The sequence below is a fragment of the Anguilla anguilla genome, chromosome 5 (genome assembly GCF_013347855.1).
Source record: "Anguilla anguilla isolate fAngAng1 chromosome 5, fAngAng1.pri, whole genome shotgun sequence".
NCBI classification, from domain to species: Eukaryota; Metazoa; Chordata; class Actinopteri; order Anguilliformes; family Anguillidae; genus Anguilla; species Anguilla anguilla.
This window is the reverse complement of record NC_049205.1, coordinates 20,544,265-20,688,443: the sequence shown is the minus strand read 5'-3', so window position 1 is coordinate 20,688,443 and position 144,179 is coordinate 20,544,265. Positions and strand designations below refer to the sequence as shown.

Sequence of the window (144,179 nt, the reverse complement as noted above, 5' to 3'; positions counted from 1 at the left end):
TCCCACACCGTAAGTCTGATCGACACAAAACTTCATCAACTGATGCATCTGAATGTGCTCTACAACTTTCCTATTGGGAGCACCTACGTCCGCCGTATGGTTTGCACACCATTTGGCCTTTTTCATTAGTGGGGTGCGGAAAAGCCGGAGCTCCAAATCTAAACGGTTACGACATCGAGTAAACTTCTTTACGGCAAGCGACAACCATGGCGACGCTAGTTTTTATCAGTGAAAGCACGGTCTGACAGTGCCACTAGCGTGCATGCTAGGATAGGCTACCCAAAGTTTTTCAGTAAAACCTTTCTGAGAGGAGGAATAATTACTTTTCTTTGCATGGATCCATTTGAAGACAGTATCTGGTGAGTTCGTTAAGTCTTTAAATCTGTCATTTTGGTGAGAAAAAGCTAAACCATTTTATTGGTAGTTTTAGAGTTTCTGTGCAAACGCGCGAAAACACGCTGGTATAATAAAACAATGACGGTAATACATACATAATCCGCTTCGTTCCGTTGCTACCATAACATAACAGACTATCTCGTGTCTACAGCTGCAGTTTCTCGCTGCAATTTCTAACATTGAATATTCACAAAAGACGCAATTTATACTGTACTCTGCCAATGTCTACATAAATAATACGCTACGGTAAAGCTTTGAGAGGATGAATCATTACTTTTCTTTGACATGGATCCATTTGAAGACAATAACAGGTGAGTTCGTTTACTCTTTAAATCCGTCATTATGCTGAGAAACAGCTAAACCATTTTATTTATGGGTTCTGAGTTTCTGTGCAAACGCGCGAAAACACGCTGGTATAATGAAATAATAACGGTAGCCTAATACATATATATAGTCCGCTTCGTTTCGTTGCTACCATAACATAACGACCTAGAGCTGCAGTTTCTCGCTGCAATTACTAATATTAAATATAAACAAAAGACGCAATTTATGCTGTAGTCTGCCAATGTCTAGATAAATAATACGGTCCGTTTGAAGACAATATTGGGTGAGTTCGTTAGTCTTTAAATCCGTCATTATGCTGAGAGAAATCGTATTCTCAATTTATTCTCTAAATTGACTGTAAGCTTAGGGTTGTAACTATGTAGTTGTTTCGTAGGTGACTTAACTCGTCTTAACTATTGCTTGTATTTGTGCATGGACTGCGTTGTTGCTGTTCTTGTCTGTGTTAGTGTTAATCAGTGTAACCTACAGGGTTTAAGTTGAACAATGCGATTGTTCCTGCACTTAGAACGGTAGGCTACTGCCTCTAGGGTTTTCGACACACTTGTTCCTGGTTATGGTTATACATTTTGTTGTACGTTGCTCTGGATAAGAGCGTCTGCCAAATGCCTGTAATGTAATGCACTATTCTGTAGCAACAAGATGAACCCGACATTAGCCCTAAAATATGCCAATACAGTAGTGACAACGCTGCTCACTGAATAACGAAATAAACGAGACAATTCTTTTTTTAATTATACCATGTCATTCTACAGTCAATATCTGGGACTAAACATTGAATAAATATACAATCTTACCATTGGTTTTAAGCGTAGAGATGTCCCTTTTGCGAATGAGTGGCCATATATTGTCTTGGATAATCCGTTTGTGAAATGTCGGATTTTTTCAAAAATAGCTGTGCGTAATACCACACCTGTTGCGTACGGCGTTGTCGCCCTTTTTAGTTAAATTTGGCTTCATTGACAATTCATTTATTCAGTAGGTGAGAGTATAAGCTTTCTAAGGATGTATAACATGTTTGCTTTTGGAATAGCGTTTTATAGGTCAGCGTAATCGGAATATTTCTTATTTGCCAATGTCTAAATAAATAAACCGGTAGGCTGCTCTGCGGTCAGCACGCGGGTCGCGAGTTGATATTACATAATTTTTTTCGATTTTTCTCAATGTCGTCTTTATTATTTGAAATGTGCATTTAGTGTCATTATTCTATATGTCTCTGTGGCGCTCTGAAATGTGCATTCTGGATGACGCACGAACAGCGTTTCATATCTGTCATCCTCAGTCAGACAGGAGAGCACAGTGGCCAGCATCACTACATTACATTAGATTCAGCTTTATTGTCATTGCAAAGAGTACAAGTTCTGGGAGAATGAAATGCAGTTAGCATGTCACCTGAAGTGCAAAAGAAGCAGCAAAGTCCAATGCAGCGTATGGACATATGTATTCTATATATAGCCTATATAGAAAATGAAAGGTATCAAAAGGAAAGGTCTATAAGGACGGAGTGTAGCACAGTGGGCAAGGAACTGGGCTTGTAATATATATATATATATATATAATATATATATATATATATATATATCATGTAATATATACAGTATGAAGAAAATTGAGAGGACGTACAGTATAAACAGAGTCAGTATAAGCGGTCTAACAGAATGACAGCCACTGGGTAAAGTGAAAGTAATAATTTAGAATGTGAAAGAATGGTCGCACAAATATGGAGCAAAAAGGACAAAGCCTTTTTCAAATCGCTCCGTAGGGGGCGCGATGCTGCCAATGCTTGGACCCCTTCCAACGCCGCTTGCGGCTTTAATTGCTATGTATAACCGCTACTGGATAACCAACCGCTGCGAAGTGTACACTGTTGTCATTACTGATACGCAAGCTTCGTCGTTGTACTTGCAACCAGCGCAGACAGAGGATTTCCGAACCCTTTGAACGGACTGTGTGTCCAGGTTTGAAGCTGGATCGCGTAACCGCCACTACTAACGCAAAATGGCCACATGGTCGGTTTAATCACCTTAGCCTGAGATGAGAGAGCATCCTTGGCAACCACGCACTGCTACTGGTGCCACCGCAGTGACCGCACCTGATGTTCGCTGCTCGATTGCAGTGAGCGTCTACTTCTTCCCACGTAGCCATAACGATCAGATACTGTGAAATATGACCGAACGTCTTTAAACAGGCTAAATCTATTTCGTGGAACCTTCAAATATTGTCTAAATGTGAGGCTTTACATCAGGTCACCACAATTAAATTGTTTATCCATAAATCAGCAATCCGATTATACTTTATAGCTGCCTCTTTTAACCAGAAAGAGGAGACGGATTTAAACTAATTGGAAATTATACAATCCATTCTACATCCGTGGCTCTATATACAAATTATTCTTGCATGCATTTATTTGAATTAAGTGTAAAATGAACTTTAAATTTCGTAGCAGTCGTAACCACCAACAGTGTCACGCGGGACCTCTAAGACTAAAACGGCTAACGTTACCGACTGAAGAATATTTGAATAAAATGTATGAACCCAAATTATAAATGTTCGCTAGTAGTATTCCACTGGGATGGGATGGTAATCTAGCCAACTACGAGTTTGGTAGTTCGTCTACTGTACCTACTGGTCTACGATATTGCCATTGTATGAGCCAAAGCGAATGGAAGTCAGTTGAATTTTCGTTTCCTAACGCCGTAACCTAATGCTTGCAAACATTTTTATTCGTTTTCAATCTGAGCATTGTCATAATTAAAAGCAGAATACGCGCTGTACGACTCGCTACATCGGTCTAAATGGCCACGACTTCGTGCAAGTATTAGCATCTGAACTAGTATATGGTAGGTGCCTGACAGGTAGCATTATCTGAAACAATAAATATGGAATATGTTCAATACGCTATATATTTTCATAATGATAACGAGATAACATTAGTGATTTAAGTAATTGAAGCTCTGAATAAACGTCGTTTAGTAACGTCCAACGTTAGCTAACAAAAACAGTTCTAGTCATGTGGCAAAAAATTACATTGGGCTTGCTGACTAACTAAGCATTTAGGTCATACCATTCTGATTCCTCTTATTTGAAAAGTTTAAAGTAGCTAGTCTGCACGCGCTCTAATCCCAACCATGATCATTTTATAGTTAGGTATGATACGATAAATAGCCCACAACACACAGTTTGCTAGGTGTCCGCAGGTACAAGTAGGCTACTGTAAATTAGCTTGTCGAAAACGTTATGGCGCGACTTTCTGATCTGAAACTTCTTATGGACAAGAAACACGTGTTTTAAGTATCCCTAAATCCACCACTTTATTTGAAATGCTAGCTAGTTGCTACACTGAGATAATGTTAAGTGTGCATAGCGCGCAAAAAGTTATCTAGCGGACTAGATGACGATAACATTAACAACCTAAGCATGTTCATCGCTACAGCTTGCCATGTTAGCATTTCATGAATAAAACAGGTAGCATCAGGCAACCATCCGCATATGCTTCATACATTTTCGCAAAACAAATAAAAATATAATTAAAATAAAATACAAGAAGGTTACTGTTAGAAGCTAAAAACGTGAGTCAAATGGGAAAAGTAGCCCAAACTGGATAACTAGCTCACTTACTTTCTCCATTAGTTGGTAGTAGGGATATCGTGTAGACAGACAGCAACAGACCCCAAAACAAGGTCAAATGATCCCTTTCTGTCCGAGACCTCATTCCTGTTAAATTAAGTACTTTCCCAAAAAATAGAAATAAATTACAGAAACCCGCAATTGTCCTTTCCCAAAATGAACAGTCACAAACTGAGATGACTTCTAATTTCCCAAAAAGTAAAATATCAATCCAAGTTCGCTAGCGAGCTACTCCTTCAATTGGCTAGCTAGCTAATCGAGACAAACTAGCCAAATCGTCGTTAAAATTATGCAGCTAGTTAATGTAGAATTGCACCGAGTCTACTAAATACCTCAAAATTAAGTTAATCTTTCCAAGAAAACAAAATAAAAACAAAGGCTTAAACTGTGTTATTCTTGCCAACGATACAATGATGTATGGGTGGCTAACAAAAAACACGAGTCACAGATTCCACTCGACTGATGGCAGTCCGCATCTTCAGCCTCCATTTCTTGAAAAACCAGGAGGAACGCACACTTAGCTTAGCGAGCTACTCAGCCAAAGGTACCCGCTAGATGCACAAAAATCCCCTAACAAGTATTCCAAATTTCATTAAATCAATTGCGAATCTCCTGGGCGTGGAAGACAATCAGAGGCAAGGTTCGGAGCTTTATGGACGTTGGTTTCCGTAAATGAATGAAGAAAATCCAACTCCTTCGTTCAATGAGACTCCAGCAGCGCCCTATCCAAAATATCCGCCAGGACAGAAATGGTCTCACGAACTGCACCCCCCTTTTCTCTCCCCCTCCCTCTCTCTCCAGTCTTCAAAAGCTCACACTGTTGGTCTGGTTTGCAGCTGAAAATCGTATCCCTTTTTGCTACACAGGGATGGAGATGTCGAGCTTGAAGGCTTCTTCTGAGATTTTTCTTATACTTAACACATTCGTTATTGCGAGTAAGGTGAATGTACATATATTTAATGTTTTCTCTTTCGGTTTCATCAGCGTAAACCAGCGGCCACGCTTACAACTAGCCTTCTCTCTCGCTCTCTGATCCGTGGAATCAACGCTGTAAACAACATTCGGCTTCTCTCACACAGACACAGAGCTAGTAGGCTACAGTACGCTACGCAAAGTCACCCGGAAAAAACGGAGCTGGATTACGGACATGGACATTAAAAGTAAATGTTAATTTTTTATTCTATAAACCTGTAATTGCGTCGCACCATGTTGGCCTACCACATAAAAATATTGCCGCACATATTTGATCATTTCAGGTTTGTCACAACGAAGACCTCGGTAAGGATACATATGCATAGGCTACATCCAATTATCTCGTAAAGTGAAAACAATGCAACAGCTCAGAGCCACGCTGATTATTTGATTCAGCTTGTGGTATTATGAGAATGGCAACCCCTTTGCCGCTGTTGAACAGAAGCCCAGTTCCTTCTTGGACACCAAAATAACCAAGTTGTTTTACTATTAGTGTGGAACAGTTTGCACAGAATGTATTGGCTGACGTTTATTTCCATGTAACTTTCATCTTAAAAGGAGAGTTAAAGTCATTCAGATATTTTTGAGTTGTTTTTAACTAGTTGATTCCCCTCCTCTCACATGTAGTCACATTTGTATAAACAGAACAATACTTTATTTCCCCAAACCTGGTATTTACATATATTTCCAAATGTGCAAAGGAAAGAAATATCTCTGAATTTAAAATACACATTTTGCTATTGCATTTTAAGCTAATTGTGATGCACGTCCCACTGAAACGTTTATGTGTTTTTAGGGGATACAGCTGTGGTAAATGTTGTTTTTGTTTATAATTAACAAATAAATGAAATAACATTGTAGACATCCAGTTTTAAATAAATAACATAATTATTAACATTGTGTTTAATTATATAAAAAACTGTCTAGATTTTTGTTTTGTATTTGAAGTGTTTGATGAGTACAGGAGATAATTAATTTCTTATTTTGGACCCTGGGTCAAATGTTTTGAGAATAATTTTACTGTGGATTATGTTTGGAATGTGTGTGCTCAATAACAATAATAACAACAACAACAACAAGATGTGGAAGAAGAAACAGAAGTTTCACAAACACAGGACTGTTTGTTTGTACACAACATGCTTCTATTTACCAACATAAGGTGAGTTACCCTGGCTATATATTTATTATTTATAATAGAGACAAGCATTGTTCCACATAGTTTCATAAAAAAATAAATCAATACCACAGTGAGAGACAGAGTTGTAATTCTTGAAAAGGATTCAGATGTATGTCACATCCCATTATAAACTTAATAAGACACAAGAATCAAATTTAAGTAGTGAAAATTTCACATCACTGCAATTAATTATGTCTTGTAAATTAACATAAAATACCTATCGGTCTGGAAAATAAAATTTATGAAGTTGAAATATGTCACATACAGTTCTTAAAATGTTACTCAGTCGATCAAACTGTGATGCCTCTCAAAATTCTACTTCTTCGGCCTGTTAAACAATGATGTCTCTTGAAATGTAACCCATTTGTTGTGCTTATTATTGTCTATTTATCAATACATATTTATTAATATTTTGTAATATGACCTATGTTGACTTGAAAATATATGTAAATAATCTGAGGGTTGGTACTATTTTTAATACAAAGAAACAAACGAATAAAATTGCAGTACTTTGTACCTTCAACCAAATTACATTTAACAAACGTGACCTTTTTGCTTTGAACAAAATTCCCAACCACATACCGGGTTTGTTTTCATCCCTTTGGAACCCGACGGTTAAAGTCACTCACCTAACATTCGCAAGATTTTTACCTGACACGGGGCTAGTAGAGGGCGAAGGTGCATTATTTAGAACTTTGATTGAGCGACTTTCCTGCGAGAGAGAGGGAGAGAGAGATGGGGGGGATGTTTCGGTTGTCCTTCCCGTAATTTCAGTCTGTTCCACAGTTCCACATTTTGCATGTGCACATACTTTGCCCATGACACATGCTCAACCGGCAGTAAAAGATAAAACCCGCTCCAGAGTTTCATTCATATACGCGGATCTGACTGTTACCTATTCATTGCACACAGGGCGTGCGACTGACTGTCTGGTGTTGTTGACAAGCACCAGATTATACGATAGGCTGAGTTTATGAACGTACACACTTTTCAACACGTTGAAAAACTAGCTAATAATTTATCGTGGGAACGTTTCTAAATCTGTTTATGGTGTAACATCCAGTCCAGTTCTGGAGCAGAAAATGAAAGGTAAACTTTCTTAGATAAAAGATTAAATCTTTTTTATCAAGAGCTTATTTCATCAGTCATTCATTGATTTGTGTTTGCATGTTAAAAAAATCAAAACACTTCGGTCTTAAATGTAGATACAATCCAAACTTAAAACATTAAATCAAAACATTTTATATTCTTTTTCAAAACCCTTTATGATATAGAAAGTATTATACAATAGCACCTTGAAACTTTTTGCTTGTTTCTATAATAATAATAATAGTAATAATAATAATAATAATAATACTAATAATATTATTATTAGCTAAAGTCTAAAAACCTACACAGATACATTAACTTTCACCTCCACAACCTCCTTGGCTAAGAGCAATTTCATTAATGAAACAAGTTCAAAGGACAATAAGTCAGGCTTAACTTTTTTATCTGGACAATGAGTCCTACTAAAGTTTGGTTCAAGGCTGGGTTAAAGTTTCTGTGACCGCCACATTTACAGTACTGTATGACTGATGACAAAGAGTACGATTGCAATGTCAAACTGCTTTTGCCCATTGGACTGAGAGAATTGTTTCTACCTATCAACACAATGAAGGATTCAAACAAGTGTCCAATGTGTATGTCAGATACAGTGCAGTTTTAGGTGCTGAAATAAACTTTTTACCCGAAGGTTTTCTATTCCTTTTTATGAAGTATATCTTACCACCAAAACCGATCTTAATTTGTGAAAGTTTTACATCCTTTATCTTGGTTGTGGACAGGAGATCCGATACATAGCAAAAGAATGCAAGGAATTTCCAAGACTAGACATAGTATCTTCTCACAAAGAATTCTTGTGTTAAATGTGCAGCTGTTAAAGGCCTGTATTGACTTCACATTCTTCTTCCATAAGATAGCTTATATTATTTATTTTTTAAATTACCTTGGAAGAAAAGCAAACGATCTGTGCACAACACAATGAAATTAAATAACTTCACAATTCTGACCTGGTTGAAAGACACCATGTTGTCTGAAAAATTACAATTCAACTGTAAGGTCTACAACAATGTAAAATTAATTGCAAGGTATCACACCATTAAATGCATAAATGCTGAGGTATTTTCAACAGTGCTTGAAAAAATGTACACAAAGGAAAATCATGAATTCACTCATATTAAATATAATATAAAATGGGTTTTAGAGATTGTGTGATATTTGTATTATAGCCAAAGGAAAATGTCCATATACATACTTTGGGATTAATTACATCTTTACATAAATACAAACAGTTCAATAAATTTTATTTTAAGCAAGCGCAAAACCAATGCAGCAGACAAAATTACATTTTTCTTCAGTGAAAAAACCCCACAAACATAGATTGCTGTGAATTTATAACACAGGTCAAATGTTAATTACAGATTAAGCTTCATTGCTTCTTTTCTGAAAATAAAGCATATGCTGTTACTTAGACCTCACTCCATACCATCCGTTTCCTGTATAAAATACATTGGTTGTCAATCACGTGCTTTTCTTCTACTATTTCAGGCTTTTCAACTTTTTTTGTCAGGAGATAATGTGATATCCCTATTAAAACAGCATCTTAATATTTAAAAAACGAATCGTATTATATCCTCATTACTATAATTTTTGTTATTAAAATTCCTTTCAGATCATGAGATACACAAGACAGAATCATCCATACACTGTGGTTCAGCTGCCAGAAAAGAAGAAGAACTACAAGGCTAACAGTGCTATTATTATTATTATTATTATTATTATTATTATTATTATTATTATTATTACCAGGGCAGTTACAGCTTACTCCAGCATTTCAGTTTGCACAACTGCAAGGGTACAACAGCAGTGCCGGTTATGACTTCCCAAATGCTGACACACTGTACAACAATTAGATATGAAGAATCCATGCTTTAGTCTAGTTTCCGCTCTCATTTCACTGTGTTATCAAACTCTTTGGGAAGGAAACAACCTGCGATGATAAAAGGACACAGAAACAGCCACTTCTCCCAGTAAAAGATTAACCTTGCACCTCTGCTCTGAGTGGCTGCCATTTTCGTATGTCCATAATATGTAACCACGGGAATAGATAATGATTAAATACTTTAACTGAAAATCTTTAAATTGATTACTTGTATCTGGGAACGCCATAAAAAAAACACACATTAAACAGTGCTGTCATTCTGAGTAGAGTATTTTAACAGAAAATCAAATATTTATAAAATGCAAGTGATCACAGCATAGAAAATATATTATCTGAAATGAGTACATTGTTATTCTCCTGCTTGCTTAATCTGTAATTCCAATTAGGGAAGCATGCCAGTACTACTTTCCCTGAAGTGCTTTTTTCATTGAGCACTGTTTTTGTCGCCATCTAGAGTTGCAAACAGGATGGTGTCACCACACACTACTGCATCTCTGAAGCAAACAATTGAATAATATAACTACTACTATGACTACTATTACTTCTACTACTACTACTAATAAGAATCATAATCTGAGATTATGCACCCCCAGTGAGATCCATAAAGGTTAAAATGCATTGAACAGGAAAAATGCATTGTACACATAATAATGTCATCACCACCACAATCAACAAAAGCAACAAAAATAACAAATAATAGTTCTTCTTCTTATTATTATTCTTATTATTATTATTATCATTATTCGCATTAGCATCAGTAGTGCAGTAGATTTACAGAAGAACCCACCTGACTAAAGTTTCCCGAAGAGCTTTTTATTATTATTATTATTATTATTATTAATAATAATAATAATAATAACAATAGTTTTAACATTATTATTATTATTATTAATAATAATAATAATAATAATAATAATAATAATAACAATAGTTTTAACATTATTAATAATAATAATAATAATAATAATAATAATAATAATAATAATAATAATTATTATTATTTTTTTTTAAATTTATTTATTTATTTTTTAATTTTTTTTTTTTGGGGGTGGGGGGGGGGGGGTGGGGAACCTGCTCCGTCTGATGCTACACAGACTTTGTGTTGACCTTGGATATAAAGGTTTGCTCAGTGGTTAGCATTTTGACCACATTAATGGTGACTTCAACATTCTGGAATTTCTTGTGAATAAGAAAGACCTTGACAATGAAGTCCTTCCTGGTACCCTTTGCTTATGTTCCATAGCACCTGTCAATGAATGTGTTGTGTCTTTGAAGTCCTTAAATGCCTCACTGGAACACCTTAACACCACACAGAACTTTATCAGTTTATATAATGAAATCTGCTCACCTTTCTTATCTTATATCAAGCAGGACAACTGGTGCCCAAGCAACTGATAAGCAAACTTTCAGAATCTCATTACCACCAAACTTTCATTGAATGCTCTACAACTCTTTGTGGCTGCACCTGTTCATATCTTCCATACAACCCTCATCACATTTCCTCATTTTCTACAACAGTGGTTCACAAACTTGGTCTTCTGAACTTCTGCAACTTCTGAAATGTAACAAGCTGGTCATTTTTCTTAGGGAGACACTTTTAGCCCCTTGAAGAGTAGTTTTTTAAAAGGTTTGTTTGTTTTAAATTTTTATTTTATTTTTCTAAGACAGTGATTGCTTTCAGATACCAACAGTGATTGTTACATCAGCATTAAAATGTTCAGTTAAAAACATTGAACATAAGAAATAACTATGCACACTAAGCAGAATAAATTCCTTAAGAAAAAAGATTTGATTTTTATTAGATTTTTTTGTCTGTATTTTGCTTTAACCACCCCCTGAACAATGATAAACCATTATAAAATTATGTAACAATACTATCTGACTGACGCCTCTTCTCATATTGTCACCTATATGTTTTTGTTCTATTTGAATTATATCTCTCCCCTATGAATCAATGTTAGCCATATCGCATTGTATACATGTGTCAGTCCTATTTCAACATTTGTCCTGGTCAACAATAAGAAACTTGTGTGTCCTTGTCCATGTCTACATATTTTGTTTAAAAAAGTTGGAAAGGAGCAAATGGACACCTGATTTTTAGGGAAATTAATACTGAAGAGTTAAATTGGTGAAATAAATGATGAATCATACTTATTTACTCCCTAAAAGTACTGTATGAACCAAAGACAAGAGGTCATTGATTGCAATGTGTGCACAGGTATCGCTGGAAATGAAAAATACCTTTGGATTTGTCTGCAGTAAAGAAGAACAGGAAACAGATGCAATAACAGTAGACAAAACATCTCTGGAATCTGCCGGAAAAGCAAACGGTCATATCTGTCCATCCCCTCAGGTAGAAGGTGAGCGGTGGTGAAACAGCAAAGAAACAATGTTCTAGGATTCAATAAAGCGGATCAAATAAAAGAGACCACAGTCACCCAGCTGTCCCTCAGCACGCAAGCCAGAATTTAGAAACCTGTGCGTCAACAGCAAGGAATACACGGATGGGTTTTGGCCGTTAGCAAATGCCCAATGGCACCAGAACGGATCAGCGGCAATTAGGCCGAGGGCATGCCCGCTCTCATGATCCAGATGAACCACAAAGGACTTTATTGGAGTGAATCATTAGCCAGCGATGTTAAAGGAGGAAAGATCAGGCACAGGGGGCCCCTGTTCGGTAATCAATGGAAATGAGTGACTCGGAGGCGGGGAAAAACAATGACTCTCCCAGAGCGAAACGTTCAGACGGCGCTTGAAAAGGAAAAAGTGGATGTTGGTGGTCCGCCGCTGTTATAAAGGGAAATAAAAGAACAGGGGGAAAAGAGTAAAAACAAAGAGAGGCCCAATGAGAACTCACTGTTCGTGAATAATCCCTGACACTTTTGATTATCCCTCTAATTATGGGCCTACAGTATTCAATTCATCAGCCACGAAGAGGAGAATGAGGCCAGCACAAAGGAATTATTAAAAACGGCACCGATTACCTCAGCTCTGGCAAACGGAGTGAAGCATCCGGAAAATTCTTGTGATAACAAAATGAAAAGAAAGACAAAAGATGAATGAAATATAAAAAAACACCAAACCAAATTTATAAATGAGCCGTCAATGACCACCCAAGGTTACTGATGCAATGACTCAGCACCCCCCCCCCATCCCCCCACCAGTACACACTGTATCAGGGTGACCCCCGGTTGGTGAATGGCATGCCTGTACCCCATAAACATGTTTTCCTATAAAAGGAGGTTGGTGGGCCCACCTACATTGAGTGCCTCTCGCTGGGGTCATTCTCTCCCTGCTCTCATGGGGAAATAAAGTGTTTGCTATTAGAGGATTGCACATGCTAATGATGGACTGTTTGTTTTCTGGCACCTTCTAAAGCAGGAGAGAATTAGGAATTTAGGAGGGAAAAAAGGGTGTGTGTGTGTGGGGAGGGGGGGGGGGGGGTGGCAGGAAGCCAAAGATAATGTGCGGAAACGATTAACTAACTTGACAATGGGTGCCAGTATACCTTCACTCAAGACACAATGTCACTGTGGATAAAGGTTACTATGGAAATGACCCCCACCTGATTTGCTGATCGTTGAAGACCCCAGGCCTGCTACCTGTGCTAAACAGAGTAGTGTGGTCTCAGGGCCCTGCCTATAACAGCTTCTTCCTTTTCTCTAGGTGGCCAGCATCTCATCCCACTGATTCCTTATTATTACCTTTTAAAAAGAAACTTTTTAAATCTCAGTTATTCTCTGTCATAATTGCAGGCCCTCTCCATCGCCTCGACATCTTCTGTCAGTTTGGGAGGGTGAGCGATAACACAGGCGTCCTCCAAAACAGGCTTGGGGAGCCAAACCTCCTTTTAAGTCAGCCTTCAGCAAGCTGGGTCCAATTGACCAGGAGGTGTCAGCGTTGCACACGGCCTTATGGTACTCTCAACCACAGCTGAATTTACATGGTCAGTGCCAAACCAGTGCTTTAGGACCTTGGTTTTCAACAAGGGGTCTGCGGACCCTTGGAGGTACTGAATCGTGTCCCTGGCCAAACTTGATATGCAATGACTATGTTTCATGAATATATATTTCAAAATACAAAGCCCATTTTTAAATGTAACCCTTTTCACTTATGATGGGGGACCACAGGATGCCTTTGAGCCTCTGCGGGGGTCCCTGGATCACAAAAGGTTGAAAACCCTTGCTTTAGGAGGACGTCACCTGACAGTACAGCAGACTTCCTTCAGCAAGGAAAGGTTAGCTATATTAAATCACCTGGGACATTTAATGAATCAAATCAAGTGTCCCACTGCTAAAGCACTTGTTCTCAGCGTAGTGACATGCCTCACGGTCTGGAATGGCATCCTATCTGTGCCAAATGCCAGCTGTGGCTGGCAGCCAGTGCACGGAGGCTACATGTGATTGACTGGTGCGTTGCCCGGGGAGACAGGGTTTCAGTTGGCAGGGTTCTACCCCACAATAGGCACTCCCCCTGGTTCACCTGCTTTGACTGTGCCCTGGTGCACATGGCATGTGCCCCGGCGGCGTGACTCCACAAGATGGAAACTGAGCAGCAGCATGCGTGCCGCGGGTTAGCGACCTGCTAATCCACGCTATCTTGCATCCACGAGCGGACGCTGAAACTATGGGCCGGGCCTACAAAACACAACGGGGTGTTTCAAGAAGCGGATAAAAACATGTTAAAAAAGGGTCTCAAAACGAGTCGCCCCCAAATGTAAACGGAGCTCTGTCTGGAATCAGCTGCAGCTGCCTCCACATGTCAATCATTCAGTACAAACAGCATGGTTGAGTCCTGAGGGCAGAGTGGCAGCTGTAGTAAGTGCACTGAATGCAAGCAGAATTCAAATACAACGCAACCACGATGCAACCGCAACACAGCTGCAACACAACCACAGCGCAACTGCAATGCAATCATAAGGCAAGCAAAAAGCAACCCAGCTACAGCAAAGCCAGAATGCAACTGCAACACAACAACAAAGCAATTGCCAAGCAAACACAATGCAACTGCAGTGCAGCCTCAACACAACCGGAAAGCAACAGAACACATTACAGCAACACTACCATGACGCAGCTACAGTGCAACTGCGAAACAACGGCAAAGAAATCGCAATACAACCACAATGCCCAGTTCAATGCCTTGAGTTTGGCCAGAGCTTCTGCCGTAGCACCATTCAACGTGATAGATTCTCTGGCTGACGCTACAGTTGGATTTCTGCGTTCTCAAAAGTTTACAGGGAGTTACTCTGAGGGCATGCCTGTCTCAGAGATTACCAGCTGTGGCCCTGCTCACTCTATGAGCTGGAGAGGAACTGGGGAGAGGCTGAAGCCATTTGAGCTTAAATACAGAAGCTTAAAGTCAGCAGAGCTTATTCCCCCATCATAGGGAGAGAGGCTGGCCTCAATATTGTTGACAAATGCAAGTATCATAGTCTATAAATAAGAGTGAAGTCACAAATGTGTTTTACTATCTACCAACAAACATCTCTCAACCTGTGTCTTGTATATTGTCATTTTAAATAAATGTGCTCTTATGTGCACAAAGGCATACATATTTATGAATACATACTGTATTTTCCCTTTTGCAGAAATACCTCAGACTTATATAAAAAGCAAAACTATGCACTTTTTGCAAAAAAAGACATTCTCAAATGTCAAATTGGCTTGTGAGGTGTCGAGTCTGCATTTGCGGATCAAGAGACTCATGAGTAATCAGTGACAGTAAGTTTGTGAGTTTCCTTTTTTTATTTTGAGATTTTCCTCTTGCTATTCCTGCCCCGTGATCAACACACAAATAGCTACCAATTGACACGCAAATAGTTGGCTTCTTCTGTAGTTGTTGTTTGAAGAGAGTAAAACACACTCGTGACTCTTATTTATGGATCATGACACACACATTTGTCAATAATATTCAACAGTAGGGAAATAGTATAGAGGAAGTATCTATCGGGTCCACAGAACAGTTCTGTGAGTGCATATGTACAATCTGTGGGGGTGACACACTGCCCTTCATGATGAAACAACACAATGGCTGAAAATAAGAATGTTGGGAGTGTACCAGCATATCCAGTGTTCAAAGCCATGGTGCTGATATCTGTGACATCATTCATCAGGCGTAGCACTGTTTCTGGTAGGAAATACAGGTGCCAGACATTGTACCAAGCTCTTCCTGCTTAACCTCCTCTCATTGCATCAGCACAGATGGTAAACACCTTAAATGGCCAAACAGCTGACTGACAGCAGATCCATCATGGCAACAAACCCACAGCAACCTAAAACAACAGATCTGCAGCTGAAACTATAGGCTTGTTCCATCTGCCAGGAATTCCAGAAATTCCTGTTATTTCACAGTGGGGGAGTTTGTGGTTTACTTTGAAATGAAACAGAAAAGTTCAAGTGGTCAGAAACAGAAGTAATTTGAGCATGACCAGGCATGCTTCAAACTTTATTAAATGTGTCAGGTTGTTTCTGGGCAAAAGTTCACACATGAACACCAAAACACGAAGAGATGTTACAGGTACTATGAATTATTATGAAGAATGACACTGTAAACAGTAACAAAATGAAGCAACTGTTTCATCCACTTCCACTAACAGACAGTATAAGAAAAGCGCATAGGCAGCGCAAAAATAGCCACTCTAAATGTGAGTGTCTGCTGTTTCAGCATGCATATGTGTTTTCATATATATGCTGAGTGCCTGGTGGGACAAACAAACTCCTTGTCTTTTTTGGCTTTTTCACATAGTGCTCACCTACCGCTAGCAAATGGCGATAATAAAAAGGTGGCTGAGCATGCACAATAAAATGTCCAGTGTTAATTCCATGTTTAACAGATTATATATGAGTCCAATAGAGACCATATGTACTCTGTGAGAATTGACTTAACACGGAACATTTTGATGTGTGGAAGGCAGAAAGGGTCTAAACACCGGGAGTGACGTGTATTATCACCAGGAAGTACGTGTCTGATGCATTATGCTGCTCGGTGATATCTACTGGCCAATAGGGAAAGGTAGACATAAGAAAGGTGTGTACATTGGCATATTACTAAAGTCATATGACTCTGATAATCCATATGACATCCATACGTCGCCCTCACATAATCCAGATGTAGTCAATAAACTGTCAATGCTTGGTTCAAATTAGGTCCTAACTTTGGGACACCAGCTAAAAAAATATTGCCCTATTTTATCAATTCTGCAGAATAAGCAGGATCGCATTATCATAACTAACATTGTTCTGACTGCAAGAGGGAGGGCAGGAAGAAGGTTCATTGAAGTAATGTTGACCTGATGGTTCATTTTTCTGTCATCACCGATCTCCAGTTTAGAGATCAAGTTCAATGCATATGGCACTGTGTTGTAACTCCTAGTCTATCCACAAGATGGAGCTCCCTACTTGAGAGAGTTGTTTTGTCAGCACTAGCTTTTCATTGATGTCATTTATCTTTTGTACAATATTATAAACATTCTCTAATAGGTCACGGGTATAAGTTCTCAACCTTTCATTGGGTGTCGGGTTCACAATTTTCTGTGCTACCAAGGAATATGGCAGCTTAATTGTTTAAACAAAGTCTGAATGATTTTTCTTAGTTGTAATTTAACTTATGTCCTTGTCAGTGAAAGAGGACCAAGCAACTTAAACTGGAATAAGAATAGACCATAACAGCTGACAAACTAATTTTTCATTAAAATGATGCCTACATATTTAGATATTAAGACTTTTCAGCTGCACACATCATTCCAGGAGTTTTGACCCTTCTAGCCTTCCATAGTTGATTCTTCTGTCAATGGAAGAATTTCTGAACCATGCTTATGAGCACCGCTTAAACATCATTAAAATATGTGGTTATCCTGTGACTTAGCCTACAATTTATTTCAAGGCCATCGGAAAGTAATTATCAAACAATGTCTCATCTCATATCAAATGTGAAAAAGGTCACGACCAAACCTTGCTTGCTAATGACCTCAGGTCATGTATCAATACAGCCTTTGACTGGTGTTTAGACAAACATGCTGATAAAATCTGTTTGTAAATAAAACCCCAAAGCTACAACCTTTGCATTATGACAGTGTTATTAAAACATGTATTGTACAGAACTTCAATAAGTGACTTAAATGATAATTTCCTTAAAAGGATAACTAATTAAAAAGACACAGTAGGCCTCTCATGATGCCCATAAGAGCTCAGCGTATCACCATTATTTTATTATCATGAAGCAACACCGAACCTGTTATATCTATCTCCACTGGGCCTAATTTAAATAATGGGAGGAAAATTTGATCAGTGAATAAAGACCCAATTCTCAAAAGCACATCTAGTAATACCCAGAATTTTCCTTTTTGGTTTCAACTGGGACTGTGCCAGTGCCAACTGTGCCAATTGTGTCACCCGAATAGTGGTGGGTTCAGTCAGTGAGGGGCCCATGTTTCATTGCTTTCTGGTCACCCCTGCAGATCTATCGGGGTACCTGTAGACTGCATACCAAATCCACATATGAAAGGTCTTCCTCTGACTCCATTTTATGTGAGCTTGGCTGTGGGCTGCAGTGTGAAAAGAAGCAGCCTGGTGACACCATGTGTTTCAGAAAAGAATCGCAAAGGTTTATGTGGTGGGTGTTGCTTGGCTAGTTGGCTAGTAAGCACAGTGAGGTGCAGTAAAGTGAAGGTCTTGTAGCACGTTGCCAGGACAATACTCTGGTGATGCACATTAGCCTCACCAACGTTTAGCTGACTGGTAACACATTCAGCTGAGTGAGAGGTACAGGTTCAAATGTCACCTCGGGCTCGAGGGTTCTCACATCGACATTCTTGGCAAATCAGCAGTGGGGTTCCCGCGTGAACACTGCTGCAGCCACAAACAGTCGGACATTCAAAATGAAGGCATGTTTAGCCCAGCATTGGGCAATAGTGGTTCGATGCAGACCTGGAACTGCAATGAGAGATCCGTAGGACCCTTGTTCTTCCTCAATGAGACACTAGGTGGCGGAGTAATATGAGCTGAAAGGGCACTTTGGAAGGGTCGGCATGGTTACGGTGCCGGCTGCTGGCAGAGAGAAGGGGGAAGTGGTTTAACCGGCCTGCAGCCAACAGCTGTTTGCAATTAGATAATTAGCGTTGAGTGTGTGCTGCGAGATCAGCGACTCGACAGGGAGACGCACACAAGAGCTGGCCCGAGAAAGCAACAGCAACAGCAGTCGTTTTATTCAGTTAAATACAACTTGTGTGCGTCAAAGCTTCTGGAGTCTGTGTATGCACATTCATTTACTTGTTACTGACACAAATGTTTTTTTTTTTTTAAATGCAGGCCTTACTTTGAAAAAAAAGAAAAAAAAAGAGCCAGCACCACAACATAGGAAAAGAAAATAAGTACCAACATCAAGATGTCTGCCTGAAGAACTTTAAAATAAAGGGAGAGAAGAGGTGGTGTTTTCAGACTATATTTAAGATTGTTATGCCTTGGTTCAACATTGTGACAGTTAAGTCATCAGTATGCACACAAAATGGCAATTTCCATATCCAAAAAACAATTGTTTTCACGCTTATTACTTGGTCACACAGTACAAAATGTTTAATCTTATCCATCATTAAGTTAGCCATACCTATTACATCCGTGCAACCAAAATGCAGAGCAGCACCTCATTAACACTGTTTACTAACTACATTTAGCCTAATTTGAGCACATGGTAATATTTTTTTTGAATCATTATTGTTATAAAACATACATTATATGACCGAAAGTATCTGGACACCCCTTGGTCTGGGGCTGTTTTCATGCTTTGGGATAGGCCCATTAGTTCCAGTGAAGGCAAATCTTAATGCTACAGCATACAACCACATTCTAGACAATTCTGTGCTTCCCCTACAGTTTGGGGAAACTGTAGGGAAACTGTAGGTTTCAGCATGACAATGCCCTCGGGCACACAGCAAAGTCCATAAAGAAATGGTTTTGTCGAGAACAGCGTCAAAGAACTTGAGTGGCCTGCACAGAGCCCTGATCTCAACCCCATCCAACACCTGTGGGATCAACTGGAAAGCCAACTGTGAGCCAGGCCTGATCACCCAATCAGTGCCCAATCGCAATTCTTTTCTGGCTGAATGGAAACAATTTATGGCAACAATGCTCCAACATCTAGTATAAAGCCTTCCCAGAAAAGTGGAGGTTTTTACAGCAGAAAAAAAGTGAACCAACTCCATATTAATGCCCATAATTTTGGATGAGATATTGCATACCAGGTGCACACATACTTTTGGCTATGTAGTGTATTTTGCAATAAGTTGTTATAAATGTAAAGTATCAACATCTACATGGTGTTGTGGTATGATGGCCAGGAGTGTCGCTAAAATTCTGAAAACACTCCTTCTAGAATTCTGCGGAAATATTCCCATTGAGGGTGTGTGTGCCCTGTGATAAATTGGTGGCCTGTTTAGGGTGTATTCCTGCCTTGATAATGGATGGACGGATGAATGGATGTTCCCATTCTTTGTTAATTTTCAGGTAAAACAAAACAAAACTACAAACAAAACATTCATGATAAAACTGTGAAAGTCCTGCCCTCATTGGTTCCTTTGTTTAATGGTCAACCTCAAAGTGTACTGTTGCACCCAAGTTCAATTGATCATTTGATATCAATGCATTCACTGCCTTTTTTCTGAAAAGCATAGGATTTCCATTACATTCCATACCAGTGGAACTGACATCCCCAGTCAATCGATCTGATTGGTGCCGGTTTCCAAGGATAAATTGGTGCAATACAATCAGCAACCACAACCACAGGTGTACTGTGTGCAACATGAGAGAATTTGATGTGGCTTGATTTGATAAACCCACACCTATTTCTCTTTTAGGACAATATTTCTTCTATGGTTACTGAAAGGATCACTTCTATTTCCAAGGAAATCTGACATATTGAGTATGAAAATGTACAGCTCAATTTAGGACCTTGAAGTTTATGGGTATTTAATGAATATTTTTTTAATGTATTTTTTTCAGGAATGCAGTAAAGCCTATTATAAACATTAACCTCCTTATATTGAGACTAATTTCAGTGGACGTTTAATATAATTGAATATTAATACAGTATTTACAAATGTTAAATACTTTTTAAGACTTCCTTTTGTAGGAATTTTAAAGTGTGAAAGTAACAATGAAACACATCATATTTGATAAAAACTTTGATCATATGCATCAAAAAGGGAACAGGTATACAGTACTGTCATTCCAAAAATTCCTACCTTCCAGCTTATCCCATGATCACAAAAATAAAAAAGAGTCAATGTGGTATGTTAGTGTTGGCTGCACACAACATACAAATAATGTTGATAAACTTATAAAATATGAGCTTAGTGGAGCCAGGACAACATGTACACTAGCTACTCCTACACACAGCTGCTAACACTGAGCAGTAAGCATACAAAAAATGAAAAAGGAAAAGTTTATCCAGAAGTTTTATGAATCAGTCTTGCTTAGAATGAAACTAGGATTTAGTGTCAGACTTCGTTGTTTCCTTGCAAAATCTCCCCTTGAAACCACTGGAAAACAGTTTGCTTGTGTTTCTCCACCCACTGGATGTTAATCAGGCTCTTCTTTATGACGGTCTCAAAAATATTGTCACCAGAGTGGTAAAGGGACATTTCGTTGTAGATTTCTTCTAGCTTCCTTAACTGCATTGAGGCAAAGGAATCAAAATGGAATGTGGTTAAGGAATTAACTGTGACCTCACCATCTGAAAACTCATTCTCATTGTCACAGAGAACATGCTCCCTTCCAAAATAAGGTCAATAACAAACACAGAACTAAGTAAAGGTGGGGAAGAATGCAACAGAGAACTAGAGAATTTACAGACATCATAGAGCTGATGCATGTAATGAACTGGGTTATGTTACAATGAATTTTACCTTTTGTTCTTCGTATCTCGAAGGAACTCTCTGTGTTATTCCATGAATTAAGGGATAAAGTGAAAACTTGTTCCCAAACCTGAAAAAAGCCATCCCATTCATGTTAAACAGCATCTGGGTGTAAAAAGCAAGACCCATTTATAAAGGAATTCCAATTTTTTTTGAAATCCAAAAATATGCCACTCCTTGCCTATTTCATTTTAAATATATTTTAACAGATAAGGTCAGCTGAGAACAAATTCTCATTAACAATGATGACTGTGCTAAGAGTATAAAAACACACAATCAACAACATAATACCATAGCAAATACAGTATAATACAAAACAATACAAAACATACAGCACAGCCCAGCACAGACAGAACAGGAGGATTGGCTGGTTAACAGATGCACTGATCAGCTATGATCTTCAGTGTGGACCTCATAAGAAATGCTCTAGAACCGAAACCGAACCCCATAATGTGTGGACTCTGTAAGCCACTCCGTCTACAAAAACAGCAGAAGCTCACCTTTTGATGATGTTGGGCCACTGGGATACGACAAAGTCCCAAACAAGGGACTGCCCCACCACGTTGTTGGCGATAACGTCAACAGTGAAAATGAAGTCCTCTGGCTTGATTATATTTTGGTTCAGAGTATATTCCAGGTACCTGTCACAAAGAATGGGATATCAACGTTTTGGTTCTATTTTTACTTTCCTTCCCCAATGTTCATCATATTTATAGGCTGTACTACAGCTGTAATATCCTTTGTCGACTGTAGAGGATTCTCACAAGCGCAGGCTGCATTTTTGTCTCTGTGTTTCCCCAGCTTAGCTGCACAGTCACTGTACTAGGGCAGTGGTAACCAACCCTGTTCCTGGAGATCTACCTGTAGGTTTTCACTCCAACCCAAACAAAGCCAGACCACATTCAAGAGCTAGAGATCCCATTGAGCTGCTAATTAGCAGAATTGGGTGTGCCAAATTAGGGTTGAGATGAAAACCTACAGGATGGCAGATCTCCAGAAACAGGGTTGGTTACCACTAGAGGAAGGTGCAGCTGGTGTAGGCGGATTAAAGGCACTTGAGGAGCTGCTACTACTCCTGTGTTGAGGCAGGACCAGGCTTCCAACTGAAACCCACGCTCTATAGGCCCCAGAGCCAATCATGTGCCATCCCCGAGAACTGCCACCACAGCTAAAGTCAGGATTCAGTTCACAATTTGGGGTACACCACTGCACTCTATGAAAAAATTGTTTTTTGGTAAATCCCCATAGAGGAACCTTTTTATGGAACCCTCTATGGTTGGTCTAAAAAGAGTGAAACCATTTTGGTACCGACTGTTACGACCCCTGTCGTAAGTTGAGTTTACATTTGTCTCTGTTGCGTGTGTGTGTTTCTTCTCTTCAGTTCGTCATCTGATTGGCTATTTCCGTCTCTGGTTACTTGGCTCTGAAAAAGCCACCATTTGTCAGCTACCAGTGGAGACTCGCTCTTTGAACTTGTGCTTGGTGTGCAGTGGGTAATGATTGCTGATTGGATTTCGTGTTCGACCATTCGCTCGTTCTTGACCTCGACTCTCATTTTGCCCTATGCTCATCCTATAGTGCTCCGGTTAGTTAGTGTGTTCCCAGTTGGACTACAAATCCTTCCATCGGGACACAACTTTTCCTCTGTTATTTTTCCTTTATTATTTTTTTAAGGTACTCTGTGTGGAGTTGTCATACACCAAGTAAGTAATTGTCCAAAGCTCAGCGTTCAAAGCTGCCCCGTGCCCAGTGCCCTTTGAAGACTAGCCAGCTTTCAGTTAGATTTGGAAAGGCAGATTTCCCTTACCCATTCCCCACTCATTTCCCTTATCATTCATCCTGTTAAGGTCTGGCCCTACACCAGGTCATAACACCGCAAAGAACGACTGAACCAGATAGTGTTCCTCTGTGGAAATACAGAGGAACCTTTTGGATCCCCTTCTGAGAGTGTGTACCAAGGAATAGTGCTATAGCTAGATGTGCCACCCTGGACGGCCCATGTCTATAGCACTGTATATATTAATTTACAACAAAACAGCATTACCAAAGAGATTATGAAAGAGTCATGATGTAATTAAGTGTTTTGAGATGTCTCCATTCTGACCTGTTGAGGATCCAGACATGCTTGGTGCAAGCCAGGGCTTCCGCCAGCCTTTTTCTTTCTTGATCACTGGGGGAGGTTTTCATCATCTCCCAGGCAAAGTCCCACTCCAGTTCCCCCCCTGAAGCTATGGCACTGCAGTACACCATGAGCCTCAGGTTGGGGTGTATCCTGCAATATGCATCACATTCACTGACAAATACAACTTTAAAATGCTTCCACCTTTTAATGCTTTATCTGAGATCTTGATATTGATTATTGATACACTTTCTCTATGTGTCTATGCATGCGTTTTGTCACACATACTCTTCTTTCTCCATAGTTTATATGAAGAAAGATGTGGAAAATCAGCTGTTGGCTATGAACTCTTCATGCTACCCCTCTGATACTTGGTTTTAATATTGTAACATTACCAATAAATAGAATAAATCGAGTGATCAATAATCACAGACACACACACATGCACACACATGCACAGACACAGATACAGACACACACACAGGTAAGTAAACATATTGAGAACTTAGAGCAGGATCAGAACACTGGATATAGCTGTTCACTGCCAGCCAGCCTGAGTATTTAAAACATTTTCACCAACTGTCAAACAAAACAATTGTTTGCTCACAGATTTGTGGTTGGGTCCTTCCTCAACCGGTTGAATAGATCAGTTGCCATCTTTTTGCACTTAGGAAGTTCAATGGCACAAGCAAGTGTGACTGCATTAATCTGGTTAAGCCTGTGGATTCAGAAGAAAAACACACTGAATTGTGATAGGATTCTCTCATATAATTAGACCATACCATCTCACATAGTGTTTTAAGACTTGGACTTATTCAAGAAGTGAATAATGTCACATTTTCAAGGGATGATAACCACAGAAAAGTTGTTCATCTTCAATAGCAATATGAAACATTAGAAGACAGCAGCATTAACTTTTTAAAAATCTTACAAGAGACTGGGGATAATTTCTGATTATAATTTGCACCATAGACCTGTTTTACACAGCTGTGAATCACTGACCACTCTGATACTAAAATCTTCAATAACACACCCCCAACCACGAGTCTCCTCCCAATTCGGTGTATGTCGAGTCCCCTTAATTTACAAACAAGCTCCAGTGCGTCAGTGCGTCCGTGTGAGAAAAATGCCACTTCGCCAGTGCACAGGCACACCACATGCCATGCGCTAGCCAGAAAATACAGCCCCTACTTGTAACTTGTCAATTTGATTCTAAAAGCTATACGAGCCTAGTTCAAGGCCCAAAAACCAAACCACGTTAGCAATAATCCAGCTGTATAAATGCATGATACTGTTTCAGCAAATATTCAACTGTAACTTCTAAATGCTTTATCCTGCTTCAGTAAATATTTAACTGTAGGTCATAAATGTGTGATTTATAAAAAGTGAGCTCTCTAAGTCCCCCAAAATAAGTCATTTGCTATGTTAACCTTAATTTTTCAAAAAGATAAACATAACACTTACTGGGCAGTGTGACTGTCTGGGATGGATGCATTCATTGTGAAGTTTTCAAAATGGTCATAAAGTGGACCTACTAGCTTCCTTAAATATGCCTGGAAACACATTATCTGTATTTATTATGTTATACAGTAGTCACATGTATTTCATATTGAAGTGGTGTGATGGCGAGTTGATGCTTTAGTTGATTGACTGACCTTCATGGCACCACAGATCTCAGAACGGTCAAACATGAGGATTAAATGAAACAGGTTTTCTCTGGCAGATTCCCACGTCATAAACTCTGTGTCATTCAACAGATACTTGGTGGTGTTTAAAGCCAGGGTGATATTGACATATTCAAATCTTGATAAGAAAAGAGATAACAATAAATATGTTAAGGTTTACAATTAATATTTGCCATTCTTAGACCTCTGATTAATTTGGCTGTAAATCTTAAGAATGAATCTAACAATATTTGCATTTTTAAAGTTTCTTGAGAACATGTTAAATCACTACAAAATCACTATCAACTCATAATGTGAAGACACTATCCAGAGAAGAGAAGAGACCATTGAGCTGACCTTGCAAGATTAAATGCATCATCAATTAGCTGAGCTCTGCTGAGGGTGGGTATTTTCTGAAATATGAAACGCATAAAATGGTGAATGTGTGAAAAATGCAGGACCCTAAGCCTGTTCTTCATGTTTCCCTAATACGATCCATTGATAGAACAGGACATTTTACTAATGCAATTCAGTGTAAATACGCACCTTGCTACTTGAAGCTGTTGTTGTACATTACGTATCAACACCTGGGACTAGAAACTGCTATCTCTGAGTTGCAAACATAAGTCCTTAACCACTACAATGCACTGGTATCCTTAAACATCCATTTAAATTATACTTCAGCACTGGGGTTCAACCCCAATTCTGTCTGCACCTATTTCAGCAACACTGGATTTCATGTTTAATCTTATTATGTTTAATCTTATTATTCTTAGTTGCACCAATGATCACTGATGTAAGGTAGTCCATATTAGAAGCTGCTCTTAGGTCAGGTCTGCTGTATTTATCGCTGTCTAATCATATCCAAATAACAGTTTAAGATACCTAATTTTATGTTGATTGCTACATTATTTACAAAAAAATATGAAAATGATTTTTGCAATGACTGTGGTACCTAACATTCTAAGTAATTATACCCATATTATTGTGTTGTAAGTTCACATTTTTTAAAAAGACTAGACAAACTCAGGTTTATGTGATATAAATTATGCTTTACCTTAATTGTGTTACAGGGGGGAGGGGGGGGGGGGCGTCTTTCTTATCATCAGAAAAAGTGACAACAACCAGTCTTATTACAACACGGCTATGTTGCTTTCGCTGTGATTATGTGAGAAACGTCTTAACTTATGTATGTAAATACAGCTTTTCAAAAACGATCCTGTAGTGGAATATTTATTGTTGCTACCTGAAAGCCTCGAAGCAAATTGAAATCAAGATGAATGTGTGCAGGATTTACCCGGTGATCTGTTTCCAGCTGTTGAAGAAGTTTTTCCCAGTTCTCAGGGTCGTAGTTAACTCTGTAATATCCAGTGCAGTTAACATTGGCAATAATCCACTCATTTTCCTCACACTGATACACTGGCTTCGACACTAGTGAGCAAAAAGGGCACCTGTCAGATAAATTCAGCCTTCTCTAGGTCTGACATGTTCCAAGTAATAGAGCTTTCCCATGTAGTCATTCACCCCACAGATACATCCCCTTTAACATCACTACAATTTCATTACAAGGCTTATCAACATTATTTATTAATTTCACATTTGATATCATATTTCTGCAGGCATCATGACTGGCATTCAAACATCCTTGTATTATCAATTTCAAACATAAATTCAGTTACAGGCAGAAAACTGAATGGAAGGTGGGTATGGAGGTTTTTAATGCATATAACAAAGCCCTTGTCAAACAGCATTAGATTTGTTTTAAACAATAAAATATTTCACTAAAACATGTATTGTCCCACATGCTCATTCATGTGTACTCACGTGTAACATTAATGAAGCACTCCAATTCAGAAAAATCACCACCATTTGTTGTTCCAGTGTTCCTGAATGAGATCGGTTCTTACCTGGTCCATCCACAGTCAGCAAATGAGATTCAATCTCTCCTGAGCCTGATTTCATCACTTTTATTGGTATCTGCCAAATCTGCCTATAGAGAACAAACAGACATAGACATAAGAAATGAGAGAGTACACAGCAAAATTTTCAGCGTTAAATCAACTCTTATAGAGTACACTGTAAGCGTGGAATTTGTCTTTAATTAAACAATTAAATTTTTTTTATTTAACCTTTATTTACCCAGGGTAGGTTTGCTGAGCACGGGCGCTCTTTTGCAGCAACGCCCTGCTTCACACTCATACACATTCACACCTGGGAGCTGCCCAGTACAACCACAATCCTCTATTGTTGGCCACTGAGCAGCTCCACTGGAGGGGAGAACATTTTTTTTTCGGCCAATTAAATCAGGGGATGATTAGGTGGCAAGTTTTAGTGAGAGCCAGATCTGGGATTTCAGCCAGGACACCGGGGAACCCCCTACTCTTTACGAATACTGTCATGGGATCTTTAATGACCACAGTGAATCAGGACCTCAGTTTAACGTCTCATCCGAAAGATGGCATCTCCTACAGCACAGTGTCCCCGTCACTGCACTGGGGCATTGGGTAATAATGGTAATTAAGTAGCCATTACTTATTCTTTTCTGTTTTAGAGGAACTCATTCCCATTACTAAACCAAATTAAGTGTTTTGCAATATTCAGGTGAAATATTCAGTATAATAATCATGTTAGGCAGAGATTACTTGATATAATAAGTTTCTGCAGGGCTAGAAACCTAAAAATTTTTACACTGGGAAACTGTGCTCTCAAGAAGGTAGCTAACGTTAGACTGGTGTAACCAGGTGCAACCATGTCCTGTTAAGAATTTGTTTTCATAGCAACATTACTGTATAATAAGCAATACACTGCTGTTGGTGCTGTATACAGCACATTGCCATAGATTTTGTGTTAATGTTTTTGTATGACTGATGAAATATTACAGCAATCATCTTTAACTGTAATCCAAAATATACCGATGTTCCTTTAGTGCAAAAAAGGACCAATCAGCTTGTTACCTGATTTATTTATTTATTTGTTTTTTTGCTGACCACAGCCAGTTGAAGGTGAAATTAATCAACAATTTTTGTAGGAGTTTTCATTTTTGAAAAGAATATTGTAGCATTTTGGTCCACCTGACTGGAAGCCTAAATGCTCTGCTGAATTTGTATTTAGCGCAGTGGTTAGTGCAGCTGCCTCTCCCTTCGGAGACCCAGGTTTGAGCCTCACCAGATCCCTGCCGTGACACTGGTGTCAGAAGTGGATGAGGGGCCCAGATGGACAGGGGGGGGTGGCAGCCAGTGAGTGGGATGTGAGCATGAGGGCAGACTCTGTGGAAGGCGGGGAGCAGTGTAGTGATATGTTCCTGAGGCTGCCTGATAGCTGCCAGCAAGTTGTTCTAATTTTAACAGTGTGTAGGAAATTATGAATGTGAACTTAACGATTTTTGAGTAGTGTTTACTAATGTTTCGCGTATTGAATTTGCATGTTCAGTGTATTGAACTTAAATGTTTAGGGTATTGATCTGTCCCCTCTATTCAATTCAGACTCATAGTGCATACTACTTAACCAGTTATGTTTCACCATAAAAGCTCAAATGGTTTTAGGCAACGGGTTCCCATGCAATTTTCTAGTAAAGTGAGCGTATCTGGGATTACAGTGACCATATCGTCCCAAATGGACTCATACGGTGAGCTCCATAATGTTTGGGACAAAGACATTTTTGTGTATTTGCCAACCTTCTGGCATGTACACTTAAACAAATATTGAGAATCTGCACTTTAACTGCATGTGAATTGTTTGATTACAAATCTTAAATTGTGGAGTACCGAGCCAAATCAGGAAGAAATATGTCTTCGTCCCAAACATTATGGAGCTCACTCTGTCAAGTTGAACTAACACTAGACAAAAATCCACGTCATTCTCATCCAATGGCAGATGCCAAAACTAGGGGAACAGCCAGGATTGGAACTTTCACCAGGAGATAAAAAAAGACATGGACAGTCTCACACAGTAAAAATGTTCAATGTTAAATGAATTCTTACAGAGGACATGGTCCTAAATGGATCGTATGTACTCTGTCAGAGTTGAATTAACACAGGACATTTTACTGTGTTTGGACAACACTTTTCTTCTCTTTTCAAGCCCCTGTCCTCTTAGTTTAATCTATCCTAGTGTGATGTTAAAAATGGTCTCTTGGTCAAGACTGACTGTCCTCTATCCATGTTGAAATGTTCCTGTGACACTTCTCCAGATTCGGTGTTGATGGTTATCAGAGGGTAGCCTGATTGCTCTGTCCAGGTGTCCATGACTTCTGCAACAGGTATGTCAAGACTGTTCTTGTCCACTACCTTGAAATAAAACAGGAATTAATTTTTTCTTAAATTTTTCTGCATGTGTGTTTGGCTAAACATGTAGATGTTGCAATATTGCGTTTTGAACTTACCCTCTGTAAGTGACTCCAAAGGTCTTGTGTTTCAGCGCTATTGTACTGATAAGCCTTTAGAAATGACTGGGGAGATAGATTTTATATTCCATGAATGCAAACTCAATGGACCCGACTGGTTGAATATCACAAACTAGTTAAACATGGGTGAAAAGCTGACTTTCTGATTGTATTGGTTAATCAGTCAGTGGTGAGAGTAAACTGTTGTCACAGGACTTCGGATTGTAAATATAAAATTATACATTACTTTTAAATACGGCAGTTTACATGTAGCCTTGTAAGGCTACAAGATTATGATGCCATTTTTGTTGCCCTTGATAAGACTACAGAAATGAATAACATTGCAATTAATTTCATGTAATAGCACAAGGCTCCCATGGAAGCAGGGATACTCAGATCTGGCTCTCAGGGCCCGCAGTACTGCTGGTTTTCATTCCTCCCCTCTAATCAGGGACAGGTTTAAGCCTGCCACATCAGGTCAGTATTATCTCTGGCCAATGAACGACTTTACTATGGACTATCAGGCAGAAGAGAAAAATAGAAGTACTACTGACCTTGAGTGCCCCTGCTTTAGAGTGCCTAAATGTTTTGTTGACAGATGTTGCAGCCATCCTGAAGAACTTTATGTCCATTTTCAATGAATTATAACCTTAAAAGCTGATCCTGGATCAGAATCCTCATTCTACTCAAGAAGGTTTCGTATGGGATCATGGTTAAAAAGAGCTCTTCTAGAGGCAAGACTAATTTAGTTCCATTAATGCTGGCAGTTTTTGTGAATTTGGAAGAATGGGACCTTGAAAGTATTTTAGATGTCATTGAAATTGTGGTATAGGTAAGCGTGGGAACCCTGATAGCTGTGGCTATAGAAAATAAACAGATATGTACAGGTCTTCAACTCTTTGGGCCATGTTTATGGGGCTCAATGGAAAAGGAAAATCAATTCTGCTCACCTGGACACCCTCTTTAAAGACACTCTCTGTCAAAGTATTGGCCAGCATTCTCAATACTGCTGCCCCCTAGAGATAGACACAACACTGGATTTATTGTTTTGACATACAGTATGACAAAAGTCTGGACTTATAGACTAATTTTGTCTCAATTCAAAGCTTAAATCCTGTTTTGTTGGACAAATATAAACGTCAAATATTTGTCTAAGATTTTGCTGAATCAAGCTCTCTGTCATTAACTGTCTCCACCCAAATTCAGACCAGTAAGACCCTGAACGTTGTCTTGGCGGTAGGATGAAAGAAATCAATTAGCTTTCTGCCCTTTGGTAAATTGTAAGGTCTAAGCTAGCTAACTATCATCTAGCTTAAGGACTGATGCTAGTTGGGTTGCTTCTTACTTACTAGGCTTGCAAAAGGTTATTTTGTCAGCACTTGCCATTTCATGCAATAGTGCATTAATAATACACTTCGGCATTTAGCAGATGTGCCTATCCTTTTTCACACACTCTATTTAAACAGAAGGATATTTGAATGAAGTAATGCAGGTTAACCACCTTGCTGAAGGGAACAACAACTGTGTCCCAGCTGGGAATAAGCTAACTATTACCTTACACTGCCACCCCTGACATTTTCTTGATTTGAATTTTACACTACACGTCCAGTGTGTTATCTCTTAGAGTCAACACTGTCAGTATTGAATTAACTCTGAACATACTAAGTAACCTGCTAGCTGAATTTATCAGTGTTTCATTGAGAAAGGGGAGAAATAGGGAAGTCTTGTCATGTTCTGCCAAGTCCTAAATGTCAGCAAAGGCAAAGTAAAACATTGACACAGACAGACAGCTACCCTAGAGTGAGGATATACAATGAGACGACATCAGAAAGCCATACTGTCAGGCAGTAATTAAAAGGCATTACCACAAACCTATTAGTGCTGATCCCTCTCACATATATGTATACATGTCAACATAAAAGCAATGAAAGGATATGGAGTCAGAAATGCCTGGTCAGCTCTTTCAGACAAACAATACAATTCTTATGGGTAATGTTAAAAAGCAGTAGGATTGGAAAAGAAAGGGGAAAATAATGTAGCAGTTTGAAATTAATTGAAAACTGGACCTTGCTGTAGGTGATAATGTCATACAGACTCAGGATGTCATCAGGAGTTTGTAGATCATTGTCACTGAGGAAATGATAGAAGTCCTCTGAATCTATAGACATCGCCTTCTGGATTTCCCGAGCGATAATAAGATCTTTCTGGAAGGAACAGATGTAAAAAAACTTTTCAGAAAGGACTGCTTATAACCAGCAAGCTCCATCTTGGTCCTGGAGAACTGATAGGTCTGCTTGTCTTTTCAACCACAAAATGAACAGCCAGTTTAAACACAATAGTGGCAATACTGGTACAACGCACTAGTTATGCAAGTAATTAGCTTATCCATAAAATCAGTAATCAATAATTAACTGTGCAATCTGCTGCTGCAATGGATAGATTAAGCTTAATTGAAGAGAAACATCTAAAATCAGTAGACACTAACGGCCACATTTACTAAAGAACTGTGACTGCTTTTCGAATGCAAAAGCAGTCTCTACAAGGTCACACTTTTTTCTTTATATAAAATATAAAATGCATCAGTTAATATGAAAATTATTTGTTTTATTTAAATGATGCATGACTTCCATTGGCCAATTTGTCATCAGCAAGCAGTATGAAAACGCCATTGTGAATTCAAATAGTTGTCTTCTTGTGTGTGTGTGTTCAGTAGAGTATACAATGAAATAAAAATGCTTGGCACCTTGTAATCTGGACATGTATGCATGCCATGAATGTTCTAAGTCGTTGATTGCATAGTGAGAACCAGTATTGGTGAACTGATTTTGTGTTGCTATGTGCGCCCGCAATAGAGCTGCATTAGCGCAAAGGTTTTTCCTTGATTAATTTTGGCCTGAGTCTCCACGGTTGGCCACCCCCGACCTATGAGAAACAACGTGCAGAATAAAGAGTTGGGAAATACTTGCTTTGCAATACATTACTTATGGACACGAAAGAGAATGAAACACACAATATTCCAAGTGGGCTCCACTTTGTCCACAGCAAGGTATGACATGTATGTTGCAAACCCCTCCTTCAACCACAGGTCACTCCACCATCTCATTGTAACCAGGTTTCCAAACCACTGTATTTAGGGAAAGAGAAAAAGGAAGACCAGCTTAGTTAGATACATTTGATGAGGCATGGGGTATTTGATGTGTTTTGAGCTGTATGACTGTATTGTCTGTGTGTCATGCTACATGTGTTACAATAGGGTGTTGATTTTAATATTTGTGCAGTAGGCATGGTGGGTGTGACTGAGGAAACAGCCACCACATTAATCACAGGCACTAGTCAGCCAGTCTAAATATGAAAGCAATGCAGTCACATTGACTGTATGTAAGAAGTCAAGAGGATAGAATGATATTGCTGAACTTAATAGTATCTGACACCAAGCCAGTGAGTTAAGAGTTAACAGCATGTGAAAACACGATTTCTTTTAACGATCTGGCCAATTTTGGCTCTTTGACCAAGGTCAGTTGACATTGTTACAGCTGTCAGTGTAATAAATTCCTGTTAATACTTGTACATTATATTTGACCTCTTTCCATAACCTGACTTTCTAGGACAAGAACATTTCAAGGCTTTTGAAGCACAGTGGGAACTCTGCTTTGGCTTGACTAATTTCACAGCAGTGACTCTAAAATGACTTCCTGTCTTCTCAAAACAAAGCAGTTTACTCTTTTGATCTTGAAAGTGATTCCACATTTCAGTTTGTGCTTGCAAGCCAGCAAGCTAAATAACCTCTTTGGTATAACACAAAATGGAGCATGAAAAACTAAAAATCAGTTCATATAATAATAACTGATAGGAACAGTGCCTCCAGGTTAAATACATGTCATACAATAGCGCCAATAATAAATTAAATTCATGAAGATGTACCATCAATGTATATATATATATATATATAAGAATCCATGCATGATTTTACTTGACACGATTCGATAATGAAATTATAGTCGAGTTGTTTTATGTATGTCAACACTAGGATCTGGCTGGTCAACTTAAGACTCAACTGGTGACTCTGATTATTACTATTGATAAATAGTCTACAAGGAGCATGGCTGTAAAGTACATAAATTGTATATGGTCACTGAACTGTGCATGGATTACAGAGCAGTCGTTCACTTAACAATTCCCCTGACAGGGGAATTCCTGATATAAACCCTCTGGAATGGGACGACAAATACAGGAAAATTACTGATGTTTTGTTAATTTGCTTAAGTAATCAGTTAGTTCATTATAATGTGTTAAGTGTTATATATTCAATTTGTTTGAAAAAAAAAAAAGATCTAGTTGTGAACCAATAATATCAGATACAAATAGCTAGCAAGCTAGCTGCTATGACATTATGCTGTCAATTGTAATTTTGCTTACTAGTTTGCCACTATTTGACCTAGCTAGCTCAAACCACAGGGATTCATGCATTGCTGCAAACAATAGCTAATTGCTGACAGCGGTCAAAGCTCGACAATTTTTTCGAAAAAGTTATTTTTAATTTTGAAGGTAAGTAGGCCGATGAAAGGCTAGCATGTGTAGCCTAACTAGCTAACCTGGTATGTGGCTAACGAGACAATAATTTCACAGTGCTTCTATTCCCAATCCAGGGTTCCAATGTGTTGAGATACAGGGAGTCCCCAGCACCGGAAGACAGTTAAACCTATTTCCGGTCTAGGTCTCCATCTTGTGAAACAGACCCATTATCATGTCTACAAACTTATATACTATGGTCATGCTTCTAATACGTACATTTTTCCAAGACCGATTATTTTCCCTGTTTGAAGGAATTGTTGTAGTTTTTTATGGTGTCCTCGTGTTTATGATTTCTGTAATGGTACATGAGGCTTATAAAACATTCACTAAGAGGGCATGATCACAGGAAATACCTGATGGGCCAGTTCATGAGCTATAATAATGGCAGTCATCTCTTTATCTGGTGTGGCGGAGTGGCCTGCGTCATACAGGAAAGTGTTCTCGGCGTAGATGATCAGACCCCAGTTCTCCATGCCCATAATGTCACCAGATACTTCAGGCACGGCTAACTGATCTATGATGGATGCAAAAAAGAAATTAAAATTCTGTTGTACATTGGGATTGATAGTATACAAAATGCTCTAATAATGCATCATAAATCATTCATTATGCCATGAGATAAAGATTTATAGTTACTTTATCAAATTCATGAACAGGAACGTAATTATATTTCCTTTCGGTGTAAAGTATGCCATTTTTAAACGAATGATGGTGGTCTGAAATAACTCTCTCTTCTATATAAATGTTCACTTCATGTTCACTTCTGATTTGCAGGATGCACTAGTAATTGGTTAGAATGTGAAATGGATTTTTGTTATTCAATGAACATCTTATCCAGAATTTAACTACCTTTAACCACAGGATATATCACCCAGCAGCCCAATGCATCATTTTTAAAAGCAACAGTTATGATTTCTTGTGCACCAGTGAACTACCTGCAACAGAGGTGCACAACTCCTGGAGGGCCGATATAATGTGATGTAAGAATTACAGGGTTCTAAGTTGAAAACAAATTATACAGTATATTAATTCTGTAATAATCATGATTTACATGTGTGCTGTCAATAAATGTAAAAAGTAAAACATCTGGCTGCTATTCCGCTTTTCAGGAAGTTTTCAGTTATAAAACCAATGAGCTGACACGAAGATCGCACTATCTCAGAACTGTAGAAATGGCAATTAGGGCCCTGTAATTTGCAGGTGTCTGTATGCTGGTTTCTGGTGTGTTTCAGTGCTTAAGTGTTTAATTTAGGTCACTGATTGGCTAAAGGTTGCACATGCCTAGTTTCCAAAGTCTGGCTAACGGGAAACCACAAAAACCTGCAGAAACTATTGCTGTCCCAGACTACACCCCTTATCTTAAAGGTAGTTGTACACCCCTTGTCTTAAAGGTAGCAACAACAAAAAGGCATCTGTACAAACAAAGGAGAGAAATTTGCACAGGAATCAATATTCATTTAATGGGGAATTCCATTGTAATACAAACTAGAAGAGTAGTTGCCCTCCTGATTAAAATGCACTCTCAGCCAGCTCTCTATCTGCAGCGAGTTCAGAGATCTAGCTAAAAACTCCTGCGCATTTTCAGGTACTTGCTTTACTAAAGACTACAACAGGCAAGTACTTACAGTCCATGGGCAGGTGTTAGACAATGCCAGTCACAGGTTGCCACTTCTACTGAATACAAACGGAGGGGCTGGGCGTTACTACTTGGCTGGAGAGAGGATAACGTTACTTGCTAGCAAGCTAGCCACTAAAGAAAGAAAATATAGGTTTATGTGTTCAGTTCAGTTTATTAGTGCGGTAGTGTCAGTTTTCCATCCATCCATTCATTATCAATACCCGCTTATCCTGGGCAGAGGGTTCTGGAGCCTATCCCAATGTGCATTGGGTGAGAGGCAGTAATACATCCTGGACAGGCCACCAATCTATCACAGGGCAAACAAACCATTCACTCACACACTCATATCTATGGGCAATTTGGAGTCTCCAATGAGCCTATGTATATGTCCTTGGACTGTGGGAGGAAACGGCAGTGCCCAGAGGAAACCCACGCAAACACGGGGAGAACATGCAAACTCCACACAGAAAGGCCCAGGTTGGATTTAAACCCAGGACATTCTTGCTGTGAGGCAACAGTGCTACCCATTGCACCTGTGCCATTCCAACACTTTCATTTATTTGTCATTCACTGTAAAGGAAAAATGGCTGAATCCATGCCTATGTGTTTCTTTCAGCTAGAATGTGTGTTTGCATGCATTTATATTTATGCATGTCCCTCTCATAGCCTACATTTATATGCATTACTATCATAACTTGCTCATAACAAGCACAATACAAGAAGAAATTATATTTGTAGAATAACATGCTTTCATCTCACAAAAATGCCAACTTACTCACACATACAGGGCACCTGGCTATAAGTCATTAATTCAAACTTGCACAATCTAGGACATATCAAAATTAGGCCAAGTTACAATAAACAATATTGGCTATCTTAGCCCACACAAATTAAATAAGCTGCATTCTAAAGCAGTGCTTCCCAATGTTTTCTGAATTATTTCAAGTAACCTGGCCCTGTGTTTTTTCATTTTGCCATCTGAAGAGAAAGTGGTCTTAGCCAATATTGTTTATAGTAACTTGGCCTAATTTTGATTTCAGTATTTTTAATTGCAAGCCTAGGTTTCAATTAATGACTTATAGACAGTGAGTCTTGGCATTTGTGTAAATTGAAAAACATGTTTTTCTTCATATTAACAATAGTAGGCCAATACATGTTTGTTTAGCGTCAATGTGTTTAGTATTAGGTTTGGCATTGTTTTGGTGATCAGTGATTTCACCATGGTCTCTGTCCTGCTAATGTTCTCCTGTATCTGTACTATGGATACCCCACCTCATCCAAGGACATCCTCATCAAAAACGGGCCATGGAGAGCACAGAAGATCAAGTAATAAGTCCACTATGCTAGCTACCTTGCAAGTTAATACTGTTTACAGTTGGAACAGCAGTGAGTACAATCTGACGTCACTTCAGTGAACATCCCCTTCGCCTAGAGAGAATGAATCAGTTATGCCTTGATCTGTTAAATGAGCTATATGTTGTTTTGGGGGGAATCCCCCTTCAGATATGCGCCATACATTTTTTTACGATTTTATTTTAGCTAGTACTCTGCAAGAAACCTTTGCTTTTTGCATCATACAATTTCAAAATCAACATATATACACAAGTTCAGTCATTACGATACAATGAAAAATCTTTGGCTTACCAAGTTTTCTCAAAGGATATTCTATGCCACTATACTCTTCAAGAAAGTCCAGAATGTTTCTGGTGATACTGTGAGCATAATCCACATGCCCAGCAGCTATGGCTTCAGGCCTTGCCCATGTCTACAGTAAAGAAACACAGTAAAATCATTTATGACTGAAAGGTGATGCTCTTTGCATGTGTGTGTGTGTGTGTATGCACATATATATATATATAAGTTGTATGTTGCTGCTATAGTACATGCAAGCTGTTTGTGTCATGTTAGCTGTTGTAAGTTATGTAATTACATTCCATATACAGACACAAGAACCTTCTTCAGTTGTGATCTGTGAACCTGTCAAGATATTTCAATAAATGGTCAGATCATGCAAAATGGTGGGCTAATGAAGAGGAGAAGTTGGCCTGAATCCATGGATCCATGGATTTTTGTGGAATGGATCCACAGAAATTTAGCTATCTTAGAGTTGAGAGATGGCTCAACGGACTGAGCAGAGATTCCAGATAACCAGCTCTCTATTCTTACTGAATGTGCCAGCTCCCATGTCTTGCAGTCAGAACATTACAATTATATAAATAATCTGAAAATGTATTATTGGGCATGGCCAAATAAAACCTTTTGGATGTGCTTTGCTATAATGTAGCACGGAAATTTCCTGTTGTTAAGAAGAAAGGACTGAAGGAAGGAATTAAGAGAGTATCTGACCAGTCTAAAGCAAGGGCGTCCAATCTTATCTGAAATTATTGGATTATTTAGACCAGGTACGTACAATCTTATCCAAAAAAGACTGATGTGGGTACTGGTTTTTATTTGCGCCCAGCACTAAGACATTTGATTCTACTTATCAAGGTCTTCAACCACAATTTGTTAATTAGTTGAGTCAGATGTTGTGGTGCTGGCAATCTGATGTGAAAGCAGTCCTTGAGGTCAGAATGAAGATAGATGAACATACCCTTAGCATGGTCCTCTCATTTTTGGTCTCTTTGGATTTCATGCAGGACACTGTGAAGGCTAGGAGGTAAGTTGACATCTTCACAGTAGGAACAAACTCGGAGACTAACCATTGTTCTCCATCAATTTCCATTTCAACTTGGTCTAAAAGTATGAGAAAGTTGGGGCATATGAGGACAAGTTAGTGTCATATATTTCATGTTAAATCAGTGGTTTCAATTCAGGACCTGGAGAGAAAGATGGCATGCAGGTTTTCCTTATTATTCAGGACCGGAATGATCAATGAATGCAGCTGAGTATACAATTAACTCACTTGGACAAATAAAAAACATACAAAATGTTATTAGTCTATCAAAAAGGGAACCTGCGTACTGTACACTGCAATTATGGCCCTGAAACCCAAGATTCAGTACTTACTGTACCTGCAATGGTGTCCAGTGGCGGTTGTAGCAGTAAAGATTAGCAAGAGACAGAATTTCAGTTCACCCAGGTTTATTTACAAAAGAAGTGCAGACAATCCCCAGAAAACCAGTGAAGAACATATACAACATAAATTCAGACTACACTACACACTCATCTGCAATGCAAAAAACAAAAACAATAAATAAGACACTGTATTGTACAATTAACTGGTGACAGACAGGTCCACACTAGTGATGTTACACTTGATACCAATGCTTCAGAGTATGCATAGAAATAGTGAAGTAGTTTAGTCCAAAGCACTGAGCTGTATGATAAGAAGCATGTGATCAATGATGTTCAAAGTTTCATTTCGTCACACAACCAACTCATTGGTTTGGTTTAAGAACTGGGTTTTTAAGTGGTGGGCTACCCTATAAATTGAACTGAAACCGATAGTGCTTCGACGGTTGTAGGTTGGAAAGCTGGAGAATCATGATTAAACTTGAGTTTAGTAGAGCATTTATTTGAGTACATTCTCTATACCTGCTTATCCTGAGCAGGGTCGCTGGGGGTGCTGGAGCCTATCCATGCATTGGGTGAGAGGCAGGAACACACCCTGTACAGGCCACCAATCTATCGCAGGGCATATTATATTTATATTTTTCACTAAAATGTTTTAGGTGCATTAAGTTCCTTCATAAATTGCCATTTTTATTTCTTAGGTCCAGTGCTTTCTGTGCCCTCAGTGGTTGGCGTTCAACAATAATATGTTGTCAGTGCTGAGGCAGTATTACGCAAAGCATGAGAATTCACTGCCAGTCAATAGGCCAGATACAAGACGTACAGATATTAGTGGTGGTTGCATCTGGATGTGGCAAAATAGAATGCCATTAAATCAATGACATGTTTCATTAAATTCACTCCAGTTGCAAATTAAGAGCCTGTGATCTCCTGGTACTGGTACTGATGTATCATTGAAGTTGCTCATTTATGGCTTGCAATCTTAGTCATCATTCATCAAATTATTGCAATCATGATGGGATATTATTAATTGCAGAGAAATCCATTTGTCCTTTATTTTAAGGGTGGTCATTCCCATACTGAAACAAACAAAGATGTAGAGTAATACATATTTATGATGTTTAAAAATAATTATTTAAAAAAATAATGAATACGTTTGTTTCTTTTGTAGTAGAATCAAAGAAACAATAGCTGGATGAGGCACTGGTCACCATGATCGTGAAAGGCGCACAACCTTTCAGTGAATTAGACGTAGGATTTAAGGGATTTGTAGAGAAACTGGATCCTACACATGTTCTGCCAACACACCAGGCTTTGAAGAACATGGTTGAACACAAGTACCAAGAGAGCGAGGAGAAGGCCAAGGCTGAATTACGGGTTGAGTTACAGAAGGTGACTGCAGTATCTCTAACATCAGACATGTGGGCACCCATTCATATAGAGGCCTATCTGGCAGTCACCTGCCATCACATCAATGAGAAAGACCAACTTTCTATCATTCTTTTGGGAGTGGGAACATTGGCAAATGTTCCCACTCAAATGGGAGAAAACATAGCTGAGGTCAGCTGAGGTGTTACCCCCCTCTGATGGTGTCACCCAGTGCGGTCCGCACCCCCCGCACCCCCCTAGTGACGCCCGTGCAAGATGCAAACCACTTGTTGACAAAAACAATATAGCCTGGTTAAAGTTGACTAAGAACTGCCAAAAAGAGCCTGCGGAGTTCTGAAAAACATCTTGTGGACAGATGAGACCAAGATTCACTTGCATCTGAGTGATGGCAAGAGCAAAGTGTGGAAGCTAAAAGGAACTGCCCAAGATCCATGAAGCATGGTTTGGGCATGTATGTCTGCCACAGGTACTGGCTCAGTAGTCTTCACTGATGATGTTACTGCTAATAGCAGCAGCAGAATGAATTCTGAAGTGTACAGAAGCATCTTATCTGCTGGCGCTTCATCCTACAGCAAGACAATGATTCCAAACATATACTGCTAAAGCAAAAAAACTGGATAAATTTTGACTGGCCATGTCATTCACCTGATCTGAATCCAATTGTACATGCCTGGAAACAAGCAGGAGCTGAAGATGCCTGCAGTACATGCCTGGCAGAGCATCACCAGAGAAGATACTCAATACCTGGTGATGTCTATGGGGCACAGACTTCAAGCAGTTTATAATGCATTAAAATGACATGCAAGAAAGTACTAAACATGACTTTCATTTATATGACATTAATATGTCCCAAACATTATGGTGCCTTGAAATAGGAGAGCTAAAGTAAGTATAAAAAGTGGCAATGTGTATAAAAAATACCCATAAATAAAGGCAGAGAATGTGCATTTTAACCACCTGTTTGATTACAAATCTGAAATTATGAAGTACAGAGCCAAATCAAGAAAACATATGTCCTTGTCACAAACATTATGGGGCTCACAACATACACTCACCGGCCACTTCATTAGGTCCACCTGTTCAACTGCAAACTGCACCCATTAACGCAAATATCTAATCAGCCAATCACGTGTCAGCAACTAAATGCATTTAGGCATGTAGACATGGTCAAGACGATCTGCTGAAGTTCAAACCAAGCATCAGAATGGGGAAGAAAGGTGATTTAAGTGACTTTGAATGTGGCATGGTTGTTGGTGCCAGGCCGGCTGGTTTGAGTATTTCAGAAACTGCTGATCTACTGGGATTCTCACGCACAACCATTTCTAGGGTTTACAGAGAATGGTCCGAGAAAGAGAAAATATCCAGTGAGCGGCAGTTCTCTGGGAGAAAATGCCTTGTTGATGGCAGAGGTCAGAGGAGAATGGCCAGACTGGTTCGAGCTGATAGAAAGGCAACAGTAACTCAAATAACCACTTGTTACAACTGAGGTATGCAGAAGAGCATCTCTGAACGCACACCACGTCAAACCTAGAAGCAGATGGGCTACAGCAGCAGAAGACCACACCGGGTGCCACTCCTGTCATCTAATGAAGTAGTCGATGAGTGTGTATATATATATATATATATATATATATATATACACACACAAGTATCAAAAGCAGAAAAGTGAGAGACAGAGATGTAGCAACAGCTGACACTGGATGTTTTGTATTATTTGTAACACTGAAAAAATATTATGTTCATAGGCAACAAGAAAGTATGATACATGATTAGATTCTTACCTTTCTGTGGCATGTTGCTTAAAGCTACAGAACCTTTCCTGTGGATTATAGTGATGTTAAACACAGCTTTCATGGCTGGCTCATCAAAACAGGGAAACACTCTTCTTGCGTCCATGGGCTCCATTTTACTAGCTGCAATGAATGCTATTGTAAAACTAGATATGAAAAAGAAATTAAGGAATTGCAAAAAAATACATGCATGTGTGGTACATATACACATAAACGCCCTTCCTAACGAAGCTGAAAAGTGTATACCGTCAATTTTTTATTCTGTCTTGAGAATTTTATAAAGAACAAAACCACAGGAAGCAAATCAACAATTTGACAAAACACACAAAAAATAACTGGAGATTTTTCCCCAATGTTTTCTATCCATTCTTGACAGTGAGTGTTATGATTTACAAATTCTCTGTAGATCATGCCCTTAATGTTCTATCACACGGTATGGGGCTGATTTTTGTTTTTACAAGAACATCCCTCAATGTCCCGCATGATAATCATTATAACCCCAGGATAAGACAAATGCTTTTATGGAGGTTGCCCTGCCACCTACCATTAATGTACTGAAATGTTCAAGAGCCTGAAGATCTATGCTAGTCATAATAGATATTAGGGGAACATGGTAATAACTGTACTTTCAGGTGAAGTCCTCATAAATTGTTTTCACTGTCATTTCCTTAAACTCAGTTACACCTCAACAAAAAACTCATACATTTGATAAGGAAGGAACAGTGCACATTCTTCAACAAAAATGTAATCTTACCTTTCATTATTTCCCTTTTCCTTGTAATGATTGAGGAAAATTCCTTTAGATCCTTTACACTCTCCCATGAATTCAGTGATGAGGTAGTAAATTCTGCCAACTTTTAAAGTGTCAGCAAGCTCTATTTCAGCAAATTCCCTGTTGTCTTCCAACAGGCGGACCTGGTTAACTGGCATGTTTTTCCTATTTTCCTCAATCACACCTAAAACGACTAGATTTAGATCTTTGCTGTGAATGTAGATGGTATTGGTAGCAGTCACACACTTGAACTTCACTGTAGAGTTTCCTGAAAAGTTGTAGTTCTGCTCGTTGAGGTTGTCCAACGTGGTGTACAGGTGCGTCCGCAGATAAATCTCATAGCTCTCTGGAATCAGGTTTCCCGGCAGCCTCATATCAGGTGCTTGTCCATTTGGGGCCAAAGTGGTGGTCAGAACTGTTGGCAACAATAGATGAGAGCATTCTTGGCTTCGGATGAGATGGAAAATGACCAATCCAATGACTGTGACAAGAGCCAAAGCTGCCACTGTCACAGTGGCCACAGCTGCAGCCTTAGAGACATACACACTCTTGGACATGTCCGATCAAGGTAAAGCGTTCTTAGAAAAAAAAGTGCTCTGCTGGCTTTTAACTGCCACTGAATCCTTTTTATAGCTCCCAGGAACAATGAGTCAGGTTCTGTTTGACCACACACCCTCTCTAACAACCTGATACCAGCAGTTAACAAAGTCGAGTATGAACAATATGTTTGGGGAGTAAAACAAAGAAGCACACATTTACTACAACACCAGAGGCTAACTGTATTCCCACATCTGGAAACTTCTGGAAAAGTAGTAATCTCTTCTGGGAAGAGTAATCCCACTTATTTTAATATCCAAATGCAAAGGACTCAGATCCAGAGGGCTCAAAACAATGCTTCCTCCATAAACCACAGGGACGTATTTGCTTCTGTCCCTTAGGATCATGTATTCTTTTATACCTGATAATGATACATGCAGCTGTTTGCAGAGAGAATGCTGTCCTTGTTACACTGCCCACCCAAATATTTCCAAATCCCAGAATGCATTTGCAGGTCTGGGATCCGCACAGAGACTAGATTACAATGTGTTTTGGAAATCAGGAACATGTGTGTGCAGGGGGCTGGGCCCAGAGCTATTGGGGGATTGGAGGGTGGGATTTCATCTTTTGGATACTTCCCTTCCCATTCTTAAGTAACAGATTTCTGTAGAGTTGTGCTCTTAAATGCAAGTCAAAGTCTTTCTTTTAGAAAGGTTGATGTTTTTAGGTTTTTGGGGATCTTTCTTGAATATCAAAATAGTAAAAGGATAATGGCACAGAGGCATTAAATTTTAACTATTAACGCTCAGTGTGCTTTCCAACCTGGTTTCTGTTAGACCGACCACAGAACAGATATGTACACAATTAAATTTATCTTCTATTTGTTGGGCTGATGGTATGTTTCTGCTTTTTCACATTTCAGCTATATTTTTATTCATCATAACTTATTTGATTGTCTATTTTTCTTTGCCTGTCTGTTTGCCCCCCCCCCCCCCCTTTCATTTCTATATTGAAAAATCAGTATAAAGTGGGAGAAATAAATAATTATATATTACATATTACATAACACTTACAGAAGAACACATGATGTCATTATTTGGTCACACTAGACACCCAACCAAAGGAACAGAAAACGATCAATGAAAATGAAAGAGCATGAAGAAAAACATGCAGATAAATTTAAACATGTAGTGGATACAGACACATTTAGACACATATTGACGAGGCAGACAAGGGGAGAACTCTTAAGCTAAGAGAAAGGGCAGGGTTGACCCTGTTGCAATGGATGACATCATCCTTACTGTGCCCACAGATGTTGGCTGATAGGGGATGGGTCTTTGTTTCCAAATTCATAACAGCAATACTGTGGGCGGTACAAATCATGTAGCCATATTCAAATAAAGATTTTAAATAATAATGTAGGCAAAGTGTTACTGATTTAACATGAAACCAAAAATAATATACTGACTAGTAAAGTATATATTTGGCTAATTGTTAGCCTCTTATGCTGTATGTATTGTGGCTTGTAAAATGCATTTAAACAGAGTCAGTTATTATGCTAGAATAACCATGTCTGACAGCTAGAAGTGTGACACTACATTGTACTGCAAATGAAAACGAAAACCAAACTGGATGCAAAACAGCTTTCACTTCTTTAGCGCTGTTACAGTCATGATTTGTTCTTAGTGACTTAGGCCTCCTCTTAGTGTTTCACAGATTTAGGAGCTGGTTTTAGCATTAAAATTTGTTGTAAATGACTCCTAGACCAAAAACTTAGGAGGCACTATTTTTTAAAAGTTCTCCAAAAGAGCCTTATGATGCTTTGTGAACACGGCCCCAGGTAATGATGAGAATGGTCTGTGGTTGAGTCATACCTCACATTGTAAGTCATACCTCATGGTTGACAAAGTGGAGCCCATCTGGAATATGGTATGTTACATTAAATTAATGTTTATGTATTAGTACTTGCTTATGGTTGACCTTTTTTTAAAAACAGTCCTTCAAGAACAATTTCTCTTCTGTTGCTTTCAGAAAGATCTGATCTATGTGGAAGATTAGGAGAGTGCTTTAAGTGGATTTTCAATCTTCACCTAAGAAAACAAGATGTACTTACCCCAGGGGACATCGAAAATGAGTATCGACTGATAATCTACAAGAAGATTTTTTGTTTAAAAACATATGCACCAACTGACTAGCCATTGATTTGCATCAGCACATTCGAAGAAATGGCAACTTTTCAGGCCTTTCAAGGACAATTATAACCAGACTCGTCTACACCTCTTCCAAAAAAGAGTCAGCCAGTGCAGCCAGTAATCCTATACTGTAGAACACAAGTAAGTCTTCAACAAGAGCCAACTAAGAACTAAATTAATTTAGGAACATTGGAAAGTGGTGGTGGCTCATTTGCATAGAGTGCAATATTCTTACATTTGGAATTACGCACCATTGAGAAGGTCGGTGAATTCCAAAAACAAAAATCTCAATTTTAGTTAAAAGTTTATTTGTTGTTTAAATTAGTTTTGATGAAGGCTGCAACAGATGAATAAACAAAACTTCAGTGTCCATTTTCGTCTTCGCTTTATATCTGAAACTGACATACTGCGAGGAAATGAATGCATGCTAGTGTCAATGTCACAGAATTATGAAACAATGGTTAGGATTCAGTACAGATTTGTGCTTTGATTCAAAATTAAATGCAACTGTGTGGCTCTTTCCTTACAAGCACAGCTTGGGGAGATTAGCTAGCTCAAAAATGAACTCTTTATGGTTTAAGCTGTGAGAAAGATTTTACACTGGCATATATCTGTTGAAAATTAAGGACAAATGCTGAATGAACCTAGGACCATGTTAATAGTCAACATAACAAATGTGGACAGAAAATCATGAAATTAAATTCTCGAAGGAAACGTGAGTGACTACTTTGAAGACTAAAATTAGCATTAAAATGAAGCATGATTATAAGGATTGTTGGGTTACTCATCCTGCTATTAGTGCTGTGTCTGTATGGGTGAGAACAGTAGAAGGGAACTTGCCCTTATATGTGCTTTCCCAAATGGACAGGAGAGGTTTCAGGAATAGTATGGGTTAACAAACAGGTTTAAACAAGACCAGGTTAAAACCTAGTATATGGCTGGACCTAACACACGTGATCAATGGTGTAACTTCATAACTCGGCCAACCAATGGTGTAACTTCATCACTCAGTCACTCAGTCACAGACATTTGCGTTTGTAGGGCTGGCCCCGCTGTTGGTTCTCCAGCCAAAAAAAGTCTCTGGTGTGTTGCATGAAGACAATAGCATATTTTGCTAGCAAGTGATGTTTTCTATTAATAGTGTCAAAAACAGTGTATCGGTCCAATAAAAATGAATGGATTCTTGTCAATGTTAACTACACTGGATGTTTCAGAGTTAACTACAACCCTGAGAACAAGGACAAACTCTGTCAACAACTGGAAACTGATCACTGGGTAAATCCTGTTCGCATTAATCTTGGTTTCAATTTGCTGTGGGTCTGTCTGGCTGCAGTAAGAGAGAATCCACCTGTGGCTAATTATTGAATAGTTGTGTCCATATTCCTTTTTTACAATATGTTTCTCATGTAATCACAGTGAAACACTTATACTTTTATTTGAAAAAAAAAATTATTACTTACATGACAAGAACCATACATGACCACCATAATATGCATTGTATCTTTTTCAGAGGATCCCACCTTAGCAGAACCAAGTTATCTGATGATGCTATGGTAATTTTTACTTTAAGATGAGCTCAATGGTCTCTTCATTTCTCTGGAAAGCGGCTTCATCCGCACTACATGCTATAGTAATTCTGCTCTTTCATATTTGTGCGCTTATATTATTCAGTGCTTTGCTACAGACATAGATGGCAGAGATCTTAGTTTTAGTGGATGATTACCTCATCTGTTTTTCATCATATTGCACAACTGATTTCCTCACAATGAAAGGTCATCACGACTTTACAGTAAAATGTTTTCTGAGAAATGCATTTTCACAGTGCTTGTTAACTTTGGAGTTTTTGGAGTTGAATGTCTTCTGATTGCCGCTGGAGAGACTCAGATTTTGAGTCCAGAGTAAGAAAAGAAGGATCCACTCAACTAACTTTTTGTCATGAAAACAGCTATTTAATTTGTCAGCAGTCATTTTGGTGTGGGCAGTGTTGTCTTCACTCAGAATAATTATAATATTTTAAATGAAATCTTGCCTCACCTGCTGCCACAGTGTCAGTGATATTTTTTTACCAGCTGTGGGTTTACTGAGCAGTCAGAGGTGCTATCTGTTCCTCGCTTGATAAAATGGATAATTTTTGTGGCTAATTTGTTGTATGGAATTGGTGGAGGAATGATTCAGTATTAAAAAATTATTTCTTAAATCTAGAATATTTTTAACAGCGTAGGAGAAAGTGTATCTCTGAAACTCACCTCTCATTATGATGAAATAGTGTTTCATTTTCTAGCCATTTTCAGTGCCAAGACTATTGGTTGCTCTTTTTCATTCCAGTGGTTACTATTTTTTAAACTGCAAAACTACTGAAGGGAATAATATTTTTGAGGAAGCATAATAGAGGTAATCCTGATAATTAACAACATTCAGATTAATAAATAAAACATTTTCCCAAGCTTTGTACCTATGCATATATTAATCTATAGTGTTTTAAGCATATGAATACATTGCCTTGTAAATATGAACATAGCTGATGCATATTTTTTTTTTAAACTAAAAAACAATTTTTATTCTAAAGTAATAGGTACCTGAAGCTGGTTATTTAAAGGCAAGATGAATTCTAACAGGAACTCAAACAGGCTTCGTGTGGATTGTAATGGTTCTGAGGATGTAATCCATCTCTAGGTGTCAGCATCAATGGGGTCCCACCTTCAGTATTTATCCTTTTATTGAACATTAAAAATATTGAGCACAGGAGTATGCCTATGAGCTGGGACAAACAGTTTTGGCTACATGTTCCATTTTGAGACAAATCTATGTTTCTTATCAAAACTCACTTTCACAAGGGTACAAAAGTTTACAAATCATACAAAAACCTACACACCTGAACACTTCAGGAAATAGGAGAGACAATAGTATGACTGATTTTATAGACCCACCTGATGCTACAGATGCTATAGACTGGTGTTTTTTCCCCATCCAAGCCTAACCGTAAGAGTTTGATCACTTTTTAAAATGCTGAGCTTGAATATTCAGAAGCTGAATCGTGAAACGCTTCCAATAGATGGAAACCTGCTTTCATTAATCTGAATAATTAATCCAAATACATAGTTGTAGGGATGGATGGAGCAATACGCAGCAGTGTTGAGGAAACTGCTCAGAAAGCGTAGTTGTACAATTACTACCAATTACTACACTGAAAGTAGATGAACTACAGCTTGAGGCTTGGAAAAATAAAAATATTTTAGGGCCAAAAGTAGGTGGATGTTCCTATAGCAAACTACACATTTAACAAAAAGTAATTAACTACTGAAACACTGCACAAATTCAAATTTACAGTACTGTGCAAAAGTCTTAGGCACCCTAGATTTTTAAATATAATATATAGTATATATTTGGTCTTAGATGTTTATTTTTTATTTTCTGCATGAGTGTGTCAGTAGAAAAGAACGAATTTGAGATTACCAAACATGAATTTTCCAAAAAATGAAATTTTACAGATATATTTTTGTATTTTGTTAAATAAAGTAATATTTCAAGTAATAGACTAAAAACTTGATCAGATAACAACTTGATCAAGGGTCTCTGGGATTACCTGGAGAACCAGAAGAAAGCAAAACAGCTTTCTGCAGAAGAACTGTGGCAAGTTCTCCAAAATGCTTGGAACAACCTACCAGCCGATTTTCTTATAAAACTGCCAGACAGTGTACCTAAGATGTAGTTTTAAAGGCAAAGGGTGGTCACACCAAACATTGATTTTATTTAGTTTTTAACTATTTACTGCTCTTTATATATTTTTTTTTTCAATATGTATAACCTTTCATTTCATTATTTTTGAAAGCATCTTAGCTGAACAGCATTTTTTTACAGGTGCCTAAGACTTTTGCATAGTACTGTAGCTGAACTACGAGAAAGCTGCTGAAAAATGTAATTAAACTGCTAGTTTAACTGCATGTAGTTAAAGTACTCTCCAACACTGAAAACCAGGACCATCTCTGGAAAACCAGGACCAGAACCTGGCTTGCCTAACCCTGCTTTTATCTGAACAGATACCATATTCTGCAGACCACGAATACTCAAATCAAAGTGGTACTGCTGGGTTTCATTCTTCTGTAATCAGGACTGATTTAAAGCTGGGGCACCAGATGAGTTAAATCTGTAGCCATCAGTAGCATTAATCAATGTGTTAACTATCAGGCAGAACAGGAAACCCGCAGGACTATTAGCCTCGTGGGCCAGATTTGAATGTCCCTGTTGTAGATACAACAGATATCAGAGATTCCAAGGAACTACCACAGAGCTATCCAAAGTTATGTGAAAAGGGCCAATGTGGGAACAGGTTTTTGTTTCAACTAATCATGGTCTTCAATTAAGACCTTAATAAGTACAATCAGGTGTATTAGTGCTGGGCTAAAACAACAAACCTGTACCCACACCAGTCCTTTCCAGCTAAGAGTGGAGACTCCTGAGATACCAGATATTAATCTCTGCACTATACAATAACTTGACGCATTCTTTGCAAGACTGACCGAACCATAACCTTTTCTGTAGGGCTTGTTTCGTATGTTTCCTGCTCAGTATTAGCAGCTGTGTGTAGGAGTAGTACAGATTATCCCAGGAGGAGAGTTCATCTAGCTCCCATAGGGTCATATCATCACCGATTGATTAACTGGTGTCCAAGGACACATTTGTATGTTGTGAGTTGCATACCACAAATGCACACACTTTTGGGACACTGGGAGGATCTGAAAGAAATGTTTCTCCAAACATCTTTGCATGGTTGTTTCCTTCCTGATATATGGATTAAAGACCAAGTGAAATCATTTTTTACCTTTATTTATTTATTTATTTATTTATTTATTTATTTATATATTTGCAACCCAACCTGGAGCTGGGGCCTGTGCAGGTGCTGACTGTGGCCGGCAGACAGCACTGCCTGCAGGGGCAGCATACATGATGGCTTTGCTTCATACCAGGATAGCAGTGTTTATTGGTCGAGTGAGAGCACCTGTGGCTTGCTCATATTATGTGTATGACTGGGTCTCCTCCAGCCCCGCTCTGCATATGCATGGCTTGTGGTTGCAGTGTGAAAATAAGCAGCTGGCTTGCTTTGGTGTGTTTTGGAGGGGAACCGTCGATTGTCTTTACTCTTCTGAGCCAGCAGCAGGGGGCGGATATGAGCACATAGTTTGGAAATTGGACATTACAAATTCAAGTGGGACTGGAGCTGCCAAATTAAAAAAAAAAAAAAAACATTTAAGATGTGGATATGAATATGTGACAATATTCAAATGAAACTGATAACTGGAAAATGAAAATTCTATAATGCATGTGCCATTTCATATTTAAGTTTAAATCAGGCTTCACTTCTGTGGTTTTATTGTGATATATGGACACCATGCTACTTTCCTGTCCTGAAAAATGATATACAGAAGTTTGGTTGCTTTCTGTCTTCATGTGCCTGCCACCTTGCCCTCGAATCCACCAACAGTGAATGACTGACAGGTAGTGCTTGGTGAAAGCAGAAAAAAGCATTACAGCATAGCTTTTTCATTTTAATTTTGGTAGGGGTAAGATATGAATTAGAAAATACAAAAGTACTGACATTATATTATCCAATTAACATTCACTTTAGAATTTGGCAGGCTGGCCCCATGTACTTAGTGGATATCGAAAACTCATTTCACATTGAGATTTGATTTTAGATTTGTCACAAGAAATGTGATCAAAATAAGGAACTGAAATCGCAGAAGTACATGTTATTCTTTTTCTCAATTTTGATTTCAATTTCAATATCGCAGGGTTATATCTGGCAAGACATATTAAAGGACAAGGAAATGACCATCATTTGTAATTTTGTAGTTCAATTTTCGATTATAGGTTTTCACTTTTAGACTTCCATAATGAGATTTATGTTTCCAAACCTTACATTTAAAAATGTAAAATTTGTATTAAACAATTTTTATTTATTTTTTTGCAAATAAGATTTAGGGATTCAAAATCAACTTGTCAAATTCAATGCCAAAACAGAACATGGATTTGCTTTTGTTCAGGAGAGAGTTGCCTCTCAAACTCACTTGCCAAACTATTCTGTCACCAATGTGTGCTCCTCTACCCAAATCAGAGGTCAGACACAGAAGTAAAGATTAAAATGTTTAATTGGGCCTTCATTTCTCTTTGCATTTTACTTGAAAAACTTAAAATAAGGATGAAACAAAATACACAACAATCCAAATACATTGTGTACACAAGGAAGATATGTAAATGACTGAATGTATGTTACAGAAGTCATTACTGTGTATCATATGAGCAAACATAAGTGATACTATACAGCTGGAAATGACCTGGTATGGCACAAGAGCTATGAATAGCTTAATATTATCTGTCAAACTGTAACAAATGTTTATTAGCTGTTAAACTGTTACAAACATTCATCCTTATCAAAAACATATGAAATATGAGACACTTAAATCCTCGCTTGCATACTTCATCTGCCATTATGGCAAAGATTAATGTTCAAACAGAACAATGGCTCAAAACACATCACAAAAACTACGAAGGAATGGCTGGTATGACCTGAAAATTGCTTCCCAATTACTAGCACATTTACATCAAAACTTGGAGTGGACAAAACTTCCTAATTCTAAATATGCAAATATCACACAGACATACCAGATAAAAGCTGTAATTACTACCAATCACCTGAAAACATGTTGAATTTATTTTTCATCAAAATGTGTTGAATTTATTGGTGTTGGTGAAGGGGGAGATATATAAATGCATTAAAATATTGGAGGTATAACTGGAAATAAGTGTGAAAAAAGGAGGGGGGGGGGGTTACATGAATACTTTCTGAAGGTACTGTTGAAAGCATGCAACTTACAAGAAACTCCAAGAAAGAAAAAGATCTGGAAGAGAAGAATGCTGCTTTCTGATCCTCATGGAGAAATATACTCATTTCCTGGTTGAACTCTAACCTCCCCACATGTTTTCTATTATCCAGTGAAAAAAATAATAGAAAATACCAAACTGAAAATGTTGTTCTTCTCTCATAAGTCTGCACAATGGGTGCTGTGACACAAACTGTGACTACATTCCCAAAACTGACATTTTTTTGTAAATTGGACAGAAGTTTGATTGGATTCATTCCAGGCCTATGTATTCACTTCAGAGAACAGAGGGAGACATTGTGCAAGCTGAAGGCATAATCAGCTTCAGACACCATGGTGTTTACAACCACTTTCCATATAAACACAATACAAGAATGAAATGGGTCTTTGGACTTCACCTGACTGTTTTAAGCAGAATTAATTAGGTTTCATAAAGAACACAGATTTTTTTTTTCATTAGCACGATCAGGTACATAATGTCATAATTAAATCACCTTCTGACACGGAGTCCCCCGAAAGAAAAAAGACCCTTCTGGATTAAACAAGTCGCTATTGCTTGTCTGAGAGCCACAGAACTAAAAAAAGGTCATTACAGGTTTCTCCCTTTGGAATTCATTCCATGTGGTGACAGATGCACAAACAGATACATGAACACATCTGGCATTATCATTTGTCCACAGATTAAGGGCTTAATTAAAAAAAAAATTTTCTTAAAGTTTTGCTAGTTGTTCACCAGGTGTCAGTGTTGCCAAAAGATAGATTTACTAATACCAGTTGCAGTCTCACTGCAAAAGTATGAATGGAAAGTAGGGTTTTCCCAAACAGGCTCAATTTGGTCTTTTTTTTCAATTTTTGATTATATCTTATTTTAATTGTTAAGTAGGATTAATTGTTTGTAAATGGTGTTATATAGAGTTTCACAGAAATAACGACAGATTTACTGACTGTCTCTGCTGATTGTTCTTACATGAAATGTTCTCTCATATTCCTCATAGAAAGGACATAAGGCCTTAACTAACAGCCTTCCCTGATTAACAGGAGTATAGCTACCATCATAAGTAAATGCCAATCTCCCCAAAAACAATACCAATGTTATCCCTTGTTTAATCTAAGCCATCTGTTGCCAAATCTGTCCTAAAACCAGTTCTCAGGATCTCCATTTTTATCAGTATCAGCATCACCCCCACAAGGAGGGACACTCCCCTTGCTGGGAAAATCTAATCCATTCTCTTTGTCATGCTCTTATGTTCCCCAGTTTGTATCTTCAGCTCCCAATCTTTTTGGCTTTGTCCATTTGCCCATCGATCAGACTGTAATGTAAAGTGACAAATGTAATGTCATCTCCTTTCTTCAGAGAGCAGCCCTTGTTTTCCTTGTTTTCCCTATAGCATGGTGGTTGTGTTTCATAATTGTGAATAATTGGATGTGAAATAATCGACTGAAGCTCAACTGAAGTCCTCCCCTCTGCTGGTCTGATCATTTACCCTAGATGGCACCACACTGTCAGCCTCTTCATCTGCCAGGAATCCTGGAGTGGTACTTGACGACAAACTCTGCCTCTCTGAGAACTTCATAACAGCCATGTCACTCGCCTTCTTATCTCCTTAATCTGGCTACCTATATCGCCACAAATCTAATTAAAAACCGTGGTGCTAGCCTAGTGGCAGCTAAAGGGACAGTTCCATTATATCTTTGAACGATCATCAGACCCTACTCACCTACCAGTCCCCTCCATTCCCGGCATCTGATTTCTCCCCCCTTTTATACCTGCATGTCCAGGTCATGTCTCCTCTCTATTCAGGGCTCCCAGTGGTGGAATGGCTTTCCAAGTGCAGCCAGAACAGCAGAAACCCTGCACATGTTCCCCCTCACTACCCATCTTCCACCGGGGCCTGAAGACTCATCTCTTCAGACTATACCTAGACTAACCACCACCACGCTGTATATTTCACTCTAAATCTCTTCCCCCCCCCCCCCCCCCCCCCGCCCTTTTTATGACACTTGTTACATGTTGCCCCATCCCAGCACTTTTTGGTAATTTGTATTTGTCCTAATACTGTAGCGTATTCTTCTGCCTAGTTGGCTTTGCAGAGGTTAGGTCTGAATAGTGTTCACTGTGTGAACTAAACTGCGTTCTTGGCTAGAAATAACTGTACAAAATAAGTATTGTACCTTACTGAACCTGTGTTTAGCAGTTGTCTATGACCATGAAATGCACTTTTTGTACGTCGCTTTTGATAAAAGCGTCTGCCAAATAAATGTAATGTAACATGTTCTGATGCAGGCTGAACACCCACCTCTTCAGATTGCACCATGGCTCCCCTGACCCCTCTAGATTAGTGGTTCTGAAACTCAGTCCTTGGGTCCCCTGTATATGCTGGTTTTAGTCCCAACCACAATTTCAATACCAGAGTGTTTACAAGCTGCTAATTTTTCTTAATTAGATTATTTTCATGTTTAGAGGAATTACTTACACTCTTAAGCCACATTATGTTATAAATATAGTAGCCATACATACTTTAACCCCTTCGTGCAATGCCACTAGTGGTCGGTACACCGGTGTGCCTAGATTGCTCAATTCAGACATTCTGTGCTCCTGCAACCAAATTATGAACTGAAAACAGAAACTCTGTATTCTAGGTTTATTAGTAGACGATTCAGGACAACTATGCCGAAGACGGCATTTCTAAGCGCCACCATTGTCAGCTTTTTTTTTCAAATTTGCTATAATTTCCAAAAACCTGTTTTCACTTGGTCATTATGGGGTATTGTGTGTAGATTGATGAGAATAAAAATGAATTTAATCAATTTTAGAATAAGGCTGTAACACAGTAAAATGTAGAAAAAGTGAAGGGGTCTGAATACTTTCCGAAGGCACTGTATCCACCCTTAGATTTAATGAACTTGTGGTCAAGGAGTTTTTGATCCAGGACACGTAGTATAGTTTAACCTGTTGTATATATGGGATCTCTCAGTATTTCATTGCAAACTAAAAAAGAGCAAATTCATTTTTGTTTTATGCCTAGACAATTGCCTTTATGGCACTCCATTTCTTCCTAAATGATGAATATAAACTAATCATAACTAATCTGCTCACACCTGGAGTTAAAAAGCTTTAAATAGGCTACCCCCCAGACAGGAAAGGATTGGCCAGATTTGGCATGTGCACAAAGGGGTTAAAGAATAAAAACACCCTGTTTACCTATTGGCTGAAGAATTGAGCTAATTAGCAAATCCAAGTGATGGGAACATAATACTGAAAAGGACATTTACTTTCTGAACCAGATTTTCCACCTCTAAATGTAGTTTAAGATGGTAAATAATCTCTCTACACATGAAAAGAGTCATTAAGAAATATTAACAGCATGTAAAAACCCTGCGACTAAAACTGGTTGGAATAAAAACTAGCATACATGGGGTGGCAGGGCCGAGTTTTAGAACCACTGCTCTAGATAACCATTCGTTTTATATTTTTTTCTTTGAAAATTTTGAAATTTTTCTTTGATTTAATTTTGAAAAATGGAATAGCTATAACAGTGTAATGATAGGTTATCTGTCTAGAGGTACTTTCTGTAGTTAAAATGATACTTATTGATTATTGATTACTGATTTACCGTTGTGCTTTCTTGGTATTTCATTTTTGTATTATTGAGTTACACTGATTTTGTCCACTTCTGTACAACAAAAGGAAGGTGTGGTTTTATAGCTCTTTTCTTCCTCTTGAATGATAATGACTATCGTTTACAGGAGACAGATAACACAATATCAAATTTCAAACCGAAAAAGTCTTTTTGTCATTCTGAGAGCTGCACCACTTTTTAAAAATCTTTCTTTACTTTTATTGTATTGCCTATCGTAGAAAGCACTTTGAATGCCCGAATGAAAAGTTCCATGTAAATAACGTAAATTATTATGATTATTTAAAAAATGATTTATATACTTTTCACTTGCATCCGCTCCTCATTCTGGGGGTTGGAACGTGTCAGGCTCTTTCCTTGAGCAGTCTCCATTTGTAGCCAATGGAAAACAGTCTTCATGTTTTCTTTCACCCACTTGATGTTAGCTTGTATTTTCTCCAAAGCTTTCTCCAAAATCTGCGACTCATAATAGCGTTCACCTCCCAGCGCCTGGAACTCCTTTATCTGCATGAAGGTAAAGAAATCAAAATAGAATGCAATCATGGGTTACCCCTGATCCCTTCATCTACATCTTTGCACTTACCACCATTTCCCCTTCCCAAAAGTCAAGATGAACCCTATTGGTGTCTTCATATTATGCATGCAGCCCGTGTGCACAGGGTCAAACATGACCCACTCTTGACAAACCCCCTGTGATAAAGCCACTTCACCAGAATTTTAAACCCTAAATCAATATTTTTCATTTAGAAACAACCTGTCATTCATCAATGAATCAGTGAATAACTAGTTCACAGAGACTGTATTTCTTCCGTCATTTTAATGCAGTGATACTCAATCCTGATCCTGGAGAGCCACAGCGTTTGCTGGGTTTTTTCCCCTTAAGATCAGTGACTGGTTTAAACTCAAGAAACCAAGTGACCTGAATTAACTGTGCAATCTTTTCTCAGAATTTAAACTTCCATCCTAGTTCACCTTTTTTCCTGACTCTCTTCATATTAGATTGACTAGTTTTTGATTTTTATCTTTTATAAATGTCTCAGTTAGAACCTCAGTTGTATGATTAATCACTTCCCTGTACCATTGGAGTTTCAATGGGGACCCCTGGTGGATAACCACTGAAATACAAGTTTAAATCCCTGATGTTCACATGGTGGTGAGAAACTGGTGCCCCCACTCATAAGACAATTTGTGTAGCCTGAAGGCGTGCCACTTATAAATTAGAATATATAATAAAACTAATAAATATATAATAAAGATTTTTCCAATGGTAGGGTCACTCCAAGAAAAATCATGAAACATTTCATGATGAAAAAATTACATTTTGGTTGTTGTCACTGCTGTTAAACTCAGGATAGGGTCATTTTTGACCCTGAGGACAACAGGAGGATTAAATACAATTCCACCCAACTTCATAATGATGAGGGAGAAAGCATGCAAGCTAACCAGAGGTTTAGAGATATTAGAAAACCGATACATTTGATATACTGGCATGATATGGGTCTGTAGAATTTTACCTGCTGTAGCTCAAACTCAGTGGAGAATCTTTGTGACATTTCATCAATTACGTGATACCAAACTGTCTTCAATTCCCTAAAATAGGAAAGTTGTTAATTTACCAATTGATCTGGAATTCAAACATGCATTCCATATCACTGTTTGTGCAGAACACAGTTGTACCCTAAATTCAGTCCTGGAGACCCCTGTGTACTGGTTTTGTTCCAGCTGAAACAGCTGTTGTCTGCAATGAGAGTTATGATATGTACACCTGATTTTGAATAACTTATGAACTATCTTATGAGGAAAATCACATTTTATTGCTGAAAATGGGGTAATAAAGGAATTGCATATAGCAAATGCATTATGGAGCGACTGGAACAGACATCTGCACAGTGGCCTTCCAGGGGCCTAGTTTGGGAACCCCTAAATGTACCTGGAATTGGAAAACCATAAAATATACAATTTTACAATGTGATATGTATACAGTGTGCCATAATGCTTTGGACAAATACATTTTTAAAAATTGATTTGGCTCTGTACTTGGCCAGTGTAAAATAATAATCATTAGTATTAAATAAAGGTATTATTATCTGGATTATGTTCAGTCATCATGGAATGGTACAGTAGAAATAAACTGCCTTATGTGGGTCCCACGCTTTCATATTAAAAGCTCTCATTTGTATGACCAGATACTTTCAATTTCAGGTGTTGTTCCTGCCGAAAGATTGGAGGAAACTTACCTTTTGCTTGTGTCAGAGCTCTGGGATCTGACAAAGTCCCAAGCGAGGGAATGCCCTACCACATTCTTGGCAATGTTGCTGAGCACCAAAACCATGTCCAAGACTTCCATATGTTCTGGTTTCTGAGCGTACTGCAGGTATCTGTTTGAAATGGTGAGACACCAACAGTAATTTTACATTAATGTACATCATCATGTGGATTCAGGATTGGAATTTTGACTTTTCAAAATTCCTATCCAAACATGTACTCAAAAAGTGATGCTTATTGAGTGCTTCTAGCTACACTACAACTTCTAGCTTCTTGCCGGTTCAAACCCCGCCCTGTGCATGTCGAAGTGTCCTTGAGCAAGACACCTAACCCCTAAACCCCTAACTGCCCTGGCGAATGAGGCATCAATTGTAAAGCGCTATATAAATGCAGTCCATTTACCATTTACCATTTATGACCTTAGAAGGGGAGCGTCCGATTATTGGGTTGCTAAAAAAATGCACTTCAATTGTCAAAATGAAAAAAGATTTTAATAATCGGTGATGTAATTCAAGATCTGCCGATTTTACATTCTGACCTGTTGAGGATCCAGACATGCTTGGTGCAAGCCAGGGCTTTCCCCAGCCTTTTTCTTTCTTGATCACTGGGGGAGGTTTTCATCATCTCCCAGGCAAAGTCCCACTCCAGTTCCCCCCCTGAAGCTATGGCACTGCAGTACACCATGGGCCTCAGGTTGGGGTGTATCCTGCAATATGCATCACATTCACTGTGACAAATACAACTTTAAAATGCTTCCATCTTTTAATGATACATCTGAGATCTTGATATTCATTATTATACCATTTTCTCAGAATACTCTCAACGGTTGTAATATTTGGTATATTATGTCAATAAATGTTTGATAAAATGCAATGTGGCATGTTTGCGACAGTTCTCTAGTTTCCCTACAATCTAGTAGCAAAATTCCCTTCATATATCCCTTGGGTGATGCAAAGCCAATATTGCACCGCCCCTGCAGGGCAGTAGGCCACAGTCGCCCAAGTGAGCTACCCAGCTGGCCCAAATAAATATTATTTTTGTAAATATTTTCACTGCAACATCTTTTTGTCATTTAAGAAAGTTGTATTATGTCAAAAACATTCAAATAAAACATTTTTCTTCAGATCTCATGAGGATAAATAACAGATAAAATAATGAGTGTAATCGACTAATGTTAAGCAAGTAGCCTCTTTTCGTGTCAGTCCTTTCCCATGAGACTTTTCCAGAGCTTAGGGCAGGATCAGCATACTCGATGTAGCTGTTTGCTGCCAAACAAACAAATGTCTGCTCACGGATTTGTGGTTGGGGCTTTCCTCCACTGGTCAAAGAGATCACTTGCCATCTTTTGGCACTTTGGATGGTCAATGGCACAAGCAAGTTTGACTGCATTAATCTGGTTGCGTCTGTGGAGAAAAACATACTGAGGCAAAAAAGGTGAGCATCTGCCATTCAGTTTCCTGTCAGGTTTTAAACCGGGGCGCTAGCAGCTAGTTTCATGAACAGTGGTGGTGACACAACACTCGCCAAATTTAATTTAGATTGGCCTTTCCATGTTCTGACTCACTATCTGTACAAATGTTACTTACCGTGCAGTGTGGCTATGTGGGATGGATGAATTCTTGGTGAAGTTCTCAAAATGGTCATAAAATGGACCAACCAACTTCATTATGTATGCCTGAAGACAGAGCACACTTGTGTTTCAGAGACTGAGAGGGAGTTCAGAGATGTGAGTTAGCACTTTAATGTCTGCTACAGAATGAGACATCACCCCCTGAGAAGCAATTATAGTTCCCTGGATTGGGGAACCTTTCAAGTCTTTAAAGACCTTGGTCTTTAGCTCAATGTTCTAATTATATCTCTCATTTTTCAGAACAGCCAGCCAGGAACATGGTCTGAAATCTTCCGGTGACCTTATGCTGATTACTCTTAAACATTGAGCACTGGTCATTTAAATTTGGGCTAACATAATTCTACATTCATTATTCTTGATGTTGTGAGATGGTCAATAAATAGATGGTCAATTTCAGTAGAATAACTGACCTTGAGTGGGCCGTAGACTTCAGTGCGATCAAACAGGAGAATGATGCTTTCCAGGGGTTTCCTGGCAGTTTCCCATGGGATAAACTCTGTGTCTTTCAAGAGATACTTGGTGATCCTCAAAGCCAGTGTGACATTGACATAATTTGCTCTTGTTTTAAAAAAACAGAGAATGCAGAGAATGTTCTATGATTGCAAATAATATGCGGCATGATAGGGTCTTGAATGTTTTCAAGAATTCAAATTTGCTCATTTAAATGTCTTGCTTATTGACTGTATACTGTGAAACCGGGTGAAAGGAAAATGATACAATTGTCATTAAAAATATTCATGAATGCTGAATAAAGACAACAAAGTCCACACCAAAATGACTGCTGATAGATTAAATGACTGCTTATATAACAAGCAGGTGGTTCAAATGATCTCTGGACTGAAAGTTCACTTTCATAAAATTATTAAAAGCAAAAATTTGACTGAAAATTTACAACAGAGCAGGAGCACTACCGCATCACATGATATATCCAGACAAAGTTAAGCTCACCTTGACAGATAAAAGGCATCATCAATTAGCTGAGCCCTGCTAAGGGTAGGTACTTTCTGAAAGATGAAGTACATATCATGGTGAACACGTGTGAAAGGCAGGAGCTCAGCCTACTCTCCATGTTCTGGTTTTGTAATGATTATTTTTCCCAAATAAAAGTGTTTAAAGTGGCTTAAGTTATCAAAGTACTTTGAAGAGGGACTAAGAGCCATACTTAATATAAATATGGATGTGTTTCACTGTGATTACATGAGGAACAACTTTTTAATTAAGAATATTGACACAAATATTTGAAATTAGCTTCAAGTGGCTCTCTTTACCCACAGTAAATTTAAATCAAGATGAATGTGTGCAGGATTTACCCGGTAATCAGTTTCCAGCTGTTGAAGCAGTTTTTCCCAGTTCTCAGGGTTGTAGTTAACTCTGTAATATCCAGTGTAGTTAACATTGACCAGAATCCATTCATTTCCATTGGACTGATACATTGGTTTTGACACTATAAATAGAAAACACCACTTGTCAGTAAAATATGCTATTGTCTTTGTATGATCATTTACATTTTTTAAAAGCTATTTTTTTCAAATATCTCATAGTTATGAATCTATGGATCCCCCCAGTCAAATTTGTAAACTCATCCTATCACTGAAACTTGTTCATTTAGGAGAGCACAGGCAAGAACAAGTGGTCATCTCACCTAGACAGATACTGTGTTAATAGCAGGACAAGCACCCTGTGGCCCCTATGCAGACACTTCATAATCATAATCAAAACATTTCCCTTTTCAGTTGAGATTCATACACTACCAAAACAAGTGGACACCCCGTCTAATTAATGATTTCAGCTATTTCAGTCACACCCATTGCTAACAGGCTCATACAATCAAGCATACAGCCATGCAACCTCCATTGACAAACATTGGCAATAGAATCGCTTGTATTGAAGAGCTCAAACTTTCAACATGGCACTCTTCATAGGATGCTGCTTTTCCAACTGGTCAAATGTCTGCTCTGCTAGAGCTGCCCCAGTCAACTGTGAGTGCTGTTATTGTGAAGTGGAAACGTACAGGAGCAACAACAGCTCAGCCGCAAAGCGACAGTCCACACAAGCTCACAGAATGGGACCGCCAAGTGCTGAAGCATGTAGCACGTAAGAATCATCTGTCCTCAGTTGTAACCTTCACTACAACATCAGCACAAGAACTGTTCATGAAGAACTTCATGAAATGAGTTTCCATGGCTGAGCAGCCGTACACAAGCCGAAGACCACCAGGTACAATGCCAAGCATTGGCTGGCATTCCAATTGTGTCATTGCCATTGGACTCTGGAGCAGTGGAAATGCATCACTCTGGAGTGATAAATCATGCTTCACTATCTGGCAGTCTTATGGATGAATCTGGGTTTGCCGGAATGCATGGTGCCAACTGTGCTGGCCCAAATACTGCCAACCGTAAAGTTTGGTGTTGGGGGATTATAGGCTTATAATTAATGTGCAATCCAGCACACAAGAAAAGCACTCCAAATAAAAAGGAATCACCACCATTTGTTGTTCCAGTGTTCCTGAATGAGATCGGTTCTTACCTGGTCCACCCACAGTGAGCAAATCATATTCAATCTCTCCTGAGCCTGATTTCATCACTTTTATTGGAACCTGCCAGATAAGGCTGTAGGGTAGAAACAGACAGGGCTCAAAAGAAAGGAACGAGGACAGTTATTTAAAAAGCATGTTAACCATCAGACCATCCATATTCCATGCATTCACTGTAAAGCATTATTAGTGCTGTGGAATAGACTGTATTTGTACAGTCTCTTAACATACGAATTACCCTTCCCCGTTCAAGACTCCTTAAACTCTCCTAGTGCAATGTTAAATATGGCCCCTTGTTCAAGACTGACTTCTGTTTTTTCTCCGTGTTGAAACAGAACTGTTCCTGTGACACGTCTCCAGATGTGGTGTTGATGGTAATCAGAGGGTAGCCAGATTGCTGTGTCCAGGTGTCCATGACTTCTGCTATGGCTAGGTGAAGGCTAGCATTGTCTACTGCCTTAAAATGAAATAGGAATTCATTTCCTGTGTGACCCCAACAATGCAAGTATTTTTAATAAAGTTTTCTAAATATGCTGAAATTTCAATTACAATTCAAACAGATACGTATTACAGATTATAAAATATATCTGTACTGTATTTCTGGCTGCTAAATATGAGTAATTGTAATGCAAACACACCATCTGTAAGTGACTCCAAAGGTCTTGTGTTTCAGCGCTGTTGTACTGGAAAGCCTTTAGATATGACTGAGGAGATACATTACATATTCATTATGTACTATAGAAACGGTTGCATGAAATATATAGGTTTATGTATATGAATACCTAGCTGTTTGGGTCAGTAACATCAGTGAAAACATTTTGAAGAAAAACCGAACATACATGAAATGTACTTGTGTTGCCAGATCCACATTTTTCATGCAAACTTGTTTTTAAATGAAGTTGCTGCTTTGCACTATGTTTAAATATAGCTCATACTAATGAGACACCCCAATTTCTGAACTGGGGAACTTCCGAGCCTAAAATATAAAATCATATTTTACATTTATTTAAAAATATCTGTGCTCACCTGCACCCCCCTTTGAAAGACACCCTCTGGTAAGAATTCTGCGATCATTGTCAGCACTGCTGCTCCCTAGATGGAAAAGATGTATATATGCTGGATTGCGTAATATGGAAAACAAGTGTGAATCTGTTCAGCATCATTGCATATAATTGCACGTTTCTCTAATCTAATAAACATACAACATGATCTGTTGTCTTAGAATTTTATTTTATTTAACCTTTATTTACCCAGGGTAGGTTCGCTGATCACAGATGCTCTTTTCCAGCAATGCCCTGCTTCACGCTCCTATACATTCACACCTGGGAGCTGCCCAGTACAACCACAATCCTCTATTGTTGGCCACTGAGCAGCTCCACTGGAGGGGAGAACATTTTTTTTAGCCAATTAAACCAGGGGATGATTAGGTGGCAAGTTTTAATGAGAGCCAGATCTGGGATTTCAGCCAGGACACCGGGGAACCCCCTACTCTTTACGAATACTGTCATGGGATCTTTAATGACCACAGTGAATCAGGACCTCAGTTTAACGTCTCATCCGAAAGATGGCATCTCCTACAGCACAGTGTCCCCATCACTGCACTGGGGCATTGGGGCATTAGGGTTTATTTGACCAGAGGGAAGATTGCCTCCTGCTGGCCCACCAACACCACTTCCAGCAGTGACTCAGTATTCCCTGGTGGTCTCCCATCCAAGTACTAACTAAGCCCACACTTGCTTAGCTTCAACCAGTCGGCAGGAGCAGAGTGCGTGGCGGTATGGCTGCTGGCAAGGATATGTTAGGGTTAGGGTTAGTGTCGTAAAATCAAAGGATTACTGTATGTTGTAAATCAAAGATTGTTGGTCAGTATCAGAAACTAATTGCAGACGAACACCATATACCTTGCTGTAGATTATGAAGCTGTACAGACGTGTGATGTCAATCGGACTCTGTATGTTTTCTTCTTTAGTGGTGAGGTGCTGTCCTGGATGCCAAGCCTCCAAATCAAGCATACCCTGGATTTCCCTGATACTGATCAGATCTTTCTGGAAGCATTTGGGAATAAATTACAGCACTTAAAAAGGCTGTTCAAATTGGTGAACAAATAAACAATAAATAAAAAAATCATGTACTGTACATTATTCAATTGTATACTGCAGATGCTTACAAAGATACATTTAACATGATGAGCAAACACCACTTGAGCTAGAGATGCTCAATTTTCAATCAAATAACTGCTGTGGTACAGGTGGACCTGAAAATGAAGATGCTGTGGGTTAGACCATTTTCAAACAGACATGTTGTGGTGCAGGCTGAAGTGGAGGTTTTAAGCAGCCAGTGAATCTGTCTTCCTAACTGAATAGGGAAGGGTCATTCCACCATTGTTTGTAAGGAATGGCTGTTAGGTGCTCAAAGAGATGGAATAGCCACCTGGTGGGGGGAGGCTGAACTGAGAAGTCTGGTTGGAATGTATCGTGTAATCATGGTTTGAAGGAGTCGTACTGCTCACAGCTTGGCTTGCCAGTGCAAGTGCACTGAACAGAATGCATGTAGCCAGTGAATGGTGTTCAAAAGCTGTAGGGCTTGAGGAGTGAGGAGAGAGGAGAATGTGGAGAACAGTTTGCTTGGGTTAGTAGTAGACTGGCGTCGGTAGTGAGAGAAGGCAGACTCCGTAGTGGCAAGTGTAGATGGGAAGGAGACCAGGAGGGAGTGGAATATTGATAGATTGTCCAGGAATGTATTTTCCTCCATTTTGTTTCTGTCACTTGTAGGTCAGCTCTGTCCGTGCATATAAAGTCAGTTAGACAGGGACTGGGAGGGGACAGACAGACAAACTGCCTTGGAGGAGATAAGTCCATGTGAGTCAAAGGAAGAGGAGGAGAGAGGATAGGAGAGTGGAGGACTTCTCAACAGCCAGAAGGGATAATGATTCAGAAGGGGGAAGGGATAAGAGGCCAGCAGTGAACTGGTGAGTGGGAGAGAGGGCGTGGAGGTTGCGACAGGCAGAAAATAAAGAGGTGGATGTCAAGCGGACAGTGATAAGATAGAGGTGGAGAGCGAAGGACATAAAGTGGTGGTCAGAAATGTGAAGTGTTACAGAGGGGTTGGGTGCAGAGGAGCTCCTGGTGAAGACAAGATTCAGGGTGAAGCTGAAAGCCTGGAGGAGATGCACAAAGGGGCAGAATAGGGATGCTGTCATGAGCAGGGCATCCAACCCGTCATGGCTGGATCCTCTCTGAAGGATACCAATGAACCCAGTGAACAACATAGAACTACAATATGAGATCTGTGAAGAACAATGACAGCAACATTGAATTCATAAGGGGAGAGACCTCCAGCAAGCACAAGATTCAGAGCAGTGGTTGGCAGCTATGTAGGTAGTGTTGGAGAGTTTTCAACAAAAAGGTGGCACACCCCTCATTCTGCAAGTGAAGAGAAGGATAGGGATAGCCCTTGTGAGATGAGAGCATACAGTAAATGAAAACAAATGGAAGATAGGAGTAGAGTCACAGACATTAACAAAATAACAAGCTAATTAGCAATGACAAGTTAAAAAAGGAAAGAAATAGGTAAATAAACAATGTAGAAAAAATGGAATCAAATAAATAGGAAAACTGTTCATTTTGGCCTTCCATGGTGGACTCCCACAGGTAGACTCCTTTGTCTTTCTCCAACTGAGACTTGTTTCAAGGCTAGGAAGGAGAGGCCTCTAAAAGCTGGCGCTAAACTGCTGCTAGGTGCGTAGGAGAAATACTTTGCCTCTACTACCCATTGAATTAAAAAGCATGAAACTTCCCTCCTTCCTTCTGTTTAAATGTAGTGGTGAACATTCTTGAAGCTTCTACAATTAGGAGAGAACAATGATGTTACTTAAACTTAATTTACTCCATACTGCTTTTTCTCACTTGAAAATTTTTAATCTTTTATGTGTATTAAATCTTTTCTGTTTGTATATATGTTTTTTTTTTTAACATGGAACTTCTATGTATTGCATTTTGTTGCAGCTATCATTTCCAGAAGTTAAAAAAAAAAGTTTTTTAATTCAAGGGACTTCCTGATTAAGAGTTAAGAATCAACAATGCAACACCAACAATGTAAAAGAACCTAAATGCAGGGCAAAAGGTTATGCAAGCAAAATCCTATATTTTACACAAATTCAAAGGAAAACCAAACATACCACATTCCCGGCAGGCTCCACTCTATCCATGGCAAGGTAAGACATGTACGTGGAAAACCCCTCCTTCAGCCATAGGTCATTCCACCACCTCATTGTGACCAAGTTTCCAAACCACTGTATTTTTGCAAAGTGAGACAGTTTTTCCACATGGTGAATAACTCCTTTCTTGTTCAAATTGACCATATGTATCTAGTAATGTGTGACTGTCTGAGCAGAAACAAATCACAATTAGACCTAATATTACACTGTCAAAATCTACATAAATCAGAAAACATTGCTTGTGGAGAATCACTAAACGAACAGTGAAATCAATTATATTTTGACATGCTTGTTTGCATTTCATAGGATTCCTACTCTCACAAAATTGAAATGCACTTTAGATTTTGGCTTGTGCTTGAGTTGCCAATGGTATAGCAATCTGTAATGAAAGCTACAATCAGACCGTGATCAAGAGTAATACCTGATGTGCCAGTTCATGAGCCACTACTATGGCAGTCGTCTCTTTCTCTGCTGTGGTGTAGATACCTTCCTTATATGTGAGTATGCTCTCCGAGTACACGATTAATCCCCAGTTTTCCATACCTCTTGCCGGAAGTGTTTCGATACCAATCTGATCTGTGATAGAAATCACAAGAGAAACAGAAATTGTTACTGTACATTGGGAGATCTTCAACAAAATCAAATGCCGACGTCACATTACATTTCCATTACATTTAGCTGGCATCTTCATCCAAAGCGACTTTCACTGCAGCAATAAAGCTGGGCAAAACACAATAGTAATTATAGGCACAGTCATTACCATTTTTGTCTTATAGGCATTTAGGGGCACCACCAGAGATTTTTGGGTCCCATGGAAAGATCTCCCTATGTTCAAAATATCTTTTGCGGTCTCCTGTCAGTCAGGGCCCTTGGAATCATTCTAACTGTCCCCTATGTGGTACCCTTGCAGTCTTTTAGCAGACACTCGCATCCAGACAGTCTAACACAATGTTTTGCATTTTTAAATAGAACCCATTTATCCCACTGGATATATGTTGAAACAATTCAGGTTACGTACCACACTCAAGGGAACAACGGCAGTAGACCCCACCTGGGAATCAAATGTCCAACCATTAGGTTGCAAGCCAAGTTCTTTACCAATTATATTTATACTGCCACCCAGTCAGTTGATTTTGTTGTTTCCCGTTCTTCATATTTTCCTGCTTAAGAAAATGAAAGCCAGATGTTTTGTTTGGAAAGGCTTGGCACAGCTATATGCAATGCCTCACCACCCGAGAGCTCTGTCAGAGTGTGGGAACATCTTGTCCATAGTCTCTCCAATTTCACCTGTGTTCAGCATTGCAGCAATGTAATATAATTGATTTTTGTATAAAGATACAATGTCAAAGATTTGATTCCCAGGTGGGAATAATCTGAATTGCTTCAGTAAATATATATCTGCAAATATATACTGTATTATAAAAGCAAGCTGTTAAGCTCCATATTGTTAAGAGATTCTGGAAAGAAATGTATAGTATAGTCATGAGCATTTCTTTTTCTCTAGATAATTCTTGGTAGTAATTCCTGGTTGTAATTACAGATTGTAATTACTAATTAATGCGACAAAACTGTCTTATCAGATATGAGATTGTTTTGCCTGACTGCAAGCCCCACAGTTTTGTACATTCACAAGATTTTATCCAGACACTTTTCAAAGTTTCTGGCTTACCAAGTTTACCCAAAGGATATTTTATGCCACTATACTCTTCAAAAAAGTCCAGAATGTTCCCAGTGATACTGTGAGCATAGTCCACAAGCCCAGCAGCTATGACTTCAGGCCTTGCCCACGTCTACAGAAAAGAAACACAGCAAAATAAAAAATAAAGGAAAGAAGAGGCTCTTTGCACTGTGACATTTTATTCATTTCAATCCAGATCAGCTTTACTTGAAGAACTTGTAATGTTTTAAGTGGAAAAAGGTGCCTTCTCCACCAGATGTTGAGATGTTAGATCACAACATGGAGGGATTACTGTAAGTAAAAAAATGTAACAAGTTTACAGAATGATCCAGAGCACTTTACCCGTGTTCAGTTGTTATTGTATTGTTCTAATACCTAGCCAACAGAACACTGTACCCTTGTGGGAAAAAAAACATAGAGAAACTTGAGAACTCTGTTAATATCATTTTCCCTGCTGCTTATTTATTTACTTAGGCAAACACTCCTCCTTCATATTTGAACAAGTCATTTTCTACAGTACTGAGAAATGGCTAATGAAGGGCTTAGCACAGTTCTTTTGCAACAAATGTCATTTCTGCGGCAGTTTTGGTAACTCAGAACATTGGATGTCGGTGCAAACACTGAAATATTGAAATGGAGTCTACTCCCAACACTGATGGGCTATATTTTGGCTAAATACCCTTAATGAAGCATTAATAAAGGGATTGTAAATAATTATATGTAAGATAAATAGGCATTTAGCTTATACGTTATTATTTACAAATACCGTCAGCTAGCTCATTGTTATGAAACATACCTTTAATATATAACTCCCATAGTTTGTCTCTTTAGATTCAAAGTTAAACACTACAAAAGATAAGACATAAGTTGAAATTTTCTTTGTGGGATAAAACTCAGTGATTAGCCACTTGTCGCCATCAATATCCATTTCCACTTGTCCTGTAAGTGTAAAAAATACAGCCCATTAGCGCAGCAGGCCTTGTCTAGTAGGCAAGCCATGAACACCCTGGAAATAGCCTAGTCAGTTGTCAGCACAACACCATAATATATAAAAACATAAAACAATGTACAATCTGTTGCAGACATAGCAGCCAGATTATGGCGACCTCAGTAGTAGCCTGTGAGTATGTGAAGTGGCAGAAGTTTTTTTTTGACATTTTTAGCTTCATACAGATCATTGCTCTCTACGGATTTTAATTTATTGGGCTTGATTAACAAATGAGGAGAATAAAGAACGACTGGATTCTTACCTTTCTGTGGCATGTTGCTTAAAGCTACAGACCCTTTCCTGTGGATTATACTGATGTTAAACACAGCTCTCATAGCTGGTTCATCAAAACAGGGAAATACTTGTCTTGCATCTGTGGGCTCCATTTGGGTTGATGCAACATATCTGGACGTGTTTGTATGAAATGAACAAAACACAACAAAAACAAACATGAATTTATTATTCATTAAGAACAACTTTTTCCAAAACGTTGCTTGAAAATGGTAAATTTGAAATTTAAATTTGGCCATTAGCTGCTAAGAACCAAGGTGTCTGAGTTAGATTTTTTAAGCAGTGGCTTGAAATGGCAATCTTGAAGGCATTCAGGAAAAATGCCAAACTCTAAGGAGGAGTAAATAATGCACAGTGTGTTCAAAGACTGACTGTCAAATGTGTTTTTTATTTATTTAGAGAATAGGTCAAGGGAATTTGTGGATGGATTCATCTGCGTAACAATCTAATGAAGTGTATCCTCACTAATAAATGCAAATCTAACCATTTTAAATGTGGGCAGGGAAAATAGAGAATCCAATTATTACCATGTCATGTTGATGGCAACTCTAAATAGCATTTTTGCGGGGTGGAGGGAGTTAGTAGAAAAACTGTATAATAACCTGGGGCATTGCTCCTGTGGGTGTGACTCTGTTGCTTCATCTATCTATTCCAATCAGTGCATTAAGAGCCTGATTTACTAAGGCCCGTAGCATGTGCAACATATTACATCACATGCAAAACCAATAACTTGTCCAATGATTGGTCGTTGTATTTGGGTATTTGTTTTGGCTGTGTTATTAGTTAGAGCTAAAATATTTTGCATATGCTCAAGGTCCTAGTAAATCTGGCCATAAATGCAAAGTAGGCCATACTTTATTCTCTGAGCGCATTTTCTGAGCACAGTCATAAAAATTTTGTAGATGGAATGCTCCTCGTTTTTTATGTGGTCTGTCTATTGAAGAATGCTGATTTCTACATTGTGTATACAGTAAACTTTCAATTGCAGTATTTTCTAATCCAATAATTGTAATTTTATAATTACAACTTATTTCCTTCATCTAACTGCATAATAATCATTCTGTATTCTGATTTTAGAGCACACACACACTGTATAGCCCTTGCACTGTCGCATATCAGCACTAAGGTGAATTTTCACTAAATGCCAGGTTTTATGGCAGACATAAGAATGGCAACTTGGGCCACATAAACTTCATTTTCTCACCCCTTCATTGTGGTATTCTGACTCCCGCTTACTGAAAACATGGTCAGTCCTCAGACAACATTCATACTACCTTTATATAAAATAGAACAAAAGGGAAAAGAAAGCCAGTGTAAAATATTCAGTAGTCTTACCTTTCACTTTCTTCAGTTATGTAAGTGCTGACAGTGAGACCAGCACCAAAACATTCTCCTGTAAATTCAGTGCTTAAGTAGTACAGTCCATCGACCTTCAAGGAGTCAACAAGCTCTATTGTGAAAAAATCCCTCTCGTCTTCCATCATGAGAACCTGGTGAGTTGCCATTTCCTTCCCTTTTTCATCAACCACGCCTATCAAAGTCACATTGAGATCCCTGCTGTGGATGTAGATGGTATTGGTAGCGTTCACACACTTGAATTTCACAGTAGAATTCCCTGTAAAACATGAGTATCGATCAAGCATGTTAGAGTCCAGATGAGGCTGAAGGTAAATCTTGTAGCTCTCTGGCATAAGGTTTCCTGGTAGTCTCATATCAGGTGGTTGTCCATTTCTGGTAAATGTGGTGGTTGGCGGAACTGTTGATGATAATAGATGAAAGCATTCTTGGGTTCTGATATTGTGGAAAATGACCAATCCAATGACAGTCATAAGAGCCAAAGCTGCCACCGTCACAGTGGCCACAGCTGCAGCCTTAGAGACGTACACACTCTTGGACATGTCCGATCAAGGTGAAGTGTCCTTAGAAAAAAAAAGTGCTCTGCTGGCTTTTAACTGCCACTGGAACTCAGAATCCCTCTTTTTAGCTTCCAGGAACAGTCGGTCAGGTTCTGTGTGACCCACACACCCTCTTTGACCATCTGATACAGGCGTTTCAGTGCTGAGTATTGGACAGAATTTGAAAAAGTTACATAAATAGACATATGTTTGCTAAGATGGCAGCTGTCTACTTCTTTCCCACATCTGGAAACCTTTCCCGGAAAAAATCTCTCTCTCTCTCTCTCTCTCTCTCTCTCTCTCTCTCTCTCTCTCTCTCTCTCTCTCTCTCTCTCTCTCTCTCTCTCTCTCTCTCTCTCTCTCTCTCTCTCTCTCTCTCTCTCTCTCTCTCTCTCTTTCTCTCTCTCTCTCCACAAATCAGATTTTTTCTAACAAACTCGGATTACTCACAGAAACAACGGTTCCTCTATAAGCCAGTCGAACACATTACTTTCTTTCCCTCAGGATTCTGCATTGTTTTGGTTTGATGACACAATCAGCTGTTTTCCAAGAGTTGACACTGCTCTTATGGCACCACCCATCCAAATGTTTTCAAAACTCTTAATCAATCCCAGAAAGCATTTGCAGATCTTGCTCTTAGACAGGAGATGACAATGTGTGTGGGAAATCAAGAGCATGTGTGTGCATGAGACTTGTGCCAGCTATGCATTTCTCAAAAAAAGTATTAAAGGAAAGTTTTACTTTCACTGATTCAAAAAAAAGAAGGAATTCTGAGGTCTGTGAGAATCTTGGATGAGTTACAAATGAATGAAGCAGCACTGGCAGAGAGATATGTAAAATACCAGGAATTTCCTGATTCTTTTTTTTGGCAGCAGAGGCAAACATATGAAACATAAAAAGGAGCATCCCTCCTCTTCATGGGTCTGGACTAGCCTTTGGAAATGTAGTATACTAGTATATTTTGTATACAAATTTGAGAAAACTGAGAAAGCAGGTCCCACCTTTGCGTTTTGGAAATTTGCAGACGACACACATCACAATAAAACAGGCATGCTAGTTACGGTAAGACTCCAGAATATTAAAAAACAATAGTCATTTTTAGCCCCAAAATCATGCTAACTCAGAGAAACTTTGATAGAATGTCCATTGTTTATAAAGACATTCTCAGGAGGAATTATCATTGTTGTCCGTATTGCCATTGTATACATGCCGAAAATGTTGTGCACAAAAGAATGTTGTTGTCTCCATTTTGTATAGATTCTCTAGAACAAAACGAGCCAACCTATAAGCTTCTCTGACCAGTACTGACCAAGCAGTCACTCGATATAGCCAATGGGACCTGCAACGACTCAACATGGACAGTATAACTTACGCCCAGTACAGTGACATGCCATTATAGTGACAACTGAGAAACATTTTTGCCTATGAAATTACATTTATAACAGTTTATCGGTTGTTTGACTTGCATATAAGGACACACATTGTTTTTCCGGCATAAATAGACTATTTCTTTTTCAGTGCGCATGCTGAAAACATTTCACATGGGTCTCGATGTCCTTGAGACTTTATACAATCATTGTTTCGCAACAAAAATTTGTTTGGCAATGTCTGGTGAAGTCTTTGAAGAAATAACTTGTCTGAGTGAATATTTCTGAGGAGGACAGTCAAAATGGCTTTTACTGCTCAGCAAAGGGAATGCTCAATGAAGGACTTATTCCCATTTTATATCGATGAGCATCTAAATACATTCTCAAAATATGTATGTTTTATTATTCAGTGCTCTTATAAATAATGAGTAGGTATACTGAATAATTATACAAATATTTCTGAAATGTTGAGAACTGAGAATATTTTGATATGTTGATGGGGTGGGGTATTGGACATAAACTTCAATCAATGACTAGATAGCTAATGCATTTAATTTCTACAATCTTCCAGACCTGCTGCTGCCAGAGGTTGTAAGGCGATAGCATGGAGAGAGCATGGACTTGTATATTTAACTACACAGGCAGGCACGCCTTAAGCTAACTTAAGCTTGTGAAGTCCCAGAAGTAAGGCTGTACTGTACATGTTGGGGGCAAAACACTGGAGCTCCTATTAAAGTGAATTGGGAATATCAGACTTCTGAAGGCAAAATAAAATGTCCTTAATGGCCTTTTGAAACTGGATTGATGAACATTACATTTCATATGAAAAGCAGATTGAAAAATATGCATTATGTAATAAAATATGCACATTTTAATAAATATTTCCTCAAGACTTGTGGACCAAACCAACCATTGTTTCAGAAACAACTGCACATAATTAAATTTATGATCACAAAAAATGGACAGATTTTTCTTTGGTTGTTAAATCACCTTGGATTTCTGCATTGGATTCAATGGCCAGCAAATGCTTTTTCCCTCAAGCATATGCAGTAGAGGCTGTTTCCCTTTACTTCCTAGGCTTCACTGCCTGGCCCCTCCTATCCTCTCCAGTTCCCATGTATGCTCAATGAGAGCGAGGGCAGGATGGGGGAGGATGACAGGCAGGGGGATGAGCATATGGTATAAAGCATATGGAATTTTACACGTCTAATAAACCATTATATCATTTGGTTACCAAGTGTCTTTTTGGAGTCTCCAAATGGATTTTTTGAAAACCTGCCTAGACATAGCTCAGAAAAAACTATGCAATGCAGAATGGTCATTTTTGGTGGTATTGTCATCAAATGTGAACCAGGATTCGTCCAACATTGTGGCTGTGTCTGCATAAGCCCACTAGACTCTGCTTGAAACATTTGTATCCGCTTAATAAATAAATAAATAAATAAAAACTTCCACTTGCACTGTGTTTGAGCTTCTGTTACTTTGTTTCAGTTAGCCTACATGAAGAACAATTCTGATTCTTGGAAAACAAGCTCCCAACGGTTACCGTTCAGAAGAGATCAAGATTATGTCTGTATTCAAAAGGGTTCAAAAATAGTAACCATTTAATTTTAGGTATGCCGTTTTCAGGCTTGTGTTAAAAGGGGGGATGAGGGGGCTAGGCTGCTTCTTTTTATTACCATATTTTTCATATTAGTTAAGATAAAAAGTGCATGTATTATTTTTAATCAATCACCCTTTTCATTGGCGCATTGGAGAGCACTGGTTTGAAATATATGAAAACACAATGAAATACAGCAAATCCAGAAGTGAGATAGGACCTGCACTGCTACCTTCACACTCCTCATTAAGAGAATGTTATCCACCTACGAATGTAGAGCCTTTCGGCAATATTTTAAATGGAAAATATGAGTTTAAAAATCTATATGTGTGTAAACAGAATTGAGTCTATATTCATAGCAGTTGAATGGGTTCTATATCATGTGAACCCCCCAAAATAAAAATATCATTGGTTTCTAGTCGAACTTCATTTACTGAAGCACACGCGTCGTAACTATCCGGATGAAACGTCTTATATCTCTTACTAGCTAGCAAATTCTATCTTCGCAGCAAAATATTAAGTTTGCGATAGTAATATATTCTATTTAGCAAAAATGATCAAGGCAATTTTAATATTTAATAATCACGGAAAACCGCGCCTCATAAGATTTTATCAGTATTTCGTAAGTAAAATCAACATTTAGTTAGCTAGCCGACCAGCCAGCTAGAGCTACACATAACATTGGAAACAGTGAGCTAGCTAGCTAGTTATGCAAACGTTAACGTTAGCTAACACCTTTACTGCATAATAGTAATAGTAATAATAATAATAATAATAATAATAGTAATGTATCGCTGTATTTCGCAGTGCCAGTTGGCCATGAAGTTATGTTTCTGCCTATCTGTTAAATGTTTGCCTTGTTTGTTAAGTACAGTTAGACTATACTAACCTTACTTCATTCTTCTACCTAGCTATGATATCGTTAAAGTTTGGTTGTCACTGTCAGTTATGCGTTTTGGGCAGTTAACATTGTAACAATAGTAGGCAGGCTGTGTTGAAAAATGTCATATTTCACAGTACAGGTGATACCAATAAAATAATAGGTTTTCTAGGTGTTTTTGTTGTTGTCCCAGACCTACTATAACTTGATTTCCCTCCACCCTTCCAAAGGCTGAAGACATGCAACAACAGATAATCAGGGAAACGTTCCACCTTGTGTCGAAGAGGGATGACAATGTCTGTAATTTCTTGGAAGGAGGAAGGTAACGTTAACGTTATTAACGTAAACGTTGCTGGGATGTAGCTAAGTGAGCATCAGTGTATACACTCATCGTAGGCCTGCCATGGTGTGATGGGGGGAGCCTGTTTACTTGAATGTTGATTTAACAATGTTGCTGCAATGTAGTGGCATTATTATATCATTGGCAGAAGATTCCAGTCCACAATGTGAAGACATTTTATGTTAGCTGGGACACATTTAGATGAAACACTGTGCCTTGAATTAGCACAAAAGGGGTAATTAACAAACTTTGCATCTTAGCTCTATGATAATGCTCTAGAAAATTTTGTCAGAGGTGCGATCACTTTGCCGCAGGTGTATTTTGGATTGGCATATGTATACTAACAGTTCTCCACAGCAGGTGCAGTAGTTCAAATTATTTAAGTAAAAAGCATTTTCTCTATATTTCAGTGCGAACTTGCATCTAACAATTTGAACCAGATTATCAGTGTTAAAATATGAGAACCAGCTTTAAATTTGATTACAGGGATTGTAAAGTAACTCCTGTTTTTTCCCAATTTGTAGTTTGATTGGTGGATCCGACTACAAGCTGATCTACCGACACTATGCTACACTTTACTTTGTGTTCTGTGTGGATTCTTCAGAAAGTGAGCTTGGAATTCTGGACCTGATACAGGTACACATATTTAAAATGTTAAATTTTGACTGAACATGTATTGGAATGTAATAGAATATAATAGTTTGGGTCAATACTGTTGAATAAATCTGTTGTGTCCTCCCCCTAGTTTCCAGTATTATTTGATGCTGCTCTTTTATATGTATTTTTGTGGCAGGGGGTGAAGCAGCCTTATAATATGAATGGATCTCCCTTATTGGGGATGAAGGACAGTAATACATTTTTACCAACAGGGTTACAAGTAGTATTGCTGAATAGTGTGTTCAAGGTTAAGCAGTGTGGAGGAATCACGTGTCAACACATTAAAAGGGTTGTTGATTCCTTAGTAAGTATTGTTTTGTGCTTCTGATTGTCCTTCAGGCTGTTGAGCCATAATTAAAGTTGTAAAATTTGTTCAAGTGACTTTGTTCAAGCGACTATTACAACTTGAGCCAGTGGATAAGCGATTTGTAAAACGTGATGTCCAACCGTCATATGTTTTGGTTAAGTCTTTGTGGTAGGTTTCACGGTCTACTTCCTCAAAATTTCCAGGCAAAAAGTCCTCTGCAACTCATTGTTTGTTTTTGAATTACCCTTTAGTTTGATTACTGGTCATTATAGTTTATGTGGGTGATAGTGGAGTGTGCTGGAAGACAAAAGATACAAACCAGCAGGATAGTTTGGAAAACAAACGGTGGCATTTATGAGAAGCCAGAATTTTATCTCTGGTTTGTTTGAAGATCTTTATCGACTCTGATCTTGTTTGTTGCTTTAAAGGAAATATCTTCTCACAGTTTGTAGAACTCACTTGCAGTGGTAGTATTTTCTTCAATCTGTCCGTATATACGTCAGAACTACTCAAAGAGAACCGGAAGGGAAAAGAAATGGAATGCGTCTCAGCGGTTGTGATCTAAATGCAGATGTATCCTATATTATCAACCCTTTTGGGATTATGTTACTGTATCTATGGCAGTGGTCCCCAACCCTGGTCCTGGAGAGCTACATGGTCTGCTGGTTTTTGTTTTCACCTTAAAATCAGCACCCAATTGAAACCCAAGACACCAGGTGAGTTGAGTTAACTGTGTAATCAACTGCTCTAATTGATTCATGAAGTACAGAGTCACTATGAAAACCAGCAGACCCTATAGCTCTCCAGGACCAGGGTTGGAGACCACTGATCTATGGTATAGTGTTCTTGTTATGACTTATGAAAGCAATATGTTCTTCTCTCTTCAGATAAATATTTGCCATTTATTAATTGTTGTGAGTATGTTATCATACCATTGTATGGAGCTGCAGGTGCAGGTATGATCCAGTTAAACCTTAAATAGTGTTAGGAGTGCTGGTCCAGGTGAACTTTGTATTTGCTACGTAGTTGTCTCACTTCAGAGATTTGTTTCTTAGTTGCTGTTGTTGAATAAAACCTAAAATTCAGAACAAAAATGAGATATGGATTTTTTTTAATAAGTTGAATTCTCAAATAAGTATTCTGTGGTTATTTGTAGAGAGTACCATCGACAAATGTCTGTACTCACATGATATTGCACTTCTGTCTTCTTTCTGTATTTATACAGAGTACACATACCCCTATTGTAATATGTGTATTTCAAGGGTAATATCCCTGGATCGCTCCACTTTTTGATGTTTTTGGTAATTGTTTTTAAAATAACTAAAACCCTGAAGTATCATAGAGTACTCTTATGGGTTGCTTAAACCTGCTTCATGCTGTCTAATCACCCCAGAGAATCAATTTCTCTGCCTCTTTTTGAAAATTTCAGAAGCAAACTGCATTATTGGTCATACATATAACAACATTTTCACATTTGCATATACGTACAAACCTTGGGCACTGAGCTGAGGTGTAGACCATGTCTTTTGTCTGTGGAGTAAGATGTGCTTTAATCTGTGGGACTAAGTTTTTAATGATAATGAGTAATGACGCAATGATTGTGAACGGGTCACAACCAGCAGCCATAAGACAACAACATTGAATGGGTATGTCACATGTATGTCACAGTAAATCTGTAACAAATGTACTTGCCCATACAAAATTAATACCTGCCCAGATATGATAAAGTTTACCCTGTGACATTAAGTGCATAAAAACACAAAGCCTCTGTAATAGCATTTAGCTCACTAACAGCATTACTCTGCATTAATATCATTACTCATTATTTGGCATCATCGGATATTTAAAAAAATGCTAGTAATAGTTAAATGAACCAGTAGATTTTGGAATTGAATAATACAAACAATAATATTTACATAAATAGTAGTGACAGGTACAGCAACTAGCCATGGAAGTGTCAATGTTATCACTCCAAATGTCAGTATGGCTTGCTTAGTTATCACTACACTCACCAACAACTGTGAAAGTGTATTAATAAATTAATTTTGTCTGATAATGTTATTTATACAATTAAACAATATGCAATTTATTATTTAAGTAATTGTTTTTAAGTAATTTCCCTGGGCAGTTTAAAACAGAGAATACTAGCTAATGTGACCATTCCAGCTAATTTAAGTTAATCATTTTAAAGGAATGGGTGTCATGTGACTCCCACGGGAAACTCTCCTATTGATGTAAATGCGGCCACAGTCACCTGGGAGACTTTTTTTTAGCAGCTGCAGGACATGAAAAGATTTTTCTCATTCACCACTAGTTTTTTTCAAACTGGAGTTATGGCCTTGGAACTACCGAGCAGATAACACTATTGAACTCCTGAGAGCGTTGCCTAAGATGAGCAATAAGCCTTTATCTTGAAGTCTCTGCTGTATCTAATCTCTGCCGTGACACAGAAGTGCATTTTCAGATAGCTACTTTGGTTGCATCCTTTTAGTGACGAAAAATCTAATCTAGCTACACATGTAGGTAATCGCTGAGGTAATCAAATATGATGACTTCAGACTGATTCCAGATACCACCAGATAAGGTCTGTGGCCAAAGCGTAGGGTTGATACAATGGTGTCACGTGCAATTACGCAGCATGGCATGCATAGCAAAAATACATTGACATGTGTGAGGAAACAGGTTGGTGAAAGGTGCATTATCAGCTGATTTTTGTTTTGTTGTATGCTTGACCCAATTGTAGTTTGCGTACAATGTAAATGTTTTTGACAGTGTCAACGTTTTCAGTAATAATAGTAGTAAGAAACAGCAGGCTATCTCTTGATTGCTTTGTGATGTGAAGTTGTGTTACATATCCTGTGTTGGGGTCATTTCAATCGATGATATGAAGGATCGGGTGTTTGGCAAACATCATGATGACTCAGTGATCTCTAGTCTACTGGAGGGATGGAACACCATTCTTCCAAAAGATATTCCCTCATTTGTTGTTTTGATGATGGTAGTGGAGAGCGCTGTCTTAAATCTCCCATTGGTGTTCAATTGAGTTGAGATCTGGTGACTACGATGGCCATAGCATATGATTCACATCATTTTCTACTCGTCAAACTTATTCAATTTATTGACCCCTCGTGCCGTGTGGATGGGAGCATTGTCATCCTGGAAGAGGCCACTCCCTTCAGGATAGACATGTTTCATCATAGGATAAAGGTGATCACTCTGTATTGAAAATAACTTTGTACTGAGTGATAACACGGCATAACCGAGCCACCGGACCCCCTCACTGTAGGTGTCAAGCATTCAGGCGTGTACTGTTCTCTTGGTCTACACCACACTGCACTCGCCCACTTATTGAGAATATGGTGAAGGATGTCTCATTTGACCATATCACTTTTCTCATATCTCTGTACACCAGTGCCTATGGTTTTTTCAACACTGAACTCTCAAAAGTGCATTTGTCTTTGTAATGAGGGTTTTATGAACTGCAACCCTACTATAATATCCCTCTGTATGTAGTTGTTGAAGGACTGTTCTTGCTGACAGTCTTATCCCAACTTGCATTGACATTGCTGTTAAGTGTTGTTCAGGATCATGTTAAAATTAATTTTATTTTGGGGAATTTATGTTACCATGATGCTCTACTGTAAATTATGTTGTGGTGCAGCACTATGGCTGATTATTAGCAAAAACCCTGAAGCCTATATAATTATAACCTAATAATAGCATTCTATAAAAAGTAATAATTTGACCTGGGTAGTCAATCAATATTTTGACTAATCAAAACTGCAACCCACAAAACTGACCTATTCATCAGAAACCCAACGTCATGACAGTCAAGTTAAACACAAGTGTATTAAAAACTTGAATTGCATATTTGGACATGTGTCTGACTACATTTTAATGGGGCGGGGTTGTCAGCTCACATGGTACAGTGACTTAAATGTAAAAGTTACTAGAAAAACAAGATCTGTTTGCTTTAAACTCTCTGTAAATTTGGATCATTCTGCTTTCTTTGCCTAGGTCTTTGTGGAAACGCTCGATAAATGCTTTGAAAACGTCTGTGAATTGGACCTTATATTCCACATGGACAAGGTAAGTGTACTGTAAGGGCAGAGAAGGGCAGAGAAGAAAGAGCTCAGACAGATGGCTCCACCAAGCAGGTTGTTGGCCATCACTTGCTATTCAGCTGCTGAAATAGCCAGCATGCTTACCTCTTGTTTCTGGGTTGTGTTTTCCGGTTTCCATATGCCAGCATAAAACGATTTCCAGTCATCAGACAGTTTATACAGACTGAGTAGCATTTGTATAGGCACCTTGATATCTCTATAAAACTAGCACACCATTGTCATGTAAAATTATTTGGCTAGCTACCTAAAAAGTATGTTGATTATATAACTAACCTGCCATCAATATTCGGCTTTAACTCTGGTTAGAGAAGCTTTCTAAAGTAGGGATGGGACGATAAAACTATCTTGGTAAAAAGCATTAATGGTTATTTAAAGATGCTGTATGTTTGTTATTGGACACTTTTGTTCATATTTGATTAAAATTGCTCCACATCTAGACAGATATCAATAAATTAAAAGGTCTACGATTAAGATAAGGTCTCTGACTGGCCCAGGCACTGAAATCAGCCGCTCCAAATTTCACCACGCCTGAATCTTAACAACCAATCAGGACAGCTCTCTGTTCTGCCTGCCTGTCAATCATCTTGTTGCGCATTCACAGCGCTGCCACTGAGCAGACAGGGCGGGTTGGACTACACAGACAAGAGCAGGGCAGAGGTAGCTAACGTTACAGCAGAGATAGTGCTCAAACTAGCCCTCCTAACGGCACAAAATTCAGGTACTGACTGACATCTTCAATCTCATCTTAAAACTACATTTTCACTCTGAATTTGACATTAAGACATAGAGATAATGAAAACAAAGTCAAAGTCAAATCAAATGAAACTCAATACATATGAGAAGTAGATATGAAAGTATGTGATGTGACTGGTGACATCTGGCTGTGATGTTTTACTGGCTGTAAAAAAAAAGCTGTAAAAAATAAAAGAAAAAAGCAAGTATTCAAACAGATGCCTTTTTACCTTATTATAGTTTTTTTTTTTAATGGCTTTTCTTAGGAGCAGATGTTTCATTTCAAACTAACACGAGTTGCACTTTACGCAGTTATTAAATTTCTGTAACTTGTTTGCTAGCTCATTCAGATAATGTTTAGATATTGCAATAGACGTATCACCACCCTAACATTAGCTATGATAAGAAATAATGGATAGATGGCCAACTGTATACTTTAAATGAAGTTGGAAAGGTACTTAAACCAACTGTCAAAATAACAAAATCGGATCTTGGGTGGCTAGCTAGTTCAGGTGGCAAGCCAGTATAGTTGCTAATTCTAGCAAAGGTAGCTATTGTTAGTGCTATTGATCTTCTTAGTTAAAATAGACTTTCCAGAGAAAAACATGTAGCCTTTATCCAATTGTTAGTGCCTTATAAGGCACATTCCATGTAAATGTTGTGCTGAACTTTGGATGAGAGCCTGTGTTTGACTTATCGTTCATTTAAAAAAAAAAAAGATTTAGTATGAATATGTTAATCATTTGAACCTTGGAAACCGGCTTGTCCTGGCCCTCTAGTCAACATGAGCAGAATAATTGCATATAGTGTGTGAACATTATTTTTTGATGCTGTTGTAATAAAAAGTTAATAAACATTTGAATATATTCAAACAAATTTGATTTTTTCTGGAGTAAGTTTGAATTCCATTATTGGGTCAAGGTGACAGCCCTAGTCTGGGAATGGTCTTGTCAGTTTTCTAAACTTTAGGTAAGTGTTAAACAGCCAATTTTATGGGAGAATATATTAGTGGTTTCAATGAGAGGTAAATAAATAATAAGAGCATTACCAGTCTCGGTAGGCATTCAGCTACTCTGAAGTATAAATGGGTTTAGTTCTCTGGCTAGGCTAGCCCCTTGCTGCTCTGGTTGTAGAGCTGAGGTGGCATAAATGTTTCAGACAGCTTTATCGTCCCCACAGTTCCTTTTATTAGAGTTACGCATATCAGATTTTCTGGACTGGAAAGCACTCCAGCAGTCCTCTAAGAAATGAATATGGCGAGTCAGCTCAACGCAGCTTATTTGAATGTCCCCACACGGCGTGTGGTTTTGGCCCAGAGGAGGCCTGCGCTTACCGCATTCACGGTCTTTTCTGTGTTTTTGTGAGCAGTGGATTATGGGAAATTGGCTCTCTGTGCAGTGCGTGCCCAACATTTTACGATCACTAGGACATTGTGATCTCAAATACAAAAGTTATCACAAGGTCACTGTTTCTCTGTGAAGAAAGGCTCTCTAGATCTTGTTTGGCATTCTGGGTGTTGAGAATATGTACGTAAATGAATGACAGCATATGACATCACAACATATAAAAAAAAAGCTTGGGCTCATTTACTATTAAGCATGTGCATAATAATGTGGTTTTTCTGTGGTGTACACAATGGTATTGGGAAGGTGTAAATGTTGGTATTTGTATTATTATCTTTAGTGTAAGTTTGGTGGGAATATATATGATGCACTGTTGGTGTAAATGTGTGTAATAATTTGATCATCTTTAGTGTGGCTTGTTGGTCTCTTGCAGGTGCACTACATTCTTCAGGAGGTGGTGATGGGGGGAATGGTGTTGGAGACTAACATGAATGAGATTGTGGCTCAGGTGGAGCTACAGAACCGCATGGAGAAATCAGAGGTGAGCCCCCAAATTCATCTTTCCCTCCCATCCTGTAATGGTCATCATCACCTGTCTCCTGTCCTAATTTACCCATCTCTTCTTAATTTATCCACACTTTGTTCACTTGTCTTTTCTCTCAGTTTACCCATCTCTTCTCTTTGTTTACCTAGCTCTTCTTTTTACTCTTGTTTACTCATCTATTGTCTGAGTTCACATGTTTGTTCTTAGTTTAACTGGCTCTTTGTTTACCTGTCTCTTGTCTGAGTTTACCTGTTTCTTCTTAGTGTACCTGGCTCTTTTCTTAGTTCACCTCTTTTCTCAGTTTACTTGTCCCATTTCTTAATGCACCTGTTTAATTTACCTGTCTGTCTCATCTCTTCTCTTACGTGTAAATTATCTTAGATTGCTTGTTTCTTCTCTCAGTTATCTGCCACGTCTGTTTCGCTTTCTTAGTTTGAAGTGTGTCTCCGCTTAGTTAACCTGTCCCTCAATGTACATTACATTACAGGCATTTAGCAGACGCGCTTATCCAGAGTGACTTACATAACTTTTACATAGCATTTTTACATTGTTTCCATTTATACAGCTGGATATATACTGAAGCAATTCCGGTTAAGTACCTTGCTCAAGGGTACAACGGCAGTGTCCTTACCCGGGAATCGAACCTGTGACCTTTCGATTACAAGCCCAGTTCCTTGCAAGCTAAGGTCACATGCAGTGTCAGAGCCTGTGCTTGTTAGTCACTGCCTCAGAGTTGGGTGTGGTGGTGATTACGGACTGTGTGCGACAGAGTGGGGTTTGTAATGGGCAGTTCTGGGGCCTTTCTAACCCTGCATTAGGGGGCTACCTGCCGTTTTGCATGGTTTTATCATGTGACCACACTGCGCGCAGTTAACCAGTGACGTCAGTTAGTCTGCCTGTTGCGCGGGGTGGTTTTTCAAACTGCAGGCTGTGTAATAGTGTGCGGATTCCCTCCGGATTATGAGGTTGCGTGATGTCATGTCTGGCCTGCTTGCAGGGGGGCCTGTCCGCGGCTCCGGCCCGCGCCGTGTCAGCCGTCAAGAACATGAACCTTCCGGAAATCCCCCGGAACATCAACATCGGGGACATCAACATCAAGGTGCCCAACCTCTCCCCGTTCTGAGCCCGTCGCCGCGGCGACCGACGTCGAGGGGCGGCGAGGGCGGCGCGAGGAGTGAACCGATGCGATGCTCCCCTTTTCCTCCCTCAGCTTTTACTCCTCCCTTTTTCAGAAAAAGAAATATTTCCCTGTATAGTCATTCCCGTTAGGAAAACCTTTAGCCAAAAAAGAGGAGCGGAAATGTTTTTCGCCTCCAGGCTCTTCCCAGCAGCCGAATTTCATTTGGAACTCTGCAGACTGCAGCAGCCATGTCTGAGGATTTCTCCCCGTGTCTGACTACAGATCGCCAGCTCTGTAAGGGATAAGGTTCCTGAGCCAGGGCTCATGGGAAATGCAGGGTATCTGGAGGAATAAAAGAAAAACAGTCTGTACCTTCTGAAGCTCACTTTTAGGGAAATGTTTTTTTTTTTTGCGGGCTTGGTGAAATGCTACTGACCCTCTGTGCATTCTTTATCAATTGAAAACAAAGTAATTGCGTTCTCAGTATTTTTAATTTATGGATGTTCTTTTTTGTGCTGGCTGGCCCTGCATGGCGATTCAGGCTCTCTCTTTAAGGTCTGGGGCCAATGAGAAAGAAACCTGCAGTCGGCCGTTTGCTCCCGAGGAAGCATCGGTGGCCGCGGTTGGTTGAGAAACAGGATGTGGTTCACGGGCGAGGTATCTTTACTGCGCATCTGTCCCCCTCCCTGTCCCACCTGTCTGGCGAGCTCTGCGCAACCTGAGGATACGTTGCGTCTGAGAGAACAACGTACCCCTGCGCAAAAACAAAAGAAAATTGGCGGGTAAAATGGGGAGGGGGGAGAAGTTTCTCAGAATTTCAAACGAGAAAAAAAGACAGGCTTGGAACAGAGCGACTTGGTCCACTGTATCGGCTTCCTGCTGGAATGTAGAGTGACAGCGGGCCTGTTTGGAACTGCAAAACCAGTCCCAGAAAGCCGTTTAAATCTGAGTGAACTCAGCCGCACGGCAGGGGCTTCACCAAACGGCTTCCCTTGCTCTGGTGCCGTGACGTGAGGGAGAGGGAAAGGGAGGAAGTGAGAAAGGGGGAGAGGAATAAGAGAGAAACTGAGGGAAAGAGGAATTGCGCGTAGGGAGAGGGTAGGAGGGGAAGAGAAAGAGGGTGTTTTTGCGCGGGCCGCTCTGGTGGGTCGCTGCAGCGTTTCTCTCGTTAGCCTCCTGACCGAGGGCTGTTTCCTGTGGCTGCGCACTCAGCTCTGGGCAGGGGTATGAGGTATGCTATCTGCTGGTGCACGGGTTAAAAACCGCATTTCCCATTTCTGGTCTGATGTCTGTTCTGCTTGATTTCAGTACGGCAGTTGAGTCCTGGAGAAAATATGAAAACAACACTGGAAAAAAAAAAAAAGATTTTTTTTCTTCTTAAAATTCTACTCCTTGGTTGATTTGCATAACAGTTGTATATGATAGGAAACACCTGCTTAATTTGCACTGAAGCAAGCTCCTCAGCTTTTGCCCATATCTGTACTACTCTGATGTGTGACCTTGAGGACATTGGCTGTAAAATGGTGAAACCATTTGGTTAAATTATGCTGACATTTTTTTTTTGTTTGTTCCCCACATACATTCCCATAGATGTTGATGGTTTCATACGACAGAGAATTTCATTCCTTGAACTGTTTCCTTTTTTGTTAAAAAATGTAGTTTGTATATTTTTCACTATTGTACAGTACATCAGCTCTTTATTATAGACGTGCCATTCAGAAACATTTTTATTTTGTCAATATTTCATGTGGTTACTTGGGGAAGTGATTCCCCCGCATGAGCAACATTATCTAGAATTGTGCGCAGTGATGTTCCTTTGAATTGTGTACGAGTGGTGACTGATGCTCGGCCTAGTGTGTGACACACTGTACAGATCATTTCCTGACGCATTAATAAACAAGCAATAGAAAAAACTTTGAGAGGAGTGTTGAGTGTTTGAATTTTTTTTTTTTTTTTGGTTCCCATTTCTCTTGAAATACAAAAATGGCATCAGTATACCCCGACTTCCTTTGTTAATCATCATGTTGACCGGTGTCTACCACTGCAGCTGGTCTACCGTTCCCATCTCCCAAACTCATGAGAAGCACACTTCTGTCAAGCCGGCTGGGAGGGCTAGGAGAGGAACCAGTCATTTACTGCAGAAGGGAGGGGGTGAGGGAGGGGGTAAATGTGGTTGCTGAACACCGCACAATAACGGTTGTGCAGCCTCGACTGGGACATGATTTGGACTGTTCAGAGTCGGGGTGGGGGGGCAGGGGTGGGGGGGGGGGCAGATCCTTCTGACGTACGTCGAGCGAGCGGGAGTGTCCTGCAAGGTGTCTTCCATGCGGTCGCACAGTCGGAGCCTGCTTTGCGATTGGACAGCAGCCCTCCCCTCCGTAGCGCGCATTCTTTCCAACCCCCCTCCGCTCCTGCTCCCCGGTGCCGGGTAAGTTTGTGAGAATGGAGGGAGTGCCTCTGGTGAGTGTTCCGGTGTGTGCACACACGTGTGTGTGTGTGCGTGTGTGTGGTTTTCCAAAAAAAAAAGCAAAATGTGAAAAACATGCGCTGTGCCTGCCCTCACAGGCAGATGTGAGTGGAGGGAAGCGGCGTGTGTTTCGCATCAGCTCCCTCGTTTCGGCTGATCCCGTGCCAGTCTCAGGCGCGCGCTCCTAATGGAATCCGCTCCGTAATCACCTGGCGCGTCCCGCTCTTCCTGCCTGTCCCCCTCGCTTATCGTGATTGGAGGCCGCGCCGGTACGGATCGGTACGCCTTTGGCCGGAGTCGCTGCTCCTCTTCGGTGTGTTTCAGTGAAGTCGTGATTTGAGTCCGTTTCTTCATCATCATCCACCGAACGGATCCCACATCTGGCTCGAGTAGGAACGACCTCCGAGGTTTCCCTAGCCAAAGGACTCCGGTATGTCTTTTTAAAAGGAAACAGGAGCGAGTTCAGCTTGTATGTTCAGGGCGTTTCTGAATGATCTCGAGTTGTAAAATGTGGAAAATTGTTTAGACCCCACTGCTTCACATGGGGAGAGTGGAGTTGTTGGCTGTTTAAGAGATTCGCTGCTTAGTTTCCTGTGCGGGTCCTCAACTACCCTGGCTCTGATACTTAATAGCTAGTCATGAGTATTGTAGAGTGTTGTTTTAGAAGGAAACTGTTGAATATATTATTGTTAGAAAGTTACACATTTAAATACTAGTAGTGACAAAAAAACTGCTGAAGGGCATTCTGGGCACTGTCCTGTAATTCTAAACATGTGATTCGTGTGTGAGCAACTCCACAAAAATGAACAATTTGACTGGATAAAAAAAGAGCAGATCAATGCTTTCACTTCTAAGCTGCAACAGATTGTTTGAATGATGGATGTCAGCTGTTGTAATTATAGGCTGGCATGAAAGGTAAAAACTCAGCAGTCGTTCTCAAATGGACCACATAAATTATGTAAGGGTTGAATTCCGGGTTCCCGATGGGGAGGAGGCGGGGCAGTAAATAAATAAATAAATATGCACTCCATCCTCTGCTATGTCTTTCCTGGAAGTACCGGAAAACAAATCACAAACTTCTAAGCTGCTTTTCTGGGTTTTGTCAATTGCAAATCACTGCATAAGAGCTGTTTTTTTAATTACGATAAGTGTTTGCAACTACTAATGCTGTGCATTTTTCTTGTTTGCCTTTTCCTTTGTAAGTACTTTTCTTTAGGTAATTGAATGCTTGTATTTTAAATTGCCCCCCCCAAAGAATTCTGCAGTCATTCTCCACCTTTTCACAACACATGATTGAGCATTTATAGTATACCTTGGGGAAAAGTGTGCTCTTACTCCATGTCTGGTATGTGGTAAAAAAAAAAATAGAATTTAAGAATTGGATTTGGGGACATGAGTAGCTGTTTAATTCACTTTTTTCACTTCTGTAATGCTTCTTTTGCAATTAATCTCTTCATTTCATTTGAAAAATGAATTGCCAGTTTAAAAAAGATTATGATTTTGTTTGTAGTGTTTGTAGTGTTTTTTGCTGTCATGTAGCGTAGCTGAAGCATGTTTGACATGCTGAGAAGTATTCTTATATCTAATCTCTGCATGGTTGGGGCTGTCCATTTCTGTTTTAGCAATTATAATTTACAAAAATGATCATTTTTGTATGTAAAAAAATGTAGATGTAAAAACACATGCGTAAATCTTTTCAAAAGTTCCTATTTTGTCCATGAGGATAAGAGCAAAGTGAATTGTGTTCACCTAAAAATGGTCACTCTCAGAAGAAGTGTATTCCGCCAAGCACTAAAGGTGTGAGGCAACCTATTGCATTTCTTGATGTTATTTAGTTTTGATTTTTATTGTATTATGCTTGCATTTAATTTTGTAAGGAAAAGGCTATGGTATACTAAATTTGAAGGGCAGTGTGCTATGTTGAAAACATTCATAAATTCATGCAACTGAATAGTGATGTACTGCATGATCCTTATTGGAGCATACCTGCTACTTTATTACTTTTTCAGAACATAATATATAATATATAACAATATATAATTTATGGAAAGACTGAACCTCACCTGTCAAGTTGCAGTGCGTTATTACGCTTGTGCCACAGTTCCTGTTACACATCCACTGATTATAGGGTCTGTCTGAGTGGCCACATTCTGAGGAACCGAAGCACAGTCACGCTTTTCATTTAGAGATGCACCAAAACCATTTTGCCTTGGGCAAGTCAGGGCATCTCTGTAAAGGTGTCTATATATAAAGAAATAAAATAAGCCATATGCAATCCTTTGAATAAGACAAAAAAAGGGCAGCTTATGTTCATTATTTTCCACAGAATTAATAAAAGATCATGTTAGCCCGAGAAGGGTTCATTTGAATATGAGTGAAATGTAGCTATTGCTGTTCTGTCACACCAGCCTATTCCATTCATCCACTGTATTAGGAATTCACTTGTGGCAACTCTTTGTTGAGCCGTGTACGCATCATTGCGATCAGTAAATTACCTAAACAATTAAGGGCTGGATCAGCCTAAAACCACTGCCAACATGCATCATCAGTGCAACACTAGACCTACTTACAATATTTTTCATCCGAATCATGTAAACGCTGGTAATTTTGACCAGTGTACAAAAATTCTAACACCCTTCTAGAGTCAGTCAATGGGGTGTTGATGACTTGTGTGCCAATATAGCCTTTATGCACCATGGCATGGAGTCTACCGCCATCTGGGCTTCTGCAGGAGGAAGAGGGCACCATTGATGTGAGAAAATCTTTCAACTCCTGGTCTGTTGATGGAAGTGGGAAATGCTGTCTCAGGCATCATTGCAGAATATCCCATAAAAACATCCTGCCTTAGACACAGTTTCGTTTGGAACAATGAGAAGTTTATCTTGTCTTGGTCACTCCAGGCAAATGTCACTCCTTCTTCCATGGTCTCTGGGGTATTCTCTTACTGTCATGCCAGGCATAATCATATGTGGCCCGGCCAGAATTGTCCGAAGCAAGGATGTTATCTTTGGGTTTCCATTTTTGTAGAGAACCTATTTCCTTTTTTGTGAATAGCAAGCAATATCACAGTCAATGCATGACTGGAAAAAAAAAAAACACACTAGCCCACAAAATAATACATTTTTGAGTTAACAGTCATTGATGTTTATACATGGCACACAGTCATATCAACTGTTGCGTTTTGGCCCTCATTTTTTTCAATGTGATGCGACTATGAAAGAATAATCAATGAGCTTTCAAATGAGGAGTCGAACATTAGTCATGTTGGGGCAAAGTAAAGTTATTGTATGGAGGGTATTGGGTAGGACCCCTCCTACCTCCTTGCCTCCAGAATAGTCTGAATTCTTTGTGGCATGGATTAAACAAGGCACAAAAATATTTCTTAGGGATTTTGGTCCATGCTAACTCGATAGCATCACGCAGTTCCTGCAGATTTTTCATCCACACATTCATGCTGCGAACCTCCTGTTCCACCGCATCCCAAAAGTGCTCTATTGGATTGAGAGCGAGGGACTGTGGCCATTGGAGTGAACTGTCAATGTCATGTTTCTGAAGGCAGATTGAGGTGATGTGTGTTTAGTACCATGTTGCATTATCGTACAGGAAGTATCCTTTTGAAAGAGGGTGGACTGTGGCCATAAAGGGATGCACGTGGTCAACAACAATGCCTGGGTATGTTGTGGCATTCAAATGATGCTCAATTGATTTTAAGGGATCTAACGTATGCTCTCTCCCAAGACACTACAGAAGGCAACTACTTGCTATTAAAATGGCCAGGGGAGGAACCACAAAGTACTGATAACAGGGGTGTAGATATTTGTTTCTTGACTTGATTCTTTATTTTTCTGGAGAAAAAAAAATATAATTTGTAAACAATTCAACTGTGGTTTGTGACAATGCATTATTATCAAAGAATATAATTTTCGGAATTTTTCCAGAATAAAATATAGCCTACCTCAGTACTTGTACAGTATATTTTATAGTTTTATTTGTACATCAAGGGTGTGAAAAGGCATTTTATATGCACACACGCACACGCAAACTGTGAATGCATTAATTATGCACACAGTCTTGGAGGTCTTACTTTTCATTTGATGTTTCATATGTTTTCTGAAGTATTGAGTGCACATGCACATAAGCTGTATTCAGGTGTGCTGGCTAGGCTCCTGGGCTATGCTCACCTCAGACTGAAAGCCCACCTGCTTCAGAACAACACACTTTTTTTGTACCCTAGCGGCATTGCGATTTGTCCTCGTTTCCCTGAAACATCTGAACTGCAAACAGCTGGGGGCTGTAAAACTGCTACGAACGTGGAGAAATGAGACCCAAAGGTGCTTCGCAGATCCAGGTCAGAGGGTGGACTAGGCGTGAGCTCATCAGAACAAAATTCCTTCTTAAAGGAACCCCTCTGAGAATCTTAGCTCCTTCTATCATGTTTATTTATAGACAGCGACAGCCTTATTATAAGACGTTCATTTGGCGCACAGAAGCATTTGCCCTGCAAAGGTTTCTTGATTGTGATAAACCGTAGGAGAAGTTTTACAGCTTGGTTCTGCATTCCACTCAAGTTCACTCAAGTACTGGCAATTTTGTAATTATCTGGAACATGTTTTCCTCTGACGTTGCACATATGCTCTGGCTTTGCAGTTTAACCCATGCAAAATCAATTATGGCTGCATGCAGTTCACTTAGTTTTACAGAGATTAAATAAAATACAAAATAACTCTCCTTACACTTTACCAAAGGCTTAATGCCAAATAAAGTTCGTTATTTTTGCGGTGTGAAGGAGAAACATTGGGTTTAAGGGATTCAGTCTACTCATGCCAGTTATATTTTTCTGACAATTTTCATTTTGTTATGAACTGCTTTTATGTTCCATACCCTCATTCTGGACTAGTACCCACATGATATCCAGGCTTTGTTAAAGCAGCATTTTTACTAGTTAAAACACAATTCTTACTAGTGAACAGGACATATCAAATATCTGTAAATCTGTAAAAATGTTGTGTTGTGATACCATTCTTAATTGTGGAAATAAAATTTTTACTAGTTGAAACAACAAATAACTTATGGCACGATTTGGCAACTACATTCTCATTTTACCATAAATGCATTAATGTGAAATTACTTCATCTGTTGACCAATGCACACATTTTCAACTGTCCACACACTTCTGAATAGTTGCAATCCAAATATATATGTTCATTTCTGACTAGTGCAATTTCAATTAAAAGAGATCTACTATTAATTTCTTGCTAGTTGCTATTTCAACCAATGCTCAATTCAATTCTGACTAAGCACAATTTAACTTTAAAATTCAGGGTATATATATTTTTTTTAGAGATATACTGTAAAGATATACTGTATAAAATGAAACTGAAGTATCTAAAATACAAATACATAATTATTTTATTCATAAGATGCATAACTACATTTACTTACTGTAGAATGTAATTTTGATTTAGTCATAATGGGATTTTCACTTTGCAGCATTATGATGATGAAGAAGGTGCGTATCCTGTATGTGGAATAACATTCTGACCTGCGTGAATATGAGTCCAACTACTCATAGTTAATGTTGAGAAATCTAAAATTGATACAGTATTGTGAGTAGTAAGAATTGTCTAGAACGGAATTAAATCAAGTCAAAAAGATATTTAAAATTCAATGTATGACTATGTCTGTGCAACACTAGTTGCAGCTGGTTTCAGTGTGCCACTATTTGTTTGTCGTCATTATCCCTCCTGTTACATTCATGGATCAATTACAGTACATCAGTTATGTTGCACATCAGTTTTGACTCGGTATGGGTTAGTCACCTCCTAGTTGTCAGGATAGGTATTTATCCCTACCTACCAAGAACACAAGTCATCAACAACCATGCAATTTTTTTTGTACTTTATTGTAAATGGACTGCATTTATATAGCACTTTTATCCAAAGCGCTTTACAATTGATACCTCTCATTCACCCATTCACACACACACACACACACCAATGGTGAAAGGCTGCCATGCAAAATCCCAATCAGCAGTTAGGTGTCTTGCTCAGGGACACTTCTACACGCTCAGGGTGGGGGATGGAACCGGCAACCCTCCGACTGCCAGACAACTGCTCTTACCTCGTGAGCTATGTCGCCCCCATACAGACCTTTTTTATTGTATGATACACCACTAATTTTTATAACTAAACACATTTTGCAGCATATTATTGATTATATTTGCCATGTTAGATATAGAATGTAAATGTTTTGTTTGATTATCTCTTTTTAGATATCCGGAATCACTTCCCAGTTATTTCATTTGTCATGATATCTTGACAATGACCAAATTCACAACTTTAATGTTACCATGAAGATGAACAATTTTATCTACGCACACTGCAATTTATCACATTTGATTGCTTTTTATCATTGAACAGCACTACTGTATAGATGGATGAATGGATGAGTGGAGGGACTAATCAATTTCAGCAAGTTATCTATTGATACTGCTCATGAATTACAGTTCATGAATGTGACTGCAGATGCACTTTTTGCATTTGTACCAAGTTGTGCTATTTTCGCTGACTTTATGTAAAGGGTGCTGCCCTTTTATGTAGCTTCAGACTGGACTTTGGGTGGATTTGGACCAGATTTCGCCACTTGAATGGCCGTCACAATGAATACAGAAACGTGCTGTCTCCTCTCTATGTAGGGGGTTACAACAGCATTTCCCCACTGCTCAAAGGAATACCCCCCACCCCCTTGTGTATCTCCCCACTGTTCAATCCTGAGTGCAGATCACAAATGCACAGTATGCAGATATCAATGATATTGTAAAAGTGACCAAAGGCCAGCAGGCTGCCATCCTCTTACATCTGCGTGTTCCTGTAAGCTTATCAATATTCTTTGCTCCTCCCTTGTTGTTGTAATCAGGCATAACTGAATGTTGCGTCACATGCCATAGTCCTCGAGACAGACACGCCGATTGTCTTTGTTGCCAACGCATAGAACTGTTTCTGTTAGCCAGTGACTTCATTAATTATATGAGCGTAATAATGGTTGATTGTAATGTCCTGGTCCAACAGTGATACCAGTACCTAATAGCACGCAGGACAGTATTATATGGACTTGAGTTATAAACTTTGAGTTTGTTAGTGCTGATCTGGGGACATTGAGCTCCATAATGTTTGAGACTAAGACATTTTTTCTTAATTTGGCTGTGTACGCCACAATTTTATATTTGTAAGCAAACCATTTTCATGTGGTTAAATTGCAGATTCTCAGCTTTTAGTAAAATGCATTTTTATACATTTTGGTTTCACCCAGTAGAAATGACAGCCCTTTTTATACATAGTCCCCCCATTTCAGGGTGTGATAATATTTGGGACAAATGGCTTCACGGGTGTTTCTGATTAGTTTGGTGTGTTGTTCAATTGTTTCCTTAGTGCAGGTATATCCGTATCTAGCCTTGACTCTAGGCTTTTGATTGCCTTTGGTGTTTGCTCTTGGTGTTTGTCAACATAGCTGTGCCAATAAAAGTCAAGGAAGTCATTATGAGACTGAGAAATAATAAGAAAAAAAAACAAAAAAAAAAAAACAGTTAGAGATATAGGCCGAACCTAAGGCTTACCAAAATCAATTGTTTGGAGCATCACTAAGAAGAAAGAAAACTCTGGTGAGCTCAGTAATTGCAAAATGCCTGGAAGGCCAAGGAGGACCTTAATTAATGTCTGACCACCATTTTGAAGAAAAACCCCCAAACACCTGTTCAAAAGATCAGAAACATTCTTCAGGAGGCAGGTGTGGATGTGAGCACACTTCACAAACAGAACCACAGAGACTACACTGCCAGATGAAAACCACTAGTTAGCCACAAAAACAGGATGGTCAGGTAACCGATTGCTAAGAAGTACCTAAAATAGCATGCAGAGTTCTGGGGAAAAGGTCTTGTTGGCAGATGAGACTAAAACCGCGTTTCCACCGCAGGAACTTTCCCCAGGAACTATGAACCTTTTGAGGAACTCAGTGCGTTTCCACCGCAGGGACCAGGGTCTTTATTTTACCCCCAAAAAAAGTCCCTGCTCGGGGGGTAGTACTTTCCAAAAGTACCGGAACTCACAGCATTTTATTTCAACCGCCATTTTTTAAAAATCTGCAGCCGCAAACCGATTTATTATTTTCAAAATAATAACTTGAATTCAAACTTTTATGTTATGCGGCGCAGTAGCCTACTTTTGCCTGCCGACGTCTACAGATGAGAAATTAAGATTGAGGATTATAACGTGTGCTCTTCTGTTCTTTTTTTGTTTAGCATTAAGTCTGTTTTATAAAATATTAAGCATTTGTGCTGGGACAGCATATTACGTACCAAAACATTCAAACGATTTAATTCGGTTGCTGAATATTTTAATTCGGATTTTCTTTGTTAGCCAGTTATAATTGACTCAAAACGCTTGACACAGTTACGTGAGGTATGCGGTAGTTCTGCGTAATTTTACGTTGGGGATACAGTAAAAGCAAACTGGAAAAAATCACCTTCCGCACTTTTTGTAAAATAACAGGTTAATTCTAGTAGGCTAATTGTCCCTTTTGCTTTTTCAAACTGCCATAATTTTACTCTGCGATTCTTCAATTTCACAAAAAAGACCAGGAAGACTAGACATATGGACTCTAATTTATGGTGCATGGTTCGCATCTGGAGGGCACACTTCAAGTATTTAGCTCCTCCGCTAGCAGTAACTTTAAAAGGTGGCTGTACCACTGCAATATTAATTAAAATTTTCACGCACGTCTGAGTTTTCATTCTATTTATTCTTGTCATTTCGCGATTACATAGAAATGACAACGAGAGTCGAATTAATTAGTTCAACAGCAATTTGTTTACGACGTGTGCACGTTTTCTTCTATAAATGTTGTTACCAGTTATTTGTGGAATGTGAATGCATTCTGTCGCTTTGGATGTCAAGACATGAAACTGAATGTTTGCATAAAAACATAATGAATGTGTTTGAGAGGATATATAAAACAGTTACAATCTGTATATTGGTCTGTGATATCCTGTTTGTTGCATAACAACGGTCCCAGTCGAACTACCACCGAGAGTTTTGCTTGACAACGGTAAAATAATATGCCCAAACGGCTGCGGAAGAATATTTCAATTTCAGGTGATTAAGTCGATAAAAATCAATAAATACTAAAGTAACCATATATAGGCATTGTTGGTAACCCGTTGTATAAGTGGAATAAACCCCTCCGGGCTGTCCCGTTATTGGAAAATAATGTACTTCGGTGACAGTATGGAGTTACAGAAGAAATCATACGTCGACGGACCAACGACGATGTCGCTTTTTCATACGTCAGTGGGCTAATTTGCCTAATCTTCGCGGGACTTTAGACCGCGGTGGAAACGCAGACAACAATGGGCTGAAGGAACCTTTTAGTTCCTTGAAAAGTAATTCCTGGGACTAAAAGTTCTGGGTACTTTTGGTGGAAATGCAGCTTAAGATTCACTTGTATCAGAGTGATTACAAGAGCAAAGTGTGGAGGCCAAAACTTAGCACCTGGCTATGCAGTCTTCCATAATCAGCTGAACTTCACTGATTGTAGGAAAGACTATTTATCATTAATCAATGAGAAGGGTCATTCCCTCACCCAGTGACAAGACCCAATTCTTTCCTGTTTGGTCATGTGGACTGCGTGTGGAGAATACTCCCATGAACATGGTTTAAGAGATTCAGCTTCACTTATTGGGCAAACAAAATGCAATGCTGATGCCCTTAGCTTTTCCTCTAATAAAGACAGAAGGCATGACAATGTGATACATTATGCAGATTGTGTCAATTCAGCTGCTTCTTACAATCATCGGCAGAGTGATGACTGCTTTGTAGCTCTGTCCTCACAACCAATCAGACGATGTCCAGCTCAGCATGAAATATGCTCATAACTCACATGTGACTTCAGTCTTGCCTTCCCCAAATAGACAGACTTGTGGAACTTTGCACGATCTTTACTTTGAACAGTTCAAGTTCATGGCTAAATATATTCAACAGTTTGACCCTAAGAACACTGAATATAACATTCAGAGTTATTTGAGACGAATTGACTACTTTCTCTCAGATATGCCCAGGGCAACCTATCAAGAAAAGGTCAAACTTATTTGGAAAAGCTCTACCAGAGAGATCCATACATTCATGGAACGCTTGCGGTCGTTCCAGCTAACCCAAGCTCTGTGAAGCACTGTCAGCTGAATACTTGCCTCAGGTCACTCAGGTGAGAACTATGACCAAAGCTGTGGAGATCAAACATTGTCAAACAGAAAGACCCAGTGATTATTATCAACGTTTCAGGCATATGTCCTTCCAGGGCAGAACATACCAGGCTTAGATGAAAATCAAGCCTTCAAATCCCTTTTCGTGCACACCTTGCGACCCTGTGTCCAAACCCATGTTTCATTCCTTTCAATAGGCCAACATTCAGCTCCTGAATTATGAAATGAGGCCCAAATGGTCAGGGACACTTCAAGGTTTTTGCTCCAGAATGAGGGGTTAGAAACAACTAAGCAAAATGTTCCAAACAGACCCACTGGCACTTTTCATGCGTTCTCTTTTCTCTCTAAGCCTAAGAGCCTTAAAACAACAACCAATGAGAAAGTTCCCATTTAAGAGCCACTGTGGTCGTTTCTCACACTCTGATTCAAGCTGCAATCGGAGAAAAGACAGACCAGGTAAGCCTAAGCTTGAGTGTCACTACCATGACTCTCATCTGAAATTCAGTTTCTTCAGCTCTTCTGAGGACAACCGAAGTCCCTAACCTTGATTCAGTATTGTGCATACCATGAGTAACTTCACCAAAGGGCTAACTGATCTTGTTTAGTCTCCATCAGAAGATGTTGAGTACAACTAAGATTCATAGCTATGGTATCCTCACAGGCAGACTTCCATCAGAAGCTAGGACCTTTCTGTACACCTTTCCTATCATAATGCATAATCTACAGGTCTTTTACAGCACATGATTTGCATGTAGCAGCAGCAAACACAGATCATGAGCAGACACTGTAAAATGCACCCTCTACCTGCTTTAAAATCTATACTTTAATTGCTTCTTTCAACACCTGAATCATGGTTAAATTATTGCATGTAGGAACTACAGTGCAATCTTTGCAAATGTATTTACACACCCCAGTGCAAGTATGTCATATTACACCTCTTCCCTTGTGTAATTATAATACATAGAACTCAAGACTCAAGTACCTCTAATGTTGTACCATTGTCTCGTCTCTTCTCTCCTCCTTTTTGCTGTCTCCTTTCACTGACTTGACTTTAGTACTTTAGAACACAAGCGTGTTCTCCCAGAAGCTTATCAGTGACCACCAGGGACAGCAATGTGTGTGGAAAGATCTCAGTAAGACTGATTAAACACCCCAGATAGTAGCTACCGTTTAGTCTTGTCTTAATTGAGTTAAGGTACTTGTGTTAACGTACTTGTGTGTATCTATTGGTCTTTTTTTCTTCATCATGTTAATGAGTTCCGTAAGCTGTGTAATTGCATGAATCAGTTTGCAGTCTGTAGCTACATAGTGCAAACACACACGTGGTCTCTCGTTCCTTCCAGCTAACTCTCCAACTCAAACTCTAACTAACAATCTAACAACTTCAATATAGTTGGTAGCGATACTCACTTGTAGCCAAATTAGTTTATTCAGCCACACCGATGGGCCTACCACTGCACAAATATTTCCACCACGCTAAATACGTCTTTCCCCTTTGTTCAAAGGACACGTGCATATATGCACGTGTACATGTGCAATAAACTAGTTCAAGATTTGTCTGAGGTGGGATTGGAACCCAAACCTCTCACTTGTCCAAACATTCCCTAGGCAAACGCGTTACCAGTCAGCTATTACCGCCCCGATGCGCGCACACAGAGACGGCTGAATTCTAGCCAAAGGAAGCGAATCACAGGGAAATCACCGCTGCTGGAAACTGGTAAAGAAGCATCTGGTACAAAGGATGGAGTGAGAGAGGTGTTTGAAATGGCCACTAGGGTGGCGCTGCAGGCACGCAGAGGGAGAAAGAGCAACAAATGCCTCCTGCTATAAATTGTATAGAAGGGTGCACCCCCTACAGACATGCACATTATATGCACATTATACAAACGCAGTATGTGCATTGTGTTTTTAAATTATATAAACACAATGCACATAGACCCCAACAGACACACACTATACACACTGAGTGAACATACTCTCACACATGCCCTACAGTAACACACATTATACATACATACTGTACATCCCTACAGGTACACACATTTTATACACACAGCGGGCCTCATTTATCAAACGTCAAGTGAACAAATTTAATTTTTAATCATTTGGAAATGCATTTACGCAAACAGTGTGGGATTTATCAAAGTTTTTGTATGTCAGTTTGTTCATAGAATCTGAACAGATTTCACAAGCGCTCTAAACTGTTCGCATTGTGTGTGTAAATGAAAAAGCATGGTTGTAAAGCTTGCTTTGCATGTTTGTGCTTTTGTTTTTTCTTTTATCTTTTAGTTTAGTTAAAAAAGAGTATCTGAATTATTTGAATAAATTATAGTTTGACTGTATATAAAGGCAAAATCGCACCTAGCCAAGGGAAACGTTGTTATTTTTTAATCTGAAGGTTGTGTCGTCAGAGAGTGTTGTGACAATAACCTGCAACAAGATCTTCATTTTACCACACCAATACTGTGCTTCACTAGCGAAGTAGCTGAGCTACACCCGCTACACATACAAACTCTCCTACCTTCTCCTACTTAAAGGCATACTATGCAGACATACTATTACCTTTAAATATTATAAAATAACCATGCTGAGGCATATCTATGATGCACTGGCAACATGTTTCTATGCACTTTTGCCGAATTTGTGCATGTTTACCTGTATTTGTTCGTCTAAAATGTGTTTGGGGTGTTTCTGAGTGTGGCGCTGTTTTCTGCGCGGGGAGGGGTGGGTGTGGCTGCATATATTCCTTGGTGGCAGTAGCTGAAGTTAACCAAGGGGATTAAAAGCGTCACAGAGTTTGCTTGTTTTCTGTTTGACCTGTAAGTAGCTTTACTGTAAGTAGCGTTACATCAACTGATCAACAGAGACAGGAATCAGCAGAAAATAAATTATGGGCAGGGTTTTAGTCATTAAAAAAAAAACTTGTAATGGATTGTTATATCGTTCTCTCTCTCTCTTTCCACACAGGTGTTGATGAGTGTAAGGAACAGTTTTAAAAACCTCCCCCCCGTACAGGACTTTTCAGTGTTAATATATCAGCTGTTAACACAGGAGTGAGGAGGGTCAGCTGAAAGTGTGAATAAAGACAGCCAGTTGGACAGTCCTGCTGTGCGCTGTGTTGGCAGTCGTAGGATATGGGGAAAGGATTCTACATCAGCAGATCTGCAGGACGGGTGGCCTTCCTGCTTGTAGTGGCCGCTGCAGCGACAATTGTCGCCCTCTCCATCATCTACGCTCAAGAGAAGTCCAAAAACTTGGCGACCAATGGCGGTGGCGGAGTGGGTGCTACGACAGCTCCTGCCCCCACCCCAGCCCTAATGTCCTCGAATGACTCATGGGACCAGTACAGGCTCCCAGACACACTGAGGCCTGAATTCTACAACCTGACCATGTGGCCCAGGCTGCAGATGGACCAGAACGGCATGTACATCTTCACTGGGAGCTCCAGCGTGGTCTTCACCTGTATGAAGGAAACAGACTTGATCCTCATCCACTCCAACAAGCTGAATCTCACCACCTTTGATGGTCACCTCGCCAGGCTGACCACGGTGGGCTCTGCCACTGGACCTGCCATTGAGGCCACCTGGCTGCAGCTGGAGACGCAGTACCTGGTGGTCCAGCTCAGTGGCATGCTGACTGTGGGACAGTCCTACCAGCTGTACACCGAGTTTCAGGGGGAGCTGGCCGATGACCTTGGAGGCTTCTACAGGAGCGAATATGTTGAGGATGGAGTTAAGAAGTAAGTTAGGGAGACTGTGTGGTGAAATCTGTATAGTTGCTGATTCTCAACCAATACAGAACCCCACCGCCCCCGTGTGACCAGGGGATGATTCCCTGCCATGGCACCTTCTAAACTGCAATCCCATCTCTATTTGTAACTTTCTGATACTGGACTGTCTGCTTTCTTGACAGTAATGCCATTTTTAAGTATTTTGGTGCATCTTATTTGTTTTATTTTTTAAAAAGAGTCTTACTGCACAAGGAAGATAGAGCTCATGCAGAAATTTTGGTTGCTTAAGATGAACTCAAAATTCCTTTGTATGTATATCCAACTAGATTGAGTATTGATTCCTTAGACATACGACATTATGGATTCTTTTTTCAACACATAAAATATATAATTGAAAAAATGTACCTCCATTTTGCTGTAATTTTCATGTTTTTATGTATTTTGATTAATGCAACATGTTGTAACCTGCATGATTATTAGTCATTTAGATGTCAGTGTTTGTACAATCTATGGGGAGAACATGATTTACAATGGGGAGATTTACAGTGATTAATCTACTAGAAATAAGAAAACAGTTTTAACATAAAATAAATTAGTCACAACATGTCCAGTTATTGTTTTGATTCAAAACACTTGTTTGCTTCCTTTCTCATTCAACATTAAAAGAAAAAAACAAACCAAAGTGTTCCCAGAATTTCTGGACTTTGCATGTGTTCTGTGTTAATGTGTCATTTTTTAACATTTGCGTATTTAATGTTTTGCAGGGTGGTTGCCACCACTCAGATGCAGGCCACAGATGCCAGGAAGGCCTTCCCCTGCTTTGACGAGCCAGCGATGAAAGCCATCTTCCACATCACACTGATCCATGAGCCTGGGACTGTGGCCCTGTCTAACGGCATGGATAAGGGTTCGAGCACAGTGCCCCCTATATAATCCTTATACATAGAGATGGCCTGTCTAATAGCATGAAGGATAGCTTGAGCACAGCACTTACTGTCTTACTCTTACTTGCAGCTAATTAAAAGCAGGGGTAAGGGTTTGAGCACAATGGCCTTATTCAGTGATCCTAAGAAATATTCTGACCTTGTACCCAGCTCAGTACACCAGGCCCTTTAGGAAGCAGATGCTATTTCTTACACAGGCAGCACAGATTTCTCTACATACTTTTCCAACAAACAAAAGCAATCTGAAGGCCAAGCTTAGTGTATCGTAGTTTTTAGAACCAACTGTTTTGCCCAATTATTCTTTTGAACTTCCACTCTTTTGGAAGGACCAATCATATTCTGGGGCCTGTTCCATCTCTGCAATGTCCACCGTTAGTTTGAGACAGACAAGTGTGCCAGCTAGCGCTTCTTTTCACTCCTTCACTTCAGTACACATCATACAGGCAGACTGAACTAGGGGAGTGGCTTTGCGCACAATGAGAGGGAGGTCATATGGGGAATTATGTGACATCCTGTGTGGCTGACATCTACAGCCTGCGCTGACACAGCTGGGGTTGGATACCTGGCAGTTTAGCAGGACGAGCCAGCTGGCAGCTCAAACTGTTTTTCTTGTTTTGAGGGCATTGCCGCACTGCTTAAGACTATGAGCCGCAAGGTGAATTCAGGGACATGTCCCTGACTTAAACCTAAAACCCATATGCTTAATTTTTGTTAAAGCCAAGATACTGTCTCCATGAAAGTTTCACTTGGCTGTGGGCAAAAATTCAGCTCAACCATTATCCTTCTAACTTTAAACACACAAAATAATTACCCATTGTGGGACTGCTGCCAAAATAAATCTGTTTCAGTAATGTGACAAGAGTAAGAAACCTATGAAAGGAGGACAATTAGTGCTTGTATTTTTATAGCTTCAGTCTTACTATTTGTCATTAAAAATATTAAACTGCATTGCCTAACAGTCTGCCCTTTCCTCTATTTCAGAGACGGTTAACACCACTATTGAAGGCACCAAAGTCACCGTGACTAAGTTTGAGCCCACAAAGAGGATGTCAACCTACCTCCTGGCTTTTATCGTCTGTGATTTTGCCTATGTCTCTGCCCCAGAGGACAGCGATAATGTTTTGGTAATGTGCCTACTATCCAAAAGTATCTGTAGTTTCCTTTTGACCCTGTACACATGCAGCTTTTTCAAAACATTTTGGGAGCCTCATAGTTTTGACAATCATGGTTTTGACTAGGACCCAGGTCCGTACATTGATGTTTTGGAGGAGACTTTCTGTCAGCCGTGGGAGAAATCATCTTGTTATCAATGAGCACCGAAAACGTGTCAGGCTTCAAAGGCTGTTCTTAAAGTTAGTTAAAAATGGTTTCCTCGTCACTCCAACTAACATTACCATTACTGTCTTTCATGTTTAATAAATTTAACGTTAACGTTATGGTAGCTAGCTAACTTAGGTTTTGTCGGAGGCAGTTATGCTCCAAAACTACACAACACGCGTGCGTTCTAATCATGTAATAACAAACCGTTTTGCGTGGATACACGCAACTCGACATGCATTGTACACTACCTCCTGAATGTGTTTTTGCCACAACGATTCTGTTTTGAGGCGTACATACGCGTAATTAAATTCCGTTGTATCACTTACTGTTGTGGAGAATTCGTTGCACAACAGATTTGAAAGCTTTGTGTGTACAGGGTCTTTGTGATGGTTATTGTTCTTCCAGCAGCACATGATTGTCATATTCATTGTCATATTTGCTGCTACATGGTCATATGAGCACATCATGTTTCCAGTACTATTTTTAAAAGCTTGTGGTTATGACTTAAAATTTCTGAGTGGGGAGCAGAGAGACCAGGGGGTTTGTGTACAAAGCACAATTACTGAGTTAGCTGGATACCTGCACTATGTAAAACCCAGCTCTTTTTACTTCGGTCCATGTTCCAGAATTGGGACCATTCCAGGTTTTACTTGATGATGTATATATATATATATATATATATATATATACACTCACTTCATTAGGTACACCTGTTCAACTGCAAACTGCACCCGTTAACGCAAATATCTAATCAGCCAATCACGTGGCAGCAACTCAATGCATTTATGCATGTAGACATGGTCAAGACGATTTGCTGAAGTTCAAACCAAGCATCAGAATGGGGAAGAAAGGTGATTTAAGTGACTTTGAACGTGGCATGGTTGTTCGTGCCAGACGGGCTGGTTTGAGTATTTCAGAAACTGCTGATCTACTGGGATTTTCACACACAACCATCTCTAGGGGTTACAGAGAATGGTCCGAAAAAGAGAAAATATCCAGTTAGCGGCAGTTCTCTGGGCGAAAATGCCTTGTTGATGGCAGAGGTCAGAGGAGAATGGCCAGACTGGTTCGAGCAGATAGAAAGGCAACAGTAACTCAAATAACCACTCGTTACAACCGAGGTATGCAGAAGAGCATCTCTGAATGCACAACACGTCAAACCTTGAAGCAGAAGCGCTACAGCAGCAGAAGACCACACCGGGTGCCACTCCTGTCACCTAATGAAGTGGCTGGTGAGTGTATATATATAGTATATTAGTAATATACGTATTTTTTTGCAGATTCGAATCTGGGCTCGCAGAAAGGCCATTGAAAAAGGACAGGGAGAGTATGCACACAATGTGACAGGACGAATCCTCAAGTTTTATGAAAGCTACTTTAATGTCACCTACCCCCTGTCTAAGTCAGGTAAGACAGATGCACTGCAATGTGTACATGTTTTTTTGATTATGATCGTGCTTATTATTATTATTGTTGTTGTTGTTTGTTTAGGAGATATCCTTATTTACTGAAACATGTAAAGTAGCTCCAATAGTGCGACACCTGGAACTACCACTGAGAGTATCAATTGATGAATTGACACATATATTAAAACAAGACCAGGTTAAAACCTAGTATATGGCTGGACCTAACACACGTGATCTGGCGTGAATGGTGTAACTTCATCACTCAGTCAGTCAGTTAGTCAGTCAGTCACAGACATTTGCGCTTGTAGGGCTGGCCCCTCTGTTGCGGTCCAGCCAAAAAATCTTGGAAAATGCATTGTGTGAAATATGTGTGCATTTATAACACTCCATTTAGAAAATGTGATGATATGATTTCTTGTTATTGTTACTGGAAAAAATGTTTACAACAGCCAGCAACAATGAATAAGCATAAAACCATAAAAGTATACAAAATATCCTCATGTCTCACATCCGTTCTCTTCCCCTGTGCACATACACAGAAACCTACATTCACAGAGAGACACACACAAACCGATGCGCACACAGGTCATAACAAACATATGCACACACACTCACAAACAAACATACAAACAAACAAACAAACAAAAATAAGCAGTGGCAGAGTTATTATAAATGTTAACATAGCTTAAAGTCATAACATAAAGTCTTAGGCTGCGTCCGAATAGTCTTTTTTGCTTAGGCAGGTTCCTAACTGAGTGAAATGACCCGGCAGTATCTAAGTGGCAGCCATGATAAGAGCTGTTCGAATTCCCTAAATGCTAAGGAAAGGTGCTTCAATGCTTCCTATCTTATCTCCTTTAGCATAGGGCACACTGGACCGTCCTTTACGAAAGGAAAGGAGATAATGCCGTCCCACAATTCCTTACGGCAGTAAAATTTAAAGCGAAGCACCATTCGGCCATTCACGAAAACAAACGATCAACATGACTGAGTTGTGTGGTGGTTTTTAAGCTATTATATGCATAGGCTTATAATCAAATCATAATCAGCATATTAACCATAACAAAGAAGCCTGTCTTCCAAGAAAAAGGGATATGAGACGTTTTTAGCCAGATTATGTTTTTAATTCAACATGTTTGAAACTTATGAATGATGATATGTACAGTAATAAATGTCTAGGCCTAGCATGTTATGCCTATCTTGCATTAAATTTAATGAATTATTTCATACAATCATACTAATTGGGATTCACGTCGAAAAATATGAGTGGACAGGAGGGTGAGCGGGAGCAACCATTCTCAATGTGACAACGATTTCGTTTCACTTTTTTGACTGGTAGCCTATATTCCTTTTTTATTTCAATTCCAACCTTGGTAATGAAGTAATATTTTTCACTGGGTTGTCCACGTTTATATAGCCTGCATGAAACAACACGGTAACACGGTATCTAAGATGCGCTTTTAGTAGTCCATCTTCGGAACACTGTAGTTTTACCACGGCAGACCCACGTCAATAACATCCACCGTCCCATAATTACGTAGCCTAGTGTAATCGGATTCTCTTAGCACCGCGGTTGTCTTTTCCTAAGTCCTTTCGAATTCTCCTTCACATCTTTCCTTAACCTCATGACGTTTTCCATCGAGGTCAAGGAAAAGTGGTTAGGAAAAGACATAGGACGTAATTTTTTGACTATTCGGACGCAGCCTTAGTTTATATATACTGTGTGGTCTGTTTCCTCTAGCAACAAAAAGATGATGATTTTGTTTTCTGAAATCGGGAAAGAAGTTAGACCACTTGGGCTCAAGATTTTTTTTAATTTGACTTAAATTTACTTTTGTTGACTGCAGAACTCGCCAACTGTGTTATAAGCAAAAAATCTTGAAAAAAAAGTTATAAGCAAATGTTGGAGAGCTTGTTGCAAAATAAAATTAGTTTAATTCCTTGTCATGCCTCATTATGACAAGTATAAAAACACAATTGCCTTGGCTTTAGTGACAAAATCAGAAACTTGGACCAGGTTCAATCCAGGTGTTCCAACTTGATTATAATGGAAACATATCTCAGACTAAAAACTATAGACCAAAAGCTATAACTTTTTGTAGGTTATTTATTCGGTACATAAATTTTGCACGAGTTGGCTACCCATTTAAAACTGCACCTCAGAGGTAGTAGTTCTGCAGCGATATGGGTTGCTGCTTGATTGAGTCTTTAATGTTATTTTCTATTTCAATCTATTTCATTTCACCATCATGTCAAACAGTGGATGTTTGTACAAATGGTATTGGCACAAATAGAAATACAGTATAAACAACTGGATTAATTGCTTGATTAAGCAAAAATAAACAAAATTTAGGAAACTGTTTGTTGAAAGATGTTGTACACATATTTTTGTTTACATACTGTATTTCTGAATCCAACATAAAGATGAAACTTAGTTAGGCTTCTCAATTCTTTGCAGTATTATCCAGATGAAGTATAGATCACACAATTATGAAGCCTATTTACTCTATAAAATGGTTTACTTTGACATTCCTTTCTTAACTGTTAAAATTAAAGTTATACATAATTCATTGTTCATCTCAGATAATATACATATGCTATAAACTATATAACTGTAAACTACTGTATAGGTATATGTAACACCAGAAATATTTGTTGGAATAATAATTGACATCATTTGTATAGTGTTATGGACTCAAAACACTTCATGGTAAATATCTAACAATGAAATATTAGAAACATTTTTAAACGTTATAAATTATTATCATTATTATTATTATTATTAGTGGTGGTAGTAGTAGCAGTAGCAGCAGCAGCAATAGTGGTATCAGTAATATTATCAGTATTATTAAACTCAATGAAATACCTCAAGGCGGACTGAAGGAAAAATCTTTTTTGAATAAACTGAAATATCACACTAGTTAGCAGCAGCCTATTTGCCGCCTTCTAGAACACCATCTAGATAGCTAAGATGCTAAATTTCCACAGTTGATCATTGGCACTAATGAATTGCCCATTGAATTAATCCAACATTATCACGGTAATTCCTTTATAAAATCAGGCTCAGACACAAAGCACTGAGCTAAATGAGTAACATCTAACTCAGATTGACAGGCACTAAAAATAGAATTACTGCTGAAACTACTTAATGGCATTAAAATGAATGTCATTCAACCTTTTCATCTTTTCTTGTATTTGCAGGCTATTCATGATCTTGTCATAATCACATGCTCAACCAGAGTCCAGTGTTGCCTCATCTCAACCTTAGTGATTTATTAAGCGATGTCAAGTAATGATTCTCATCTGTATATGCATTATGGTTACAAATGGGTTGAGAATATAACTGAATTTATTAGTAAAAAAAAGGCAATAGTTTCTCCTTTAGAGTGAAAGGGAAATTGACATGGTGGGGTGCACTGGGCAGCATATTAGTTACTGCAACTTCTGCCTCCTCCTGCCTCTCCAGTTTCCATATGCAGTCTTTGGTTGGCTCATAGATTTACCTTTCCATTCCAGATCAGGTCGCTCTACCTGACTTCAATGCCGGGGCTATGGAGAACTGGGGGCTTGTCACTTACAGAGAGACAGCTCTGCTCTATGACCCTCATATTTCCTCCAATGGGAACAAGGAGAGAGTTCTGACCGTCATTTCCCACGAACTGGCTCACATGGTACGTGATAACTGAAGATAGCATTTAACATATAAATGGGTAGCATGTATACAGTGCTTTTTAACACACATCTTGCATTTTACTGTGAAACTACCACCAATGTGCAGCACCCACCTGGGTGATGCACAGCAGCCATTTTGTGCCAGATCTCCAACAAAACATTAGATGAGGTGGAAATTATTGAGTGAATTAAACTTTGAGATAAATAGGCGGCTATATTGAGAGACTTGGGTAGGCAGTGTGGCCAGGACACCCACCATATGATATTTAATGACCAGAGGTTATTAAATAGTCAGGACCTCAGCTTAACCAAAGTTTCATCTGAAAGACAGATGATGAGTAAAGCAATGCTTAATGGCTACCTTTGCATTCTGTCACACAAAAACATAAATTGTCCTCCTCAGTGGTTTGGGAACCTGGTGACTCTGAGGTGGTGGAATGACCTGTGGTTGAACGAGGGCTTCGCCTCTTACGTGGAATACCTGGGCGCCAACCATGCTGAACCCACCTGGAACATGGTAAGGATTAACTCTTGGCCCACAAAAGGGCCCTCGATGACACACCAGCATGTTGTTTGTCTTTAAATGTGTTGCGCAGTGACAATAAAATAGGGCACACCCTCCCCTGTCCCACCCACTTCACATCACTGTCCTTTGTCCCATTCTGCCCTGTCCAGTACCACCTGACCCTCCCCCAACCATTCTAAATAACTCTGCCACACACGATTGTGCTTTGCTTTGCCCCACTGTGCCTTGCCCTGCTCCATTCTTCAACATCCTGCCTTGCCCCCCCCCCCACCCCCCCACCCCCTTCCCATAGCATGATGCCCTTCTGTCCCTCCACAGAAAGACACAATCGTCCTCAACGATGTCCACAGGGTGTTTGCGATCGACGCCCTGGCCTCTTCTCACCCACTGTCCTCCAGCGAGGACGAGATCAAAATGCCAAATGACATCAGCCAGTTGTTTGACACCATCTCCTACAGCAAGGTAAACGTACACGTCTACACACATCTACTAAAGCAAGATCTGTACACATCTCAGCAACAAGCCCAAATGCATGATAAACATTTTTTTTTTTCTGATAGTTTTTGTTCTCTGTTTCTGTAGGGGGCATCGGTGCTGAGGATGCTCTCTGAGTTCCTGTCAGAACCGGTCTTCGTTCAAGGACTCAGTGTGAGTCTTGACTGAGTGAAAATTTAATTATAAAACTGTTATTTAAACAAATCGTAAAACAAATAAAACATAAGAAATTCAATCTAGGAAAGGCCCATTCCTGCTGAGTGGTTATCTCAAAGATGAACATACACATCTTAACAAAGGTCTCTCTTTGCAGGCCTACTTGAACCAGTTTGCATACAGTAACACTGTATATAAAGACCTCTGGAATCACCTTCAAAAGGTATGCATCAATACATCAATTATGTGAACACAGCATTTAATAATATAACAGTATTTATCATGATCTTCTGGCAATAGTTTTCAATTGAGGACAGTACAATATTCATATTAGTGGCCACCCCATATTTTAAGTAAAATGAATGGATTCGCTGGTGAAGCAAGGTACTACCAAGACTTTGGACCCCAGAAGTTATGGCTTTGATTCCCATATGTGGCACTGCCCCAATTCAGGGTAAACAAAGTACTTGTCCTGAATTTTTTCAGTGATAAGTATCCGGCTCTGTAAATTTATTGTACATGGAAAAAATACAAGTATAACCATGAATTTTAGTGGATAGCACCATTCATTGCAAGTCTCATATCAACAACAGGTACAATGCAATATCACAAAAATAATAATTGTAATATTAGCAATAATAGGGCTACAGCAAACATGTGGATAAAATATGAAACATCAACTTTAGTTGAAAACAACATCCACATTTAGCTTTGCTATAAGTAAGCTGTGTAAATCTGCTAACTGCTGACTGTAAACTTGTAACACTGTAAATCTAAATGTTGGTGTCAGGCAGTGGACAGCACCCCGAGCCTGTCTCTCCCGCACAGTGTGAACGACATCATGAATCGCTGGATACTCCAGATGGGGTTCCCTGTGGTCACTATCGACACTCGCACAGGAGGGCTGTCCCAGAACCACTTCCTCCTGGACTCTGAGTCTGTTGTTGATAGACCATCTGAATTCAAGTATGCTCTCATTCATCCAAAAAGAACTGGGTGGACGGGGAAGGATGCTTAGCCAAGGCTAACCCGTGACAGTCATAATGATCTGTACGTCTGTTTGCTTAGCTGACAAGCCTATCAAACACAGTTTACAAAGCTTTTATTTTACATATTGCCCATTTGTTACATTAACCATTAACCATTTGTCTCATAATGTCCTTTTTACATGTGAATATTTAACTAAGAAATATCAGGTTTAGTATCTTGATCATGGGGACAATGGAAGTGCTTCTGCAGAGGTTTGAACCTACAACCTGTAGTTGCTGGACAGAATTGCTATCCAGTGCATTATTAAGCAGTGTGCTGGTCAGCCAAATGAAGGCTTGTATTGCAGCTATAGAAGGAATTTGTAATTGAAACAATTTCCTAATTTTAACTCCCTCCGGCCACAGCTATGAGTGGTATATCCCCATCACATGGAAAAAGGCGGGTGCGGAACAGGAACCTTTTTGGCTGCTGCAGAAAACAGGTATATTGTTCAGGTAACAACCTTACTAACTCCCTCACTGACTTACTAATTAACTAACTCACAATCTAAAGAAAGGCAGTGTGGTACTGCTAAATCTGCAAGAACCATTACCTAGTAGAGAACAAGAGATGAGGCTTGCCTTTGGGTTTTTGGGGTTGGCAGATTTCCTTTTCTATCATTGTATACTATCTCTTTATAACGCTGAATATTTACTGAATCTTGATTCAAGTTCTAAAGTCATAGTACATTCTTCCTTTACCTGTGTATTGATTGTATATGTTCTTTCTGTTTTATTGCAGTATTACTGCGAGAACATTGTATTAATTGAAAATCTCATTTTATTCCCTTGCGTAAGGGCCAAGAGAAAATGCGATCTGCTTTGCATTACATTTATAGGGTGTCACTGTGAACTCTTTCCTCCTGATTATAGTTTGTTGCATATGTTGTTGCTTGCGTAATGGCTCTATGAGCTGCTTTTGACAATATTAATGGACATTAATGTAAAAATGATTTCTGTAAATGGGTGTGCTTCATCTGGGATCCTATCCCAAAAACATCTGGGGGCAAGCCCAGCCTGTCTGCCTCCACCACTGACATACTGTTGGAGACATGGTCTCATGTTCACGTGGTTTTTATTTTGCAATCTTGCAGATTCCTACAGTCCTCTGGCAGCAACTGGGAATGAGTGGGTTCTAGCTAACGTGAACGTCACTGGGTACTACAGAGTGAACTATGATAGCGACAATTGGGAACGCCTCCTGAACCAGCTGAACTCTGACCACCAGGTAAACACCTCCTACTTTCCTGTAGCTGTGGATATCACATACATCTTCTATATGTAGAATCCATCTCCTGTCCTGCTAAAATCCACTGTAAAAAATGTAAGCCTCTTTCAAATTCAAAATTGTAAGTAACTGATTACTATGCACTTTTTGAAAAGTTGGCTCACATTGGAGGGGCCCTACATTTTTTTTTACATTGTCTGGCCCTCCAGGACTGCATTTTGAGATCCCTGATGTAGACTAACTAGGAATTTGCAGTGATGTGGAATGCACCGGCATGTCTTATATTTTGTGTGATTTTAAACACCAATCCTGTTTCAGTACATAAAAAAGAGTGTGGCAGTAAAAGTTCTGGTATAAACATATCTGTCTCAGCTCCACATCACTTTCTCTCTGATCTCACTACAGCTGATTCCAGTCATCAACCGGGCCCAGATTGTGGATGATGCTTTTAACCTCGCTAGGTAAAACTTGTGGTCAGAAAACCACTCTTCCACTCTCGTGCATTGCTTAAATGCACTAAGATTGTGATATTTGATAAGCTGATATTTTCTTCTCTGGCTTTCTCAAAGGGCAAAAATTATAAACATTACTTTGGCTCTGAGAACAACTGTGTACCTATCTGAAGAAAGAGAGTTCATGCCATGGGAGTCAGCCATCGATAACCTGAACTATTTCTTCCTCATGTTCGATCGCAGTGAGGTCTACGGACCAATGCAGGTCAGTTGATGCCAAATTTGGCTTTGTATTACAGCCATGAGGTCACTGCATTTTGAGTTCATTATTTGGATGGGTACCTTAGTATCATTGATTCTGCTGTGGCCCACAGTGAGAGTGAGAGTCAGTGAAAGCATCTCTCGTCTGACTGTCGCCAGCTATCCTGTAGTACTGTGTGGCATTTAGCTACTCAGGAAGTTAACACCATCATTAAAATGACATAGCGTCTTTATAAGCCATTCATTGGAAAATACCATGCGAACAGTATGTTATGTAACAGCTTGTTCTCAAATGTAATGAAACACACAAAGTTACATGTAGGGTGAACGCTGCAACCAAAATATTTTAATGAATTATAATTGTACAAATGTTATACTGTGGTAATAAAGCGTTATAGATACTTCATGATGTATTTAGGGATACCCTGATATTACGTAAAAGGATACATGACTTAAAATGAGAGTGCTTTTTGTCTTGCAGGCTTATTTCAAGAAGCTTGTCACACCTCTCTTGTCATATTTCCAGAGGACTACTTTGAACTGGACTAGGGTATCCTCTAGCCATGCTGACCAGTAAGGAACCCCACATAAGGATCTGTTATTTGCAAATACTGAGGGCATGTGTGTGAGTGTTTGTGTGTGTGTGCTATATTTATACATATGTTTTAGATAATTTAAATAGGGCATATTGTTGATGGATAGAGAATCTATATTAATTAAAAATAAAAGATTACATTTCTTATCACGCTGACTTTTCATAGTGTACTGTTGTGCTCAGTGTTGGTCACGTTGTCCATAGCAACCAACCATTATTCTTTCTTTGCTGCTCTGCACTGTCTTTGCCTTTTGTCATTGTAGTATATACCTGTCTGCATTGGTTTCAGGTATAACCAGGTAAATGCCATTTGGCTGGCCTGTAAAACCGGGGTGGAGAGCTGCCAGGCCCTGACCAAAGGCTGGTTCAAACAGTGGATGCAGGACCCAGCCAATAACCCGTGAGTTTAGACCTGGTCACAGCCAAATAATAATAATATACTATTATTATCATTACATGTATAATATGTACAAATAAATAACGTTGAATCTGATTTGTTGAAGGTTACTTGTGGGGTTCCACAAGGTTCAGTGCTAGGCCCTAAACTGTTTATATTGTATATAAATGATATTTGTAAAGTGTCTAAATTGTTAAAATTTGTTTTATTTGCTGATGGCACTAATTTATATTGCTCCGGGAAAAGTTTGGACGGGCTTCTGAATACAGTGGAAAGGGAATTGAAAGCCTTAAAGATGGTTGATATTAACAAGTTATCACTGAATTTAAGTACATTACATTACATGCATTTGGCAGACACTCTTATCCAACAAATAAAACAAAGTTTATAATATTTGGTAATCGGCAAATCAATAATCAAGTAAAAATTATGATAAATGATGTTGAAATAGAAAGAGTGTATGAAAATAAATTTCTGGGCGTGATAATTGATCATAAATTATGTTGGAAACCAAACATAAATAATGTTAAAACAAAAATGTCTAAAACCATTGCAATATTATATAAAACTAAAGATTTCTTGAGTCAGAAATCACTATATATACTGTATTGTTCTCTCATAGTTCCATACATTACTTACTGTGTGGAGGTATGGGGAAACACATACAAAACCAGCACTAATCCAATTTTCATCCTACAGAAGAGAGCTATAAAAATTGTAGATCGAACGGATTATTATGAACCAACCAACGCACTATTTATTAACTTACATGCTTTAAATTTTTGTGATCTAGTTGATCTTAAAACTGCACAGATAATGTACAAAGCACAAAATAATTTGTAAGGACAAATATAAAGATTAGATGTATATCTGTCAAAGGGCTTAATTTGTGGAATAGTTGTGACAAGGAATTAAGAATGTGTAGTTCACTTTGCAAATAAAAAAAATGTTTAAAAATAATGTGGTAAACAAATATAAAACGGAGTTATGATAATTATTGTGTATGAAAGTGTAGGTATAATAAAGCTTCAGCCTACACCTTTTCGGTCAATATTTTTTGTTTTTTTCTATATGCATTCTTTTTGGAAAATTATTAATAAGGACCGAAATAAATTACTACTACTACTACTACTACTACTACTAATAATAATAATAATAATAATAATAATAATAATAATAATAATGATGTTATTATTATTCTTATTATTCTGCTTCTTCTTATTATTATTAGTAGTAGTAGCTGTAGTAGTAGTAGCAGGGTTATTGTTGTTACTGTGGTTATAATAATATAGTGCAAACTGATTGTTTTTTTGGCTTAAAGCTGTAGTCGGCAACTTTCTCAACACTCTCAATGTCGTAAAAACATTTTGAAAATTATAATGCCCGTTGGCCCTGTCCACAGAGAAAGAGACACACCCCAACCCCTGCTTCTCCATACACCTGACTATGAATGTGCATCAACATTTCTAGCTACAACACCTTGTCAAGCAGGACTGCAGCATTACTGACTGACGTAAATACCTACACTAAAAATGTTAGCTTGCCAAGAGGCAGCTTGCCTCATCTCACAACAACAGACCAGTCACCCTGAGTTCATGTACTGTAACATTAGTCTGAATCAGGCATTAGGTGGCTACAGCCGGTATGTATGGTTCTAGCCGGTCCTAGCTAAGCTGTTCTGTATAGCTAAGCTGACCTATAACTGTGGCTTACAGAGGTAGCCTAGGTAGACTATTTAACTGGCAAGCAGAAAGTCCAGGTAAATTAGTGTTAAACTAACTATCTATCGAGCAAAAACAATGCGAGCGCTGTGTCGGTCTTCAAGTCCACCTGCATAAGCTCTTTCCACCTTATGAATTGTGGTTTATTCTAGTTTTTGAGAGGGAGCTCAATCCAATTTTCTTTTCTTCTTTTTGGCATCACACTAGTCAAACTAATTCTTTCTTTCTTTCCCAAATGGGTACTATGCTATAGGTACTGTTATGTGAACTCGCCAGGTCTCATGGTTGGTTGGTTCACGTTGTAAGAATTTGGGCTAAATCTCTGGCTTTGGAACGCATCATTTTAGGGTATAAACACGGTGTATGGTGCTGAATTTTGCCCATGGCAGTTATTTCTATGATTTTTACCTAGTACAGTAGTTACCTACTGCAGTAGTTGAAAATCTAATAAAGCATTTTTAAGAGTGTAACTGAATGCTTCAAAGGGAACGGCTCCTCACCTCCCATGACATGAGCATCATTGTGCCCTACAGGATACATCCCAATCTGAGGACAACAGTGTACTGCAGCGCCATAGCGGCAGGGGGCGCTGAAGAGTGGGAATTTGGCTGGGAGATGTTCAAGAATGCCTCCATTGCCTCAGAGGCAGATAAGCTGCGATACGCCCTGGCCTGTACCAAGCAGCCCTGGCTGCTGAACAGGTGAGCTCTGCCTGCCGCAGGTGTCTCTGCTGGCTCAGGTACAGTCAGGATACACATTCATATAACTATGACCATGGTGGAATTTAAGAAACTCATAGCCTTTAGGTTAACCAGAATTCACAGATTTGCTGCTAGAACTTTCAGAGGCATTTCAGGGGCCCATAGGTTACCAGTTGTTGTCCGTGAGAGAAAGGCTTCTCCTCTGAGTAGCACTAGCGCTCCTGTAATACTGTGTGGGCTGCAGAGAGAAATAGCGGTTCTCACTGGTGAGTGTATTGTAGGACCGTGAGAGACTTGAGTCTTGAGCAGCACAACTTGTTCATTCCAAACTGGTGGAGGCAAAAAGGAAGCAAAATGCATAGAAAATGAATGGAACCCCTATCTACTCACAGAAAATATTTGAAAATGACATCATGAGCACTACCTGTTTTTACTGATATCTGTGAAACTTCCTTTTTTTCTTAACATTTTTGCTCCTGTGTATACCAAATGTTAAATTTGGCGCCACTCTGTTAGATCTACTGTACAAGGTGTAAAATTCATTTTCATTTTCTTTTCGTTTTGATTTTGGTGGTGGGGTGGGGGCTTAACCTAGGTACTTGGAATACACCTTGGATCCAACTAAAATTCGGAAGCAGGACGCCACTTCCACCATCGTGTATGTTGCCAGAAATGTGGTGGGACAGACTTTGGCCTGGGACTTTCTCAGAGAGAGATGGGAGTACATTTTCACACAGTGAGTTGGACCAGATGAATGTACCATTGGACAAAATAAATCCTGAACTTGCTCATGCAAAATGAAATATACATGCTTTAAGAATTTTTGAAGAAGGTCCATAATCTAGTGCAGTTATGTTTTTTTTAAATCTCCTACAGTCATTTGCCCTAATACCAGAAAAGGATAACAGCAGAAATGTGAAAATCGTTTTGTTCATGATGACATTTCAGTTTAGGATAGAGAAACCTCTTTCCTGTAGTGTCCTATTGTCTGTAGTATTCATTGTAAAGGTACACCCAGCTGAGAAATGCATAAATTATTGAATTAATGTATCCCCTGAGTGTTTGCTGTTATCGCATTAAGCTTCATTCATCACAGTGCGTAGTGAGGAACCGTCTCTTTTTATGAGTTTTGCAATGCAGTGAGTGGCCTACACCAAATTATTTTTTAATACCTTACATGTGTTTTATTTTGACTCCCACAGCATGACTAAGTTTTTCTGTTAGCATTATTTGGAAAATGCAAGCTCAATTTCCTTACAAAATGTGTTTCCATTTAACCTCCAAGTAACATATCCACTATATTTCAACAGGATATTGTTGTAAATATTTACCTTTATTAAAATATCTTTATTATTCACTTGGAGAGCCACAGGCTAAAGATTTAGACATTTTAATATGTGTTTTATGAATAGAAGCATTACATCGTAAGATGTTGAGTGATTTATAGCATGCTAGTGTTCCAAGAACAATTGTGCAGTCCAGAGATATTTTCATTGGTTGAGTTATAGTTTTACCTCATATTGGAAGCCAATGTCTGGATAACATGTAACATTTTTCCAGGTTTTGGAAGGAAATGACACCTTTAATTTAAGAATTTAAGTTGTTCTTTCTTCCCCCCTATAAAAAAACAAGAAACATATAGTACCGTATTTCCATGTGTGTAAAATGAATTTTCGGCTTCTCAAGTCATCTAATGATGGTTATTTCTTTGTTCATTTTCTCTGGTACCAACACAATAATTTATAAATGTTTCTGAAATATTGTTGAATGTTGTTAAATGTTTTTTTAAATTTTTTTAACTGTTTCCCTTCTGTTAGATATGGCAGCAGTTCCTTCTCATTTGCAAGTCTCATTAGTGGAGTGACTAAGAGGTTTTCAAGTAAATTTGAGCTCCAGCAGGTAAGTGTGGAAGTATAAGTGTTTTATGCATTTACAGTCTAAAAAAAGTCTAACTCACATTTGAATTTCCAAAAAACAACTTAAATAACATTTAGGTAAATGTGCAATTGCAGTGCTGTCTCATCATTTCTACTCCTTAATCTGTTTGATTGATGGTTGTTTGAGAAATGTGTAAGAATTATTTATCTGTTTACTCATTGAGGTGTACAACTTTGAAAAACATGAAAATATTTACATGTTTTTTGACAGCAGAGGCTTTCTATTGTCATGTTCAGCTTATAGCTGTAATCTGGCAGGGTGATGTCACATTAGCAACCATTACGGGTGTGGCTACTCCTATCAGCTATGATGATGGGACAGTACCAAAAGACTTGGTCCTAGTGAAGTTGCAATAGTAACCATACCCATCAGACACAATGATAACACAAAAGCTACCACTTTCACTTTATAGCAACCTATTTCTTTTGTTTCACAGCTTCAACAATTCATGAAGGACAATGAGAATGTCGGGTTTGGGTCAGGTGCGCTTGCACTGGAGCAGTCCGTAGCGAGTACCACGGCTAACTTGAAATGGCTGGCAGAGAATAAGGAGCCCGTGCTGAACTGGTTCATCAGCCAATCAAAATGAAGAGCCTTTGGGACCTCAGGGAACCACAGTGTCCTTATAAGCTATCAGTGGCAAAATATATCTTGATTTGCTTTGACATTAGTGGAACAATAAGAAATAAATTTATGATTACTGATGGATTAGCAGGCCAGTTAACCTACCATGACAATAATATGCAGAACCAATAAATCATTTCAGCTTTATAGTGCTGCATTTTCTCATTTCAGATGTCTTTTGTGATCTATGGAATGCCATGTACTTATCTGTATAAAGCCTTCATAAGCTCTACATAGTGCCTTCGTAAGTACATACTGTAAGTGTTGTGATCCATGTCATAAGTGACCTAATCATAGCATACCACATTATGGATATTGACATAGCACTCTTACACATTGTATTGGCTGCAATGCATCTTTATGAATGTTCATTTAGCTCTTATGATTGCATTATGTATTGCTTATGAAGGTGTCCTGCAATGCTTATGTAGGCTGATTTAGGTTAAGATGATGAGACTGTTTACACTTGTGTAATCATCAATCTGATTTGATACTCATTTATTCCATTTTATTCCTTTTTTCTCTAAAAATGGTGTGTCATTGATAATTAAAACTGATAAAAAGCAATAATGATTAAAATTGATTATTATACTTTGTGTTAATATTTGTAAATATCAGCTCTAAATTGTTAATAAATTGTTTTTTAAGACACTGGAGTTTATTTTCATATGTTGAAAGTGAAAATAAATATGCTTGTCAAAATATAAACTTGAGTTGGTAATGAATCCTTTCACACAAAATCCAATATAACTGTGACATCAGAATGTTGTGAAGTGACATAATTAGCTATATCCCTGAAGCTCATATATTTCTGCACTTGGTAGCATGTACTATAAACAAGCTTGTCAAATACTTTTATATATCTCAATCCTTTAGATGCCACTAAATTGCTGCAGATTACCGGTAATTCAAAAAGAAAACCATCGTTTCTTAAATCTTATAACAATTCGTTATTCATATTATTATTTGTTTTGATGTTACAAGTTTTGTTGAAAATTCTTTGGGATCTGCAAGAGCGATTGGGTGAGCAGGGACATGCAGAGGGGGTGGCTACAGTGGCTCAAGCCACTGCCTCTTTGTCCTCCTTGGCTGAAATGCCCCTCTGGACCAAATAAATAAATGTTATTATTATTATGATGATTATTATTATTAGATGATAGGGCAATGGGGGCAGCAGCTGCTCTTGTCACGTGAGTGACGTGACACTAACGTTAGCTGTCAACAGAAGAAATGCAGTTGTTGTTGCAGGTACTGCAGTGTGTGAAGGGTGAGTCTTTTATCAAACTAAATCAAGGAAATTATTAATGACAAATTCAGCCCCTGCCCCTCAAAATGTGTGTGCACGCCCCTGCGGGTGACCATCTAGAGGTAAAGTGGCTCAGCTTTATCTATGTGGTGTGTGAATGAGTCTGTGGCCCACATTTTTTAAGCATCATGGGATTGGAGTGCTGATGTGCGATAAGGTTACCCCTGTCTATGTCCTATGCTCATCCATCATGAGCTTTAATCCAAAACTTAACCTAGATCAGCATTCCTACTCTGAAACACTTTCTGAATAGGAATCTCCCTGAATCCTCTCACCGACGAAATCCTGGGAGAATTTCCTTTAACCTACAATGTTGAGCCCTCATGAAAGCTATTTTGAGCTATCAGTGGAACCACAAGCTCAATTATTTGTGAAAGTACACAGATTTCTCTCATACGAATTGGCTCCTCTTGCTCCTCAATTTCCTTATATGCAGATGATGCCCTATTGTATTTATCTGATTTACAATGATCCCTTCCAAATCTATTTAAGATTATTGAGGAATTTGGTTCAATATCCAGGTTCAAAATGAATCTAAATCAGTTTTGATGCTTCTTAACTAAGAATCTCTGTACTTAGCTCCTTTCTATGCTTATTGTGTCAGTACGACCAAGCTAAGCATGGAACCAGCAGAGATTTACCAGTTTTTTTACAATGCCCTGGTTAATCAAGTCTCTACCATCAGGTGTCATGAACAGCTGCAACCAAACTTTGTGTGAAAGTCTGCAGAACCAACTTGGCAGTCCAGTGTTTGCCTTTATCTGAAATGCTGAAGGATGAACTTGCCAGCAGATCTTGCCAGCATTTACAAACTGGATCCACTAATTGCTCTAGCCATTCAAATTGATGGCTGTCAGTGAGAATGGGAGGCTACTTCCTGACCACTCGCCTACAGTTAATAATCTCCAGTCTCTAGAACCTTCTGTTCCTGCTGAACCAGAGCTTCTGCCTCCTCCTCCTGCTCTGTCAGGTTCTAAGGAAGAGGCCATGCAGCTCAGAGGCTCCAGAATCTCTTGCGCTGTGCACGATCGCTGCATTGAGGAGCAGTGCTGTATGTACTACAGAGTTCTGGAAAAGGACAGACTTATCAGTGAGTGGGAGATGCCTGACAAGCTATATAACATCTCCCACCAGTCCTAGTTGCCAAACCTTTTTACTTGCAATCATTTGCTGGCTCTTGCAGTGCTGTTCTGTAAATGCATTTGTTGATTCAGGGGCAGTGGGGAATTTCCTGGATCGGGGTTTAGCTGAGAGTTGGAACATTCCCATAACCATTCTGTCTGAACCGTTACAAAGGACTGCCCTAAATGGGAATCCAATGGTCATATTAACCAACTTACTAACTTACATGTGCAATTGCAGATCAGAGATTCTCACTTTTAACTCATTTAGGTTTTCCTTATGGGTTCACCGAACTCTGGTTTGTGGAGTGAGGTAATGACTGTTTTAAGAGTTGCCAAACTGGTTCTTCCCTTTCTTCCAACTTGCCTGAGTCCATCTCAGTTCCTGTGTTGGAGGGTGAGGGGGACATGGACCTGTCACGGGTGCCTGTTGAGTACTGAGACCTTTGTCAGATTTCTAGCAAGCAGCGCTCTCAAACTGTTACCAGGCACTACACCCCCTAGGGGACATCTTCTCCCTGTCCACTCTGAGACAAAGGCTATGCTATTCATCAAGGATGCTCTCAAAGCCGGCTACATCAGACAACTGACATCACCCGTGGGGGCCATATTTTTTTGTGGGAAAAACCATTCCCTAAGACATTGCATTCATTGTTGGGGGTTAAATAAAATTGCTGATGACAGATACCCCTTACTCCTCATGAATTCGGCCTTTGAGTCCCTCCAGAGTTTTTACTAAACTGAACTTGCGTAGGGCTTATCATCCGGTTTGCATAAGAGAATGGGATTAGCAACAACCGGTTTCAATGCCTCGTCTGGACATTATGCATACTTGGTCGTGCCATTCGAGTTGACTAATCCTCCAATGTTCCAACCATTTACTGTATCAATGAGGTACTAAGACATGCTCAACACATGAGCATGTACATTCATGATATTCTGATTTTTTCCAGGTCACAGTCTGAACACCTCGAACATGTCTGTCATGTCCTACAAAGGTTATCAGAGCACAGACTGTTTGCTAAACCCAAGAAATGTGAATTTCATTCTGACCGAGTTTCATTTCTAGGTTTTATTGTCTGTAAGGGCACCCTGCAGATGGACCCATGAAAGGTGTGTGTGTGCGTGTGTGTGTGCGTTCTTGGAGAGGGGGGGTTGAATGAATTGCAAGAAACACTTGTATTGGTGACTGATCTCTCAATAAAAATTGAATTTAAAAAAATTAATAGGTTTCATAGGTAATTTATATGTACAGTCTATTATTACTTCTTATTTTATTATTTTTCTCCGTATTAATCATAATGAATGCTAGCTTACAGAGTGATGTCCAGTGGGCAAAGTAATGATGGGCAGGTGTACGTAAGGGAAATTCATTATCACTGTATCACTTATCTCCTGAGTTTTTTATGACCTTCACAGATAGGAGTGAACAAGGTCCCTCTGTGCACAAGTTCAGCCATTAACAGGCAGGGGTGGAGACTGCACCCACAGCATTAATAAAAAGCCGCCAAGTGCAAACTATGTCCTTTCGTTTGGTTCAGTTCACCCTTCAACATGGGAAAAGGCTTCTATATCAGTAAGACATTGGGGGTGGTGGGTATCATTCTGGGGCTGGGGGCCCTGGCCACCATCATTGCCCTGTTAGTGGTGTATACCCAAGAGAAATCCAAGAATGAGGTGAAGCCCACTGAAGGTGTGGTGATGACCACCACGACTCCCATCCCGACGACCTCAATTCCCACCCCGACCACCACTTCGAACCCATCGCCCTCAAATGACCCGTGGGACCAGTACAGGCTCCCAGACACACTGAGGCCTGAATTCTACACCCTGACCCTGTGGCCCAGGCTGCAAATGGACCAGAACGGCATGTACATCTTCACTGGGAGCTCCAGCGTGGTCTTCACCTGCATGAAGGAAACGGACTTGATCCTCATCCACTCCAACAAGCTGAATCTCACCACCTTTGATGGTTACCTCGCCAGGCTGACCACGGTGGGCTCTGCCACTGGACCTGCCATTGAGGCCACCTGGCTGCAGCTGGAGACGCAGTACCTGGTGGTCCAGCTCAGTGGCATGCTGACTGTGGGACAGTCCTACCAGCTGGACACCGAGTTTCAGGGGGAGCTGGCTGATGACCTTGGGGGCTTCTACAGGAGCGAATATGTCGAGGATGGAGTTAAGAAGTAAGGAATTATTTCTAGATTTCTAATTGTTTAATCAGAGTGTGTATAAAATACAGACCTGTGTCAAATATGTATATGAAATCATATAGACTGCAGCAGAACAGTGCCCTGTGAACAACCCTGGAGATGCCTGAGAAGGAACGTTACATTCCAAAATAGAGTGTTGGTGAACACTTTTAAAATTAGCAGGAAACTACAAAAGTTTTATTCATTTCAGAATTAAAGTATTTCAGATATGTATTCGGCCAAGGTCTGATAAAATGTTTGAAAGCACTGCTTCCCATTTAACTTTTGGAATATTATTTAGAATGTATTCTATTTACTTATATTCCTTTTTAGATATTCAGGATATTCCCCTCCCATACCAGTGAAAGCTCAAAAATTACTTTATATGACTGGGGATCTGTTCGAGTGAAAATGTTGATTTATTACTTAATACAGTGTGGTAGAATTGGGTAATTATGAACTTACAAAATGCATTATTTTGATGGTTTCTCTCCAGCCATAAAATCTTTCATAAAATCATTTTTCTTTTTTGAAAAGTGTAAAAGATCTTAGGAGTTCTTAATGATTGATCTGTAGATGTTAAAGTTCAGAGTTCTTTTCAGGGAGCACATGCACTCAAGTGCAGAGTTCTTTTCATGGAGCACGTGGATTCAACAAGTGATGTAATAATGATGAATGATTACTATCAACTTTTTGTTGGACAAAGTAAAAATAACGTAAGGGGAAAATTGAGCTGTGCATCTTGGAAAAGAAATGCCAACAGGGGAAAAAATGGCAAAGAAATATTCCAAGTCAGTAAAAATAACATCAGAAATATTATTTTTTTAATGTTTTTTTTGTCTTTAGACTTCCATTTTTTCATTATTTATCCAGTCTTTTGTCAGTTCAATTGTTCATTTCATATTTCTTATGAATTTAGTCGCTAATTACTCTCCCCGTTTATGTTATTTGTGTCTCAGTCCACGGATGAAGATTCTACAGTGCTAAGGTTCTGAGTCATCTAAGTAACAATGTGTTTTGAATTTAATTCAACTCGAAACACATGTGCCCAAGTGCACTTTGTACTTTCTCTCCACTACATCCCTAAGCATGCACCAGCATATTGCCGTCTTCCTTATTTGGCACTTCTTTGGGAAATATTTCAGCACTGGGAGTTTTTGAAATGACGCTGTGGCTGTTTCACATGCAATGGTAATGGCTGCTTGGAGCGAATGCATTTACATTGAAATCCATCTCTGTTTTGCAGAGTGGTTGCCACCACTCAGATGCAGCCCACAGATGCCAGGAAGGCCTTCCCCTGCTTTGACGAGCCAGCGATGAAAGCCATCTTCCACATCACACTGATCCATGAGCCTGGGACTGTGGCCCTGTCTAACGGCATGGATAAGGGTTCGAGCACAGCGCCCCCTATATAACTCTTATACACAATAACAAAGAGCAGGGGTTTCTAAACTAGGGTCCAGCGACACCTGGGGGTCTGTCAAGGAATCTCAGGGGGTCTTTTCAAAAAAGGTTGTTTATATTTATATATTTCATGAATCAGACATTTTAGACTTTCAGCTACTTCTGATATTTATATTATGCCAAATGGCTACATGTCTTATATGGCCATAATATAATGATTTAGACATCTGATAAAATGTTAAATAGCCACTGCATCACAGTCTTTAGTAGATCTTAATAAAGTTGCAGTTGGCAGTTGTGGTGGACCTCCACTACAGGATGGTTTTTATGGGGCCTTGAAAATTAATTTTGGTAACCTCTCTGACCAAAGAAGCAATCTCATAGTGGACCTAATCCCATAAGAATGAAAGCTTGTCTAAAATTTGTGATAAAAATTGGTCCTAGTTTGGATTGAGCAGGGGTAAGGTTTGCATAAAGTGAGTTCTGTCCTCACAAAGAATCCACAAAAAAGCCATCATTGTAATGCTGAAGAAGAAGAAGGAAGATAAAGAAGTTTAACAATAAAAGCTATCCAATGAAAAATCTATTCAAGATTCAAAAAAATGAGAAATTGTTTCAGTTTAGAATACTGAATGGGGATCCTCTCACTAACCCTTCTCTCCCCTTTTGCAGAAACGGTGAACACCACCATAGATGGCATTGCAGTGACTAGGACCACATTTGAGCCCACAGAGAAGATGTCCACCTACCTTCTGGCTTTTATTGTGTCTGACTTTACATACATAGAGTCTTGGGAGAAAAACGTTTTGGTAATTGTTTTTAAAAATATTTTCTTCCTGTCAATTCTTCCTTAAATCTCAGCTGGGGCCTTTCTGTGTGGAGTTTGCATGTTCTCCCCGTGTCCACGTGGGTTTCCTCTGGGTACTCCGGTTTCCTCCCACAGTCAAAAGGAATAAAGACATGCAGGCTATGTAAATTGGAGAATCTAAATTACCACTTGGTATGAATGTGTGAGAGGTGTGTGTGCACTGCAATGGATTGGGGACCTGCCTCTCGGCCAATGCATGCTGGAATAGGCGCCAGCACCCCCCTGCGACCCTGACCAGGAATAAGCGAGTTAGACAATAGATGGATAGATGGATGAATTTTTTTCCATACCATGATGTGCAATGAACCAGTACAAAGCATACAAAGTGCAAGACTGGAAACTGTTATACGCTGTTTTGTTCATTTTGTTTTTGTTAGTTTTTTATCAAAATGAGAATTTGACAACTGGTGCAGGTACAAAGTCTGCAGTGTGTTTTTATTGCATTCTACATGATGAACACCAATTTCTGGCACGTGCCATGGGCATAGGTCTGCTGTGGGTTTCACAATAACAACCATAGTGCCTGAAACAACAGGTCACAATCTTACAAAGGCTCAGTGGGGTGAACTCACACGTCTATAGCAGTAGTTCACTCACTTTCAATCAGTATCTATTCGGGCAAACATTTTTATTATTCATGCACGTGCACATTACTAATTGCTGCATTAGTAATTGTTATTATTCTCTTTTTATAAGCTTTCAACCATTTGCAGACATTATCACTGTCTGGTTGTCAGATCAGAGATCGGTTTTATTCCTGCTTTTGCATAAAGCCCTGTCCAGTGAGTGAGGATTCAAAATTTGTTTAAGTGGTTTAAGATAATTTATTAATATATTATATCGTATTTTTCTTTTTCAGATTCGAGTCTGGGCTCGCAGAAAGGCCATTGATGAAGGCCAGGGGGAATATGCCCTTAATGTGACAGGGCCAATCTTAAAGTTTTTTGAAAATTACTACAATGCCACTTACCCCCTCTCTAAATCAGGTAAGACAAGGTAGCACTCTTAGCCTTAATATTTAAACCTTGATATTTTAAATAAACTCACACCCTTTCAAGCACACTGCATCTGAAGTGCATTTGCTCCTGTGATGTACTTGTCTGGAAGTCAGTGAGCATTATGCACCCCACAGACCACAATATACTAGCAGGAACTAACACCAATTGGAGGAGAGGAGCATCTCTCACTGCTAACAGCAACTTGGCACCTTGTAAGGAGCTAGGGGGTGCTATGTATAATATGCTAATATGACATAGCCCAAACTAAAACCTATGAGACACAGGCAGTAAGGCCCAACCCATGTTGGCAGTGACATCTTATACTGACTAGCCCATTTTTCATTTGTACTCATTTTATCTATACCCTTTCTGAGAATTCTTAACCAAGTCTATATCACTGTTGGGAATAACATGCATTCTGTTACATAATTCACTGAAATATCAAAAAAAAAAAAAAAAAAATGAATACAAAATTAAACAAAATTTTGAAAAGGTTCAACATCTTGTTTCTTCCAGATCAGATTGCCCTGCCAGACTTCAATGCTGGGGCCATGGAGAACTGGGGTCTTATCACATACAGAGAGACAGCTCTGCTCTACGATCGAACAAGGTCCTCCAATGGAGACAAAGAGACCATTGCCACCATCATTTCTCATGAACTGGCTCACATGGTGTGCAAGGCTCACCCCTTTTTCCATCATAGCTATTTACGAGATTTTCTAAATATTAACTGTTAGGGAATGCTACCAGTGAATTTGTGTCTCCTTTTTTGTGGCTTTAAAACACATGCTTGATACAAAAGGCATGTTCCAAGACTGTATGGGCAGGGTTGGGGTAATTTCCCTTTCAATTCAGTCAGAAAAAAATTTAAATTAAATTCATGAATTGAAAAATGGTAAAAATTAGATTTTGAGATTTTAGTATATCTGTTCATTTCTTAAATTCACTGAATTGATTTTGAATTTACCCCTATCAGAATTGATCAAATTAATTACAAATTGCCATGTGGGGACAATAAAGATCTACTGAACTAAACTGAATTGAGCATCAAACCTGGTGTGAGGAAAGTTCTTCATAAGTTTTCTCACAACCAAATAAGAATCTTACTGGAATGTTCCCCAAGGTTGTAGAAGCGTTTGTTAGCTGTTATGATATTGAGTGTGCTCACTCAATATCATAACTTCACTTTGGGACACTTTGGGAGAGTGCTGCAACTGAAGGCATTATGGGGTTTCTTCCATCCCTAGTCTAGACCTGGCCTACTTACATGCCGCTTGCTTTCATCTTCACAGTGGTTTGGAAATCTGGTGACGATGAACTGGTGGAATGACCTGTGGCTGAACGAAGGATTTGCCACCTACGTCTCTTACCTCGGGGCCAATGACGCTGAGCCAGAATGGGGCGTGGTAAGCTTCGATCCAATACATGCCTGCTGATTCCCAAGTACAGTTTTCTTATATATAGTCAATCATTTTTGTTTATTACACAGCTTTGTTGAATGCTCAATTCTGATTGGTCAGCTTCACAGAGGCAACCCCCTTTCATGTCGGGGGCTCTTTGTCTCTGCATTGGTCATGATTATACGATAGCTGACCACCCTCACGGAGATTACCCCTTTAGTAATGACAAATTTTAGGCTATTAAAAAGGCCATGGAAAGGTCTAAAACAACCACATTTATTGGACACCACTGATCTAACATTACTTCTCCTTCACAGAAAGACTTGATGGTTCTATATGACGTCCACGGTGTGTTCGCAATTGATGCCCTGGCCTCTTCTCACCCTCTCTCCTCCAGAGAGGATGAGATCAATAAGCCAGAGCAGATCAATGAGCTATTTGATGGCATTACCTACAGCAAGGTAAAGTGCACATCTGAGCATAATCTACTGTAAGATAAACTGTATACATCTGTGCGTGTAATCTACAGCAAAAGTAGATAATCCACATACAGAAATGTACATGTACACAAGTTCATGTTCTAGTTCATTATTTTCATTCATATGTACATTGCATTACTCCTTACATTGCAACTGAACATAAATGAAGCTCTGTGGAGTTATATGAGAAAGCAATTCAAAACACATCTAAAGCAGAGGTCTCAAACTTGAGTCCAGGGAGGCCACATGGTGTGCTGGCTCTTGGTTAAAGTACTAAAGTGCTTAATTTATGGCACTGATTTACTAAAGAGTCGAAACACCTGGATTTCAAAGTTTACTGACTGCTTATTGAAAGGGAAATATACAAACCTGGATATCGTACAGTTCACCAGAATCTTGACATCACTGCCCTAATGTAAATTAACAGATCTACACATCATCTAAATATAGGATAATGAAGATACACTTCACAATGAAAAAAGACAAGCAGAGAAGAACAAGCTAAAAGGAATATGTTGATCTTTTTGTTTTTGGTCTGTAGGGGGCGTCTGTGCTGAGGATGCTCTCTAATTTCTTGTCAGAGCCAGTGTTCGCCAAAGGACTCCAAGTGAGTCTGAACTCAATTCTGGCATGCCCTGTAATAACGACCATCAATAAACAGTAGTGTTCACAAAACATTTCAGCTCCATCACAACAGGCTGGTATAGTTAGAATTAAGTGATGAGATCAATTTCGCTCCGAAACAAGGATGTGATTTCCACATAGGGTTGCCACAGCAAAATGTTCAGAGTAAAACCAGTTCTGATGATCTGAGTACTTTTAACAACTAATAGAATGAATGTGTTGTTTCAACACTTAAAATTTTGCTGTGCGGAATTGGAAGCAATCGGTGTGTTTAAACCAAGCTTGACACAGTATTGGATGCATAAAATGCATAAATGGCATCAGTCTCGATGAGCTGAGTAGCCTATTCTAGTCATTATGCGTTATGTTTCTAATGATTCTAAATAGGCATTAAAATATCATGTTTTCAATTTGATACAATAGATGCATCCCCTGGGCCACTAACACTGTACCAAGAATGTACCCTTCTTACGCTAATTTATGACTTTGCTTATATCTTCTCTGGAATATAAAATCTCTCCCTGTAGACCTACCTGAACCAGTTTGCGTACAGTAACACCGTATACATGGACCTCTGGAATCACCTTCAACAGGTAAGTTCAATCGGATGCAAACAAATATAAAACAGGTGCAAAGTTCATGGGGTAGCAGACAAACCCTATAAGAGCCCCTATGGAGCTCAGGGTTCAGCTCCCTGAAATGGCACTTTTTGTGCTGTGATTCCATCTTTATCTGCATCCCGTCATCTGGTTAAAGTGAAATACACATAAGAAGGGAAGACTGTCTGCTCTCTGCTTTTTTTCCAAGAGGTGGCTTGAATTTTGAAGTGTGGTGGAGTGTGGTGAAACGTAGAGAGCTGTGTCTACTTTATATCACTGTACTTTATATCAGGTCTGATGCTACATTTCTGTGGCAATGGCAGACTTTTCTTGCAGCAAGACTGAATTTACCAGTGACTGGTGTGGTGAAAACCCTACACAGAAATAGGGGGCATTAGGGCGGGCAAATATTTTTAAAAATGTTACACCAAAGAGGAAGCACACTAGAACCTCTGACAAAACACTTCCAACATTCTGTATAAAGCTTGTGTATTGTGAGTGGGGGAGTTGTGGCTAATTTGCGATGTGGCTTTGGCCATTTTCAGGCAGTGGACAGCACTCCCAGCCTATCTCTCCCTCACAGCGTGAACGACATCATGAATCGCTGGATACTCCAGATGGGGTTCCCCGTGGTCACCATCAACACTCGCACAGGAGAGCTCTCCCAGAAACACTTCCTTCTAGACCCTGAGTCCGTTGTTGATAGGCCATCTGAATTCAAGTAAGTGCTGGCTTGGGAAATCTTAATGGGGTGGGGAGAGGCAGCTGCTTAAATTGGTAGTGTCTCATTTAGTGTGAGAAGTGAAGGGGTGAGACCTGCAACACTGGGGTAGCATGGTGGTGCAGTGAGAAGGTCCTGGGTTCAAATCCGGGGCCTTTCTGCGTGGAGTTTGCACGTTCTCCCTGTGTTTGCGAGCACATAATAATAATAGTACTGCTGGATCTGTTCTTTGTGTACCCCTCTGGGGAATGTAAGTCACCCTGAACAAGTGTGTCCAGTGTGCAATAAATGACAAGTACCTTAGCCATTCATATTAAAATTACTCAATATACTGCAATTGTGACTAATGCACATCATGAATTATCTGTCAAATCAAAGGGGAAGTTGTGCTTAAAGTATTAAAAACTAAAATGATTTCATATTTTCAACTCTCTGTGGCCTCAGCTATGAGTGGTATGTTCCCATAACATGGACCAGGACCGGTGCTCAACAGAACCCATTTTGGCTGCTACAGAAAACAGGTAGGCTTATTACATGGGTTCCGGTCACATGTGCCCACAATGAAATGGAATATATCAAAATGTATTGTAAAGATGCTGATGTTTTAGAAAGCATGATCATAATTATATTTGGCATCACTGTATTTTTGTGTTAATATATCTGTTACAATATCAGAAAGTAATATGTTTTTCCATACCCCGAGGGCCGGGTAAGAACAGTAAATGGGGCTTTGTGTACTGCGGCTGGCTGACTCGCTGGGAAGCTGACTACCCATGGTTGAAATGTGCACGAGTGGTGGTCTGCAGTCGGTGGCGGTATTCATCTTAAATGACCAGCATTATGTTAACAGCCTACAGCAGACTGTATATATTGAATAAGTTCAAAGCTGAGTGGGCAAGTTCAAACTAGAAGTGTAACATTAGCATTTGAGTAAAACATGGCTTGGATGGGCAGCGTATTTGCGAAACCTAGGATGGTTTGGGGCAATATGAATGTAATCAATATTATTTCATAGTCTATTTAAATGTTATGTTGACCGTGATTTTGTGATACAGGTATGATTTACATTTAAAAGCTAGCATCAATAGCTACATTAGCTGGCATAGCTAGTAGGCTACCCAAGCAGACTGTCATAACTGACCTAACTATCAATAGCTAGCTAGGAATAGCTAAACATATTATCAACTATTATCACTTGATAGCCATTTATACCATTACCACTTGGGTGACAAGCCCTTTTTATCTGATTTAGTTGCTAGTAAACTTGTCACACCTCTACTGATACATTTTTCTTGTTAGTTTTGCAGGTAGTTAGCTATCAAGTATTAAGTTAATATTCTACAGCATGTTATTTATTTTTCAGATAAGTTAATTTCACCTAAAATGTTTGCTAATTTGCTTGCTTGCTAGCTAGTTTTGATTTTACAGCTCAATGGCTAGTTACAAATTGCAAACATGTAATGGTGTGCTAACTAGCTACTTACCTAACATCTATTTAGTGAAGCTAGCTTAACTGGCTATCGATAGACTTCATTTAGGTATGGAAAGGTCTGGCTCACACCATACCTTGGATTCATAGACTTTTGTTGTAATTGATTAAAAATGAAATGTATATCATTTTTACATTAAATATAGAGGAAGTATCTTTGGGAACCCATGTCAAAAGAAGGTCCATTTATGGACAAAACTAATGGGTCAATGGTTGCAGTTTCTGACAGACAATGTTCCCCACAGGCTGTGTCCAAAGTCTGGCTGAGTTAGGTTTGCCTAATTTTGTTTATATTTCCCCATTTATTGGGAAGGGTTGAAATATCTTGATCATATGTTTTCATAATATTTACATAAAGTTGCAGTGGTTCTGGCCATGCTGAGAGGCTGACCATATCATTATGCTGCGCCTTCAGGCTGACCATTTCTGATATTGAACACCCTGTGCAATCAAAATAACCATTTTGATATTATTATACATTATATTATACATACAGAATCAAAGCAAACAAATACAATAAAATTACCTCTGTTGTATTGAGTTGAGAATTTAAATGACTTTTTTGTAGCTGAAAGCAGGAAAGTTCTTACACTACCCATGCCATTTGGTGATAGTCTTTTGGAGATCCTGTTGCTTACAGATGCATCATCATACCTAGCTTTCATGTTTAAAAATGCCATACTTGAAAAGAAAATTGTATTATTCTCTTGGCTATAGATTAAAATGTAATGATTTAATTGTTTTGTTCATTAAATGAACAGCGACCCATGAACCACTGAAAATGACTGGGACAGATTGGGTACTGGCCAATATCAATGTCGCGGGATACTACAGAGTGAACTATGACATCAGCAACTGGGAACGCCTCCTAAACCAGCTGAACTCTGACCACCAAGTAAGCACCTTCGTCAATCATGTTGCATTTTAAAAGGTTTTTGGCATTAAAACATTACGTATTTACTTGGAAAACGTATTGCCTCTGTAACAATAAATCAAAGAGTTGATAGTTACTCTACTTTTTTATTTTAAATGGCAGCTCTGTATCAGTGCAAAGAAAGGTAGCCGTGAATTTCTAGACATTAACTTGTCGGTTCAGGTTTATGTCAGTTTCTCTCTGATTTTCCCACAGGTGATTCCAGTCATCAACAGGGCCCAGATTGTTGATGATGCTTTTAACCTTGCTAGGTGAGGCCTTTGTACACAAACAGCCACTGCTACAATTTTCTCTTCAAAATCCTTGAATCCATAAGCCACGAGATATAAAAGGTATATTTTTATCTCTTTAAAGGGCAAAAATGGTAGATACAACATTGGCTCTGAGAACAACCAAGTATCTCTCCCAAGAAAGAGAGTTCATGCCATGGGAGTCAGCCATCGGCAACCTGGACTACTTCTTCCTCATGTTCGATCGCAGTGAGGTCTATGGCCCCATGCAGGTCAGCTGAATCAGTTGAAATACAATAAAATCAGGATCTGATTTCTTAAGATTCTGTTTGAGACAACAGTAATTTAAAATCGATACAAACAGTGATTAAAAAAAATATTGACCTGTAAATGCCATAGGATTTTACAATGCAGATATGTTTGCAGTGTCTTATATAAACATTTAAAATTTAATTGGTCTACTAATTAATTCTAATAACATGGGATATATAGTATGTTTGATTTGTGCACATTTCTATTTTTTATTTTGAAACAACCTTGGAAGACAGTGTTCTACAGAATAAGAGTTTGGTGTTAAACAAAATAATAATAATAATCTGACATAGTGTGTTGTAACAAAAAGCACCCTACCGAGCTTATACAAAAGTAACAAAAAATAAATGCATTTTTTTTCTTGTAGACTTACCTCAGGAATCAAGTCGGGCCCCTCTTTATGCATTTCAAGAATATTACTTCAGACTGGACTAAAATACCCACTGGACACACTGATCAGTAAGTGAAAGCTGTTTATTCTAAGCACAGGTGATGATGGAAATCAAAGAGACCCTAAAGATCAGTGATCTTCATTCATGGTCCTGATGAGCCGCAGGGTCTGTCAGTTTTTGTTTTCGGCTTAATATCACCAACCAATTCAGACCCAAAAACCAGGTGAGGTGAGAACTGTGCAACTGACTACTTTAATTGATCAATTAAATGTCAAGTAACAACAAAAACCAGCAGACCCTGTGGCCCGCCAGGACCAGGATTGAAGATCACTGCTATAGAAGGGTTTTAAAATAAATGAAAAATATACACCAATCCATAGATGACTGGTTATTTTTGGTCTTCAGCTGTTTGCCTCATCTGCTTCTTCCTCTGCTTTTTTCTGTTCCTTTTGGCTGTTAATTGTTACGAGAGGTAAACACCACAAAATCTCCTCTTGCCTTCAGGTACAACCAGGTAAATGCTATCCGGTTGGCCTGCAGCACAGGTGTGGAGGGTTGCCAGGAATTGACCAGAAATTGGTACCAGCAATGGATGAAAGACTCGGCCAATAACCCGTGAGTTTAATGCTCTGTTATTAGGCCTCCAACGAACCAATTCTGAATAAATTACACTATAACACATGTGCAACTGTGGATGGCAACATTTTACTTGCATTTATACCTGGCTTTGATAAACAGATATGGCACTGAGGCTAATGGTGGCTATCAAAGAGAATAGGTAGATAAGCTAAGTATTTTAAAATGAATGGCAAATGTATGCTATTGCAGAGATGACTTAAGTTCTGGGCATCCTTGTTATGTCTGTCTGTTTATACTGCCTCTTTTGGTGGCATTTGAAAGAGGTTATTTTATCGCCTGGATACCTACTGTTTTGGGTGGGGTTTGGCAAAAGTACTTCAAACAACAGGTTATGGCTCCTGGGGGAGGGGACAGTTTCTCTTTCTCCCTGTGACTACCTGACTGCCCTCTCCAGGATTCATCCCAACCTGAGGACGACGGTGTACTGCAGTGCAATCGCGGCAGGGGGCGCCGAAGAGTGGGATTTTGGCTGGAAGATGTTCAAGACTGCCACCATTGCCACGGAAGCAGATAAGCTGATGTATGCCCTGGCTTGCACCAAGCAACCCTGGCTACTTAAGAGGTGAGTTTGGGCTACAGAGTGTGAGCAGATCGAAGTGATCAGTGCAGCGGACGTGTCTCTCGATTATACATATGCAAATCTCAATCAACGGCTACAAACCTTTTTGGCAGCTATTTTCTCCACATTGCTTTTACTACATGCCCAACGAGCGCACCACAAGCTGTGTCACACCCCGGGATATCTTCGCAGAAATGACCAAAGCGTGAGTGTATAATAACGGTTGATGATGGCAAGGGAAGGGGAGACATACATTAATAAAATGAAATTAATTAGCTGGTGTTTCAAAGACTATAACGAGAGAGTGGAAATAAGCAAGGATTTATTTTTTTATGTGAGCAAGACCACTATTGGAAACGTAGTGTACGGGTGACACCAAACACGGAGCAAAGTGACAGCAAAGGTTTTAGAGTGATGAGCGCCATTTTTGCCCGCTCTAGCCTGCTCCCATTCTCAGTGCAGGAGGAAAGCCATGGAGGGCTGGTGCAATGTAAGCCCAATGTCAGCCCAAGATCCTGTTCTACTCTGCCCCTCAGTGATGGAATGAGCTCCACACAACAGCACTGTCACTGCCCATTAGGCCTGGGTCAAATGCCTATTTGAAATACTTTAAATGCTGTAGTAAACATTCCTGCCGTCGCTGACAATTTTCAATGGAACATGTTACTACAACAAAAATGTATGAAAAAAAGAATCTTGTTCTAAATGCAAATTTTATTTTTAAACTGGCCAAAATCTGCTGGAATTCTTCTGGTGCCTAAAGGGTTAAAGTATTTCAGTGAATTGCTTGACCTCCCTACCCTAAATTCTGAGCATTTATCCCTTGTTTAGTGCATCTGAATATACGTACAGTACATCTAAAACTGTGCCCTCAAATCCATAATGCTACTTATAGCACTGTATTCCCTAACTCCCTCATGCTCCTTAAAGTTATTTTGAAGGTTTGCATTATGACGTTGGCTATTGATCATAGTACTAAGTCGATATCATTACTGCAGGGAGCAGAGACATCATTCAGTCAAGGCGCCTACATTAGACAAATGCACAATGTTAATACTGTATGCTGTGATTGATTTAGATTTTTTTTTTTTTTTTTTGAATGTAGGTACCTAGAATACACCCTGGATCCAACTAAAATTCGGAAGCAGGACGCCACTTTCACCATTCGGTACATTGCCGGAAATGTGGTGGGACAGACCTTGGCTTGGGACTTTATCAGAGAGAGATGGGAGTACATTTTCTCACAGTGAGTCGGACCAAACATTCCTTTTACAATAGATCCCGTGAGTATTACATGATAGTTTAATTTTGTGGGAAAATTCTGCTGTCCGAGAGAATTTGGAACTTGAGTTGCACTGCTGAGACCATGCCATTTTGCCTAGATATAACTTGCCAAAAAACATCATTCAGATAGTGCGTAAATACTATCGCAGGAGTGTCTAATCCAATCCAAAAAGGTCCAATGTGGGTGCAGGTTTTTGTTTTAGACTGGCACTACGATGCCTGATTCACCTAATTAACTTATCATTGCCTTCAGTCAAGACCTTGAAAAGTAGGTGTCTTAGTGCTGGGATTAAATAAAACCTTGGGAATGTTCTTAATTTTTTAAAATTTATTTCTGATGTTCTTTCTTCTCTGTTCATTTGAACTAGCCTATACTTTGAATAATTGTGAAACCAATTTGTCTGTGTGTCTACTGTGGTTGATTGTTGTGATAATGAAGAAAAAGAACACAAATGAAACAATAAATAGTTTAAAATCAAATAAATAGATGAAATAACAATTAAATTTTATATATTGTATATATTATTTTGTGTGTGTGTGTGTGTGTGTGCGTGCAGGTGATTAGGACCCTTTGTATGCACTTATTATACGTCGCTTTGGATAAAAGCGTCTGCCAAATTCATGTAATGTAATGTAATTATATACATTAGGTTTTGACGTATACTCTCCCATCTCTAAGGGTGTGTGTGTGTGTGTGTGTGTGTGTGCAGATGATTATATACCGTAGGTTTTGATGTATACTCTCCCATTTCTAAGGATGTATGTGTGTATGTGTGTGTGTGTGTGTGTGTGTGTGTGCGCAGGTGATTATTTACCGTAGGTTTTGACGTATACTCTCCCATTTCTAAGGATGTGTGTGTGTGTGTGTGTGCAGGTGATTATATACCGTAGGTTTTGACATATACTCTCCCATCTCTAAGGATGTGTGTGTGTGTGTGTGTGTGTGTGTGCAGGTGATTATATACCATAGGTTTTGACGTATACTCTCCCATCTCTAAGGATGTGTGTGTGTGTGTGTGTGTGTGTGTGTGTGTGTGTGTGTGTGTGTGTGCAGGTGATTATATACCGTAGGTTTTGACGTATACTCTCCCATCTCTAAGGATGTGTGTGTGTGTGTGTGTGTGTGCGCGCGCAGGTGATTATATACCGTAGGTTTTGACGTATACTCTCCCATTTCTAAGGATGTGTGTGTGTGTGTGTGTGCGCAGGTGATTATATACCGTAGGTTTTGATGTATACTCTCCCATCTCTAAGGATGTGTATGTGTGTGTGTGTGTGTGTGTGTGTGTGTGTGCAGGTGATTATATACCATAGGTTTTGACATATACTCTCACATCTCTAAGGATGTGTGTGTGTGTGTGGGTGTGTGTGTGCGCAGGTGATTATATACCGTAGGTTTTGACGTATACTCTCCCATTTCTAAGGATGTATGTGTGTATGTGTGTGTGTGTGTGTGTGTGTGTGCGCAGGTGATTATTTACCATAGGTTTTGACGTATACTCTCCCATTTCTAAGGATGTGTGTGTGTGTGTGTGTGCAGGTGATTATATACCGTAGGTTTTGACATATACTCTCCCATCTCTAAGGATGTGTGTGTGTGTGTGTGTGTGTGTGTGCAGGTGATTATATACCATAGGTTTTGACGTATACTCTCCCATCTCTAAGGATGTGTGTGTGTGTGTGTGTGTGTGTGTGTGTGTGTGTGTGTGTGTGTGCAGGTGATTATATACCGTAGGTTTTGACGTATACTCTCCCATCTCTAAGGATGTGTGTGTGTGTGTGTGTGTGTGCGCGCGCAGGTGATTATATACCGTAGGTTTTGACGTATACTCTCCCATTTCTAAGGATGTGTGTGTGTGTGTGTGTGCGCAGGTGATTATATACCGTAGGTTTTGATGTATACTCTCCCATCTCTAAGGATGTGTATGTGTGTGTGTGTGTGTGTGTGTGTGTGTGTGCAGGTGATTATATACCATAGGTTTTGACGTATACTCTCACATCTCTAAGGATGTGTGTGTGTGTGTGGGTGTGTGTGTGCGCAGGTGATTATATACCGTAGGTTTTGACGTATACTCTCCCATTTCTAAGGATGTGTGTGTGTGTGTGTGTGTGTGTGTGTGTGTGTGCGCAGGTGATTATATACCATAGGTTTTGACGTATACTCTCCCATCTCTAAGGATGTGTGTGTGTGTGTGTGTGTGTGTGTGCAGGTGATTATATACCGTAGGTTTTGACGTATACTCTCCCATCTCTAAGGTATGGTGGCGGCTCTTTCTCATTCTCCTCTCTTATTGATGGAGTCACCCGGAGGTTCTCATCAGAGTTTGAGCTGAAGCAGGTAAGCCTTGGGGTGTGTTTCACAATGCAGGATTACTGAGATGCAGGATTACTGCGCTGAGTAAAACCTGGCACAGCTCTTTTTACTTCAGTCCATGGTCCAGATTTGAAAGGGTTACGGGTTTTACACAGTGCAGTTATCCAGCTAACCCAACAATCCTGCTTCTTGAAACAGGGCCTTGGACTTCACCCATGTCTGTGTGTTTGTGGTCGTATTCTGGTGAAGCTCTAGGTTCTACCACCACATGTCTGTTTTTTTTTTGTTCTTCAAAAAAAATTGACAATTGGTGCCATCTGGTGATGATTTTTGAAACCACACTTGGTACTGAATGGTTCTGAGCCACGATGAGGTTGCACCCTTCATAGTGAATTTATTGAACATGATCAGTGGACACAACTAAATCATTATTAATAATAATAATAATAATAATAATAATAATAATAATAATAATAAAACAGTACACCTACAAGATAAAGCATATTTCTAATTTTTAAAATTATTTTACCCAACATCCTATATGGCTGTGTTATGTAGTTTCAATATATAGCTGTTGGTGTTGTAAAAACACTACTACTGTGCAATACAATTCCTTTCATAATTCACTCATGACGACCTATTTAGAGCAAATGCAAAAAAGAGATCAGATGTTGGGCATGTGCCTTGCGTGTGGACATGGCTCGGGGTGTGAGCGTGAGACCAGGTGCGTTGTGTTTTTTCTGGCAGCTGCGGAGGTTTAAAGACGACAACGCCAACGTGGGGTTCGGCTCGGCCACGCTGGCGGTGGAACAGGCCATCGAGAGGACCGCGGCCAACATCAAATGGGTGACAGAGAACAAGGACCCTGTGATGAAGTGGTTCCTCAGTGAATTGCCACCACAGGAAACTTCAGCATAGGCTACTGTATGTATACAGTATAGCTCAGGAGGTAAGACCGATTGTCTGGCAGTCGGAGGGTTGCCGGTTCAAACCCCACCCTGGGCGTGTCGAAGTGTCCTTGAGCAAGACACCTAGCCCCTAACTGCTCTGGCGAATGAGGCATCAATTGTAAAGCGCTTTGGATAAAAGCGCTATACAAATGCAGTCCATTTACCATTTGCCATCTTTGAGGAGGCAATACATTTACACTTGTTATACAAAATCCATTCATGCAACTGGATTTTTACTGAAGTGACTCAGGTTCAGTATCTCGATCAAGGGTATAATGGCAATGTTTCTCTTTCCTAACAGATTTCCATAGGTTTTGCAATCACAAGAATTCCTTCCTTTACACTGTGCGCCTCCGTTTTCGGCTCATACTGTGAAATATTAGGAAAGGACAATTTTTCTAAAATAGACTGTTTGTTATTTAAGAATTTTTTTTCAAATAGAAAAATGTCCGTCATAAATTGTAATATTTTTTTATAAATGTATCATGCACATTTTTCCAGTTTCTCTTCTTTCCAGAAAATTCCTGTTCTATTATGTATTAAACACATTAAAATCCACATTTCCAGACAAAAATTAATGCAGTTTCTCTCAGTCATACAAAACCAATCCAAACGGATTACACACATGGCAAGTGGAACAAAAATACATTTGATGTATCAAAGTTACGATTTATGAATAAATGTAAGAATATACTTATGAATGTGTTCACAATTTATGATTTACATTTCAAATTCTGTGTATAGTCAATGTTAAAAATAATTAATTTATTAATTAATAATTATTGCTAAATTTTGGATATTGTAAATACAAATTTTCAATCTTATATTTTTAATATCAATAAATGAATGGAACATTCTATGCAGTTTTGATCTGTTTATTGACATGACAACACATGCAGGCACAGGCTAAACTTGTGCCTTCATCTGGGGCATGTTTCTGGGCAGTGCAGGGTGGTCCTTCTGTTCTGCTTCTATTTCTACCTCTGTTTTCTTTTGAAATTGAATCTCTGAGTCAGACACATTCTATATTCGTAATCAAACTAGATGGAATTAAAAAGTAGAGGGCTGGGACCCAGAGGGCAGGCAGAGTTGTCCTATTCCATGTGTGACATTTTGCCACGGATACAAACCCCCACAAGTGTCAGCAATGCAGGATCCTGGGACAGGAAGGAGGAAATGTCACCTCACAGTCCCCTCTATCCATCATTCAAATGGTAGCACCCTGTGCATCCTGATACTCCCCACACATTCTGCTGCACCTTACATATTCTGATACCCCCCACACATTCTGCTGCTCCTTACATATTCTGATACCCCCTACACATTCTGCTGCTCCTCACATATTCTGATACCCCCTACACACTCCGGTGTTCCTTACATATTCTGTTACCCCCTACACATTCTGGTGTTCCTTACATATTCTGATACCCTCTGAACATTCTGGTGTTCCTTACATATTCTGATACCCTCTGAACATTCTGGTGTTCCTTACATATTCTGATACCCTCTAAACATTCTGGTGCTCTTTACATGTTTACAAATTCTGGAATTCCCTACATATTCTGGTGCTCTTTGCATATTCTGATACTCCCTACATACCCTGATACTCTACACATTCTGGTGCTCCATACATATTCTGATACCACCTACATATTCTAAATATGCTGGTGGTCGCTACACATTCTAGTGCGTGCATATATTTGGAGCTGAGCTTCATGTAGTGTTTCTCCTTAAACATTCACCTCACTTACACATTTACCATCTTGAAAAAGCTTCAGTAATTAGTTCAATTTAAGATTTCAGAAGTTAAATGGTTAATGTTTACTTTTGCAAGGTTTTAGGGAAGTGCCTAAGTTCATCACAAATGGTCATCACAAAGTTGGTTGGAACAGCTATCCAAAGGTTTTATCTGATAAATAAAGAAATAAAGACAAAGAGTGAAGTATTTATAAAATGTGTGTGTGTGTGTGTATTATTTTATTCTGAAAGAAATACACATCATCAGATACACATCGCAAGACTTCATTCATTTATCCAAAGGGAGTGTGACTGGCAAGCAAGCGCAAACTCTGTCATCACTTTAAACTAGTGTTAATTGAAAGGTCACATGCCATCTCCAAAAAGAGGTCTGAAGGAATGCCCCATCCCTAGGTGTTAAATATCATGTGGGCAGGACGTGGGGCTAATTGACACTTAATAGTTCTTTTATGTCAGGATTCAGCAAACAAACAGAGCCCTTCAGCCCAGCAGGGAGCCCCCTTTAGATATGCAATTACCACAGACAGCCCAAAGAGTACACAAATTAGCAAGCCCTCTGAGGGTATAGGCACACACACACACACACACAAACACACAGTGAATAAACACACACCTCCATGCACAGCCATGCAATATTCAACTATGAATGCGGGGAGAATTCTAATAATTCAGAAAATGATGCCCAAAGCTGTCCACTTCTTTGTACTCACAGAACAGTTAGATAATACATAATCCTGTCACGTGTAACGTGGTGGGTGGGCAGTGTGTCTAGAGAAGAATGCTTGGGTGTATTCTCTCACTCTATGTGCATATGACACTGAGCTATAAAAATGAGATTAATTATACTCTATTGTTCTACCCATAAGTACAGGCCAGATCATTAGCCAAAAAGATTATGATAATAGATAACCAAATAAGATTTTGTGCTGCTTAGCTACAGTATTATATTTCATACCCTGGTAATGATGCCAAAACTTTACATGCTCTACCATTATTTGCTTAAATTACATTGTAAAATGAGTGGCTAAATGATTCTATGAGAAGAAAGGGATGCATTTAAATGCAGTGCTTACTTTTTTGTTTGTTGATGTTGAGTTCAACACCACAGTTTCTACCATTTCATAACAATATTCTATGGAGTTAAAGGCATCATGAATTGATGAAATCTCTTCTTGTTGATTGTTTTGACATTGTAATCTCCAGCCTAATAATAATAATAAATAATGTCTTGTAAGACTGATTTTAATCTTGAGGGCAATTTCTTTGTTTGATAAGGCTAAATATTTTAAAGTTATTTTAAATATACAGTGAATGAGAGAACGATTGCAGACATCCTTTAAAAACCACCGTTGGCACGGTACATAACAAAGGACGAAACAGAATGCTGAATGTATTATACACGTTTATTTTTTATCACATTGTAAAAAAATATATTAATATGAAAATATAAATATTTCTATTTACAAATACAATTGAGCATTAAATAACATAAGCCACATGTGAACATCAAGGTCCTTTGAATGAGTCCAAGTCGATAATTGCTGTCCGTGCGAAAGGTTGTTTGTATTTTCGCTCCTAAAGTGAGCCGAGTTTGGAGAGAGGCAGCTGGTTTTGCAGGGTATAATATTCATCCGTAAGCGTTTGCGCAATGCTGTAGTCACCACAGGGATTCTGCTGGGAAAAAGGAACACAGGGGCAAAGGTTAGTGGACTGTAATACCCAGTGGTTTGTGATAATTTTTTACGCAGCATATTTTGGTGATTGTCTTATCTCTACATTGAAAATGAAGGGGCTGTGGTCTATAGCTTCCTGACCACAGAACATTTGTGTAATTGTTAAGTAATGAAAGTTAGGTATTTGTTACTGACTCAGTACAGCAAAATTACAACTACTACTGCTACGACTTCTATTATTATTATTATTATTATTATCATCATCATCATTATTAGTATTACATTTCTATAGTACTTTTTGGAAAGCTAAGGGAAATTACATTCAGAGAGCAATAACACGAGGACATATACAAAAGGAAGACACATGTAGTTATGACATGCAGGTAATGTCAGTCCCACCTGGAAAGGCTGACGCAGACAGGAGTACTGGTCCACTGTGTGAGGGAAGGCAGGCTGGAACATGGAGATGTCCTCTGTCGTCATGGCGCCCACTGATTGGCAGAACGATCCCCGGTCAGTGTCCCGTGTTCCAAAGCAGGACGGAGGGAGATCTGGACGTGCCTGGGACGGGGCCCCCTCCGGGGCCTCCAGCTGGGCTGAAAGCTGGGCGATGTAGCGGATGGTGAGGCGCAGGGTCTGGATTTTGGTGAGGGTCTGGCCGGCGGGGGCCAGGGAGGGGGGGAGGTAGGCGTTGAGGTGGTGCAGGGCCTTGGTCAGGTCCCTCATCCTCAGCTTCTCCCGTTCGCTGGCGCTCTGGCGTTTGTGGCCGGGGTAGCGGGAGCGGGAGCGCCTCGCGCCCTGGGCCGGCTGGGCGGGCCTCGGCCTGGTCTCCGCGGCGGCGGTGCTAAAGAGGAGGCCGTCGGCGGGCTCCTGCCCCGCGCCACAGTGCAGGGTCCGGGGGGAGGCGCAGAGGGAGTCCACGGAGGAGGCCGGAGAGAGGCTGCCGCAGGCGCTGTAGTAGCCGGGGTCAGAGCCGGAGCAGGACTGCTCCAGCATGGCCTCACACCCCGGGGCCTGGGTCTCCTGGAGCAGGAACTGGGAGAGCGCTGAGTCCATGGCTGAAGGATGAGTGTCGCTATCTCTCTCTAGGATCCAGAAGAACTGAGCAGGAAAATCTCAGTATCCTTCTGTCTCTATCTTGGTCTCTCTTTCTCTAGGATTCAAGGATCAATGCTTTCAGTGTTGAGCAGGAAGGTTCTCTCTGTCTCTCTGTGGTAGGGTAGCAGTGGGTACTGTGGGGTTCTGCTCGGTCTCCTGCATTTATCCCCGTGGAGGTGTTGGAGGTGTGAGGTTGCACCTTCACTGGCCGCTGCAGGACTTCAAAGTGCCAGAGGAGGGATCACACCACAGGCAGGGGGTTCCTGGGAACGCCAGAGGAGCAGACTCAGGCGTCAGATACCAGGCGCAATAAATGGAAAGGCACACACATAAAAACATGCCTCCATTGCTAAATGATATTTCTTCATGGCTTGTTTGTGTGCAGTATGCGGTGTTCTCTGTTAGTCGGTCACAAACGAGACTCCGCAGAGACGGGACCTGCGGGGTT

The 144,179-nt window shown here is 39.4% G+C and overlaps 7 protein-coding genes across 16 annotated transcripts in view; 3 read left to right on the top strand and 4 right to left on the bottom strand.

Moving 5' to 3' along the window:
• The window catches only part of LOC118227904 (insulin-like growth factor 1 receptor), a 124,347-nt gene extending 118,889 nt beyond the window's left edge, over nt 1-5,458 (bottom strand). Inside the window, exon 1 of one of the 2 annotated variants that reach the window (XM_035418954.1) lies at nt 4,357-5,458. In XM_035418954.1, coding sequence (XP_035274845.1) covers nt 4,357-4,450 — 94 coding nt within the window. In that variant the 5' untranslated portion in view covers nt 4,451-5,458. The remainder of the gene's footprint in view (nt 1-4,356) is intronic. The other variant, XM_035418955.1, reaches the window with a different exon arrangement.
• A 15,199-nt stretch (nt 5,459-20,657) lies between these two features.
• Nucleotides 20,658-43,722, bottom strand: LOC118228151 (aminopeptidase N-like). Of its 2 annotated transcripts, XM_035419479.1 has the most exons (20): nt 42,705-43,722; nt 41,942-42,096; nt 38,350-38,492; nt 37,401-37,521; nt 34,492-34,652; nt 32,577-32,690; nt 31,633-31,770; nt 30,517-30,582; nt 29,567-29,632; nt 29,332-29,471; nt 27,093-27,175; nt 26,483-26,616; nt 25,543-25,598; nt 25,177-25,324; nt 24,986-25,074; nt 24,129-24,239; nt 23,507-23,674; nt 21,903-22,043; nt 21,394-21,472; nt 20,658-21,159 (listed from the first exon to the last, which is right to left on the bottom strand). In XM_035419479.1, the coding sequence occupies exons 1-20, from the start codon at nt 43,277-43,279 to the stop codon at nt 20,986-20,988; spliced, it is 2,862 nt and encodes a 953-aa protein (XP_035275370.1). In that variant the 5' UTR covers nt 43,280-43,722; the 3' UTR covers nt 20,658-20,985. The 2 variants fall into 2 exon arrangements, with proteins under 2 accessions (XP_035275370.1, XP_035275371.1); XM_035419480.1 differs by lacking the exons at nt 37,401-37,521; nt 38,350-38,492; nt 41,942-42,096; nt 42,705-43,722 and adding an exon at nt 35,764-35,824.
• An 8,095-nt stretch (nt 43,723-51,817) lies between these two features.
• Nucleotides 51,818-72,018, bottom strand: LOC118228150 (aminopeptidase N-like). 7 transcript variants are annotated; one of them, XM_035419475.1, is made up of 21 exons: nt 70,904-71,718; nt 69,540-69,682; nt 69,086-69,228; nt 68,281-68,401; nt 67,033-67,187; nt 66,573-66,686; nt 64,297-64,440; nt 63,422-63,487; nt 63,034-63,099; nt 62,704-62,852; nt 62,389-62,471; nt 61,173-61,306; nt 60,811-60,866; nt 60,273-60,420; nt 59,819-59,907; nt 59,525-59,635; nt 58,771-58,938; nt 58,205-58,345; nt 57,482-57,557; nt 56,270-56,471; nt 51,818-53,639 (listed from the first exon to the last, which is right to left on the bottom strand). In XM_035419475.1, exons 1-21 carry the CDS (start codon nt 71,464-71,466, stop codon nt 53,635-53,637), a joined length of 2,877 nt encoding a protein of 958 aa, XP_035275366.1. In that variant the 5' UTR covers nt 71,467-71,718; the 3' UTR covers nt 51,818-53,634. The 7 variants fall into 7 exon arrangements, 6 of the variants coding, with proteins under 6 accessions (XP_035275366.1, XP_035275365.1, XP_035275364.1 ...); XM_035419474.1 differs by lacking the exon at nt 51,818-53,639 and adding an exon at nt 71,914-72,018 and having other exon boundaries at nt 55,447-56,471; nt 70,904-71,626; XM_035419473.1 differs by lacking the exon at nt 51,818-53,639 and having other exon boundaries at nt 55,447-56,471.
• Nucleotides 72,019-74,860: 2,842 nt separating this feature from the next.
• Nucleotides 74,861-86,396, top strand: LOC118228145 (AP-3 complex subunit sigma-2). Its single transcript, XM_035419469.1, has 6 exons — nt 74,861-75,052; nt 75,541-75,632; nt 76,175-76,286; nt 80,632-80,703; nt 83,247-83,354; nt 84,355-86,396. The coding sequence occupies exons 1-6, from the start codon at nt 74,984-74,986 to the stop codon at nt 84,478-84,480; spliced, it is 579 nt and encodes a 192-aa protein (XP_035275360.1). The 5' UTR covers nt 74,861-74,983; the 3' UTR covers nt 84,481-86,396.
• Nucleotides 86,397-86,768: 372 nt separating this feature from the next.
• Nucleotides 86,769-119,038, top strand: LOC118227839 (aminopeptidase N-like). Its single transcript, XM_035418801.1, has 21 exons — nt 86,769-86,905; nt 100,161-100,932; nt 101,688-101,830; nt 102,849-102,991; nt 104,468-104,594; nt 108,110-108,264; nt 108,669-108,782; nt 109,110-109,253; nt 109,374-109,439; nt 109,600-109,665; nt 110,233-110,408; nt 110,837-110,913; nt 111,565-111,698; nt 112,104-112,159; nt 112,268-112,415; nt 112,893-112,984; nt 113,296-113,406; nt 115,658-115,825; nt 116,421-116,561; nt 117,643-117,724; nt 118,200-119,038. The coding sequence occupies exons 2-21, from the start codon at nt 100,328-100,330 to the stop codon at nt 118,350-118,352; spliced, it is 2,901 nt and encodes a 966-aa protein (XP_035274692.1). The 5' UTR covers nt 86,769-86,905; nt 100,161-100,327; the 3' UTR covers nt 118,353-119,038.
• A 3,317-nt stretch (nt 119,039-122,355) lies between these two features.
• LOC118227838 (aminopeptidase Ey-like) lies at nt 122,356-139,242 on the top strand. Its single transcript, XM_035418800.1, has 20 exons — nt 122,356-123,000; nt 124,253-124,395; nt 125,083-125,219; nt 126,138-126,264; nt 126,793-126,947; nt 127,569-127,682; nt 127,994-128,137; nt 128,697-128,762; nt 129,307-129,372; nt 129,924-130,099; nt 130,544-130,620; nt 132,350-132,483; nt 132,718-132,773; nt 132,877-133,024; nt 133,432-133,523; nt 133,961-134,071; nt 134,490-134,657; nt 135,760-135,900; nt 138,195-138,276; nt 139,000-139,242. Exons 1-20 carry the CDS (start codon nt 122,369-122,371, stop codon nt 139,168-139,170), a joined length of 2,940 nt encoding a protein of 979 aa, XP_035274691.1. The 5' UTR covers nt 122,356-122,368; the 3' UTR covers nt 139,171-139,242.
• Nucleotides 139,243-142,461: 3,219 nt separating this feature from the next.
• LOC118228433 lies at nt 142,462-143,925 on the bottom strand. Of its 2 annotated transcripts, none has more exons than XM_035419955.1 (2): nt 143,033-143,925; nt 142,462-142,634 (listed from the first exon to the last, which is right to left on the bottom strand). In XM_035419955.1, exons 1-2 carry the CDS (start codon nt 143,687-143,689, stop codon nt 142,536-142,538), a joined length of 756 nt encoding a protein of 251 aa, XP_035275846.1. In that variant the 5' UTR covers nt 143,690-143,925; the 3' UTR covers nt 142,462-142,535. The 2 variants fall into 2 exon arrangements, with proteins under 2 accessions (XP_035275846.1, XP_035275847.1); XM_035419956.1 differs by having other exon boundaries at nt 142,462-142,631.
• Nucleotides 143,926-144,179: the final 254 nt, after the last annotated feature.

Coding starts and splice junctions, on each gene's coding strand:
- LOC118228151 (XM_035419479.1), bottom strand. CDS start 43,279: ATGTCCAAGAGTGTGTATGTCTCTAAGGCTGCAGCTGTGGCCACTGTG. Junction 42,097..42,704: donor GAAAAGGGAAATAATGAAAG/GTAAGATTACAT, acceptor TTTCATATCTAG/TTTTACAATAGCATTCATTG. Junction 34,653..37,400: donor ATATCCTTTGAGAAAACTTG/GTAAGCCAAAGA, acceptor CATCCATCATAG/ATCAGTTAGCCGTGCCTGAA.
- LOC118228150 (XM_035419474.1), bottom strand. CDS start 71,466: ATGTCCAAGAGTGTGTACGTCTCTAAGGCTGCAGCTGTGGCCACTGTG. Junction 63,488..64,296: donor GCTTCATAATCTACAGCAAG/GTATATGGTGTT, acceptor TTTTCCATCTAG/GGAGCAGCAGTGCTGACAAT. Junction 63,100..63,421: donor TCTTTCAAAGGGGGGTGCAG/GTGAGCACAGAT, acceptor GTATCTCCTCAG/TCATATCTAAAGGCTTTCCA.
- LOC118228145 (XM_035419469.1), top strand. CDS start 74,984: ATGATCAAGGCAATTTTAATATTTAATAATCACGGAAAACCGCGCCTC. Junction 75,633..76,174: donor AATTTCTTGGAAGGAGGAAG/GTAACGTTAACG, acceptor CCCAATTTGTAG/TTTGATTGGTGGATCCGACT. Junction 76,287..80,631: donor GAATTCTGGACCTGATACAG/GTACACATATTT, acceptor TTCTTTGCCTAG/GTCTTTGTGGAAACGCTCGA.
- LOC118227839 (XM_035418801.1), top strand. CDS start 100,328: ATGGGGAAAGGATTCTACATCAGCAGATCTGCAGGACGGGTGGCCTTC. Junction 109,666..110,232: donor TCTGGAATCACCTTCAAAAG/GTATGCATCAAT, acceptor TGTTGGTGTCAG/GCAGTGGACAGCACCCCGAG. Junction 112,160..112,267: donor GATGCTTTTAACCTCGCTAG/GTAAAACTTGTG, acceptor GCTTTCTCAAAG/GGCAAAAATTATAAACATTA.
- LOC118227838 (XM_035418800.1), top strand. CDS start 122,369: ATGGGAAAAGGCTTCTATATCAGTAAGACATTGGGGGTGGTGGGTATC. Junction 130,621..132,349: donor TTGGCTGCTACAGAAAACAG/GTAGGCTTATTA, acceptor TTAAATGAACAG/CGACCCATGAACCACTGAAA. Junction 132,484..132,717: donor AGCTGAACTCTGACCACCAA/GTAAGCACCTTC, acceptor ATTTTCCCACAG/GTGATTCCAGTCATCAACAG.
- LOC118228433 (XM_035419955.1), bottom strand. CDS start 143,689: ATGGACTCAGCGCTCTCCCAGTTCCTGCTCCAGGAGACCCAGGCCCCG. Junction 142,635..143,032: donor GTCTGCGTCAGCCTTTCCAG/GTGGGACTGACA, acceptor CCTTTTTCCCAG/CAGAATCCCTGTGGTGACTA.